Below are 143,839 nucleotides of genomic sequence, written 5' to 3'. Positions count from 1 at the left end.
TGACAAAGGGAGAGACAAATACATTCTAAGCAAGAAAAATTGCAAGAGATAGTAAAGAGTAGCGATTTAACAAATATCTTTAAAGCTTTTCCCCCCATTAAACCCAATAGAAAGAAGAAATCAAAATTTCTCAAACTAATAAAAACCTTATATCCCTTCATGCATTCATACCATACAAGAAAAAAAAATGTTTTATGTAAAAATATTGACTAAGTATGAAAAATGGTTTTTGAAATAATCATTTTCTCAAGATAATTTTTGACGGCTTTTATTCCTTATATTTCAAATAAGAAAACTTGATTTTATGGGATTTTAGTATGAAGTATATATTGACTTAATGAGCCATCATTTTTAGCCTAAATCATATTTTGCACTAAAACCGATTTTTCATATTTTGATTTGGTGGGAATTTGATTTTCTAGTATTTTTATTTGAGCAAAATGCAATTTGAAGCACCTCATTTGGTGGGAATAAATGTTGAAAATGCAAATAAGATAATATGTACATCTAGAGTGCACCACCACCACTAGTTGAGCAAAATGCAATTTGAAGCACCTCATTGTGCCGTAATGTTAATAGGTTCGCACAATAAATGTGGGTACATATCAAAAACCTAAAATATTTGAAATAATATACATATAGAAATACATAACAATATACTACTTTTAAAAAATAAAATAAAAACTTTAGTGGGAGCCCGGGACCACACTGGTCCCAATGTGGCTCCGCACAAGAAATATATATATATATATATATAAATGATGTTTGAATTGTTGGCGTTGGATTCCAACGACAACAACACCAGGAATTGACAAGTGGCAAGACATCAGCTTCCACAAAGCAAAGAAAGACATCAACATGCGGGGCTCCACTAAAATTTTTTGGGTCCAGGCAATAGCTGGACTGCTATTTGGCCCCAAGTTTGAGTTTTCCTAAATTTCGGTCCCTTTATTTTTTTGGTTTGAGAGAGGATTTGGGCTAAATTTGGGATATTTTGGGTTTGGCCTCATGGGTTGGACATGGCTTAAGGGCCAAGAACTTTCATGCTAATGAGGGGCAAATGAGTTGGACCCATATGGCCTTATCAATTAGGGGGATGCTAGCAACCTTTTTTCTAACCTTCTCTTTTGGACCTTCTTCGTTTTCCTCATGACATGTGTCACTTTTCTTATACTTAAAACAATGTCATTAATACATCATACAAGCTAGCTTTTGTTTTCTAAATTTACCCTTGTTAAATATTTTGAATTTTCCTTTTTCCTTCAATTTATTCAATTTATCTTTTTCTTTTTTTTTTTTTTTTTTTTTTTTTACAACTTCCGCTCTCTTCAAATGAACATAGCCATGTAACCCCAAATCCAAACCCTTCTTCTCATTAATTGAGAAAGCCAGACCTTGACATCCTCTTTAATGGCCAAAGCACAACCCAAATTAACATTCACTCAAACAAAATGACATCCACCACCAAGATAGCATATTCAGCAAAACTAAAATCTTGTTGAAGTTGGCCCATTATATGATGTGGAGAGGGAAGAAGGAAACAAAGGGTTGCAAGGGAGTAGCGGGAAGAGAAGAAGAATAAGTCGCAAGGAGCTGCTGCTTGTCTCCACAAATTACATAGTTTAGTAAAAGAACATAACTCTAGGCTTCTAAGGAAGGAAGAACTGAAGTAGTGTAGCTTTAGGCTTGCTTTCTCCTTTAGGAAGGGACTAAAGTGATTTAGAGATTATAGCTTTCAGTTATTAAATCCTGTAAGTTTCTATATGATTTTAGCTTTGTTCCTTCCACCAATATAAGCCTATGAACTGCCTTGGTATTAAACTCCCGCTCATATTTCTATTTGTGATATGTTTGCCTTCATTTGATTGTAAAGGAACTCATAATTGAACATTGAATAGCATATGAACTTGTGGTTAATTCAAACCATCTGAATTACATTGTTTGTGCCTTCTTTTGAAGGAGTCAGGACCTCTGGCCAGTTGGTAATAAGGCCCATGCAACTACCATAGGAGTAAGGTCTCATTGGAAACCCTAATGAGGATTTTCAAAAGCTATCTCATTGGAAACCCTAATGAGGATTTTCAAAAGCTATCTCATTGTTATTGTTTCTCTGATTTTGACTATGAATCGTATTTCAGCCCTTGAATTGTTCAGTTTCATTTTGTGTACTCTTTTCAATTTCACTTTCAAATATTGTATTGTTGTAATCCTCACACTCGTGGCCATATATAGTTGCTTACTGAGCTTTGTAGCTCATCCTTTTCCCTTCCATTTCATATTAGCTCGGAGTAGAAGTTGGTTCAATTGTGACGTGTTAGGTACTCTGTGTAAGATCTGTTTGTTATTGGAAGACTTTAGGTTTTAATGTTGTACTATTTAAAACACTATGTGGAAATGGAAATGTTTGTCTCAAGTTTGAGAGAGTTTGATTTGGTAACCTTTGCATATCTTGGTAGTTCCAATTGAGCAGTATAATGAGTTTGACTTAATTGTTCTTTTAGTGAATTTGGGGCATAACAATTTTCTTATAAATCTTTTAATTAAGTAGCATAATTAATATTAGTAAACTTTTATAAAAATATTATTTGATAACTTAAATATTGGTACTAGCTGACCCACAAAGCCGCTAGGAGATGCATATGCACCTCCCCTTGTTAGAAAATCAGTTAGATTCCTGAACTCGCCCTTATGTTGATCTTAGCAATTTATGAAGAAGATGAGCTAAGGGACGAAGGCGGCTGTGTCTCTGCCGAAGAAGATGAGCGTGTATTGTTGCCCTAACAGATGATAAATAGCTCTTGGTTTCTTTAGTGAAATGCTGACTTTCATGTCCAATATATTGGCTCCATGTTAGTGGATTCTAGGGAAAACGATAGAGACAATGGGCTAAGTTTCTTTATTAAACTATTCTAATGGGCTCAAATAAACATCAGCCTACAAATAAAAATTAATATTTATAAATATTGCCCACCTTGTGGGCTAAGTTTCTTTATTAAATATTGGGTTATCTACTATAGACGTCCCTGAACTTGGCCCTCAGTTGCAATTGGGTCTGTGATCTTTTTTTTTAAGGCAATTACATCCTTTAACTTGGCAATCAGTTGCAATTAGGTCCTACCATAACAGAATCCATCGAGTTTGACCATGTGAGTGGCACATGCTCTTGTTGTGAGGGGTATATTTGACTTTTCTTCATTTTGAACTAAACAAAATCCAATTTAACGCTGGAGAGAGGGGGAAAGCACGTGAACCGACCCTTCGAAGCAGCCATTGGAGTTGCATATCGTGAACCGACCCTTTTGAGGCAGCCATTGGAGTTCAATTTGTTGTAGGAGTACTAAGTGAGTGAGAAATTTTGTGTGTAAGCTTCGAAATTTGAGGTTCATTAGTGGTACAATTAAGGGTTACGATTTCATTTTGGGGATAGTTGGGTTTTTGGTCATTTTGGCTAGTAGTGATGGAAAAGTTTGACTTCCATTAGGGTGCTGTTGCTCCTAAATACATTAAGTGATTCTGCTTGTTTGAATACGTATTAGTTGGTTTTGTATTCATCTGTGTGGTCTATAGCTTTTTAAGATTTCTTACACACTTTGCTTTATACTGTCATTGACTGCAACATTTAGGGTTTTTTTTATCCCTTCTTGTCTTCTATGCCTCACACCAAATCGATTGAAGTTATTCCATAGCAATTAAAAAAACTCACCAAACTGTGTTCTGTATATTTTGGTTTTGGTGCACAACATTGAATTAAAACATGGTTTTGTCTAATTTTATGATTCCAAAACAGGTGTGTGTGTGTGTGTGTGTGTGTTTTAGCATTGTTTTGACCCTTGTTTACTGTGCAAGTAACCATGAAAACTGTACTTTAGAACTTCACCATGGGGGTGTGTTAGAAAGTGGGGAGTATAAAAATGAAAAGTTTGTTACATGAATAATGTTATAGATGATTTTATGTCATTGGTGGACTTAAGAAAGGTAGGGAAAGGGCTTGGTTACAATATAGACATTTCCAACCCCAAACCAAATATGTAAATATAGTATAGGAAGGGTGGAACCCATGGTATACGTGGGCTTGAACTTATCAGCTTTTATGCTAAACTGGTTGACATGTTGGCCCAAATGCCATGTAATAGGATTATTGTGTTATACTATACTGAAGTGGGCAATTATAATACAGTTTGGAGTCAAGCATCTTTTGGGTGCCAAGGTTTGGATTGTGCAGACAATTATCCAGAGGTGCAACACAATGTTCAAGTGAAAGATGGAATTGAGGTGCAAGATAATGTTGATGTGCAAGATAAAGATGAAGCTGAGGTTGTAGGTACTGAAGAAGATGATGGAGAATTTGTTGATAGTGATTACGAGTTCAATGTAGAAGAATTTGGGTTTAAGATAGTTGAAGTGCCTATTCATGAAGGGTCAGAGCCCACTATGAATGGTAACAATGAGGGGCCTACTTTTGAGGCTCCTGGAGAGGTGTCATCAGATGGTGAGCATACCTAAGATTTTGATACTCAAAGTGAAGGTGATGGGGATGATATGGAAGGGGATAATGAAGGGACAAGTCAGGTGAGAAGGAAAAAAAACTGCCTCGGTTTAAGCAATATAGGAGGAAGGTGGACTTAAAGAATCATGAGTTTTAGCTTCGGATGCAATTTGAAAACAGACAAGTTTTTAAATAGGCATTGAAGGAATATTCCATTATTCAAGGAAGGTGGGTGGCATTGAAGGAATATTCTATTATTCCAGAAAGATGGGTGTATTTCGAAAAAAAAAGACAATACGAGAGTAAAGGTAATTTGCAAATGAGGATTAAAATGTCCATTTGTGGTTTATGCTTCACAGATAAATCAGGATGTGCAAACATTTGCAATTAAGAAGTTGAGCTTAGAACATACATTTGGGAGGGTGGACAAGCTGAAGTTTGATTAAGAGAAACACATATTAGAGTCTGAAAGCATTTCAAAGAAGTTTTGGAGTCCTATCATGTGAGGGTGTCCAAAACTCAAGTGTATAGAGCAAAGAGATTGGCTAAAGCACAAATTGAAAGAAACTACATACAGCAATATGCATGATAGTGGGACTATGCAGAGCAGTTGAAGAATACCAACCAGGGTAATACAGTGAAAATTAAGTGTGATCTGGTTAGGAAAGCAATATTTCAAAGGATTTATGTGTGTCTAGCTGCTTGTAAAAAAAGGTTTTTAGAAGGGTGCAGGCATGTTATTGGGGTTGATGCTTGCCATTTGAAAAGTCCTAATCCTGGGCAAATATTGACTGCTGTTGGAGTTGATGAAAATAAGGGTCTTTTCCTAATTGCATATGTTGTGGTTGAGATTGAAAACAATGACTCGTAGATTTAGTTTCTGTCTTTGTTGATTGAAGATTTAGGTATTACAAATGGTTTATCTTGGGTTTTCATAAGTGATAAGCGAAAGGGCCCCATACCTACCATTGCACATGTACTACAAACTGCAGAGCATAGGATGTGCTTCAGACACTTGTACAATCATTTCATAGCAAAATATCTTGGTCTCACTCTTAAACACATGTTGTGGGCAGCTGCCAGAGTTACTACTATTCCTTATTGGGAAGTAGAAATGGAGAAGATGAAGGAAGAAGACTTGGAAGCTTGGAAATGGTTGGTGCAGAGACCACCCAAAAATTGGACCATATCTCACTTTCATCCAAGGTATAAGTGTGATCTTCTGTTGAACAACCTTTGTGAGAGCTTTAATGCAGCTACAATTGATGTAAGAGATAATTCCATTTTGACATGTTTGGAAAGTATTAGAATGTATGTGATGCTTAGGATGGCTACTCGAAGGGCTGCTTGTGGAAAATGGAAAAACCTTGTTGGCCCAAGGATATTCAAAATAATTGAGAAGAACAAGATGGGAGTCTCTCAATGCATTCCTAGCCTGGTTAGGGAGAAAATGTATAAAGTCAGTCATATGTATGGTAAGGAGTTTGTTGCAGATCTAAAAGCAATGTCTTGTAGTTGTAGGAGAAAGGATTTATGTGGCATACCTTATGCACATGCTATTTCAGATATATTCCACAAAGATGAAAACCCTATTCAATATGTAGATGAGTGTTATAAGCCAGAGACATACATGAGGTTATATGAACCAATAGTTCACCCCATCCCTTTTATAGAACGGTGGGTTAAGGGTGGCTTGCCTTCCGATTAGACCTCCATTTCATAGGCGACAACCAGGAAGACCCAAGAGAGTGAGGACAAAGGAGCCTGGTGAGGTTCAAGTACCAACCCCAAACCCACCAGGTTACATTGCTCCACCAACAAAACTTAGAAGACTCTTCATTAAGATTAGAAGTGGATCATGTGAAAAATAAGGCCACAATCGAAGAGGATGTGGAAGATAAGTTCTTAAATTTTTTGGGTTTTGTTATGCATTTTAATTATTTAGGGTGTGGTTTTTTATTGTTGTGGTTTTTTTATAGATGTGCTTGTATGTTGTGCAAGCTGAGGCAGCCCAAAATGGAAATGCATGCCAAAATCAAATTGAAGCAGCTGACTATGGAAATGGAGGCCAAAATGATATTGCCCCAGCCTAACTAATGTTGCCCAGCCCAAATTCAAGTTAATAAGGGTAGAGGGACAGGCAAAGGCAGAGAAAGAGGAACAGGCTTATGGAATCAAGCTGTAAGGGTGCCATCTTCACAACCAGTTAGTTGCCTATTATTCTTGCCCAACTCAAGTTTTTTATGTTTGCCTATATAGTAATATATGTTCTTTGTGTTTTAATCTTAGGTGGTTAGTGGTATCAGTCAAGGAAGAGCCAATCTGCCAATGACATACTCACAACAAGTGCCCTTGCAACCACCATCCGCTTTACTTACTCAAGAAACCACGCCCCGTAGAGGAAGATTCAAACACAATGTCAAAAGAAGAGGACAAGTATAGACTGTGAAGACCTATTTTGTGGACTTTTAAGACCTATTTTGGACTCTTAAGTACTATGTGGATGTGTATTTTGGGTGGACAACTATAGATTGTCAAGTATGCTATTTGGTAATGTTATTTTGAAGGCTCTTTTGCAATTGGATTATGTAATGTTTAGGTGTATTTTGGATTGTATTTTGGTGAATGTTAATTGATAAATGTTGGATTGTATTTTGGTGAATGTTATTTGGTAAATGTTGCACTGCCCATGTTCATTTGGTATACATGGCCAATTTAGCACAAAATCAGCTTATATAGCAAAAGGTTTTATACACTGACAATTCAGCACAAAAGGACCTTATATAGCAAAAGGTTTTATATACTGCTAAAGAGGTACAAAATAACCTTATGCCCAGGTTTCTGCCTAGACTTCTACGCTAGCAATTCCTTCCCATATCTTGCCTATACTACCAATTCCTGCCCATTTCTATACTATACCCATGCCATCAAAAGTTCTTGAAGAGTATATAAAACATTATGCCCATTTCCTGTCCATTTCTACATTACCAAATCATCCATATTGATGAACAATATCACAAATATAAAACACAACAGAACAACCCAGAACCACCTTTGTCTTTACCGATAACTCAAAATTTCCCCTTCTAGTACAACAACTTGTTTACCCATTCCCAGAATCTGTTTTTTTTTTTTTTTTTTTCAAAATCTTGATTTCTTCTTCCTCTTCTCTCAGTTTTTGCTCTAATTTATTCTTCTCTTCTTCCATCAATATGAAATTCTCCGCCATTGCTCTCAATTCGTCCTCCATTCCTCTTAGTCTTCTAAGTAACCCAAACAAGATTTCCTTTCCTCATGGGCATGTTTCAGTCTCTACCCATGCGAAAAAAATGCAACTCCCTTTTACTGTTCTGCGATTAAAATAAAACGAAACACCAATTTCAGACCCAACAACATCCTTTTTTACTTTAACTAATCTTCTACAAATACAAAAACTTACCCGATTATTGCAACATGCCTCAAATCTTCTTCCAGGATTCAGATCTATCCATGAAGTCCGGTATTTGATTTCCGACCCATACTCGCTGTAACGACTGCTGCAATTTGAATATGTCGAACTCTCCGACATTTTTCCATCCCTCGCAGCCCCCTTTCAATTCTTCAATTCTTCATTTGGGGATTCCTCATATGAATAGGGGTTCAAGTTAAGTTATGAAGCGAAGGAGAGTGTTCAGACTCGAAGGAGACTCGAAAGGACGCTTTTACCCCTCATTTTGACGGATAATTTGACAGAGTTGGACGGCAGGACCTAATTGCAACTGATTATCCAGTTAAAGGATGTAATTGCCTATAAGCTTGTTAGAGTAATTATGAATACAATATTGTTTATGAATTGACTCATTCCGGATTAAATTTTTTTTAAAAAGGAAATATATCCCATAGGAGCATATAAAAAATTTAAATACAAATCATGATAACTAACTTGACACAAATGAGGTTAATGACCCATAATTATAGTATTAAAAAATAAATAAATAAACGATGGTGTTCTTCACACTCTAGTTTTATATATTTCCACTCCTCTCCTCTTCTTACTTTCATACTTTTTTTAAATTAATGAGGGAAAATAGAATTTGAATTTAGTACATGTTCCAATGATGGAAAGAAAAAAGCATCACTAGACCGAAGTTAGCTGATTCTTTATTTTTATACTTTTATAGTTGAAACTTGAATAAATAAAAGCAAAATGAAAACATAAAAGTACTAAGGAGGGGTGCAAATGTAAGTGTAAAGAATTTGCACGGTATGAAAATTATAATATTTGGACAAGGTTTAAGTTATTCATGCGTCTTTAGCTTTCAAAGGTCACTTAGAAATTATATGTGACTAAACGACTTTACTCGGCCGCATACTAAATTTGCGTCTAACGATCAATTTAATTGTCACTCTTATATATACTCGGAAGGTTGCAAGTAGATCCACCGCACATGATTTCCAAACTTTAGATGTATCTTTAACTATATATGTTAAACATAAAATCAAGAATTAATTTTTTTGTTTCGGTTGAATTATTTGTATGTAGGGCTTTTTCATTTTTTTTAAATTTGTTTTTGTTGCTTCATGCTTCTAGAATCTCAAGACCGACACTCATAAGTGACTCTCATTCCTAACCATGGGCATTCTCTTAAAAGTCAACTTTGAATTAATTACAAGTATGATTTGTTGTGGTTAGTGTTGACCAATACATTAATATATTGATTTTTCTTGTACTATTTTACCTAACAACTAAACGTAGTAGCAGCTAGAGCTTAAGGCAACCAAAGTCCTCTCTTTTGCTTTTAGCACAACCATAACTGTTGGCTGAATTTATACAGAGATAGAATTATAGCTATTTGGTGGTTTAACGATTATTTCCTTTTCAGAAATATTTTTGCTTACCATTTTAGTCAAAGGTATATTCTTATCATCATTATATGACACGTATTTATGAGTATAACCATAGTTAACTCTTTCCTTTTTATTTGTGGAACTATAGTTATGCTTATGGACACGTAAGTATTGAGAAGGGTGATGATTATACATCTTGAGTTAAAGTGATAAGCAAAAATGCTCTCGTTCATTTAACTCACAGTACAGTCGACAATTGAAGATAAAAAATAAACCACAAAATGAGGCACACCAAGAAGTGTGCACCAATTAAAAGCACTTTTGTGTTGCATATTAATTGATGAACATGGAGATGTACAGCATGGATAGGACCATATGGACCATCTAATTAACCTGCAAGTTACTGAGATCACCCATTGAGGGAGTTTGACTTTTTTTTTCAAAAATTGATTTGCCCTACCTTTTTTTCAATATTTTTAGGTTGTTTGGTGACAAACTCAACTCAAGTGTGGTTGTTATGTAATGCCATGTTACTTTAGGAACGCAAACCCTATGTTCTTCTTGTTCTTATTTCTTTTTCAATTAAAGAAAAAGCAATTCACCAGTTAAGCTTTAAGGTGCAAACCCAACCCCAACCCCAAACCAAATAATAAAATACAAAAAATAGTATATATATACCCTAGCTTGTCAATAGCATTTAAAAAATTTCAACATTCAAGTTTTGTGGTTGAATAATAACTAAGTGATAGAGAAGAGTTGGAAGATGATAGATGGGTTTTTTTCTAACAAACTGTAATGATTTTGAGTTTATATCTAATTTTCTATAATATATATCCATTGAGGGATCTCTCAAATAAAATATTTGAGGGACACTTTTAAGATACTCTACAATTTTTTTTTTACTGTCTAATTTTTAAAGTCTTCATTCATGGATCATCTTTGCAAAAAATCAAACAAATTGAAAATAATTAAGGCATCTAATTGAAAGCAACAAAATAGACGAACATGGTGTTTCAAGAAAAGACTAAAATAACAATCATCTAATTGAGTGGTCAAATGGTTTCGGATTCAAGTGATTTTTAGCAGAGATGATCATTAAGAGAATATCTAAAAATTAGATGGTTTGGATCATTAAAAAATAAAGTGTGATGGGTCCTACAAGAGTGTTTCTCAAATAATCTTATTTGAGGAATCCTTCAATTGAAGCTCCCTATATATATAGTTTTATTTGTGAATCATGAGATTATATTACAAAGCAGGCCCAAACAAATACTTAGTATTGTATTTAACTTGCTAACTAGTTGGTGCTTGAGCAAATAGTGACATATTTATTTTAATTGGAATAGAGGAAGTTAGGCATATGGGAATATATTGAATGGTGTAGGATGAACTTTCACTCCATAGTCAATCTAATTCCTGGTTTTCTCAAGCATTGGATGACGGGTTGTAATGTGAAATCTACATACCTTAAAATTAACTGAATACACCATATGATCTAAGTATACCCTAATATTTAAATCAAAATGTAAAATTAACTTAATTACCAAAAATACCATTAGTACTCCTAATACACTCTATCACATAACACCAAACCCATTCGAAAGTTGGCTGCAGTTGTTTACGAAGTGGGGACCACACTGATAAACTCTGCAGTGTCTAGAAAGTCGAATCCCTCAGTCATTATCCAAGAATACTAGGTAGAAGGACTTACGTATCTCATTGCATTCATGTCAGTAATGTATGATTAAGAGTCTTGAGACTGAAAATCATAGTGAAGCAGTGCGATAAGATTGCGTCATCTTCCAATATTGGTAGTTGAATTCCCAGATCCCTGTTCACCCATTGTAATTCTCTCAATAATATTTGGTTAATTGAAAATCATAGCATGTATTTGGTGATCAGCAGTTTTGATCTCCAACGTTTGTATACCATAATTATATTATACAATCTATTACAAATAAATATTTAGTTGAAGCATACTTTTTCGTCGGTTTAATCGTTTTATTAGTCCTTGAACTTAGACCCAATTGGCATTTGAGTCCCTCAATTTCTAAAATTGTTCCCGTGGTCCTTTAACTTCACTTTCGTTAGGACAAATAGTCTCAATTTTGTTAACTTTTTCTATTAAATGCAGGGGCAAAATGGTATTTTTATATTAAAACAAAAAAATGAATAAAAAAAATCATATCATTAAAATAACAATAAAAGAAAATCAAACGAAAAACCAACCAAAAATAATAATAAAGTTTTGGGGGAGCAGAAATCGGGATAGAGGGGGAGAGAGAGTTTAATTTTAATTTTTATTCATATTTTAATCAATTTAATATAAAAATACCATTTTGCCACTGCATTTAACAGAAAAGTTAACAAAATTGTTGGCATGGCCATTTGTCCTAACGAAACTGAAGTTGAAGAACCACGGGAACGATTTTGGAAATTGAAGAACTTAAATGCAAATCGGTCTAAGTTCAAAGACTAATAAAATGATTAACCCTTTTTCGTTTGTCTGCTTGTTCGATCTTTATTGCTTTCATTGCTCTATATCTTTGAGACCCAAAAAATGGGGCACTGAAGTAGTTACTTGTACGTCTTAGTTATCAATTATGGACCATATTTTCCTTTTGATGCCTCCAACACCTTTTCGCATTATACTAACCATTCATTGCTATTGCTAATTTGCCATTTTCGTCTGGGTTTCACTTACGTTTTATTAGGGTTGAATATGATGAGCAGGGTGTATTTATTAAAATTACATTTTTTTCACAATATACCATTTTTGGTCATTTTATATTAGAGTAAATTAGTAATTCAATAAATAGTTTGATAGTAAAGTGTACTAAGTTAATTTGAGGGTTCATTTAACAGCACCCATGTCATTTTGTAGGTATTAGTAAATGCATAATAGATTAGAAAAAAGTACTGCTCAATTTAATTTTACTTCTAAGGTCATTAATGTTTAATGTCGTGCAACATAATTAGTTGAGAAGTTTCTTTCTGTAGTCATAATTTTTTGCAGCTACTGATTGCATATCTTAACAAGATTATCGTAGGCACTGCCAAAATAAATTCTTAGAGATAAAATAAAACAAACCAAAATAAAATCTCAGTGTAGATAAGCAAGGGCGGAGCACGGGACCAGTGTGGTTCCTGGCCCCCACTCAACTTTTTTATATTTTAAGTAATATATTCATATGTATTTGTATATATATATTATTTCAAATACTTTATGTTTTGATATGTCTACATGTATTGTGGCGGACTTATTAAGGCACAAGGAGGTAGTTCAAATTACGCTCTTGCTCAGCTAGTGGTGATGCACTCCAGGTGAACAGATTACCTTATTTCCATTTTGAACATTTAAGTAAATGTCTTTGTCCTTTGACTTTAATTTATTTTTATATTACTCCATTTACTTAAGTTTACAATGTAAATAAGGAAGTACCCCCTATTTGAATTCAAATAAAAATACTAGAAAATCAATTCTCACCAAGCCAAAATATGAAAAATCGGTTTTAGTGTAAAATACGATTTAGGCTAAAAATGATGGCTCATTAAGTCAATATATACTTCATACTAAAATCCCATAAAATCAAGTTTTCTTATTTCATGTGTAAGGAATAAAAGCCACCAAAAATTATCTTGAGAAAATGATTATTCAAAAACCATTTTTCATACTTAGTCAATATTTTTTCATGTATGATATGAATGCATAAAGGGGCCTAAGGTTGTTTTTAATTTGGGAAATTTTTTGATTTTTTTTTTCTATTGGATTTAATGAGGAAAAAGCTTTAAAGATATTTGCTAAATCGCTACTCTTTGTCTATCTCTTGCAATTTTTCTTGCTTAGAATGTATTTGTCTATCCCTTTGTCGAGAACAATTATGATTGCAACCAATAAGCGATATAATTCGTGACATATGTGATATATATACACTATACTTTTGTATGTATTATGAGTTCGAATTTTTGATTCTTTATATTTTGTAAGAGGCTCCACACACATGAAATCTCTAGACATCAGTAGATAAGTATGAATTACCAAACAGTACAAAAGTTTCGCATGGAAAATATATATAATAATTTTAAAAAAAAGTAAAAATTCAATAAATAAATAAGTGATGACGATATAGAATGATGGAGGAAAAAACAAGATAATCACCCAAACAAGAAGAGATAGAATTAAAGGGAGTTAGTTTATAATAAGTTAATCAAGGGTGATTAAGCTCATGACTCATGAACCCTCTAGTCTATATATATATATATATATATATATATATATATAATTGCTTGATTTATATAAATATTTAATAGGACAAAATGGAGAGAGTGCTATCAATTTTCACAACACCCAAAAGAACAAGTGAGGACAAGAGGTAAATGGGTAGAAGCCGCTTAGAGACGGCCACAAAAAGACTCTTCTCATCAGCCGGCTCAACACCTTCTATTTTCTCATCCCTTTAACCCTAAAAATTAATTCCAAAACCAAATCCTTTTTTTTTTTTTTTTTCTTTTTCTCTTCTTTCTTTTTTTGGGCCAAAGAAAATCGAACCCAATTTGCTCTCCCTCCATTATATTATATCATTCCTTCACAACCCTTCTCACTTATATTATACCCTAGTCACACCCATCTAACACTCTCTCTCTCTCTCTCTCTCTTCTCTCTCTTCCTTTTTTCTCTCTTACTCTCCTTGTTCTTTTGGACTCTTCGGCTGAGAGAGTTTAATGGCGAAAACCTCACAGCAAAACCAAAAGAACACTGCAAGCTCTAACAACAGCAACAGCAACAACACCAATAGTACTGCTACAACAAAAGTCAAGCGGACGCGTAAAAGCGTCCGCCGTGATTCTTCTCCGCCTCAGCGGAGCTCCATCTACCGCGGAGTCACAAGGTAATTGTATAATACATATTCATGGATATATCCATAAACTAAGTAAGTTTGTAGTTTTTGCCTTTTCTCTCTGGTTTTTTCTTGTTTTGGAGTTGGGTTCTTTCTCATTTCTCTTTTTACATATTGGAGTGATTAATGTTGAATATTTGTTTAAGGCACCGATGGACGGGCCGATATGAAGATCATTTGTGGGATAAGAATTGCTGGAATGAGTCACAAAACAAGAAAGGAAGACAAGGTTCTTAATCTCTTCTCTTGGTTTTCTTTTTGCTTCTTCCATTTTTGGTACAATTAAGCTATTGGGGTTAACATTTTTTTCTTGTGTCAATTTTCTGCTTTGTTGATGATGATGATGATGATGATGATGATGATGATGATGATGATGATGGAATTAATCCCAACAAATGCAGTTTATCTAGGTATGTCCCATTTGAAAACAACTCTTCATGGAAATGAAAAGCCATTATATATAAAAATTCTTCTTTATTTTACTGCCCTTTAATTCATTTTATCTTTTAATTAAAAATAAAAATAAAAATTGGTTGGGCAAGGAAGTGAATCATTTAATATGGGATACTGCATTTTTTAGGAGCATATGATGATGAAGAAGCTGCTGCACGTGCTTATGACTTGGCAGCATTAAAGTACTGGGGACAAGATACAATCCTCAATTTCCCAGTATAATTTTTTTCCTCTCTGAAATTGGATTTGGTGGATCTCTGATTAATTAAAACCAGTTTTACTTTAATCAATGTTATTAGCCTGAAATTAACCTTAATTTTTACTAAATTATTATTAATTAATTGCAGTTGGACACTTACCCAGAAGAGCTCAAGGAAATGGAGAGCCAGTCGAAAGAAGAATACATTGGATCATTGAGGAGGTGATAAAAAAAAAGTAGTACCTCTGCTGGTGATATAAATATTAGAGATGTTAAGTTGTTATTTACCAATATTTTTTTTAATTAATTTACAGGAAAAGTAGTGGATTTTCTCGTGGAGTTTCAAAATACAGAGGCGTAGCAAGGTAATTTTCATTAATTTCATATTCAATCATGTCAGTAGATTGTATATATTTACACCAATATTTAAATTTTATAATTAAATTGCTTTCACTCGGCTTCTTTTACATCCACTTGGGTAAAAAAGGCACACGTAAGCAAAGATGCTAAGTGGCCAAAAGATTGAGATGGCCGTCGCAATCTATGCTTGTATTGGAAATTTTGTGCCACTTACGTCATAGGTAAAGTGAATTTTCTAATGTGCAGACACCATCATAATGGAAGATGGGAGGCTCGAATTGGCAGGGTTTTCGGTAACAAATATCTCTACCTTGGAACATATGGTAATTCTCACTTTTTACCGCTTATTTATGTATTTAATTCTATATCCAAAAAAAATTTCAGTGCATGGCCTTACCTAAACCCCAGTTATTCATTTTTAAATGCCACGTGGCGAGATTTAAGGCAGCACACGTCGTGAATGTAGTCCAACAACTAACACCAAATAAATAAAGTTGCGACATAGAAAGATGTCCGCCACATAAATTCATAATGAAAAAACAACCCCATGGGCCCAAGATATAACGGGATAAAGAAAACAATGAAAACATGAAATCAAATCTATTAGTTGGGATGTAGATCACCTAACCTCAACTGCCTATGCAGCTATTCAAAATTTCATCCAACATCGGCTAGCAAATTGAATTCTTGAATTTAATATTCCTCTTTGGGATCCCACACAAATTACGTACACTTTGAATTGTAATATCGTTTTAAATTTTGTGTTTGGCAGCTACCCAAGAAGAAGCAGCAACAGCATATGACATGGCAGCAATAGAGTACCGTGGACTTAATGCTGTCACAAACTTCGACCTTAGCCGTTACATCAAGTCACTATGCCCAAATAATCAAAATGTTCCTAACAACCCTCAACCAAACCCTAATGGTGACCTCGGTCCAACGCAAAACCCTAATTCGAATTTAGGGTTAGGGTTCATTCCTAATTACCACTCGAGTTCTAGTAGTGCTAGCGAGTCAACGGTAGCTTTGCCACGGCCAGGAAATGGTGCCTCAGCATCATCGGCATTAGGGCTTCTTCTACAATCCCCTAAGTTCAAGGAAATGCTTGAGAGAACCTCAACGTCGTCGACAGACTGCTCGTCAACACTTTCAAAGCCAGACATACCACGCAGGAGTTTTCCCGATGACATTCAAACGTATTTTGATTGCCAAGACTTGAATAGCTACGCCGAAGGAGATGACATCATTTTTGGTGGCTTACACTCGTTTGCTTCACCTGTTTTTCATTGTGAACTTGATGCCTGATGATCCACAAAGTAACAAGGTTGAACACGTAACAAGCCTGTCCGTATATGATATGGAAATTAAATATTTTCATCTTCTTGTGCATATGAAGTTAAGGATATGGTGGTTGATAGAGAAGACAAAGGATGAAGATTGATGCTAAGAATGATCTTGGTAGACGCTTCTCTTCTTTAATCTAACGATATGAGGAAGAAGAGAGTTTGCTAATTGTTGTTGTTATTGGTTCATTTTCATAGTGTAGATAGAGATGAATATAGACATTCATTTATCAAAATATTTCTTTCAATAAGACAAGTTCAGACTGGCATTTAAGAGCCGCACTCCTATATATTTTACCTTCTACATATATGAAATATCTTTATTTCCATTACCCTACTGTCTTTCATCTATAGGGTCATACCAATTAGTAAAGTGAGATCTATACTTGTGCATTTAGACATGTAGGGCGTGCTCCTAAGTCCTAACATACCTGATCACATTTATGATGTAACACAATGAGAAAATCGAGAGTCAAACTCTTATTAATTATGAGTAGTTCGAAATAACAACAGAACGAGTGTTCTAATTATATATCACCCCTCAACGCGTTTAATTGACATTTTGTGAACCTTGTCAAGGAAGTACATACAGCTATACATCAGCTAGCTTTTGCAACATTAGACAGCGATTGAAGAGAATGCAAAGTTGTTCTGATTGGAAGACCAATTTCCCTCTGCGATGTTATTGTCCTCCAATAGGGCCCCATATGTACATCGTACGGGCCATGGGAACATGGTCGTTAGAGGTTGGGAGCTATAAAAGTTGACGGCAAAGCCAACCCCATGCGTATATAATTTAATTATTTGGAGGTGGGAGGGGAGGTTTTGACTTTTATGTCTTTCATATGTTGTGACAATTTATTATCATGAACAATTAGGTTATTAGGCACCGAACCTTAGTCATATACTTGCGTATGCAGATTCAAATTACTTCTTCCAATTAATTATATAATTATGGAGTTTTAAATGAACATTGATTGATTTCAACCAAAAAAAATATGATTCTGTTTACAGTTGGTTATATAGTTGAGCAGATTCGAAGTAAAGTTAATGGATTAATTGGCACGACCAGTTTTATGGTTGAGCAGCCAAGGTCCAATTCAACCGACATGTAGCTCTTGAGACTTTTGTGCACACAAGTTCGGAATTATAGTAATTAGTAGTGGAATTTCCTTCATGCTTTTTATTTTTTAATTTTATTTCAAGTTTTACGTAGGACCACTGAGAAGGAGGTGTCTGCCCCACCAATGGGGAGACAAAACACAGAAGCACAAGTTCTTTGACTCTTCGTTTGGATTAGGAAAAATAACTCAGAATTTAGCTAAAAGTAGGGAATTTAAGAGGAGAAATTGACAATTATTGTTTGGCAACTTAAGCTGAATTTACTAAATGACGCGCAGAAAAAATCATGGAAATTGAGGCATCAAATTCCCAAATTTAATTTCCACCAAAATAGGCGTCATTTCACAATTTCCATAATGCGGGAATTCATATTTTCCAGTGTGTCAAAACTTACAACAACAACAAAAAAAGCCAAACTTTTCATGAAAGAATAAAAAATAAATAAAAAAACAACGCCAAAAACCTATGAAACCCTGGACAACAGATTGCCTTGTTGCTTTATAAAAAAAAAATACAAATTTATAAATAAACTCAATCCTAGACATGTATTTATATAAAATTTAAAAAAAAAACCCAAGCACTATTTAAACATAGAAACACACCCAAAATCAACCCCAAAGTCAACTTTTTGGGTGTGTTTATAAATGAGTTTTAAGTGTGTGTAATGATGGGTTTTGGGTGTGTTTATATGTTTAAATAATGCTTGAGTTTTTTTTATAATTTCAACCCCATTTTATGTGTTTTAGTAAAACTCCCTTAAAAAAAATTGTGAGCTAGAGAAGTAAGGAGCATCATAAAAAAGTGGCGAGCCAGAGAAGTAAGGAGAAGGAGTTCTTCTTGGGTTACACGTCTCTCTGGATCAAGTTTGAATGTTAGTCTTCAAGCCTTTCTCTCCTTCAATTTATATTTTTCTATTTTAGGGTTACATGGTTTCTGAATGGCTATCAAAATTGGGTGTTTCTGACTACATTTATGAATGTGTTGAATGGGTTTTGTGATCTTTGCGGCACTATGGCTGAATTTTGGGAAGTCTTGACAAAATACTCTATGTCCATGGATATTGGTGTGTGATTTGTGTTTATGGTACAGCTCTGTAGTTGTTTGCTAGCTTTATCACTTTGTGTTACCGCCTTGCTCTGTAGTTGTTTGTTAATTTTATCGCTTTGTGTGAGCCATTAGATGTTGATTGTAAGCTGCACCAACTTGCCCATAAGTTGCAGCTTGGCCAAGGTGCTCCTTGATTCTTTGGAATTTTATGTAATTTGCAATTCCTTCATCCAAACGGAGTATGAGAGAGAATTGCATGCAAAAGAGGGAATTTGCCCAAAGTTGAAAACTGAAATCTTATATAGCATTTATTCATGTAAGCAAGGTTTAGATTCGATTTTTTTCCTCTCCTGATATTATTTGTATCACTACTACGTTTCACTATTTGCGCGACGAAATATTGCGCGACGAAGAACAACTCGTCGCGCAAACCATACTTGCGCGAAAATAAATATTCGTCGCGCAATCCACTTTTGCGCCACCAAACTTTTTAAATTAAATAAAATGTATATGACAAAACAATTTTTCGTCGCGCAAACTTTTCGAAAAAAGCGGGAATTTTTTAGCGCAAACATTTGCGACGAAATATCGTCGCTGAAGGCAATAATGCGACGAACACATTCTCGCGCAAATAGGACGATCCTCGATTTAGCGACGGAAAGACGCTTCGTCGCAAGAGAACAAGAAATATTTTATTTTTGGCGCCAAAATGACCTAGGTGGGATATTTTTTTGCGCGACGTACTTATTTTTCGTCGCAGTAAGTTCAACGTTTACGCGACGAATATCTTGTTTTGCGCAATTTTGTTTTGCGCGACGGAAAGTACCGGCCGCAAAGTTAGATGTCGGCGGTGTTTCGGCGATTTAAAATATGTTTTATAGAGGCGAATAATTTGGTTTTTATGGGGAGTTTGCGCGACGAATAAGTATGTTCGTCGTGCAAAGTCCTTCTTCTTCATATTAGAATTCATTTGCACTGGAGGATGCGTATGCAAAAACAAAGATACTGCCTGCTCTCTCTCAACTCTCTGCTTCACACACACTGGGATTTCAATACATTGATTGGGTAAGTATTTTCGTCATTAGTTTAAAGTATTAATTTAAGTTCGTACTAAGGTTTTTAATTTGTTTTCGTTAGGGATATTGAATTAGCGATTGTGCGATTGAGAAGGTATTTTATTTGTTTTATATATGTTTAAAATGTTCTTGTGAAGTTATATTTATATTATGTTGTTGCATGCGTAACGAATGAACGAGTACAATCTATTGTAGGATGTCGGTTAATTGAAATTAACCGCTCTTTATTTTTATGTTTAGTAACACTTAGTTTCCCGTTCGAGATTAGTTGGATTTCGTGCATGGATGCGTAATGCATGACTGCGGTCCAATTAATTCTTGAATTGTCCCATTATTTGGACAGTTTGGTAATGCATAGTGTTGTCACGTAATCTAATGGCAGGATTAGGTTTCGATTGTGGATATTTTCGTTGTCATCTCGTGTTCGTCTCTTCGGGTGGTACATAGGTATTTATACCTATGGCCACCTCAAGAACTGTAGCGAGATGCTGGCGAAATTCATCCACGTCAAAATCTAATCTCATGTAGTCGTAGGTTACGTGGCGGGAGCTGTATGCATTCCCGAATGGGATAGGACCCTTACCGGAGGCATAAGGTGACATTATAACTTCGTATGAAGTTGTTGTGATTGTTGTGTTGTGATTCTGGTTTCAGGAATTATGGACAGAAGGTGGATACAAAACCCGAACAGATGCGCAGACGAATACTTGGATGGAATCGAGGATTTTATTGAGTTTGCACGTAGACACAACCCGGGTGCAACTAGAATCCGTTGTCCTTGTAGGAGGTGCAACAACACGTTATGGGAGACAATTGAAAATGTTGGATTTCATTTAGTAAGGAATGGAATGATTGAGACATATAGCATTTGGAACCTTCACGGGGAACAATTAGAGCATGCTTCGTCTTCAAATGCCACAAGAGTGGACAATGTTCAACCTATTGTGGATGCTAATGATGAAGTCATGGATATTATACAGGATGTTTTTCCATTTGCATCGACCAACATGAATCAAGAAGAGCAAGATGATGTGCCTACACCAATAGACAGTGCGGAGTTTGAACAATATGAGAAATTGTTAAAAAATGCCAACCAAGAGTTATACCCGGGGTGCGAGAGCTTTTCCGTTCTCACGGCCATTGTGGAGCTAATGCACGGAAAAATAAAGTATCGTATGTCGAACCTTTGTGTTTCGATTACTTTTTGGGGGTTTTCAAGAGAATGCTTCCACGGACAATTGTTTGCCGAAAGACCATAAAGCAGGCTTGAAGGTGTTGAATGGTCTTGGATTGGGTTATGAAAAAATCCATGCTTGCAAAAACAATTGCATGTTATTCTACAAAGAGCATGAATCGTTGGATACATGTCCTATATGCAATGAGTCGAGGTTCAAGATGACATCTCAGAATAGGACGACTAAGATCCCACAAAAAGTCATGCGTTATTTGCCCCTGAAACCTAGGTTGCGTGATTGTATATGTCGACGCAGCATCTCGCCACAGAGACATGAGATGGCATCAGGAACTGGGTGAGACGTATGATGTGATCATCCTGCGCAGATGGGGAGGCATGGAAGGAGTTCGATCGAACGCCTCGAGTTTCTGCTCACGATCCCGAAATGTAGATTGGGATCGTCAACTGACGGATTCAATCCGAGGGCTCTAAACCAACACACGACTTGGCGACAGACATATAATTTGCCGCATAGAAATGCATAAGAATACATGATGATATTTGACTGTTTTGATACTGAGGATCCTGGAGGAGGTCAATCGATGTTTACTTAAGGCACGGTTGATGAGCTGAAGGATTTGGACAAACGTGTTCGCCGCGTCTGCATTTATAAATCAGCTGGGAAGATGTCTACTTTGCGGGCAGAATGTGGACTGGGTGATGATTTCCCAGCATATGCAATGGTTTCTGGGTGGAGCACAAAAGGTTATATGGCATGTCCTGTATGCAAGGAAGATGTAACTTCTGGTTGGCATGCTGGAAAAGTTTGTTACCTTGGTCATCGGAGATGGTTGCCATGGGACCATGAGTGGAGGGAAAAAGATAAAGAGTTCGACGGGAACACAGAGCGCCGCCTTAGACCCAGAGAATGGTCCGATGATGAGATATTGGACCAGCTTAACTGTTGATTTTGCTCCCTTCGGAAAACAGTTAGTCGTGTCGGACCTTCTACACATATGATGGGACGCACAAACCTATGTTTTTGAGCTCCCATATTGGTCGAAACTAAAATTGAGGCACAATCTAGATGTGATGCATGTTGAGAAAAATGTATTCGACACATTGGTGGGCACGATTCTAGATATCGAGGGGAAGACAAAGGACACGATCAAAGCTCGTCTTGATTTGGAAAGAATGGGCATACGAAGGGGTTTATGGATGAATAGGGACAATGATAAAGCTAGAAGGGATCTTGCATTCTTTTCTATGAAACCGAATGACAAGAAAGAGTTTCTAAAGTTTGTATCGTCAGTAAAGTTTCCCGATGGGTATGCTTCTAATATCGCACGTTGTGTGAATGTTGACGGGGGTAAATTTACTGGACTTAAAAGCCATGACTGCCATGTGTTTATGCAACGCCTACTTCCTGTTGGTATTCGACACCTATTGCCGGAAGATGTAGTGAAGCCAATCATTTTGTTGTCCAGATTTTTTCCCAACTGCCGGCCAGTAGAAAACTTTGCGAAAAATGGACATGTTTCGTTGCGCCATGACATTGTCCAAGTCCTATGCAAGTTTGAGATGATATTTCCTCCAGCTTTCTTCACAAGTATGATGCACGTGATGGTTCACTTGCCAGAAGAGGCATTACTTGCTGGTCCTGTCAACTATCATTGGATGTATCCAATAGAAAGGTATATAATCCTTATCATTTGTGTATGCATCATTATCACATGCTTGCTAATTTCAATCATATCGTTTTATTTTGGCAGGCTTCTCGGAGAGCTGAAAAATTAACGCATATGAGCGAAGAAGTGACCGAAGGATCAATCGTAGAGGCTTGGGTTCAATATGAGTCGCTTACTTTCTGCGGAATGTATTTAAAAGATGTGGAGACGGTTTTCAATCGTCCTCAGCGCAATCATGATGGAGGTATGAGAAATGAAAAACTTTCTTTTTTGCCCAAAGCGCACGACCCTTCGGAGATCCGGGACGCGAGAGTCGTTTTCTAGAAATGACATAGAGGTAGCGCATTGGTTCGTACTGAACAATTGTGATGAGATCATGGGATACTTATATGAGCATGAAGAGATGATGAAGCGAGAACATCCATCACATTTGGTTGCCCAGAAACACCGTGAATTGTTTCCACAATGGTTTTTGGATTCTGTAAGTTATCAGTGTTTGTTATTTGAGAAATATAAATTTTTTTAATAAATTTTGTCATACTAACATATGAATGGTTTTGTACAATATTAGGTGAATAAGTTGAAATCATCGAATTCCCCAACTTACAGTGATGAGTTATATAACTTGGCGTTTGGCCCGATTCGCGCTATGAATTGTTCTCGGGTTGTAATGTCAACGGTGTCAAATTTTGGCGAAGCCGAGATGACAAGTTGTGTCGCAACAGCATGAGTGTCCATGTCCTGTGGAGGCGAAATGCGGACATTGATTTCTATGGCAAACTCACACCGCCGTGCAATTGCTTTACAAAGATCGATACCAAGTGATCATGTTTAAGTGTCGATGGTTTGACACCAACCCAAATAGGCGAAGTGTTAAAATCGATCATGGCTTACTATCGTGAACATGAGCAGAACTTGGTATGATGGCGACCTTATATTTTGGCAAACATGGCAACACAAATTGTGTATCTAGATGACCCTAAAGCCGGGCGGTTGGACGTTGTTCAAAAGATGGATCAGGCGTGTATGCTATACTGAACTAGACCAAGCGACAACAAGCGTCAACAATGTAGGCGACCACGCGTTTAGAATCTTCAATGGAAAATGATGCGGAAACACTTGAGATACTAATGTTATACAAGAGCCATTTCAAATACAAGGAGTGTCTTCAATCGAAATACCGATTCAGTCAATTACAATTGACCTCGGTGATCTTCCGCGATATGATGTTGCAGTTGGCCCGAGCAACGCGATGATGTAGTTATAGAGAGGCGGAGGAGGAGGAGGAGGAAGAGGATTGGGAGACCGAAAATGATGATAGCAACGATAGCTTAAAGTTATTATAGTTCAGATGATGAATGATTAATTTTATTGTAATTTTATTATGTTAGTGGACATATTTTGTGTAATGCAAATGTTTTCATATATGTACTTGTTATATCCAAACATTATATATGATACCAAGTGAAACATTATTAAAATAATTGTAGTTATAAACCATTGGTAAATAAATATAGCCAACTAATTTGTATCATAAAGTTTAAATTTATTTTCACAAAAAACTTTTAAAAAATGAAAACCATATAACCGAAAAAATGAATACAAAGAACATAAGATTATCAACAATCCTTCCATTCTGAAATCGAAAGAAAATATAATAAATCATACTTTCATACAAGTAATTATATGTAATGTATAATACTTCAGATTAATAATATGTGAATGCAAATAATCTTGCGCGACGAAGGCATAATTGTCGCGCAATTTTTGCGCGACGGATAACGTTATACGTCGCGCATACTCTATCATTTCGCGACAAATAATATCGTCGGCGCAAGAATCTTTAGCGCGACGATTTAAAAAGAGACCGTCGCGCAAACATATACATATATATATTTCTGAATTATACACACGTATATAGTTGAAATTGACGATCGAAGTAGTTCACTGTATTCACATAGGGTTAAACAGTATAGCTGTAAAAAATCATCAAAATCAGAGTCAAAATAACCGTTAAATCATGACTTTTCGTTTATAACCGTCACAAACGTTTTGTCCCGTTACTTGAGCTTTGAATTTTTTTCTCATTTTAGACGTATAAGATCTCGAAGTATAAACAAACATATTTGACGGCTAGATTATCTGAAACTAGTTTCCTAGAATGCGTATTCCATAAAAACACAATATTCATAAAAACTGAATAATTTCTTTATACATTCCTTCAGATCAAACATACGATTATGTGATGTCTTGTACTGTAAATATCTGAAATTGAAGATCGAATTACATCTCTGTATTCATATAGGGTCAAGAACCGCAGACTGTAAAAAATTTTCAAGATCGGAGCTAAAATCACCGTTGAATCGGGACAATTTGTTTACAACCGTCGAAACGCGTTTTGTCCGTTACTCAATCTCTGAATGTTCATTCATTATGATTTTTGACGTATACGATCTTGAACTATGAAAAAAGAAGATTGCCGGTTGGATCATTGAAACTAGTTCAGGAGTTCGGGTTTAGGGCTTAGGAACTGCGGGTTTTAGGGTTTAGGGTACTAGTACGGTTTTGCGCGCGGCGAATAGACGCTTACGCGTCGCGCACAAACCATATGCGACAAACAAAATCCATAAATCGCAAAATCATTAATAAATTCGCTCCCTCTCAGCCACTTGGTGAAATTTTTTATCAAAAGCTGCGCTTTGCGACGAACACACGCCCCTTTGTCGCAAAATCAATAAAAACATTTCCTCCCCCTCCGCTCGACTTAGTGAATTTTTTATCAAAAGCCGTTCTATACGACGAACGACAACATCAGCGCAAAATCAATAAAAATTTCCCTCCCTTCTCTCACTCAAAGACGCTTGGTGAAATTTTTTATCAAAAGCCAATTTGCGCGTGAACACACGCCCCGTCGCGCCAAAATCAATGAAAAAATTTCCCTCCTCTCGCTCCGGCACTTGGTGAAATTTTTTATCAGCCAGTTTTGCGACGAACTCGTGCCCAATCGTTGCGTAATCTCATTGCATTGATTTTTCCGCGCAAAATCAAATCCCAAAATTTTGGACAAGTATTAGCGGCGATGACGGCATGTAGTTTTTTCGTCGCGCAAGGTATATCTATTCACAACTTTGCGCGACGAAATCAAGTTTTTAGTCGCGCAAAGGTCAAATTTTAATAATATTTGCGCGCGATTTAAAGGTTTATTTGCGTCGTCGTCGCGCAAGAGTTAATAGTTCGCGGCGGCGGATATCTTTATTCGGCAAAGTCGAATATAACCAATCGCGATCTTCCTTTTCTTCCCACCCTTCAACCTAACCCTAAAACCTCCAAATCTCTCCGCCGTGACCTCTAATCCGCCAAATCGGACGCTGCCGTGCATTCCGCAAGGCTCGCTGGCCATCCATCCTGCCGCCGTGAATTGCTCGCTTAGGCGCTAATTCTGCTGTTTCTCCTCCGCACCATCCGCAATTGAGGTATGCGGTTATTTTCGCGTTTCTAGCTGATGGTTGTGTAGGATTTGATTCATTGTGCAGGGTAGCCAATTTGAAACCCTAGGTTTCGCGGTTTTGAGTGAAATTCCGACCCTCGTCTCCAGTTCCGTTTTTCGGGGTAGGTCCGAGAACAAAAGTGCCTCCAATTGATGTTTCAACCTAGGGTAGGAACCTTGGCTCAATTTTAAGGATTTCGGTGATTGTAAACGCTTGGCATATACCCATGGCGCAGGTGGCCGTGGTGCGTACGTGCTAGGCATTTTGTCCCGGGCAATATTTCGTTATATCAGCAGTAGGTGTGCTCGGATTAAATTTGGTTATCGCTTGAATCCGAACGGTTCAAACCTATTGTGCGATTTTAGGGTTTGATATGTTCGGACCGTTGGATCGAGCTGAAACTCACGTATGTGGTACCATGTATTTATAGGATCGTTTAGGAATCGACGGATTGTGGATCGGAGTCCCGGATACTCCAAAATCGCAAACCCTAGGTCAAACTATGATTTTAATTAGTTCAATTCTTTACTGACATTGTATGTGCTACATTGGATTAATGAAATTGTGCAGATGTCAGACTTGATTAGACGTCGTAGGGCGGTGACGGCCCGAGTTCGAGCCCGGCTCGGTACGGTATCGCCTGCTCGGCAGCGATGGAGGCGAGGACCACGTGCTAGCTGGTCCTGGGGATCCCAGCGGCTACATCATCATCTTCTTCTGATGGTGGTGCAGCCTCTTAGCGCTAGGCGCGGCGACAAGCTGCTACCACCGATCCACTCCACTCGTTTCTGGTGCCTCGGAGGCACCCGATAATACCCTTCTTTCTTTCATTTTTTTACATTTTTTTAATTGGGAATTTTATGGTTCAATTTGATTGTATATGTAACAATATTGTCATATCCAGCTTTGCAGCCAAGAGGAACACACCCGAGGGCCGTGTCGGCAGCCAGCAGCGGCGCGCGAAAGTCACCGGGTGACCAACCACCGACGATGTCAGATCGGCGGATATATGCGAGCGCCATCCTGCACCCAGATTGCATAGCTCCTTGGCCCCCGACACTGGCGCGTCGTTGGACCCATTGTCATTATCAATGGAAGTCTTGGAAGGTCATACGGCGAGATCAAGATGCAAGTTCGCGGCCAGTTGCCATATTTTCCTATCTTTTAATTATTTTTCTTTCAAACTTTATATATTTCTATTACTTAATGTATGTAATCAATTTATTGCAGGACAGAACTACGACTTAGAGAGACATCACGAGGGACTTTGGCGTCGTCAGCGAACTCTTGGTGAGAGGTACAAGCGATGGAAGAGCGACTTGCACCACTATTTCAGGCGTTTGATGATCAGTCGCTCTTGGAGGTTGCCGAAGAGCTTGAGGCGGGAGGATAGTTGGGCGTGGCTGCGCTCATTTTGGGTTATGTGGTTCTTTTAAAATATTTGTTTAATGTTTATTTTATTTTTATATCTCATTATTATTTAATTTATAGTTCAATTATTATGTTTTATTTTTTGTATATAGAATAAAGCCCAAGTGAATAAGGGCAATAGGAAGAAGAAGACTCTTCTTCACCATTCAACTCAAGCCCTTCTCATATAGGATGGATACAGCGTGGGTAAGAATAATATAATTTATATTTAATTTTAATCGTCATTATTATTAATTTCTTTTTTCATACTAATATTTTTTCTCTCTTGTTCAATTAAGGGGGGGTGAAATTCCCAGAGATCGACGTCTTTGGTGACGTTTATGTTCGACCGGGATGAGTTGGCCGAGTCCCTTCATGTAAGTATTATGTATTTTTAATTCTTATATTACACTTTCAATTTATATGCATTTTTGAATTTATATTTTATGTATATGTTAAGTTGTATTTAAAGACGGACGAGCGATGGTGGAAGGCCGGTTGGTTCTTCAAGAGTCCGCCTCCCAACTTCCTCCCGAGACTCCGATCGAGTCTGTGGATCCTCCATGCATGATGCTTGGAATTTCAGATTTTGACCGAGCGTTGGATCAGACTCTCGGGAGGAGGCGGGAAGCGTATTGTAGGGGATGGGAATGCCCGTAGAGGGAACCTCGTGCGCGATCATCGTCGAGCAAAGCAAGATCATCAAGTGGTACTGTATTTTGTTTGACATCGCGGGTTGCCGAGCTTGAGGGTCAGATGTCGGTGATTCTGCAGTCCCTTGATCGTCCGGCATTCCAATCCCGAATTTTGGTGTGCGTCGACCTCCGAGCCCCGTCCACAGAACATCCCGGCACACCGGCCTCCAGACACCCATACCTCCAGGGACATGTGGCAGATGACCAAGTAGATTTTGGAACATTGTTTGATTAGTTTTTTAATTTTATAATTACTTTTACAATTTGTATACATTTATTTTATTTTATATAATAGATGTTTTCTTTATGATTAATTTTTTTTATTGTAATTTCATTTTAATTAAAAAAACCAAATTTATTTTTTTACAAAATTAAAAATCAAATAATAATAAATTTTTTTAATAATAAATATTGCTTTTGCGCGACGAAACGTAAATCGTCGTCGCAAAAATATTTAAATAACAAATCGACAAATATATTTTAATCTTAATCTTCTTGCGCGACGCATAATTTCGCTTGCTCGCAAAAATGTATCTTGTGACGAATAAGATTTTAAATCGGCGCGCAAAGGAATGTTTATGTAGGTGTCTTAGTAGCAGAGAAGGTAGCTTTCCGTTGCTGCGCGTTTGCGACCACTATTACGTCAGCGCAAATATTGTCGACGGACAATGAGTTGATCGATGTTTTTGAAACAAAGTTGTTCGAAGCAATACGACTTGACATGACTTGTTCGCGCCGTCGCGCAAACAAATCCTTTCTTCACGAACTTTGCGACGTTTTATGCTGCACCGAAAAATCATCGCATAATAATGTTCGTTATCTTTCGCGCTTTTGCTTGACGAATACCGCGCGCAAAGACTAAAATGTAGTAGTGTATGTAATGGTGGATCTATGAATTTTTCAGAAAAGGTTATTTAAAAATATTTGCAAGGGTCTCAAGCAAGGTCCTGGGTTCAAGTTTTAACATCTACGTAGTGTGTTAAAAAAAAAAAGGGCTAAAAATTCAAAAAATAATTTAAACAACCTAATGCCCTTAGAATTTAAACAATACTAATGTCATGCATAATTAAAATAAATAAAGTTTTACGTCTATAACTAATTGATTATAGTCTATTTGGAATATCAATTAATATGAACAAAATCCAGGTCAGTGACACAATTAGTTTACCAAAATTCATATAAGATATGAACAAAATCCATGTCAATTACATAATTAATCTAACAAAAGTCAATACCAATTAATCTAACCAAAAAGCACATGTCATTTGGAGGTCACGAGATAAAAGTACACGTGAATAAAAGTTCGGGGTAATTTTCAGTGAATTTTTCAGCACACATATGAGTTGTTCATGAATTTTTTAAGTTAGGTCAATTAGAAATTGACATGTGTTGGCTTGCTATTGGACCATTTAAAAAGAATCAAAATGAGAAGTGCTAGATTGACTCGGCTTCAATTCTAGAAAACCTTCGAAAATTCATAACTTTAGTTGTGGGGCTCCAATTGATGACCCTTGTTCTCTTACATGCTCGTGAGATCGAGCCCAACAATCTAAGGTAAATATTTAGGGTCTCACACAGCGGCAAACAAAACAACTTCTTTGAGGCATTTAGTGGAACAAGTGTTGGGCGCTAGCAAAGGGGCAAATCGCCAGAAACTTTGGCCATGGTCGCTAAGGTATAATCGTTCGGCAATACATTACAGTTACACATTTCTTCGAACATGGCCATTAATCAATGAGTTCCATAAATACACACTATTGGGCTCAACAGAGTGGAAGACCAGATTCGACTTGGTTGGGTTTCCACAAAGAGCATAAGCAGATATGAGGTTTGTGGCGAGAAAAGGGTTTTGTTGGAGGCCATGAGTGAGAACTTGAGCGTGAGCTTGTTGAGTGAATGAAAGCGAGTGGTGGGTAACTGAAAGCTGAAGAAAATGGTGGAGGTTCAAAGGCTGGTGGAGCACAGTGGCACAAGTGTAATAGCGTGAGGTTATGAGGGTAAATGTCTTGCGTGCAAACGAGAGGTTCATTAAGCACAAAGAGGTAGTTTGAATTTGGCGGGGAATTTGGAGTTTTGAAAGGAACTCTAGTTGAATGGCTAATTTGTTGAGGTAAAAGAGTAGGCGACTTCATTTATCTTACACATCAGCATTTATATGCTCCAAAGGAAGAGATAAATGGGTAGGCAAAACATATCTACTCTTCCCAATAAGGCAATATTTGCCTACTACAAAGTGAAGATGTATATTGGGCCCCACTTACTTTTTATAATAAAAATATCATCCTCACTCTCACACCTATTTTCTATAAAATATAATAGTAAATGTAAAAGATAAAAGTAAATAATATAATAATGATTTGTACACTTGCATTGCCTAGTACCTTGGAGTGACCAACTTTTTTCATGAGACAAATGAGTAAGCAACATGCCACCTAGGTTGTTATAGTACAATTTGGCATATTTCATTTGCATACTCCCTTGGGGATGCTCTTACTTGTCTTTTAAAATAATATTTATTATATGTTTGTTATTATTATTTATTGATGACTTCTGGGCTGTAATTTGTGTTGGTTGTTCTTTTTTATTTGTTTCTTGGGTTTATTTTTGTTTTGCTTAAGTTAGGAAAGGGGAGGGGGTTTTTCTCTCACACACTAGTGTCGTGGGATTCAAACCTAAGACCATTAATCTACAAATGAAGGCCCTTTTCCACTCTGCTACCCCATTCACAAAAAAGATTTTCTTCTTGCGTTGTCTGGAGTTATTCTATGGTGAGGGTGCCATATATGGACTATATATGTGAACCTTCATATTAGCCATATGATTCATTTGAATAGTAACTTCACGTAAGTTTAATGAAATGATCATGTGGCTAATCTGAATGTCCACATGATGGGTCCATATATGGCACCCTTACTATAGAATTTCACACATTGTCTGTTCTGGCTTTGCTCTCACATGTAGGGGCAAATCGATAGAGGCACAAGGAGGTGCAAATGCACCTCCGCCTGAAAATGCATTAGAGATGCTGGAATTTGCACCTCTGCTTGTGCCTACCAAGTGTTCAATTAAAAGCCTCAAAAAGGCTGTATTGTTGCTGCTATGTGAGACCGTGAATATTTACCTTAGATTGTTAGGCTCAATCTCAAGATCATATAGGAGAAAATGGTTCGTCAATTGAACCTCCACAACCAAAGTAATAAATTTTAAAAGATTTTGAAATTTTTTCACTTAAGGTGCAGACCAAGGTCGAAGAAGAAGACGATGCAATGCGTTTGTAGTTAGAATCCTGTGCTTCTCAATTACTTTTTAATATAGTCAACTATCAAGGCGCCATGTGTTAAATTTTAACTAGACTAACTTTGAAAATTCATTAAAAAATCATCTATGCTTTGAAAAATTCATTGAAAATTACCCAACTCGTAATCACATGTACTTTTATCTCGTGAGCTCCAAATCACATGTACATTGGATAAGATTAATTGGTATTGATTTTGGTTAGATTAATGGATTATTTCATATGAATTTTGGTACACTAGTTGTGTAATTGACATGCATTTTGTTTATATTTGATATGAATTTTGGTAGATAATTGTGTAACATGAATTTAGTGCATATTAATTAATATACAAAATAGACTATAGTCAATTAGTCTTAGAGGTAAAACTCTTATTTATTTTAATTATGAATAATATTAATATTGTTTAAATTGTACAGCTATTTGGTTCAATTTTTTTTTGGGGACCTTTTAGCCTTTTTAACATTGCCCCTTCCTTGAAAAATTCACGGATCCGCGACTGCTCACATTAATCTCACAAAATAGACAATTCAAGCTTCCCAAGTGTGCATCCCAACATTGAACAGCCATTGGCTATATTGCAGGATACAATTTCTTCATAAAGTAGATTGGAAAAATTACAAACTGTACAGTAGAATCAATACAGAGAACAAGATCATTTACAAGTTTGGTTTAATTTATTAAAAAATCAACCTATAACCTATGTACAGTAAATACAGGTCCCAAATTCAAATGGGGGAGGGTCCAACAAGTACCCTGGCTATCAATACAACAGCTATGCCATTTGATTCTATAAGAACCCACTGGAAAAGCAGAAACATCAAGCAAGCAATTTGAGAACCCTTGCCCTCTTTCATTCACTTCGAAACGCACGAACGAATTTACAAACTCACCATCATTGTTGCCCCTTGGACGCTTATTACTCTTTTTTGTACTGCACTCTGTTACATACTGCAACAGCTTTTCATTCATCTCTACCATGTCATCAGTTTCACAAGCTTAATAACTACCCTGGTTTTGCTGATTGTTTACTCCACTTTCTGTTGGTTCCTGAAAGGATACTCTACTGTAGAGCACGCAGTACAAGTTTTTCAACCGGACTGGGATATCTGATGCCACATTTCTTAATTGAAGACACAGATTTAATGACAAGCTGAAGCCTGGGGAAACATATATTCCATCTGGGTTTCTAGTTTCGTTGACAGCAAAGAGTTCTGACCCACAGCAAGGCCTGAAATTTATGTAAATCATAAACATTAGAATGATGGTGTAAATGGAAAAGAAAAAATCGTATAATCAATAATATGATGTTAATAGATAACCTAACAAAAAATTACACAGTTAAAACTGGATAAAGCATGTGATATGTATAGAGAAATTCTCTTATCAGGACGTATCCCTCTTAAACATACAAATCAAAAGGAGGGGCAGCTAAGGTTTTCTACTCTCGGTTTGTCCTCTTCCTTTTTACTTTTCATTCCATTACTCAAAATCAAGGCCAAATGATGTTGAGAAATCAACAAAAAGATTTTCTAGTTAAAATAAACAGTGTGACAGTGTACCTTAATTTAAAGAAGTACTTGGGTGCACGGAAGGGGATTTGCATCCATTTCATAAGAACGTCATACAGAAGCTTTAAGCCATCCTTGGGTAATTGGGATAGTCCTTCCTCATTATGCACTCTGTTTGCCTTACTTTTCAAGCCAACAATCCCTGAAACCGTATAATTACAAATACTAAGAATATCTCTTGCTTCAGAACCAATCTTACATGCTTGGGTTCTTGACGGCATGTGAAAACAATCCATGGGATTTCTACCCGCCTCCAATAGCAGACACAGAATTTTACTGGTTTCATGGTTAGTGTTCCCCAACCGTCCAACTAGATTTTGAACCAACATTGCGTCTAAATCTCTCTCTAGAATTCCCAGACCACTGTTAGAAATAGGTTTAATTAGGCTTGGAATGTAGAGAGCAAATCCAGTACAGAAGGCCAACAGCGAACAACTCATTGCAAGTTCCGAAATTATTTTTGAACTCTTTTTGTCCATGTCAATGAAAGATGTTGTAACTAGATCAAATTCTCGTGCTAGCCTCTTCAACTGCAGAGATATTTGAGTAATTTTCTGTAAAGATATGAGGTATCCAACCATAAGGTTCTCAACCTTTCCATTATTGGTAGTGTTGTCCTGGTCAAATGGAATGTTTCCCAAAATTTTAACTATATCCACCACAGCTCTTATTACCTTCACTCTTAGGGACAAAATCCAGTGTTGGAAATAAAAAGTGTGGCCTGTTTTGACATCATCAACTTTTAATGTTTCCAAAGAAGAACAAAGACCATTGTAAGCTGCTGCTAGATCTTTGCTGTAAATATGCTCCTTGATACTACTCGCGGCATCTTGGCAACCTAAATCATTACTGGAAGGTGTAACATGTAATTCATGAGTCTTTATCCCTTGTTTTGGTAATAGCAGCAGCTCTAGCTTCCTCTCAGAATCAGCAAATTGAACTAATGACTTCATCCAGCAGCTGCAGGAATTAGAACGAACTTTTAATACTAACTGCTTGAATATAAAAGTCGTGGTCAGCCAATCTCCTTGACACGCTGCATACACCCCAACTCTGTAAGCAAGCCAATTATTTTTTTCTGCCAGCATCCTCTTTGCACATTCAATGGTACGAAGTTCATGCTTCATTGAGTAATTATCAAGAGATATGCCCAAGTTTCTATCAGGATTGCGACTTCCCTCACTCTCATTTACCATGTTACCCCAAATTATTTGACAACGCAGCAACAGAGAGTAGAGTGTGTATGTATAACATTCAAACAAGTTGCTTTGGCATACAAGTTCGACCAGAAGCTTCACTTTGTCAAATACTTCGGTGGAGATGGCACCAGCTTCAGTGAGATTTTCGAGAAAGGCCACCAAAAATCTGTACACCTTAAATAGAAGCTTTGATCTGATAATTCTACTCTTCTCTCCTTTCAAGTCTACACTATGATGAACAAACGCATCTGTTTCTGTTGTCGCAACGAGATTGTCATCCATATATGAGAGAGACTTCACTAAAACAGATATTTGATCCAGCACTAAGACATGCAAATCCGGATATTCTCGGATTACAAGGAAAAGAAGATTGAACAGGCAGTTAACTTGTTGAAACTCAACACTGTCAGTCTGACAAAGATCCAAAACTGGCTTCACCAGTATGGTGATCCGATCTATGATAAGCAAGATCACCTGAGATGGCTGAAGAGAGGAACAACACACAAGAGATCCCAGCCCTGTACTTCCTTTTAGTCTTCTTGACATATCTACCAAAACAGAAATAGCTAACAGGCTCTCGGCCATGATAGGAGATGGGGATGCATTCTCAAGAACGCTTAAAAGCTTTGAAGATTCAAGGACATCATAGGGTAGATTGGGTGGCATACATGAAATCATCTGCGGAAATGCTGGAAGTGAGACAACATAAATTGAACAACAAATAACAAGTTCATCTGTATGAGCTCAGAAACAACCTTACGTAATGTCTGAAGAACTTCACATAGCATGGATGATGGAATTTGAGGTTCATCTAGTATGCTTAACAATGTTTCCACAACATATCCATTTACAGGAACATGACATATTCCTTGACTGAAAATAAAATGTAGGCATCTTACTGCTGCTGCTCGCAGCTGAAGAGTTTTTTCATGGCTAAGAAACAAGAGAAGCAGGTCCACCTGCATTGAGATAGCAATAAGAATTATGGGTCAAGAATTTTGAGAGAGGGTGCTACCAAAATAGTTACCTGCTGAGATATAAGAATGGTTGACCGGGAAGCAAGTTTTGAGAGGGAAACCAGCATCGCAACCTGGTAATACTCATCTGAGAACTCTAAGAGCAATTTTAGACTTGCCTGCAACAAAGCAGCGTTCAGTGAACATTATAATCTAATACATAAGTGAAAAACTAATACTCTGAATGCAACAATTACCAACATAAGTCAGGTAAAAAAATTGAATTACAATTAAACCTTGTAAGCATTATTTGCAAGAGACTGGGAGCACCCAAGTTTGGCAAATAATCGTGCTCCGGCCAACCTTATAGCAGTCAATGTTTCCGGTGAGCTCATCATCTGAAGCAGCATCTCCAAGACAACACAAGCAAAGTCGTCCGATAACTCAGCAAAACATCCTGCTGCAAATAACGCTGCTTGTACCTCCGAAACATGAGAAGAAACCAAACTAGAAAGCACCAAGTATCGTATACTCGCACTCTGTTTAGCAAAATGTGCCCAACAGCCAAACAGACCCAAAGCCAAAGCCCGATCTTCAACATCCCCACTGTCAAACACAACCTTAACTCTCCTCAGCAATTCTGCCTGCATATGAACCCGAGTTTTGCACAAAACTCCTTTGTACTCTTTCCGTTTGTTCCTCTTCCTGTACTCAAACAGAAAGGCCTTGACAATACAGACCCTTGTGTGCTTGTCTCCAAATTCGAAGGCATTGGCAAGACGAAGAATGATGGCATTGGAGAAGAGCTTGTCCTCGCCAGGAATTAGGTCGAACAAGTGGTAGACAGCTGGAGAAGGGTCTGGCTCATTACTTAACTGTTGGAGTCTTGGACTAATTTCTGAAATGGCTTCGAGTGATCGACCCGGTTTCTTGGAGCGCAGGGCCTTTTCTAGCTCTATGCTCCATTCCATCACACATGCTATTGAGTTCCTTTCCATTTCAGCTCAAACTTCAAAATAGAAAATAACTTTAGAATCAAATACATCCGCACCAAAAGAATTCAAAACAAACTCATAATCCATCAGCAAAGGTTTACAAATACTAAGACTTCTCAAATGGTGCCACAAAGTGGATGTGCCATTCTTTAGCTACTAGGTTGCCCCCTTTCCCTTGGCCCTCAAATGACAGGATTTTTGTTTTTTCTCATATCTCAATGGAGAATTCTTACATCGACTTCTCAAATGGTGCCACAAAGTGGATGTGCCATTCTTTTTGCCATCAGATGCAGTCCTTTTTACAGTACTTGCATATGCATCTAGGCTCACTCGTATCATCCTCACACTTTATCTTTGTAAAATGCTCCCAAACCCCTGAAGCATTCTTACAAGGCTTTCTTTTTCCTAAAGTACTAGGTAAAGGGGCTGATTGTACAGGGGTAGGTTGATGAACTTGAGTTGGTGGTAGTGTGTTAGTTGAAACAGGGATTTCAGATTCTCCTTCCATTATAATAAAACCCTATGAAAATACAAATATTGCATGCTTCAATAACCAAAAATGTAAGCATTAACATCAATAATTTCTGTGAACTACAAATAAAGCAGCAACCATAAACAAAACTAATAAAACAACAAAATAAACCAAAAACACAGCCACAATAATAAAGAAACACAACCAAAAAATACGGAAAATTACCATAAAGAAACACAACCAGCAAGCCAATCCTTTCCTTAGCCTTCAAAATCAATTCTGTCCAGAAAAACAAAAATTACAACAGAGTCAGACAAAAATCAATTCCGTCCAGCAATAGAAAGGAGATACTCAGTTACATGTTTCAATGATCAATCAAACTGAAGGCACTCAATATCAGTCAACAACAATAGAATCCATCAATGTCAAAACACATTTGAGCTCTTACACACACTTGTTTAATAGCATTCCTTACACACGCACACGCACACACACACTTGAATTCAGACCTTCCCATCTCTCTGCTTTCAAGCTAGCTAGTAACCTATTGAATGAGATACAAAATCCTTTAACATTTATGAAGTTCTGAATAGTAATTACTGACTCTTAACTGGCCAATATTATATAAAACCAATCCAAAAAGATATAATCACTTTCATAATTGCTGTATTGTATAAAATTTCCACAACATACACACGCAAAATAAAATTCCTTGTCCCAAGAAATAACAATGAGTTGAACATGGCATCATTAATAAGATAAGAATTAAGAACTAAAGACTGGATGTTAAAAAGCCTAAGATCAATACATTTTTCCTCCAATCGGAGTAATATAACTCTACCATAAGTGGCAACAAATAGACCCAACTCGACAAAATATACAATCATACAATCAAACAGAATGAAAAACCAATGCAATATCTTACAATAAACACCAAACTAGAAACTAATATTCTTCCTAAAAAATTTACTTTTTGGAGCCAGAGGCTGAGAATGTTTAAAAATTTAAACTATTTCCTTTATTGAACTAAAAACTCTAATTTTTTTTCCTTAATTCCACATTCAGCAGTTTTGACCAGTGAGCTTTTTAGGTAATTCAAAATTTGTCACAATAACTAGCATTTGACCCATCAAGTAATTTGTTATGCTTATGAGCTCAAAATACAGGAAATTAGGGTTTAGAGATGTTACCTCAAAGAGAGAAAAATCGAGCGAGGGAGACAGAGAGCGGGAGCGACACTGAGAGAGCGAGATCGACTGTGAAAGCGGGAGCGACTGAGAGAGCGGGGTCGACTCTGAGAGAGCGATAGAGCAACTGAGAGAGAGCGAGTGCGACTGAGAGAGAGCGATAGAGAAATCGGGAAGAAGTTGGCTGCGGATTTGGGGGGAGGAGGTTGAGAGTGAGAGAGACAGAGAGAGTGAGTAAGAGGCGGAATTTTTGAAAAAAGGGTATTCAGGTCATTAATATATCGAGGGGGGTGTAATCAATTAGAATTTTAATAGATTTTTTGAAACTTAGAAAAAGTACAGTAGTATTTAATTATGATTTTTAAGTAATCAATAAAAATTTGATGGTATTCAATTAGGATTTTAAAATCATTAACACAAGTCTGATGGTATTCAATTAGGACTTTTAAAATATTAGAAAAAGTACGGTGGTATTCAAAAACTTACCGATTTTGAGGCATTTCATTCAACGATGTATTCCGTGAGCCTTTTGAGCGAGTGATATAAATAACAAACCCCTTAAAAAATCTCACCCTATTATATCTGATTCTCACATTATTTTTCTTTTGGGAGAAGATGAATAGACACTTGAGAAGATAAACAAGGTTACTGCTTTTCATCTTTTTAATAGTTATTATCTCTTCACATGCTTGTTCTCATATATGCTATTATACCTTTTTTTCTTCTTTTTTTGTCTCTATTTGTATTATCTATGTTGCTTTGTTGTGGACACAAATCTGCATACATACGTTTTTACATCTTTCCACTCTGCCAATTTATCAATTATTAATAAAGAGTGTGGAAAAAAGAAGAAGAAACCAATAATGTAATCACAGGATTTGGTAGTTCGGGTGTTTTTGGTTTGTTACGCACTTCCTCAATCTTTAGGATTGATTTTTCTTTTTATTTAGCATTTATTTCATAAAATAATATTTACTTTTGTGAAAACTGGAGAATGATGATTCGAATAAAGAGCTTAGTTTTGTTTACTCCGGTCTTCTAGTCCCACTTGGAGAAGATTGAGAAAAGGATCGTCTATGCTACGAATTAACATTTGGGATATAGGAACTACTTATCTTTTGAATAATTTTATCTTTTTATCATTAATTTGATTGTTAATGAGATGCATGCATATTCAACAAATTCAATCGATCCTTTTCTTATGTTATTTTCTTTATATAAAACCCAAATGTGAACTCACTCGTTGAGCAATTCTAATAAAAACTCGAGGACCTCTAGAACATGAAAAATAATTAAAGGTTTGCATACCAATTAATTAATAAAAGTTTATCAAGCTATATATGCAATGGAATTTATTACATACTAATAAAAGTCTAATCTATACTTTTGTTTGCTCAGGTTGGTGTATCATTATAAGAAGATTGAAGCATACTTATTTGCTCAAGAGTATCCAAGTAACTACGCATCACTAAAATTTGGGAATTTCTTTTTTCGCAGGTATGAATTCGTCCCAATGGCCTTTTCCCATATGCTTACTTGAGGTTGAGTTTGTTTTCTGTTAGCCTACCTGATCAAGTTCATGGTTGAGGTTGGTTGTTTTCTGTTAGTGCAGGTTTGTTGCTTCTTGCCCCCTTCTTCACTAGGGACTTGTGTTCTTACATAGAATTTTATGGTGTGAGGCCTATCTCTTAACCGTTAGATTAAATTAATTAGTTTGATGCAACGGCTAAGAGATATGACCCAATCTAAGAGCTTTTGTTTTTGGGCCTGCTTTTTTTTTTTTCACCCATTGACTTTTTTTGTTTATTTTTTCTTGCTTAGACCCCTATTTTGGGCTTAGTTGGTGTGTGAGGACTATTGCAATTGTTTTTCTTTGGGAGTGTTTTAAGGGCGTTTTATAAGATTCAACTCTTGCAGTGAGTATGAAGATACAATACAAGTACCTGAAGCTCTACCTCCAATGAAAAATTCATTATGTGAATGAAAAACACAATGGTTTTAGACATTAAACAGCCAAAAAACAAAACATACATCTGATGTAGAAAATACAGGTACCAAATCTGCAAATCTTAATTTGCCTTTTGGAAGCTTTAATGAACCAAACCACTATATATTTTTCTTTTCTCAATCAAACCATTTTTTCGCATCTTTCTTTGTTTGGCCTTCACTTTTGCCCTGCATGGGCGTTTAGTGAGATGGGGTGCAAAAGCCAATAAGAAGAGAAGGTCGAAAGCTTCTGTTCAGAGGTTGAACTACAAAACGCAGCCGCGCAGAAAATTTCTCTATACTGTGCAACAAAGCTTTGAATCAATAGAAGCCAAACATATGCAAAACGCTTGGTAGCCTGTCAAAGGATATCTGCAAAAGAAGAATATGACACTCAGAAGCCTAACACATATATCTTCCCATTCTCTTCATTCGCATTAGGCAAAAGATTTCAAATATGCATACTTCAATATGGATCACCTTGTTTGCTTTTATTATTAGACATAACTACTGAGTTTCTGCTTATTTTACCTGTAATCCATCACATACTTTGATTTCCCAACCCTTCCAAGCTGCAGAATTGTCTGCTTTCCGTTCTCCTAGCAAGACATAAAAAAAGTTAGCATCCCAAACCAAACATGTTTTGAAGTTAAACACTGGTTCAGTCACCCCATTGTTGTCATAAACAAAACATTCTTCTGAGAGTCTTGATCACATTGTTTCTACAGACGGATATGCAACATAAACAGACATATTACAAACATCCTAAACCGGATTCTGTTTCCCAGTAGTTTGTTAGTAAGTAAGTTGACATTTTAGATGAATCTGATTAAAAATTTGAGTCACGATTGCTTGTTGTAGTACCTCTAGAGTCAGCTGGAAATTCTTAACTGAACTTTGGATTCTAAGCCCAGCTCTTCCCCTATCTCTGAAGTCTAACTCATATTGCTTTGAAATCTGAGTGAAAATAGAAATCAATCAATGGACAGAAACACAAAACAAAACATGACAAAATTGTATGAGCTGAGGTAATATTACATCCTTTCGTAGACCTACTTTATTGTAATTGGGAACCCTTGAGCATAGCTGATGGACTTTGTCCAGTTTCTCCTCCCATTCCTTTGGGAGTCCCTTAATGTGTTGTACCTACAAGGGAAGACCGTGAAACATTTTAGTTAAGTAGTTTACCCATTAACTGGATTTCAGTATGGAACTTAATAGTACCAGACAAGAGTCAATAGAAAAATCTGCTGTATATATGTGATCAATTCTTAATGTTGGAAACCTTAGATATCTTGGAAACTTTTGTGCTCACCTGCGTAGTATTCTTTAACTGCATGGATTGATGCTTGGCTATATATGCCCTCAAACGTCTGTAACTTCCTGTCCAGCTCGAAATTGTTGGCGTAAACCTTTAAAGATAAGTAAACATTACAAGTTGAGGGAGGAGAGTGTGAGTGTGTGTCTATGTGCGTCTGTGTGTGTGTGTGTGTGTGTGTGTGTGTGTGTGTGTGAGAGAGAGAGAGAGAGAGAGAGAGAGAGAGAGGGAGAAGAGAGGAGAGGAAAAGGCTTACGATACAACAGCAAGAAGCGACTTAGACTGTCTGCTCAAGGAATTGGGACAACTACCCTGCAATTAAAACCTTATCATCAACCAATTACTGATAAACCTATTTGTAAAATTCATGGAAAGTTATCTGATTGCCACTTTTACAGGTAATAATTCATAAGAGTTCAATTTATAACCTGATCCCATATATGGTATTTTGAACCCATGAGGTTTGCGTTTACACTCCCAATAAAACTATCATCTGAATGAGATAATATTCCCTTTACATTCTGAGCAATAGTTAATTCAGATTTCCCATTCCTCCGCTTATGGTGTGCAATAGCTAGTTTCCGGTCTTGCCTTCCCTTGCCTTCCTGTAAGTTCATGTATACCACACCAAAACAATTGACTCAGGAGTTTAACATGATTTACCTTCTTTCCAATCTTAATAGTTTAGTTTATCACAGAAAACAACTACATCCACACACAAACAGCAATAGAGAAGGGCAGGTTAGAGGAATAGGGTGTTGGAAAGTCTTATCAGAAACTCAAGAATGGATAAAGCCATGAAGTTTATTATAGAATCAAAGTAATAATGTAACATGACTACTATGTCAAAAAAGGTGAAGATAAATATTTCGAATGATAAAAAGAAACCCCTAATCCTAATCCACTGGGAAATATCTATGTATTTTCACTTCATTTATGTAAATTGGTTTCGCAACGTTGGGTTATGATTATAGTCTAATGTAGTAATGTAGCTTCTTTTTTAACAGTCTGAGAATTGACTGACAAGCCAACTACAGGACTATCAACAGCAGGAAATGTTATAGAACACACACCACTATGGTCTAGGCTAAACATCGAACATAACATAAGCAACATCCATCGATTATTACATTATCATGAGTACTCAATACAAGTATAAAACAATACCAACTTCAGAAAAGTATCTTGTCCAAAGTCCAGTGACAGAAATTAAGATTTCTAATAATTTGAGATTAAAGATATTTGGTGAAGGAAAGAAAAAAAAAATTGAAAGCAACAGTGCATTATAATAACATTATTGAACAAGCAACATTAGTGAAATTAATATGCTTATATGCTGATTCAAACTGAACCCAAAAGTTTTTCAAACTGAAGACAAAATGAGGATTGTTCCAAATGAGATATGCTTAACAAGTTCAAATTCCAGACAACTTACATTGGTATAAAGAGAATACAGAGTACCCCCATCTAATCCTTCTGGGCATGCTTCCTTCACTATAACACAAGTGCACCTTCCTACATCCATAGGCAGTGGCCTGCACAGCAAAGACCTAAATCCACACCATACCAAATTTACACACACATACAATTAGATTGTCAACAACAACAACAACAACAACAAAAGTAAAACGTTTACCACAAACAAATTAAGTAGAGAGCTCACTTATTAGGCAGAGTAGACCAAGAAGAAGCGGGGGCAGCCTCAGAATCAGAGTAGTCCCAGATCTTCAAAGAGCTCGAATTCTCAGACCCATTACTGGGTGGGTCCCAGATTGTGGACCCACCAAAGAGTACCTTCTCAGGCTCATTCATTTGCATACAAAACTGAAGGGAGGACGGCTTCAAGGCCCTGCAGCCTGTGGACAAAGACTTCAAATTCTTCTGCTTCAATGGCATCAAAAAAGAAGACCCGTTTTCTTGTGCGACCAAATTCTCTTTGTCATTGTCCAAGGCAGCTTGTTCTTGCTTGTATGGCATGGCATTCTCTTTGTTGTGGTTTAAAATTGATGGGTTTGGCCCCAAATTGTGGTTTTTGGTGTTCAAGCTGACACCTTCGCTGTAGCTGCGGTTGTGTTTCTGGTCAGTGAGAGGATTGACATAAAGGGAGTTGTACGAGGATTGCCGTGGAATTAATGTGGTTTTCTTGCATCCACTCATCATAGTTCAGAGAGAGAGTGTGTGGTAAAGTTTGGGGCTTTAATGGAATGATTGTGAATGCTGGTTCTTGGTTTTGTTTTGTGATAGATTATGAGACTGCTGGAATTTGGTTGGTTGCTTTGAAGCAAATCATCATGCAGATGGTTAACAGAGAGAGAGAGAGAGAGAAAGATTTGAATGATGTTACAGAAGGGAAGTTGAATCTTCAGAGAAGAAGAGATTTGAAAGATTTTGGGAAAACAAAAACTGGTTTTTACTGGATAGTGGTGTCTACTGTTTTATTATGTGTGTGTGTGTGTGGTTTTCAGATGTCAAATTGATACATACAAGTCAACACCAGCTTTTTCTTCTACTACATGTGCAATAGTGGTGGGCCAATATGGGGCTTTGGGACCCACTTATGCTGAGGTGGGGCTTTCTCCCTCTCTGGCTCACTGGATTGGATAGAGGTTGTGTTTTGAATTTGAATGAAGCGTTGGAAAGTGCGGAGCTTTTGTGTTTGGTTTCTAGAGGAAAGGAATTAGGATGTTTTATTTGTGTGGCGGTTGGTGGTTTAACGGTAACTATTCAAATTTTGTTGACTTTTTGTGTGGGTTGAACTGTGGATGGGAGACTCGATAAAAAAAATCTGGGAAGGAACAATGAGCGGGAAACATGTTTGAATACATTTTGTTCTACTAGGAGATTTAAAATCACGCCCAATACGCAAGTGACTTCATCATAATTCTTGATAGCATACTGCATACTTTTAGCAGCTCAATTGGGAAATATTTATATATATATTTGGGGCAGATGCATGGCACTTTATTTTTGACACAAGTTTTGACACAAGTTCTTGATCATTGGATTAACATATTATGAATTACTGAGATGGATTAACACATTATGAATTATTGAGATTAAATCTCACAACTAATTTATTATTATCATGTTAATAATACTTTTATTCAAAAATTATTATTATTTTATTAGAATAATTAAGATTGGCACAGGTCCCAAAACTTACTCTCTCTTTCTCCATGTAAATTGCCACATTTCTCTTCCTATATGCCCATCCTTGGGTATCAATCAAATGTACAACCTAAACTCTCTAGTAGATGCTATGGTATCTTGGGGGAAGAGGATGATGCACGAAGAGGTCAGGGTGGACCGACCCTCATCAATCCTAACTCATGTGGATGGGCTACCATGACCTCCAAGAAACTGAAGACGGAACAAGGGCCATAAGTTAGCTGTATATATTTTTTTTTTTGCTACTATGTTTTGGTTTATGTCTCTTGCTTTTATGGTTGTGTTTCTTAAAATGAAAGAGGTTTGTTGATGACTCGTACCATCATTGTGAGCCGAGCCCCTCAGAAGGAACCAGACGACACGAGATGCTAACACCTTCGTACAAATACCGAGCCGAGTATATGGGTGCTAGACCTATGGTCGGGTAGGAAGGGCTGACCCGACCACTATGGCACCATGACCAACTTAAAGGTGCATTTAATGAGGCCTGATAGGTCGGTTTTGACAAACATCCCATCCTTATAACAAGTGTCGCCTTGCGCTTTGGTCTCAGAATAAACAGGCTGGCGATGGAAAAGGATCATTTAATCCACCTCTTTTCCGAGTGCACCTGTCACTTCGCCACCTATTTCTTGTCAGAAAGCAGGATGATCATAAATAGAGCAATAAATGTAAAACTTGGGACAGGAAGAAAGATCTCTTCCATAAAATATCTGGGGTCCTCCTTCCCCCCCCCCCCCCTTTTTATAAATACTCATCACCTATCTCTGGACAAAGATAATAACTCTTCATATGGTAAAAACCCGACATCCATTCTCTCTCAAACAAAAGATAGTTTCTGACTTAACCATCGGAGAGGGTTAGGCTGGGATCAACATCAGTCCGCCCTAATTCTGATATCATTCAAAGTGTGCAGATCTTCCTTAGGAGGTTATTCATACTCGAAGGCCCAGCACGGGCCCAAGCTATCTATACGAGAAGGATACACGGTTAAACAAGGTTTGTTAAAATTAAAAAATTAATAAAAACTTGAATTAATAATTAAAACTCATAGGAAAATTCCTAATTCTTTAGTTAATTACAGTTTGATCATTAAGCCTTGGTAAAACTGCATAATGGGTGGTAAGATGTGAGATAATTGCTTGAGAATAATCTACAAGGGTTGGTTCAACTAATCCATTGAACATGTTGTTCAAGCTTTCACTTTGAATAACTTTGATGAACTTTGAGGCACTGAAGATATGATCTTGATGAACCTTGGAGGAATTAGGTTATGCTTGTTGGCCTGATGAAGGATGGGAATAGATTTTTTTAATATATAGATGATGGTTGTTGATTGATGTAGTCAATGGCCATGGAGAAAGATGGATAGAAATACAGCCCACGGTGCGCATGAAGAAGAGATATAGAGAGAGAATCATGGGAACTATTCATTTCATAATTAAAATAATAGTAATTTTAGGCAAAAAGTATTATTAAAAAGATTGTAATAAATAGTAGTGAGATTTAATCTTAGCAATTTGTAATGTGTTCATCTAATGGTCAAGAACTTGTGTCAAAAATAGAGTGTTACGATCCGCCCCCTATATATAGTTCTATTCTATTGAGAGATCCCTAAAAAATAGCTGATCTTTGAATAATTATCTAAAAAATAGATGGTTTGGATTAGTGAAATACGATGTGGAGTGAGCCCAACAAGGGTGTCCCTCAAATACGTTTATTTGAGGAATCCCTTAATGGAATCTATATATATATATATATATATATATATATATATATACAGTCCCTTTATTTTGAAGGATCCCTCAAATAATTTTATTTGAGGGACACCCTTTAGAGTATCCTACAAAAAAACAATTGTTTTGTAGGACACAATTGAATGTAGAAATAGTTTCCAATTTGTATAATTTTTTGCAAGGATGATCTATGAATGCAGACTTAAAAAATAGATAGTTTGGATCATTGAAAAAAAATTTGTATAGGACCCTAAAGGGTATCCCTCAAATAATTTTATTTGAGGGATCCCTCAATGAAAGGCGACTATATATATAAACTAATTGGGTGATATATTCATGAGGCAAATATGGATTATTACTATCTCCAAGGAAGATGTGAAATGCAAAATGTTAAATTTGAATTTGATGACTTATGTGGCAATTTGACACTAAGGAAAAAATTTAACTACCTGAAATGCCAAATATCATATTATTTTATATTTTTAAAAGCAAATGGGGCCTATATGATATATAAAGTTTTAAAAGAGAGTAAATGATAGTGTGGTCCATGACTCAAAAATATTAAAAGAATATTTGACATCAAACTTTTTGATACGTTATTTTTGACATCTCTCTTCAAGCCTTCAAACCCATGTGGGATTTTGACTATTCGATTGGAGCAACTTTAACCTTTAAATTTTGTCATTTCATGTCCACATGACAATTTGACATATCGGTTGGAGATGCTCCCTAAACCCTTAAGAGTCTTGTAAAACCCTTATGCAAATAAGTTTAGATGTGCAGAGAAAGGGGACGAAATGAGTTTCCATGCCATAAAACAGAAAATATAACAATAATTAAACAATCCATACTATGAAAGTCACCATTGAACCCTATCACATGTCTTTGGCATATCTAATTTTGAACGTCATTTTGATATCACCCTTACATTTGAAACCCTTGATATAATGTACATGATCAAAAGCCTTCATGACATTATCAAGAATGAGTAATGCTTCACTTACCATATTTTTATCCCACATTTTCATACCATCTTATGTGGTAGATGAAGTGGACAACTACATCAATTAAAAAGTATCAATAAATCATAAAAGAAAAGAAAATATTAATTTTAATTCATGTGTTTTCCACCTCATCTGTCACATAAGGTAATATGAGAATGTGGTATACAAATGTGGCAAGAGTAGCATTATTCTATCAATAATATAGTATCCTAGCAGTACAAGGGCACTTTGACAGTCTGAAATAACATTTGAAAGCCCCAACATCAACCATTTTGCCAAAGTTTTCGCTACCAATTTATGCAAAAGCATACAAAATCTTATTGAGTGAAGCTCATCATTTTTTAATTAGTTTAAAGATTATGAATTTTTAATTATTGTTTTGGTGCATAATACATGAGCCAAAAAAAAAAAATGGAACCCATATTTCTCACTAAGCATTGAATAGCCTTACCAAACCTGTGGGTACCGGATAGGCTTATGAGTAGATTTTACGTGAGTTTGGAGGATCTTCAGAGATCGGATACCAACTTGAAATGAACCCTATAATTTGGAGAATTTTATGTAGTGATATTTTATTTTTACTTTGGTGGGATATAGGTTTTACATCCGAATATTCGAGGACAATGGAGTGAATTTTTAAGTGTGTTGATGTAAATCATCCTTTTACAACACCATATGTAAAGCGTCTCTTAAACCATGACTTGTTTGTAGGGGTGGGCATCAATTGGGCCAATTTCCAAACGAACAATTTCAACAAATCTTTCAATTTCTTGTTTTACTATGTTCTACTCTATGTATTTTATTCCTCTATCCGTCGGTATGAGGGAAAGGCATGTATATGTGATTCTAACTAGGTATATATGAACCAAAGATATATCTAATTTGTCCTTGAGAGCTACCAAGCTGCACTATACCGTGATGAAGAGAAGAATTGAGAATTAATGGACAAAATCAATGAAACCAGTCGATCCAAACCATAATCGCCATTTTGGTTTCGTTTGACCAATAAAAAGTCCAATGGTTTAAAAATCGAACCGGACTGTCTACTTGTATATTTATTTATTTATATTTTATTTTACTTGTGTAGTACTCAATTAAATAATAACTATATATGACGTTGAATTTAAAGTTTGATGGACATTTGGAGTTACTGAGATTTGAATCGTAGCTATTGAAATTTGAAGTTTTATGATGGTTTGATATTCTAGAAAATGAAAAAGTATGTAGTAAGTTTTGATTATTATTATTATTATTATTATTATTATTATTATTATTATTATTTATTTATTTATTTATTTATTATTATTTTTTTGTAATTGGGCTAACAATGTTGAAAAAATGTAAAAGGAAAGAGAATTGGACTTAGGCCCAAACCGGTCGAACCCAATCGAGCAAAACCGATTTAAATGGTTTGATTTGGTTCAATTCAGTTTCCTCCATGATTTTTGTCAAAATAGAACCGAATCAAATATAATATTATAATTAGTTCGGGGGTGATTTTAAGGTGAAACCAATCCAATTTGAACCGTGCCCACCCTAACATTACTTGTTTGATGGCTTGCCCTAAAGTGTATTGGAATGAGTCCAAGTTAGTCTTTACGAGTCCCACCCCCTCTAGATGGGACTTAAGACATTATTTGTAGGTTGCTATCCAATTTAATAAGTTCAGTCCCAACATTCATATATTTGGTGGGTTGAATTAGATTGGACTATTTCAATTAAATTGGACAAGTGTCTTGATTGTTGTTTGGTATGTTGAGACTGGACTTATTAACGGGGTGTATCCAATTCTAACTTTTAAAGACTTTTATGGCATGTTTACTAATCCGTAATTAGATTAGGAGGAATTAAATTGAGGATGAATTGAATTGAGGAGGAGTTGGATTGAGGAGAATTAGATTCTGGATTCCTATTGCAGTTATTTACTAAATCATATGGAATTGGGGCAGGAGTGGTACTAATACTAAAATGTCCTCGTTGTTGGGTAAAAGTAGTTGGCAGATTTGAAAATTGTGTGAGGATATAATAGGTAAAAAAGATGAATTCATAATGGGTTAGTTCTGTAGGAATTAGAATATCACCTCCCACCCAAGAATTGAATTCCTTCAAAATCAAGAATTCAATTCCTAATTTTGTGTGGGCCCCCTTATTTTAAAATTCTTTGATGTGAAGTAAACGCATGAATCCTCCATAGCTGGAATTCAATTCCTGATGAGAATTCCAATTCCTAATTAGTAAACACACCATTAATGAGTTTTAAAGTCCGGATGTATTTAACTATAACTCTTAAATCATCTTTAAAAGTTTAGAGGTATTCAATTGTGACTTTTAAAAAGTATTTTAAAAAAAATTGGTATTAAAAAGGTTAATGACTTTTGAAAATTGCGTTAAATAAATGAATTTTCAATACTTCGCTAATTCATAATACCAAAAGTCTTGCTAATTTACACTATACTTTATCAATGAATTCAATGGAGTTGGATTGTGAGGAAAGCAAATGAAAGCAGCCCATCATGCTGTAGCTTTGGCCGTTGCGAGGGTGTGCCATCATGTTTGGATCTCTAGACCCACTCCCTTTTCGGTGTACTATCAAGGAACGGTCTACTTGCACCGCCAATTTGATTTTTTGGCTTACATTATATGTCATGGGAAGTTACTTTGCTTCTCGGAGGTTGCTAATGTAATGGACCCTAGTGGTTTTATTTCGTTCCGGCCCTTTGAAATATCAATATTTCTCTGTTGATGAATATTTCTTTTCTTTTCCTCATGCTTATCATTATTTCATCACAAAGCTATGCTTGCTTACAATATTTCATTTATATGTTGATTTTCTCATCTGCTATGTTTGTACTTTATATTTTTTTTATCATTTTCAAATGTTAAGGAAAAATATATCTTTGTTTTTACACATTCCAATTGTTTTTTTACAAATTTATAAATAAACCCAATACTAGACATGTATTTATAAAAAAACCCAAGCACTATTTAAACATAGAAATGCACCCAAAATCAACCCCAAAGTCAACTTTTTGGGTGTGTTTATAAATGGGTTTTGAGTGTGTGTAATGATGAGTTTTGGGTGTGTTTATATGTTAAAATAGTGCTTGGGTTTTTTTATAATTTCAACCCCCATTTTGGGTGTTTTAGTGAAACTCCCTTGTTTTTTTGCTACATTTTTTTTGCCATGTATGCCAATAAGATAATTCACCATATACAAAACATAAATATTAGAAGCAATTTCCTTTTTGGCTATACTCCTCTATGATAAATATTATAGAAAATTCAGTATAACTCCAAAATTGAAAATAGAAGTTGGATGCAATCCTTGTATTTGTTGCTGTTGATACAAGTTATTTGACTTTTGTACTGCGTATGATTACACTCATTTTTTTTTAATTTTTTGATATTTATATATAATTTTTTTTTAAAAAATTACTTTGTTATTCCCATCATGCCCCTAAAAATTAAATAAGGTAAGAAATTTATTTTTTGTCATAATAATTAGCTATTATATTTTTGAAATAATTAAATAAGGCAACAAATCACGTCTCTTATAATTTTTGAAATAGCTTTTATATTTCAGTCGTGCTCCTATATGAAACGTTGGCTTTCTTTTTGTTGTGGCTTTGTATTCTTGCACTATGGCAACCTATACACAAGGTACATAAATATTCTTTTATTCTTTGCCACACCTTTTGTTATTCAATGATTTTGTTTATTTGTTTTCTTCTTTGATAATACAATTCCTCACTAACATACTCTCATTGTTTTACGTTTGATTTTGTTTAGCTCACTTTTTTTGTTGCTGTAAAGTTCATTCCCACCTAATATCTTTAATTAAGATGCAATTAACCATTAACACATGTGGGTTTTGTGTTTTACCCCCCAACATCATTTTTGATTCATTTGTTTCTTGATAGTTAATTATTTTCCAGTTTTTCTCATGTTTTTGTTGTGGAGTTTTACGATTATTGGTTGTATCACTCAAATCCACCCATTTTATCTCAAATCTACATGTTTATCAGGTATAATAGAGTATACTACTTATGTGTTAGGTACATTATGTTACATTTACCTAGTAATTAGGTACATTATTTTATATTTACCTAGTATTTAGGTACATTATGTTATATTTACCTAGTAATTAGGTACATTATATCACATTTACGTAGTAGTCATGTAAATATTTGTTGGGAAGATATCATCAATAATTCTCCTACTGTCATTGTTTTATATGAACTTCTTTTATGTCATGGCTGCAATAGAAGGATTCCAAATTTAAAATATGAAATCTATTTAGAAGGAAAGAATCGATATATTAATTTGGATTTTCAATTACTGTTCTTTCTTTATTTATCTCAAAGGGTAAAATTGACACATGAAAAAATTAATAAAAATCAATGGGCCTAAATTTACAACAAAAAAGGTGTGGACTAAACCCAATGACGGTTAGGAATTTTGGACTTAGATTGAAGAACCCATAAACATTAAAAGGTAAATACTATTTATAAAATAAATATAAAAGAAGTAGACAAAACTATTATAAAAGTATATGAAAGTATCTACTTGGGGATGTAAAGGGGCGTGTAGCTATATATGAAAGTATGCATCCACTTAACTTGGGGATGTAAAGGGTCGCGTGAATTTTTTTAAAAAAAATATGTATTTTTTCCCTATAAATACTATAAATAACCATTTTATTTTTTCCCTACATTTTTCTACTACTTTCCATTTGTATAAAAAAAAACAAATGGCATAAAAAATTGCAAAAAAATTCAAATTTTTTTTTAAAAAATACCCTGGATGTTTTCCCTATAAATACCTAACAATTTTATTCACTTTCCACAAAATCTTCACAAAATATAAATAGTGATACGTGACAACCAATGCTTATCAAAATTAATGGTTTAAAGTATAAAAAAAATAGGAAATAAAGTAAAGGTGCATCCGTTTTTACGTCTCCATTAAGTGGGCTCTATGGCTGAAAAGGAAGAGAGAGAAGAGCTAAAGGGGAGGAGAGAGGAAATAAAAAACATAGGCAACCCAAACTCACCGGGGCCCACTAAATTGAAAGGCTAAGCTTCCGTTCCTTTTTATCATCAGTCCAATTATGAACGGCCCAAATCAATTTCAATATGCCAACAATGTATACATCCCAGAAGTCCAAAGTATACATCCCCAAATTCACATTTTACCATTGGAGAAAAAAAAAAACCCAATTTACACTTCTTGAGGATATAAACAAGATGTAAAAGTGGCTTTACATTCCTAATTTTATAACCTTGCAATGGAGATGCTCTAAAAGTCATTAAGAATCTGTCAATTCTATGAAAGTCACTCACTTACAAAAAGTCTTTAAATCTAGAATGGGTCAAACCATGTCGAGATGGGCTTTAACCCATTGGGCCTCAGGCTGCCCACTTCGGCCCGCGGCCAAATGATACTAAATAAGCTAGGTTTCTAAAATTTTCTTTCTTCACAATTTGGATAGACTGATAGGCCATTGCCGAAAATGAGTGGCTGATCTCTTTTTCCTCCTCAGTTCCACCTGTGAGAGAGAAAACCAACGAACCTATATCAAAATCCCAAAGAAACATTGTGTTCCCGCTCACTACTATCCTCTGTAACACTTTCATATTTTGATTTGTTGATAATTTGATTTTCTAGTATTTTTAATTGAATCCAAATTGGGGTGTGGTGGGGGGGGGGGTACCTTCCATATTTATATATTGTAAACTTAAGTAAATGAAGTAATATAAAAATAAATTAAACTAAAAAACAAGACATTTAAATGTTTAGAACAGAAATAAGGTAATATAAGGCAAAAAAAAAAAAAAAAAACCACAAAGCAAATGGGCGGGCCTAGTCTAGCGGGTCGTGGGTGGGCCTGAGGTTTCAAATCCTAAACCCAAGCCCTACCCAAGGGGGGTGTATCCAATTCAAACTGTTAATGACTTTTATAGAGTTTAAAAATCTAGAGGTATTCAATTTAGATTTTTAAAGAATTTATAGAAGTCTAGTGATTTTTAAGTGTGTCTTTAAAAGTTTGATGGTATCCAAAAAGTTAATGACTTTTAAAAAGTTTATTAAATGAATGACTTTTCCATACTTTTAAGGTTAATTGTTAAGAGCAAGAGTCTTGCCAATTTATTAGTAACTTTTATCACCTCTATGAAAGTCACGCACTTGAAAAAAGTCTTTATAATTATGGATTGAATACACCCTCCGACCAGGTCGGACCGAGTAAACATAACCATTAAACCGGGCCTAACTTTAGCCCATCGTATCCCAGGCTACTCATTTCGGTCCCGCGCCAGCCAAATGATACTAAATAAGCTACGTTTCTAAAATTGTCTTTCTCGACAATTTGGATAGACCGATAGGCCACTGCCGAAAACGAGTGGCTGATCTCTTTCTTCTCCCCACTCCCACCCGTGAGAGAGACAAGAAACAAACCCACTTCAAAATCCAAAGAAGCATCATGTCCCCGCTGACTACTATCCTCTCTAACACTTTCACCCATGGCCAACAACACACTCACACTCTCTAGCTCCACTCTCTTCCACCTCACTAGAAAACCCATTTCATTCACTTCAACACTCACCCTAAGAATCAAAGCGAGGGCCTCCACAGCCATTGCCATGGCTTCTACCACCAAAACCAAGGTGGTACCTGCAGTGATAGTCGGTGGTGGAAGGGTTGGCAGAGCCTTAGAGGACATGGGCAATGGTGATGACTTGCTGGTGAAAAGAGGAGACCCTGTGCCTCTTGATTTCAAAGGTCCAATCTTGGTTTGCACTAGGAATGATGATCTTGACGCTGTTCTTGAGGCCACTCCAAGGCCTAGATGGAACGGTATTGCCATCTGATTCCATTTATTTATTTTTAATCTGAGAATAAGGAATGGTAGTTAGCAAGTTTTTACGGAGTAGTTCGGATTGATTGTTGAGAGTTGTTTGAAGTGAAATTTAGGTGGTTTTGTGATTCAATTTTGTATATAGGATTTGGATAATAATTGGGCGTGTGTTCTTCTGTAATGCTAGAGAAAAGTTGATGCTTATGGTCATGTTTTCTTTTGTTGGGAATTTTCTTTGAATTTGGAAGTTGACTTTGGGAGTTTTGATTGAATGCCAATAACCTTGTTTTATTCAATGGGCTGTTAGAATAATTTGGTTAACTTTTGTCATAATGTTAACTAATGTTTATGCATACCCTTGTGAAATTATTATCCTTGTTCTTGGTGCATGAGTCCTTTTGGCTTTAAACCCTGTCTAAGGTACAGTTCTGAAGTTACCTCGATCATTAGATCAGATAACTTTTATGCTGGAAAACCTACTGCATCTGGGGTGACTTAATAGAAGCATAAAGCACGAAGCATGATGCTAACGGAATACTAAGATTTGTCTTTTCATGTGTTTAGTTTTTCCGAATGTACTTAATATTTAACCACAATACTGAGCTTAGCATCACCATCCCCTGTTACCCTAGCTTATTGCTAGTGTATAACTATCAGATAGGCAGCCTTGGCTCTGAAGCAAACTGGCTCAAGTATTTATAGACATGACATGTGGTGGCATTTCAATGTTGAATTGCACTGTTGGTTAATGGATAGGGTGCTTAAATTGTGTTTCCCTTGGAATTCTTGGTACAAACTCATATTCTGAGTGATGTATCTAGAAAATAGACCTTATAACTGTTACTTATTATATATTAAGCTGGAAATCATGTGGGTCCAAATTAGAAGACTAGATTTTGAAGGCGGCTGTTATGTCTATCATAGTTGTATAGTTTGACTTGTTATTGACAAAAACATATCAAATGTAGTGAAACTGATCATTTGTCCTGTGACTTCTTCCGTCTTTCGTGAATTGGTCCATTGTCTTTCAATGATTTGCTGCATTTACTTGCTAGTTTTCGAAGATTGTAAAATTGATAAAAGGGTTTGGAGTTTGTGACCGAATTTCCCTAGTTTTTGTTTGTAGCACTTCCGTTAACTTAGTTGTTTATAGATTGTAGGCTGATATCAGGTTGACCTACCTATAATGAAATTTTTAGCTGTTCACGTTAAGTTGTTGAAATACATGTTCAAGCCTTCATAACTTGCTCTCCTTTCCTTGTTTTCAACTTTCATTGCTTCCCAAAAAAAAAAAAAAAAGAAGTCAGAGTACACGTCTTCTGAGAATGATTTGGTCTGGATTTTTTACTTCCCTTCATTTGCAAGCCCTGTTTTGGATTCTGGCAGAGGTATGGATGTGACCCAATGGACTTGACAATCTAGCAGATTTGGTTTTTTTCCAGAACGGAATGCTGGAACCGTGGTTTGAAAGTAAAGGTCTTGGTGATGCGGATCAAGTGCTAGCATATTTTGCTGTCTCCAAGCTTGGAGAACCTCCTGTTGATGGAAAGACAGATACCAATCCTGAAGGACTGACAGCATCATATGGGAAGTGGGCATCTGTAGTAGCTGAAAGATTACAGGCTGGAGGCCTTACTTGCAAGGTAATAGAATAATATCTTCATAACATTTTACACTATTTTATTATCGATCTTTGTGTAGCATTATTCTTTAGTAAAAGGAAATATTGAAAAATTGCGTTTTTTCTTTTTCCTTCTGTGGGATTTGGAGGGGGAAGGAGTTGTTGAGCATTCTCTTGGTGGTGGGGGTTTGAAGGGTATGGGTTTGTTAAGTTTGTACCTTCAGTTTTGGGATAAACTTAAATATAAATGAATGAAAATATGAAGCAGGTTCTCAACAAGGAAGCATTTCAGAAGCAGATGTTAGAGAAGTTGATCTGGATTTCAGCATTCATGCTTGTTGGAGCTCGTCATCCGGGAACAACTGTAGGTGGTGTAGAGAAAGAATACCGCTCTGAGGTAACCTATCTTTACTTGATAACTTAAGGTGCAAGAAAAGAAAAGAAAATGTCTGCCTTTGGCATGATGATGTGAAATAAGATCTGTGTCCAAACAATTTCTATTTAATTAAATTGCGGATTGGGAGATGCCATGAATAAAAGGATGTTTCCTCTTATTCATGCCTTCTTATTTCCTAAACTTACTTTTAAATAGTAGTTATTACCTTTTTGGCTATTGTAATTCTACTATGTAAGGCATTAGCTAACAAAATGGAACTACATGACTGGATTATGAAGAGAGAGATGAAATTATATTGCACGACTGGAATCTGATGAGATAATATAGTGCAATCGATTAATTTTCAGAGTCATTAAATAATTAATAATTTGTTGTGTTTTATTTCACTATTAACTGGTTTCATATAGTTGACGTGCTACAATACCAATTTTAAGGTTGCTTTCTTTTGTGTACATTTCCTTCATCATCACGCATGGCTTCCTAGTTAACATAACATAGAGGTTTTGTTGCTTTGTCAAGTGATTTTCAACAATAATCTCATTTGCATGTATGTTCTCATTGGTCTTGTGACTCTTTTAACATGCCTCAAGGGGTTTTTCATTTTCCATTAACATGTGTTTGTTACAGAATGCTGATAGTTACTAGTTATGGGCCAGGCCTAGTAGCATTATTGGGAAATTATGTTGGGTTGGTGTCATTATTCCATTTCTTTTTAAGGAGATGAACCAGCCTGGGTGGGCTGGGGTTGGGTGAAAAGTAAATTTTGTCAGGGTTTGTGGTGCTATCAGGTTTTTCTTTGATTTTCATCCAGCTAAACCACTCCATATAATTTCAGTTGGCTGTGAAAACTCTATTCTCAATGATAACAGCAGACATCTTTTATTTCAATGACAAAGAAATGTTTGACATATAAAATATGGTGACATGAAACGACTTTTAGGTTAGTACAGAATGAAATCCAGCCAAAGTTCTTGTTGTTATGCAGGAAACTTTGAGCTCATATTGTTTATGTGTTGAGAAAGGGAACTGATAAAAACTTGATCAATATTCTTTTAGGTGTCTAGCCTCATCGCAGAGCTTGCTTCTGCAGCAGCAGCAGAGAAAGGGTTGGTATTTGAAGAAGCCATGGAGGATCGATTATGTGCATACTCACGTGCTGTTGCTCACTTTCCAACTGCAGTTAAAGAGGTTAGAGATGCATGGAATTATAAATTTTAAGTTTACTAAGCAAATATGTATATGACTCATTGAGTTTAATTTGTTTCTCACTTTGGAGATTGCCTTGTGCTTGCAGTTTAAATGGAGAAATGGTTGGTTTTACTCTCTATCTGAGAAGGCAATTGCAGCGGGAAAGCCTGATCCCTGCCCCCTACATACAGCATGGCTCAAAGAGTTAAAAGTTGTCTAGAAAAACAGACTTCAGCTTATCAATCGTTTGGATCTCCAACGTATATCAACAATTAGCTAATGCAACTAGGGAAGGTATCTTGTTTCTGTACCATTGTTGAGCTACTCGCAGAACTACAAATTGAATTGTTTTAAGATCTGTCTTGTGCTTTCTTAAAAGTGGTTGCCTCTTACTTCACAAAGAAACATTGCTTGCCTTTTGAAAAACCACAGATGAGCCACCTTATGTTCGATTATAAGGAGAAGTGTTGTGAATATTGTTAATCGTATGGCTCGTCCATTAAAATAGTTGTGGATGCAGATATTTAGAAGAGATTTTCCTGATAAATAAAAATTGTGTATGTCATTGATAACATCAAATTTGACCGAGCTACAAGTTTCCAAGCTATAAGTTTCTCCTTTTTCGCTTGGCTAGACCTGTTGACTAAAGAGAAGTTAGATATTGTAATATCCTAAATGCTTTTTATCTCAAAATGTCCTTGATGTTCACGAAATTATCAAGTTGTGTCCTTTATGTTTCTGTGCTTACAAGTAGTCTTTGCTGTGAGCTTCCGTCAATAATTTTGTTAATTTGCTGATTTGGTGTGTATGTTGAGCCCGTATATTCAATATAACATTGCCACATGGATTAAAAATAGTTTAAATCGAAAATTCATTAAATAGAAATGATATTTTTTAAGAGTTTTAAATAAATTTTTTTAAAAACATATATCCATAGCTATAGCTTGAATTTTTCAGTGTGATAGTCACATCAACAAGTGGTGTTATCAACACGTATATTTATTTGTTAATGCTATTATTTAGGTCCATAACATATGAACCATGTCATTCGCCTATATTAACTTGTGAATTAATATCACCACATTGCAGTGTGACCGTAACACTAAATATCTCCTTTTAAGTAATGTCAAAACCGTGACACCTTATAATTGTTCATTTAGTACCATGACTCCCAAAAAATCTACACAAATGCTAACCATATGAAAATCTGTAGTTTTTCGTAAAAGAATGTCGAAAAATAGAATTGGATCATAGCGCCAATCCAGTCATACAGCCGCATACAATGTCAATAAACTCAAAAGTAGCCATCAATATTTTTCTTCTTTATTTGGACAAAAAATATTTTAAAATTTTGAATTAATATTCTTTTTCCTTCATTGATACTAAAACCAGCTTCATGAAAATAATTTACTCCCGGACACATGTAACTTGTGAGGCTGGATGTAGTGCTTCGACAACTTGCATTCCCGAAAAAACAAGGAAACACGCTTTTCTCCCCCCATTTCGTTACCTTTTTGTACATATGATATGAGCTTGCTGTTCCTAGTTGCGCTAGGAAACGAAATAATAAACCTAAAAATAATTCAGACCGACAACAAAAGAAAAGTGAAAAAGAGAGAATAACAATACAGATAAGTGATGTATCCACCACGGCGGTTTTGAATCCGTTTTCTTCCGGGATTTGGTTTCCTCACAACATGCTGAAAGCCAGAAACTTCTCCCATTTTCTTTTGTGTTTTCATTTGTTTCACTGAAGTAGCACCGACCCACTCTCTATATAAATGATGTCCTCGGTGAAGACTAACATTCAACAAAAAATATTCAAGAAGAACGCAGACCATTAGAGAAACAATAGATAAAATTTTGAAGAAGGCCAAACCCAGAATTAGTTTATAATGATGAATAAGAGAGTCGGGATTCGAAGCGTTTGGCAGCACAATTTAGAATCTGAGTTTGTTCTAGTTAAGGATGCATTAGCTGACTACCCTTTTGTCTCCCTTGAAACTAAATTCTCATTCACTCTTTTTGAAGTCGATTCTCTGGAAGACCAATACCAAATCATGAAGGACAGTGTGAACGTCAGGAACATCATCCAACTGCGTCTAACACTCTCAGACGGTGACGGAAACTTGCCCGATTTATGCACCGATTGCTGCTACATCTGGGAATTCAACTTCAGGGACTTCGACATCTACCGGGACTTTCACAGCGCGGATGCAAACGCAATTGAGTTGCTTAAGGGGCAAGGAGTTGATTTCTTGCGGAACAAGGAAAAGGGTATTTTGTCTTCCGACTTTGTGACGATGATGCTGAAATCTAGGATGGCGCAGGACAGAAGGTCCCGTTTAACATGGGTGACTTGCCCTGGTTTTTATGATTTAGGGTACCTGATCAAGATTCTACATTGGGAGGAGTTGCCAAACGACGTTGATAGTTTCATGAAGTTAGTGGATAGGTACCTGGGGAAAAGAGTGTACGAGTTTAAATCGTCACCAGAACGTCTAAGTTTAGATTGGTTTCGAGGTAGAAAGACGATCCTTGCTACTGTTAAGGAATGGGTTCATGCCCATTCTAAAGATACTCAAAAGTCGCTGAAACTTCTAGCATGGGAGCCTCCACGAGATGGCTATTTTAAGCTTAATGTTGACGGTTGTCACAGGAGGGGTTTGATTGGAGCTGGTGGTGTGATAAGAGATTCCGAAGGAAAATGGTTTGCTGGCTTTGCTGTGAATCTTGGGAAGGGTGGGGTTTTGGAAGCTGAGCTTCAGGGTCTTTACCATGGCTTGAAGTTGGTTGTTCAAAAAGGAATCTCCCATGTGTTGGTGGAGTCCGATTCTGAAATTGCTGTCAAGTTCTTGCAGAATCCTCATAGGTTGGCTTCATGTCCTTATAGGGATTTAATGTCGGATTGCTTGGAACTGATGCAGGAGATTGGATGTGTGCCGACCCACGTTTATCGGGAAAAAAACTCTGTGGCGGATTACCTTGCAAATTTGAGTTACGATTTGGATGCAGGTTCTTGTAAGACTTTTGAATTTGCTCCCCATTGTGTTGACACTGAGCTTCTCTTTGATTGGATTGGGGCTGCTCAGCCTCGGTTGGTTAATGTTTATTAGTGTCCCTTTGTTTTGGGGTTTTTGCATAGAGCCTTTTATTTTCACGATTCTTTAATATCTTTGATAGATAGGTAATGTAAATTATTCCCCATTTTGTACTTTTTACTAATTTTAGATCATTAATGCAATCTGGTTTTTATAGCCAAAGAAGGCAAACATACATTGGGTTTGGAATCATAAGGAATGAAAAGGACTCTTGGGTTTGAACGCACATTCTTCAGTTTAACTCCAAATTCATGCTCTAAATTAAGGCATCTGGACATCTTTCTGTAGTAATGTTTCTCAACCCCAAACTAGAGAAAATAGGAATGGAAAAATTTGTCGAGGTTTTCTTCTCCCATAAAATTTATGAAAAGTCACACTTGGATAAAAATTAGTGAAGTTACATGTATGAAGTAAACATATTTAGCTACAGCTTTGTGGAGTCTAAACAATTTCAGAAGTCCTACCATAAGAATAAATTTGAACATGTTTGTGGACAAGTAATATTTTTTATACAAGCCATATTGGAGGAGGGAGGAATCGAGCCTAGGATATCGGGTGCAATGATAAATACTCATAACCACTTGAGCTATAAGCCCCTTGCATATGCTCAATTATGCTTTAATAGTGTTAATTTACTTACCCAAAGGTACACTGACATAGCTACATCACATGTGCTAAACATATTAAAGCAATATCAACTTGCCTACCAGAGTGCAACATACATGTATAAATTTTAGCGATTGATAGGTTCAATAAATTTCGATTTATTAATATGTGCCATGGCTTGTAACTCAAGTGGTCAAAACAGTTACCCTGCACTCAGAGGTTTCCATGTTCAATTTATGAAAGTGAAATTTTATTTTATAACTAATCCATAAATGGTAGGTTTACTTTTGGGAGCTGCCATTGGCATTCAAGAGAATACGGCACAATTATATATAAGCATGATTATGCACATTTTTCTTTGTTACGAAACAAGTGAGTACATAGTATTCAGCATGATCATGCCCATTTTTGTTATTATGCCTTTTATTTTTTTAAACAGCAAAAACAAAAGCAAAAACTTCTTTAAGAAAAGAAAAATTCACAGAAACACCAAATGAGCCCTAAACATGATGAAACAACCCTCTCGTTTTCTTGTAGGTCACGTCATATATCTTGTCCCTAGAGTGAGGAGCTCATAAATAGAACCACCTTTAATTGTTGCACCACTCAACCTGATTAATGTGTGAAGAATAAAAAGCCATCGAAGCTTGTCTGTCTCGTATCTGCATAAGTTTTTTGTTCGAGAATTAGGAGATTAGTTGCTTCACATGATACAGGTTGAAAATTACAGGAAAAAGCTCACTAATAGCACCACTGTAGCAATGTGCTCTAATAACACTATTACTGTAGTAAATCGATAACATCGACACAATATTAATATTTTATTTGTGTCATATCAAGCCTATCTTGGACTATTTGCTATCGTTATGGGACAATATGTAGCAATCTTGACAACATGTTGAAATGATATCGAGATAATGAGACTATTTGCTACAATATTAATGGTGTTTGAGAGCATTTCCCATTTATAAGATGGAATCAAGATATCAACCATTCTATTTTCCCATTAATCCAGCAATTATTTTGTCATTTACTAGCATCCTTCAAAGAAGGTAGAAAATAAGGATGAGACTCACCAATTTAGCGTCTTTGCTCCAATATTTTATCAACCACCGAGAACGTGGGAACTATATCCACAGGTACCTTCACAAAATTAGAAGATACTAGTAACTATGTGATAAAAATTGTTGTGATAAATAGTTCAGAAATTAAAAGGCAGTTTACAGTCCAAAGAATTCTGGCTCATAGAACTGAGTTTGGAAGTTCAAATTACATTGGGTTTCCATAACATAAAAGAAGAAAAGGGAGATTGTAAACTTTAGATGCACTGACTGAGCCTTCATTAGGGTTCGGGACTTGAGGAAATGTCAGAAGGACGGACGAGGACAAATAATGTCCATGTAAATTAATATGAAATGTCCCTTGGTTTATTAAGAGATTTATATAACTAGAAGCAACACAAAAAATATTTTCCACCAATTATTCGCTCCTATTAAACAAATGCTTATCATATATTCATGTCAATCTGATAAACTAAAAAGACATTAGGCATGAAGTGTGGCATTTCATTTCACGAGTCTGAAAAAAGTGAGAAAGACTGCTGCTAAAATATACTAAAGACAATGCTCAATATCCAAAGCCTCGAAAGTATATTGAAACATCGCCCATAAGGGCACAGTAGAAACAACCCAAAACCAAAACCTTGGCTACTAGTGGAGACCCCCAACATCTTAAAACCAATAGTCATGATTTATTCATTCATGCATGGAGTCATCTTTTTTCCTCAATTGAGTGATGACATAATCAACTGAAATCAGCCATCTTTTGGCAAATCTTATTTGTAGTGCAAGATGTCATCATCTATTAGATACTTAATATGACTGCATCCTTAATGCTTGTTATGAAAATTGCATACTAGTGCATTAATTATTTATGTTTAGAGCTTAATTATTGAAATATTTGTTATACCTGAATTTTCTCCAATCTTTGCAAAGCAACTTTTAATGGATCCGTCAGTTTGCAGTGTTTCTGAAGCAGCAAATTTGCAGCCTCTTTGTCACCTTTTGCTTGTATGGTGAGTATCTCCCTACTCAGGCTCTCAACTGCACCTTCAACCTTTTACAAAAATGAAGGAATACTTATACATAGCCTTGATGTGTCATCTCACGAGGCAAAACAAGAAAATTGAGGCAATAATACCTTGGTAAAGTCAACAGAAAATGTTTCCTCAGGGTTCAAGATAAAGGCTCCTTTCTCATACAACCAGTTAAACTGCAATGCTTGTCCTTTTCTGAAAACATATAGTAAGTATAAGATACTTGGTGGCCAAACATGCTAGTACAGTATAATGAATTGCTAGCTTACCCGTGAGCTTCCTCAAGACCAAACCGCACTGAGCGGAAGCATCCAGCAAGAAATGAAACATACATGGACTTCAATAAACTCTTTGGGAGCAAATCCTGGACTCCCTCAGAAAAATAAAACCAGTTAACAAGCATAAGCAGAAGAACAATGCCACTAGTGTATGAGTTCTATTGGTAATAACATAACTGCTTAGGATATTTATTAATAAAAATGAAAATACAAGGTATTCAAAGACTCGGGGAACAAGAGGTCCACTGTCATCTCTTGATAATAACATAATTGACCAAAGAAAGAAAGATGCAAATGCGTTGGAAAAGGTGTAAAACAAACCATCCCACTAAAGTGATAAAGTGATGTAAAGCACTGTCAAGAAAATAAATGGCCACTCACCTTGTGGATTAGGAATTTCAACGCCCAAAGGCCAACTATATCAGCTTTTGCTTCTTCCAGAGCAGAGTGGAGTTCTTGCAGTTCCTTTATCGGGAGATGAAAGAGACACAAGGCAAACCAGAGTTGGCATTAAGAAAATAGTGCGCACTTGAGGTAGTTAATCTTCAAAAAATGACTTCTATAATTGCTTTTTCTTAACATGTTGTAAATGACATTAGAAGCATACTAAGAAAAAGAATTTGACTATAATCGTCAATAAATTGGACAGAAATTGTTGGACTACCTTTTCTTAATAAAATACAGATCATCTAAAAAATGCTTCACAGCTAACAAACCCTCCATCAGTTGGAGAAATTTATAGACATCTAAAACTGCAAATAACAGAACATGCAACTAAGGTTCCTGGGGACATATCAACTACCTCGAGTATCACATGTAATCACCGGGAGTCTTCCTAAAAAGAATACTACATGATTCTGATGCGGATTCATTTTTCGCAAAATTTGAGCTAAAACTTCTAAATTTTCTTACAATAGATGCTCCATTTGAAGAATCACTAGAAATATCATTGCCCACATTAACAACCTAGGCATCACGTGCCTACATACAGGATGACATGATGTGCCTCAACACTTCAACAATGCAGTCATCAGAGCTAGATACTATGATATGCCTCCACAATACAAAGACACCACGTGTCTTCTTAAAAACTATGGTGGGCATCACCTGCCCTACTGCAACGACCAACTGTAACACTTTACAGCTTAAAAGGGGACGTATAGGTTTAAACAAACTGCATTTCAACACCAAACTGAAGAACAAAACTAAACTTCAATAACTATCTAGTAAGGAGCACCCTAAACATCCTTAAGCAACCATATGAAGGACACACGGATGGTTACTACTAAACGTCAACAACAATATGTTTTGATCATATGGGCAAACGAGATTTTCCAGGACCAAGACCGGAAACACAATAGAATTTATAGACACCAATACCCGGTGACAGATGTCAAAGATGAAAGAATAACAACCAGATGTCTTATGGTTTCTAAAAGTGATGAGAGATAACTCTGGACAGTAATGTGGAAACATATCATATAAATTATATATGTAACATAGCGAAGTCAACCAAATGACTTGACGGCAAGCCATCTGGTTGGAGGAATGATTTTTGTTAGGATTTTGGCTTGTCAAATATGTCCTAGTTGGTTTAGGATTGTTTTAGGAAAATTAGAGGTATACCAATTCTTGTCCTAGAGTGATTAGGAAAGAATTTCAGTTTTCCTTATTCAATTTAGGTTTGGATTTCTAGAAGTCTATTAGGATTTGGATAAGTGTAATTTCCTAATCCACTTAGGAATAGGAATCCAATCAGCCTTGGGACATGTAAGCCAACTCTATATCTATAAATAGGGTGCGGCAGGGCTTATTTTACAGCAAGAAAAACAGCCAGAGACAGCCAAGAGTTATGAGATTAGTTCTAGGGTTGCCAAAGTTCTGTAATCTCTATTATTAATCAAAGGAGCGGTGATTTCTCTACCTAGAGAAATCACAATTGGATGTAGGCAAAAGTTCTGCCGAACCAGTATAATTCTTGTGTGTTTCTAAGTTTTCTAATATTTGCTAGTTTAGTCTATTGCCGTTGGTTACATTAAAGAACAAGATCTAGAAGGCGGGTTATTTAACAATTGGTATCAAGAGCTTAGGTTTGGGGGTTCTACGATGTCTAAAGGGAAGATGAATGCGGATCTAGGACCTGCGTTAAAGCCCTCTGACGGCAAGGATGACTTCACGGACTGGCAAAGGATGATGAAGAACGTACTGATACAACAAGATTTGGATGATGCACTCAGGGGTGAGAAGCCAGCAAGCATGACAGACACAACGTGGACTAAGGTTCTCAAGAAAGCCAAGAGTTCCATCGAGATCCATCTCACAAGATTAGTTCGGTCACACATCACCGAAAAGATGACTGCCCAAGAAGCATGGGAAAAGTTGGAGAATGTTTATATGGGCAAAACCGTGTCCAATAAACTTTTTCTAAAGGATGAACTATTTGGACTTCGACTGGAAGAAGGTGATATTGAAGATCACGTATGCAGGTTCCAAAATTGCATAACTAATCTTCAAAAGGTCGAAGAAACTTACAAAGATGATGATATGGCTATCATCTTGCTGAGGTCTCTACCTTCGTCTTTCAAGCACTTTCGAACAACTCTAATGTTTGGAAAAGAGTCCCTGAACGCTTGAAGACGTTATTCAAACTCTTCAGTCATATGCTAAACTAGATGATATAACTGAAAGCTCTCAAGGCCTTTATGCCAAAGGCAAGGAGAGGGGGCGGGAAAAGACAAAGGAAGAAAACAAGCAACAGAGGTAGGTCAAAATCCAAGAAGAAAAAGGAAAAAAGGAAGGTTGCTTGAATGCAGTTCGGCCGATCATTGGAAGAGGAACTGCAAGATTTGAAAAGAGAAGAAAGCCAAGAGGAAAGGAAGCTCGAGTTCAGCTAGTGCAGATCACCAAGCATGAGAGTGACGGGAGCTTCTTTTAGTAACATCAGCTCCAAGGCTTTCACAAATTGGATTTTGGATACGGATGCACTTTTCATATGTGTGCAAGAGAATGGTTCGATACTTATAAAGAAGTCAAGCAGCCGGGAAGTTTTAATGGGGGACGATTCTTCGTGTCCTGTAAAAGGAATCGGCACCTGTTCGAATCAGAATGTTTGATGAGATGACATGAGTTTTGGGGAACGTTAGATATGTCCCTAGACTAAGAAATAATTTGATTTCCTTGGGTACTTTAGATGAGGCCAATTATGGGTACAAGTCTAAAAAGGGAAGACTTAGGGTAGCCAAAGGATCACTGGTGGTAATGCGAGGTGACCTACAACCCAATAAGTTGTATAAGTTAATTGGGACCACCATAGTCGGGGGAGCAGCTGTTTCTATAAATCAAGGTAGAAAAAACTGAACTCTGGCATCATAGGCTCGGGCACATAAGCCAGAAAGAGTTGCAAGAATTACACAAGCAAGGCCTGTTGGAAGGCGTGCCATCTTGCAAACTGGACTTTTGTGAATATTGTGTTCTTGAAAGCAAAGGAAGGTATCATTCACGAGTAGCAGTGCAGATAAGAAGCAAGGAGCAACTCAGCTATATTCACTCAGACGTTTGGGGCCCTGCACCAACCAAATCAAATGGTGGAGCCATGTATTTTGTTACTTTCATGGATGATTTTTCTAGGAAGGTTTGGGTTTATTTCATGAAGCAGAAATTCGAGGTTTTTGCAAAGTTCAAGGAATGAAAAATAGAAACCGAGAATCAAACTGGAAGAAAGATCAAGTACCTGAGAAGTGACAATGGAGGTGAATATACAAGTAATGAGTTTACCGATTACTGCAAGCAAGAAGGCATCATAAGGCACTTCACAGTAAAGAAGAATCCCCAACAAAATGGAGCTGCTGAGAGGATGAACCGAACTCTCATGGAGAGAGAGAGGAGCATGCGATTTCATGCAGGATTGCCTGATAGTTTTTGGGCAGAGGCTGTTAATCATGCAAATTATTTGATTAACAGATCACCATCTACATCTCGTTTGTAAGAGCAGAAGAGGTATGGTATGAGAAGCCGGTGGACTATTCCAAGCTCAGGGTATTCAGTTGTAGTGCTTACGCACATATTCCAAGTGATGAAAGGTCCAAGCTCAAACCAAAGCCTACACATTGCATATTCTTAGGTTTTGAGAAAGGTGAAGGGTTTCAAGCTTTGGGATATCAACAGGAAAAAGGTCGTCAGCCGAGATGTTGTCTTTGATGAGACAACCATGTCTCTGAATAAAGTCCGAGAGCAGTAGGGAGAAGAAAGACGATGCTGAAATTGAAGCAACAAAGATTCCGTTAATCAGTTGAGACAAGAAGAAGCTCAGGTGGAGCAAATTGAGCAAGATGTCGAATCTGATGGTTTTGAGGAATAAGAAGAGCATCAGCATCGTTCACCAGTTAAGAATCAGGTGGAGCAAGAAATAGGCAGATTGAAGGCACTTTAATCCGCCAGACATCCCAAGGGGTTCGAACTCCAACCAACAATCCACCTACATTCCGGAGATGCATAGCACTGGACAAACCTAATCGGAACAAGAAGAAACCTGATAGGTTTGGATTTAACCAAGACGAAGTTAATTATGCTCTCAACATTAGTCAAGGAGATCCAACTACTTATCGAGAAGCAATAGCAAGTGATGAGCGAGATAGTTAGATAAGTGCTATGACAGAAGAAATGGAGTCTCTTTACAAGAACTCTGTTTGGGAGTTGGTTCCTAAGCCCAAAGACAGAAAGCTAGTTGGATGCAAGTGGGTATTTAGGAAAAAGGAAGGAATACATGAACAAGATCCTGTGAGATTCAAAGCAAGGCTCGTGGCTAAAGGGTACTCACAAAAGGAAGGGGTGGATTATGATGAGATCTTTTCACCCGTAGTCAAGCATACTTCCATTAGATTGCTTTTAGCAATGGCAACTCAGCATGACATGGAGATTGAGCAGATGGATGCGAAGACAGTGTTTCTTCATGGAGATCTAGAGGAGACAATTTTCATGGCTCAACCAGAAGGGTTTGTTGAATATGGGAAAGAGAACCTAGTATGTTAGCTAAGGTATGGCCTGAAACAGTCTCCAAGACAGTGGTACAAGAGGTTCGATTACTTCATGCTAAAAATCAATTTTAGAAGATGTTTATATGACTGTTGCGTGTACTATCATGTATTCCAAGATGGGTTGATGATATTGCTATTGCTATATGTGGATGACATGCTAATCGCTTGTCAAGACAAGTCTAGAATTCAAGACTTGAAGATGTTGAGCGAGGAGTTCGACATGAAGGATCTAGGTGCAGCCAGAAGATCCTTGGCATGGAAATTCAGAGAGATAGGACCGCTGGAAGGATCTGGATGTCACAAGCCAAGTATATTAAGAAGGTTCTTGAGAAGTTCAACATGTAAGAAGCAAAAGTAGTTTCGACTCCTTTGGCAGCTCACTTCAAGTTAAGTGCACAACAGTGTCCTAAGTCCGAGGAATAGCAGCAAGTAATGGAGAAAGTGCCTTATGCTAATGTCGTGGGCTGCCTTATGTATGGAATGGTATGCGCACGTCCCGACATAGCTCAAGCAATCAGTGTCTTTTCCAGATACATGGCAAATCCAGGAAAGCAACATTGGGATGCAGTCAAGTGGATTTTGAGTTATTTGAAGGGTTCTTGGTGACAAAGGATTATGTTTGAGAAGCAAAAAGAAAATGCAAGGGTGTTGGGATATGTGGATGCTGATTATGCAGGGGACTTGGACAAGAGAAGGTCAACTTCTGGTTATGTGTTTACATGTGCAGGAGGACCGATCAGTTGGAGGGCACTACTGCAACCAATGACAGCTTTGTCGACCACAGAGTCAGAGTATATTGCATTGGCCGAAGCTAGAAAGGAAGCAATTTGGCTTAATGGCTTGGTAAGTCAAATGGGAATCACCCAAGATTGTGTGAAGCTGAAGTGTGATAGTCAAAGTGCCATTCACTTGGCAAAGAATCAAGTTTTTTCTGGAAGATCAAAGCACATTGAAGCAAGATATCATAGAATCAGAAATTGGGTGGAGTCTAAGGAGATTTGGATTGAAAAGATTCATACGGATGACAATGCCCAGATTTCCTTACAAAGATAGTGCCGGCCAAGAAGTTCAAGCATTGCTTGAACTTAATCAATCTCGTTGATTGATTAAAGTGGAGCACCTCCTCACTTGAGGTGCAATGAGGCAAGAAGAAGATTGCCAAGGTGAAGACTCTTGAAGTTTTCTAGAGCTGCTTCAAGGGGGTTCAAAGATACTCTGGGGTGCAACGATCAAGACTTAATTTGACTCACCAAGGTGAAGATTGTAAGGATTTTGGCTCTTCAATTATGTCTTAGTTGGTTTAGGATTGTTTTAGGAAAGTTAGAGGTATACCAATTCTTGTCCTAGAGGGATTAGGAAAGAATTTCAGTTTTTCTTATTCAATTTAGGTTTGGATTTCTAGAAGTCTATTAGGATTTGGATAAGTGTAATTTCCTAATCCACTTAGGAATAGGGATCCAATCAGCCTTGGGACATGTAAGCCAACTCTATATCTATTAATAGGGTGCGGTAGGGCTTATTTTACAGCAAGAAAAACAGCCAAAGACAGCCAAGAGTTATGAGATTAGTTCTAGGGTTGCAAAAGTTCTGTAATCTCTATTATTAATCAAAGGAGCTGTGATTTCTCTACCTAGAGAAATCACAACTGGAAGTAGGCAAAAGTTCTACTGAACCAGTATAATTCTTGTGTGTTTCTAAGTTTTCTAATATTTGCTAGTTTGGTCTATTGCTGTTGGTTACATTAAAGAACAAGATCTAGAAGGCGGGTTATTTAACAATTTTTATCTAATACACTAGGTCTCAGAACCAATGCTTTGATATCTATGTTGAGAAAAATAGGGAGAAAATAACAAATATATTCATCATAAGTGCACAACCCTATCACAATAGGAAACAAAATTTTACCTCAACATACAAGTAGGAAACCAACTATCCAAAGAATCTTCATTATGACATATATAATATATATTTCACTTTAACAGACACTTGCACAGTGTTTTGGTAAATAGGCTGACACTTAGTTTGGCACCCAAGTTTTCCTGACAATTCCTTTCGGCCAGTCAAGCTACTAACTGGGACTTTAACAATGTGTTGCTTCCTGTAACACTTTAATTTTTAAATATGTTCATGTTGTCTGCCTGCAATAAGGATAGGTAGGTAGAGCATTCAACCTCAAATTTTGATATGTGCATTCACCGGAAACTCTTTCTTTTTTTTTGGAAACATGTTTATGTTGTCTGCTGTAATCATGTAACATAGAAGGGATAATTCTGTTGTTCATGTGGCTGTCTTGAAAATATGTTTATGTTGTCTGCTGTAATCATGTAACATAGAAGGGATAATTCTGTTGTTCATATGGCTATCTTAGACATGCCTGCTGTTTGATTTTGTTCGTTCTGCTGGTCATTCACCAGAAACAATTACTATAACATTAAGGGAAATTTTAAGGGAGTTTCACTAAAACACCCAAAATGGGGGCTGAAATTATAAAAAAACCCAACACCCAAAACACTTTATAAACACACCCAAAACCCATCATTACACACACTCAAAACCCATTTATAAACACACCCAAAAAATATACAATTGTTGATTTTGGGGTTGATTTTGGGTGTGTTTCTATGTTTAAATAGTGTTTGGGTTTTTTTATAAATACATGCCTAGGATTGGGTTTATTTATAAATTTGTAAAATTTTAATGGGACCCAACAATTTTCTTTTGAGACCCGACTCTTATTTGAAATGTGAATTGTCCATTTACCCCAATATGAAATTACCATTAAGGACACAAAGCATTTAAAAGGAAAACAGATGTTCTCACTAGAACCAACAGCAGCAACACATATGCCTAGAAACCTCATCACCTTCCACAAACCCTCACTTATTCACACTTTTCTACTCTCACAATATTGAACATGTAAGTAAACCTAACAAAACTTCACAATGATGGAAAGAAACTATTATTGATGGATGGAGTGTTAAATCTTTGTTTGGAAGCCTCAAAATGAGCTATCAACCGACACTGTTTGATTTACCTAAAAGAGAATTTCTCTAACAATAAAATTTTATTAACTCTCCTGTTCTGTTAGATATGTTGAACCTTAGTTTGGAACAAAAGTTTAGATTACTATAAGCAGCAATGCAATCCAACAAAGGTCCTCAAAACAAATTATAGTGAACAAGTAAACAACAAACTTAGAGAGTTATGTCACTGACCAATCTCACTGTAGACTTTCTACCATTTGGAAGTGTTATGCTATGAGGTCCAATCCCATGGCAGCACTCATGGCAAATTGTGTGAGTAAAGAAAGATTCAAAATCTACAAGTTCTTGTTGTTCCTTTGTAATACAAACATCGGCTATAGGCTGAAGAATGTGCTTGAACCTGGTTTAGCATAGGCAGTTCTGACATTACCTTCCGAACACAACAGATGAATATTTCGAAAAGCAATAATTGATATTTATACATGACAAACATAAAAATGAAGGAAATTTTTACTTAGCCTCTGAGATATTCTTCAGCATGACCATTGATGTTCCTCGATCTTTTACTATACGCTCGTCATTTGGTAGATTAAAAGCAACAGTTTGAGGACCCTTTACATCCTGAGGTAAAACTTGAAGTTGTCAACGACACTTCACCAACCAGTTAAAGTTGCAGATACAATAAACACAGAAGTAGAGGACTCTGACCTCGATGGACCCTATGCAATTAAGGACAAAAATTACCAAACCCATGGCACTTAATAGATTTATTTGTGATAGGTAAATTTATGTCAAACTCAAACCTAAACCTGAAGATGCATTTATTTTACATTTCTCCATTCTAATATTTTTCATTGACTATTATCTCGCCGAGTATACTGCTCGTCGCTCAATGTCACAGAGAGAGAGAGAGAGAGAGAGAGAGAGAGAGAGAGAGAGAGAGAACTACAGCAAAAGGATTTTTTATTTTTGTTTTTTATGTTAGCACTAGAAGCAGGGCAAACCATAATGCTTCTAATCAATAAGTTGCAAGTGGCCATAAAATAGAATCATCTTGAAAGATTTTCCAGAGTCTAAACTTACTCCTGCATTATAAAGAAGATCGATGACTCGAATAGGAGCAGAAATCACATCTTTGGACTTGTACACATTGTCCAGTGGGAGATTTTGCTCCAGAACCTTATAAACAAACAATAATAGTAACTGATAGTTAGAAGGGATAACAAAGTTTGTCAGGATAATTCTTTTTTGGTAAGCTATTAAATCTCTAGTAGAAAATGATTGTACAATAGTACCTGCAAATTATCACCAAAAAGTTTTAATTGAGCTGTTGCTTTGTCATCCCGAACTCCAATAAATGCTTCAAATGTAGCCTAAGATGAAACGCAGTTCAATTACATCTAAAGGCAGAAAACTTACTACCATGCTATCACATGAATTCTCAAGTAGGTCCTTTTAGACAATAAACACCAAAATGCAAGAAATATAAAAATTATTTACTTTTAAAAAGGAAGAAATTTGAGATCAATATCATTGTAAATGTATGTTACACCTAAGTTCACAATTTTAAACTACAAGGTCATGAATGCAGAAGCTCAAAACACAAGGGTGCTTCATATAAAATACCTTATATCCAAAAAGAGCATCTTCATATGTTTCATATGGACCAATAGTAACATCCAGCTTTGAGTCCTATAGCAGAACAGTAGACAAAAATAAAGGCTAGATCAACAGTTTAATGCTCTTAAGACTTTACAGAAAATAATAAAATTTCAAGAGGAAAAAATTCACGTTATACAAATGAACTTCATGCCATTTTAGAGAATTGAAGTTCACGAACAAAAGTTTCTGTAATTAAGTGCATTTTTTTATAAGGTCATTTCCTTTTAAGATAAATGTATATAACTATTCATTTTTTATAGTAAACATACTGCTAAAATTAACAGGTAAAAGAGAGCCATGACTAGGCTCCTTTTTCCGTTTGTAACTTTTTATGAGAAACTATGTGCACAGAGTACAGACATAGTGAATGATGTCCACTGAATATACAAAAAAAATTATATTACATCATAGGCTTTTGTTGTCACATAACATGTCCATTAGCATCTAGTTTAGGTCTCCTCTCCAATTTCAATGTGTTGGAATTTCAATTTTGTAAAAATTGAATGATCTTGAAGTTGGTGAGTGTTCTACCCTACTTTCTTTGAGTACAAATGTCATATGATAGAGATTATATAGAAGGTGGATAATGGAATCAGCTTGCAACTTTTTTGTTTTTTTGTTTTTGCGTGTGTAATCCTATTTCAGCAAGCTGGTTGGGGAATCATCTCTTCATATTTTTAACCCCATCTCGATGATTCGGAGGTCTAAGTCAACTTATGATCTTATTGGTGTAACATGTGCAAAGAGGCTACTATAAGTATTCATTTCACCATCTCATTTGCTTGACACTGTAGTACAGGTAGTTCTGAAAAATGAGGTTGAGTTGGGTGATTTCACATTCACTAGTGGAGAAACATTGTGCTTTTGGTGATGGGAAACAAGCTTGTGAAATTGTAGTCTGTTGACAATTTTGTAGGCCATTTTGGTGGAAAAGAATGGTAGAATATGTGAAACCAAGTGTGAGGAAGAAATGTATCTATAGTGGGGCAGAGTCAAAATTTGGGCATCACTGTGGTTTTGATGTCCATAAATTAAAGATATAGTGCAGAAATTTTGCTGTCAGTTTGATTCTATCTTCAGTGGACTGCTGGTTCACAGTTGCATTGCTGTTTAGTTTAGTTAACAAAAATTACTGTGGTCATTATTTAAAAAATCAAAAATCAAAAAGAAGAGAGAGAGAGAGAGAGAGTGGGCTGTCAATGGGTAATACAATAGGGGATTCCATATTCATATATAATATAACCCCATTGTACAGCAGAGGGATGGACATCGGTTGGATCAGGCCATGCAACTTTAGAAAACAAGATATTCTAGATTGTAAATTACATAAAAATCAATTAAAGGATCAAGCCGTTTGATTAATAGCAACTTCAACATATTATAAACCAGCTCATGGTAAAATTCTCTCTAGAAACGAATAGTAACTATAGTTATAACTGCGTATCAACACCATTTAATTTATGATTGTAAACGGTATATTTAAATACTGTACTAACCAACTCCATCCAGGCTATATCTGAGTCATAGTAGTCATTTGAAAGAAAAGCATCGGCCTTGCTGTGAAGAAACCTCTTCAAACTTCATAGAGAACACAAGATTAATTTAACAGTTGTACGAAGATGATATTTAGCATGACCACTGTCAAGTTTTGTAGGTTTACTATTTTTCCTAAAAGCTTAAGCTGGAATGTGGACCAATAATTATCATACTCTAACATGCAGAAATCACTATAGATTGGGAAACTTCAATTGCAGAGAATCAAACTACTATCTCCAGCTCTAATAGCTTATTAAGCTTAAAAAATTGTTCAATGCATTTTTATTGATGCAGTAATGAGTTTAAATACAGAGGTTTCACTGATAAAAGAAAAAAAGTAATTTCAGGCTTTATGAGATATGACGTAAGACGGGATGTAGGCAAATGTTTTTTATGTCCCTTGATATTTCGTTGTGATATACTGCTGGATATCAGTCATAAATCAGCCATACTTACAGCCAAATATTAAGGGATGGCTCAACGCACATAAAATCAACCATATATCACAGCAAAATACGAAGGGAATTTTCTTGGACTCTTGCCTTGTAAAGCATGAAATCTCTGTATTTAAACCCATGCTGCACCATGAAATGCATATAAAATTCTTAACTTAGAATCAGCAATGAAACAACTTAGAAGAAAGGAAATTCGTCAAACTCATACCTAGGAGAACTGGCCAAGTCACCAGCTTTATGCAAGATCTCAGCAGCTCGTGTGAGGGAAGAATTATACTCTTGGGAGAAAGGAACACTATATAGATCATGAGTGGAACCCACTGAATGATTTGTGCTGCTAACTGTACTACTATACAAGGAAGAATCCAGACTGAATTCACTGTGTCTTTTAATAACAGTGAAAAAGCCAGTTGCAGCTTGTTGTTGGTCCTCTGTTAGACTGGTCTTCCACAATTCAAATTCCTACACAAAAAGAAATTTACTGGTGTTCATATATCTATAAGATCTTTTTTTCTATAATACAATCAGCTCAATCATATACCACTTTGTCCATGTCTGGCGGGTAGAAGTTTGCACCAGGTGGTTTCAGCACAGGAAAGGCAGCTTTGTATTCAAGTCCCTTCCACCCAGTAACAGGTCTAGTCGCTTCAGGAAGCAACTTTATAGCCGAATCCGCAGTTGTCAAAAATGCCTCATTTTCATCAAGGGATGACCTGTTGATAGAAAATATTGCAGACATTTATTCTAGTATCATCCAAAATTACATGAGCACACCCATCCACCCACACACACACGCGCGCGCACACATGGCTCACGGTACATTTGTAGGTAAAAATCGCATGTGCATAGTATACACCTGAAAGAAAACTAAGTTGAAGAAGACATACCATGGACTCTTATTAATGACGTAATATTGCAGATATTTATTCAAGTAGTATCATCCAAAATTACATGAGCACACCCATCCATCCACCCACCCACACACACACACACACACACACACACACACACACACGCACATACACAGCACACAGTACATTTGTAGGTAAAAATAGCATGTGCACAGTATACACCTGAAAGAAAACTAAGTTGAAGAAGACATACCATGGACTCTTATTAATTACGTAATACATCCATTTCAATTTGTCTAACTGTGATGCATCCGCATGCTCCTTTAACCAATCTCGTAGAACTGGATTATTGTACCAAACCTAAATGTAAAATCAGAAACAAAGAATGGAAAAAAAAAAAAATTAGAAATGGACACTACAACATAGATTAAGAATAATAATAATAATAATATATGTGTCTGACAAACTAGGTGCAACACAAGGAAAATTACAAGATATTTGCATAGCTCCCCCTTGGCTCAGTTAGTGCATTTTTACTTGCATACAAAGAAAGAAATTATAGTGCAAAATACATTCCACAATATGTGTATGCCGATGCACACTATTGGTGATAGTCGAATCTACCATGCAGCAGCACATATCATTATTTTCATCCATACTAACAGTCTTTATGCATCAGAATAACATAACAGCACAAATACACAGGTTGTTTAATTATCTAACAATGCACGTGTTTCATTACAAATCTATTCAACCTGCAGGTAAAAGATTTCGTCCATAATTGCTGCAGCCTTAATTAGTAACACCAGAGCCTCCCTGTCTGCATCTGTAAGCCCTGTTAACTGCATCAAGGAAACAAAATATGCTCAACTTCACTTGGAGGACCCAACCAACTACATTTTGGGGAAAAGAAAAAGGAAGGACACAACCAACTACAAGACAAAGAAAAAGAAGAAGAAGATTGCTGATGCACAAGAGATGGGAGAGGGGAGGAGGAATTTCAACATCAAAGTATTTAATAAGCTATATTCCAGATACGAATTTAAAATTTAAATAAGGCAACAAAAGTTACACCATCTTCTTGAAAATCTGTAACATTATGGTTCACCTTTTAGGTAAGAAAGCTGCTTGTACTTTCAACCAACTTTTAAATCGTTTCAACGGTTTCATGTAATATGATTACAAGTTACAGAACTGGTGGAAAGAGTAGTACTCAGGCTATGAAATACAAGCCAAAAAGGCACTAACTAAATTGTATTCCCGGAATGTTGGATGAATAAACACAACAACCACAAGGCTTGCAAAGAGCACAATGCCTTTGAAAGCCCTTGCATTCCTCTTCTTCCAGATGCATACCAAATAATACCTACAGAATTCACATTCCTTATCACTGAATCATGGTGCCAACCAAAACATCTCAATGCAGATTTTGGCATAAACAAATTGATCCCACTTTGTCGAAACAAAAGATAAAGCTTCTTAGCAACTCAGGGTGCAGCAAAAACTTATAACCATTCTACCTTTCCAACTTCCAACTAAAACTTTTAATCATTGCACCATGACTGAATATTGTCTACATCCAATAAAAATTAAAGAAAAAAGAATAAACTAATTACATAATTTACTAAAGGAATAATAGATCTAAGAAATGACCAAGGACAATAACCTCAGCACTGAGGGAAACAGGGGCATAACGTTGGAGTTGCTTTTGTAGAGATAAACTTCGAGTTATAGTGTTCTCCTTGTACCTTTAGGAAATTAAGATGAAATAGCTGACATAAGAAAGTAGTGAATATCGGGGAAATTTGAAACAGATAGTGATATAGTATTGTATGTCTTTCAGTCTTCTTGATACGGAATTAATGTTTTTCAGGCCGAGTAAATCAAAGAATAAAATTTTATTGCCATGGAGGCACAAGAACATTCATTATTTCCATGACGCTAGCGATGAACAATAAAAAGAAAGAAATTTAAATTTAAATTTCAAAATCTTTTTGTCTACCAAAAAAAAAAAAAAAAACAGATATTGTTTCTTTTAAAAAAAAATGAATAAGTTTAAAAATAAAAACAAAAATTTCTTGGAGATGCAACTAAATCCAGCCTTACATGGGTATTAGGACTCAGGAGTAAATTTTTTCTTGACCAGCTTAAGTCTTACAAGAAAGAATCTTCATCTAGGCTAGTCATGGGATGGATCATTCCATCTCACTGATAAAATAAAATAAAAAATAAAAAACTTAAAATGCTTTTCAATAGCATACCTCCTTTCAATTATGTCAAAAAGCTGACCGTATTCCCCATTTACATCATAGGGGACATACTCAAGATCTTCTTTAGCAAGTAAGCTTCTATACTCCTCGTAAGAAATATATTTAACAGCAGAGACTTCTGTTTCCTGCCATTAGAGAGATGTTCAGATACTCATGAAAATTGATATGGCAACATAGGCTGCATAGCAAACATTATCTAAATGAGTATAATTCAGCCATATGGTTGCATGTGCAATATCGCAGTTGCATTTTTTATATAAGCCAGCACATCTTCCTATTCTATTAGTTTTCACCCCTAGTCTTTGAACTGTTTCTATGAGTGATTAATAATTCTGATGGCCATATTTCCTGACTTAAAGATAATGTAATTAATAGATCTTCCCAGAGAAGTCAAAGTATCATAAAGTAGCAAAAAGATAAAACATGAATCATTGGAACTTCTATTTGACATACATCACCCTCCTCACCTGAAGAGTAAATGCCTCAAGAGGGATTGGATCTACAGTTGTAACAAAATATACATCATTGAATTCATTATTGATGAATTTTCCATCATTTGTTACACTGCATTTAAAATGTAACCCAACATCAGTTAATACACAGCAGATCTTAAATATAAACAAAATACAAACATCATCACCATCATCATTGTCATCCTTGCCCTTTGTCGTAATTGTATTTTATTTTTATTTTTTTGAATAGAAACAATTGTATTAAAACAGGAACAAAATACAAAAGTGGATAAGGAATCCACAGCAGATAGAGAACAAGACTAAAGAATAAAAACAACCCAGCTCTCACAAACCAAAGAGAAAACCCAGAACAACCCTAAGCTTTAAACCCAGACAAGCCCTGCTCCCTAGACAACCACAACTAAGCCCTCAACGAATTGGTCGTTTTGGAACACCGACACCCACTTTTCTATGAAAAAAAAAATTTATATAGAGAAACATTACAATACAAAACTTAGTGAACCAGGAGTTCACCATCAAAATGATACAACCCTAACAATCAAATCCAAAATACACCTTCTACATTGTATTTCAACTCTAAAAGACTATCCAGCAGCAGCTCCCCAATCTAATAAAATTACACAAAATGAGTTATCCCTAAAAGCTGGAGAAAGAGAAGCCCATAAAGATGCCCAAAACCTGATTCTTTCCCAAGCATTCTCTTCTACATCCCCACTATAGTTCAACAAGATTCTTCTATTTCTCTCTAACCAAATTACCCAAAAGTCAGCAAGCACAGCGTAATTCCACAAAACTCTTGCCTTCCTTCCACCACCAAAAGACATCTATTTGTCACAAAGAATGTTTGAAGGTGACTGAAGAATAACCCGCCTTTGTCCTAATTGTATGGAATAGAACAATAAATTCTCATCTTTCATTCTTTCATATTAATATACAATGTCTTCTACTAAATCTGAAATCTTATATCCTTTTGTCTCACTTCTTCCCTTGTTAATTTTGGTTGGCTTCTTTAATCTTTTATCTTGTACTTTAGCATGTCTTTCTTTAGTTATAGATGCATCTAGTGGTCTACATTGATTATGCCTACCTAAGCCTAATTTCACATATCTTATCACTTTCACTCCTAATTTTGTTGTAAATAGATTGGTTTCAATTCTGCCTTTTCTAGTCACACCCGTCTTCCATCTTCAAATTCTCATTTTTCTACATGGATGCATTGCACTTGCTTTTGCTTTACCATTCAACATTATGCCCGTACAAAACAGTTGGCCTCTGGACAGTTCTGTAAAACTTCCTTTTTAATCTATTTGGTATTCTTTAATCACATAACAGACCACTAGTTTGCCTCCACGTTGTCCGCCCTTTTCTAACTCTATGAATCATCATCCATTTTCCTATGATTTCGCATTATTGATCCCAAATATCAGAAATAATTTGTAGCCCTCTGCACCTGTACTAAAGCTAATGTAAGTCTTTCAATTCACTCCAAAAAACTTCCGCCAACTGATTGTCTCAATAATTAGATGGCGTCCATAATGGATCTACTTGGTATCTATTCTTTCTCTCCTTAATCTTGCTCAACCTTTTCTCCTAAGCACAGGCAGAATATTGTAGAGCTGGCACAATTATGTTCTTTCCTAGTTGATACAAATTTGGATGGTAAATACCTATTCAAGCTTGTTTGATCAGACTTTCAATGCCAGCCATGATGTCCTGATGGGCAAGGCCACCCCTGTATCAACCTCATGCTAGATAGTGTTAAATCTACCTTACTGTTCATGCATTTTGTAGCAGTTAAACATCAAAGAAAAAACCAGGATTGTTCTCTTAAGATTGAGTGTCAAGCGAAGAGCCTACTGGGCAAGCATAATTAGGGTGCTGTACAGGTCCAAACTAAGCATAATTGTGGTTGAAGCTATGAAGCTTCTTTGGAAACTTTGAGTACATGAAAATCTCTTGTGCTTGTCTTCTCCTCCTTGCTCTTCTACTCTTCCTAAGGATGTCTCAGCAATTGTTTACTGCTTGCATGTTTATGCAGTAACCACATACAATACAACACCCTTTTAACCTTGATATACAAGGACCTTAAAACTCATCCTGCCTGGACCCCTTATTAGTAGTACTCCCAATCCTAACCCCTCTACTACTATACACCCGTCCTCATGAACTTCAAGCCGTTAACTGATGCTGTCTGGAACAATACGGGAATCCTTTTTCAGATACCTTTAACCACTTAACACCTCCACAACTTCACAAAGCCTCACAAGTATAATAACATCTCACCTATATCTCAAAGAGCTATGAAATTCTGAACTAGTGCTTAACAATAACAATGTAGACTAGCGAAGCATATCTCACTCCAAACTAACATAAAAAGGGAAAATCAAATTCCAGATGTAGTAACAACTAATAACAATTTATTCACAAAACAACAGACCATAATAAAAGCTGCTAGACAAAGAAATATATATCCAACAATAGAACAAAGGAATTGGCCTACTAACCACTCTTGAAGAAAAACGAATATCATTTCAAATGCGTCCTTTGGAAGTGTTACACCTAGCTCTTCTTGAAGCTCCCTCCTGATATATAAATTACTATGTTTCAGTAACAAGCACACTTCAGGCAGCTCTAAATTTTAACAACAAAATACGCAGGATAATTGGCATGACTGTCTCACGCACAAAAGGGGAGGTGGAGCAGTAACTTGAGGAAATAAGGAGATAAATACTTCAATTCAGAAATAGGTAAATTCTGTAATAGGCACTTCTGTATAAATTCATTACCAAGCTTCTAAAACAATATCTACTATTGAAAAATGGAAATTCAATTAGCATCACCTTGTACAAGGCATGTAAAAGGGATACATTTATAAAAACTAATTCCAAAGTAATTTTATTCTATACAAAGCAATAGTGACCAATGTCAGCTTCCTCGTAGCAGTTAATAGAGGAAACAAGAAAATATATAATATGAAATGGACCTGATCAAAGAACTAAAACTGTAAAGCTTGGCGAGAAAAGGGGAAATAAAGATAGTAAGCAAATTGGCTGCCGTCAATATTAATCCCACCACACTAAAATGATCAAAGAGAAAGAAAAAAAAAAGAATTTATTATGCTAAAAGGTCCATCTCCATATAGGCCTAACTCTTGGAATTTGGCATGCAATCCCTAACATGAGAATTAGGGACTAGTATTCTCCTAAAGGAAGACAAAAGTGCCCATCTGCTAAGGCCTTCAACTTCTTAGGTTCATATGAGCTTTGAACTTTGTTATCATTTTATCAATCAAATTTTAGAAAGCCTAGAATGTTTAAAAAACTCTATGAACTTGAAATCCCACAATATCACTGTATCAAGAAGAAAGTAAAAAAAAGTCACACAAATAGCAACTAAAAAGTACAATACAATCAGCCACACTTAGCACAAAACAGTAGACTATCCAGATGAACGCTAACTGGAGCTTGATTAAACAAGTAAAAACCAGGGTGGCTGCTCAAATGACTTTATAAGTAAACTGGTTATGATTTGTACACGTATTGTAAAAGGACAATATAGTACAAGCGGTAAGTGTCTGTTACAAGAAAGGGCAATGAAGCTAGCTACCGAGCTGTTATGAGTGACGAATCACCAGCGGATATGTGTCCAGCACTTGAGATATCCCACAGCCCCGCAAATGAATCCTTGCAGTCAGCTCGTCGTTGGATAAGAAGTTCCTGTGTACTCTCAGCAAAAATCCACACATGTACAGCTCGATGGTAATCTCCGTCTCGATGAACATCTCCCCTACATGGGCATCAATAGTATTCATAGATAAGAATATATGTCACAACATAGAGGGTGATAAAAACCATGAAACTTTCAATCAGAGTTACTGGTCATCAGCACAAAATTCTTCAAAAAGCAGAAACATAGCATATTGCCATCAGTAAAATCAGCTACCATGAGAACATCAAGCATGTCTACTTCTGCATACATTTAAACTGAAGATTTAAAGAAGGGCAAACAATTGGTTGGATTATTTTCAATTCATCAACTCAATTGACTCAAAAAAAAAAAAAAAAGTAACTGATTGAAGGGCTTTCCTCGATCAATATCTTTTCCACAACGTGTTCTGTTTGTTTCTCGAGACATTACAAGAAAAGAGTGAACGCAATCAAACAAATTTCCTCGCTTTCTTGATTCTTCGATATAATGTGGTGTTCGTAAAATCTGGGTAATCAAAAGGAAAAGAGAAAGAGGAGGTTTGGGTTTTAGCTTGCCTGGGCTTGGAAATGCCAGTCTTCTGTCCTGTTTTGGTGAGGACGTCAAAGAACTCTTCTTGTGTATGAGCATCAACCTCCGCCATTGGTCGCTACTGTCAGTCGGTCCGATTGCAGAGAGAGATTATACTTCGATTTTAATTTATCAGTTAACGCGATGGCGTCTACTCTGTTTGCTTTGTTCTCATTTTCCAACTGAGCATCTGATGCGATACTTTTTTTTTTTTTGGTTACAAGCATCTGATGCGATACTTGCTTTTGCTTAGTTTACGCAATGGCATTGACTTGAGTCACCTTGGGTGAAAGTCAATATTTTGCCTAATTTTACCATCTAATTAAACTCATCTAACGGTAATTAATGAAGTGGCGTGGTGGTAATGCTCTTTTCTTTCACTTCACCCCTGATAAAAACTTACAACAGGTGACTTGCCCATGGAGCTTACATCCTCTGATCCTCTCCAGTGCAATTCAAAACTCTATTTTCCCTCTATCTATTAGGTTGATGTAAAGTGTCTCTTAAAGCCTGCAATTTGTGCATAGGGGCCTTTGCTTAGAATATAAGAGCAACTCCACCCATTTGTCTCTATATAAAGGTGAGGCATTACTATTCACGTGAATAGTGCTGCCTGCAAAATCCAAATTTTGTGTTTTTTTTGCTAAGCATTATTCATTTTTTGTTTTATTCACAATTTTTTACCTCAATAATTAATTTGGATAATATTTTCGGATAAGATTTACGGGTTCCTACATGTCAAGACTATTCATAATCGGATAAAATTTGACAAGATTTTTGGTTCAAATTTCGGATGAATTTCAAAATTCAAATTTCAGATAAATTTTGGGTTCAAATTTCGAATGAATTTCAAAATTCAAATTTCGGATGAATTTCAAAAATCAAAATTCAGATAAATTTGGGTTCAAATTTCGGATGAATTTCAAAATTCAAAATTCAAATAAATTTGGGTTCAAATTTGGATGAATTTCAAATTTCAGATATGATTTTCATCCAATCAAATCAAGCCACGTGGCATCTTTATCTTGCCAAATTTTTCTATAAAACAGAGGCTCACCTCATACTCTCACACCACATCTTTCAATATTTTCATTTCTTAGAGTTTAGAATTCATACTTCATTCATTCTCAATGGAAGAATATAGGAGATGCTTGGAGAGGCATGAGAGAGAAAGAAAGAGAGAAAGTAGAGCCGATGAAATCAATGAGTTGCAGAGGCAAGTTGATGAACAAGTTCTCATAGCAGTGGCAATGGAAGAGGAAGAGAACCAAGGTCGCCGCCGTGGTTCACAAGTCGGCCGTCGGAATAATGATATAGGCATTCTGGTAAGAATCTTTAGAAGATTATTTTATCCCAACCGCTTTGTACTCGATGTTGATTTTCGAAGGCGATTTAGAATGCAACCCCATTTGTTCAATAAAGTCATGCATGATATTTGCAATTATGATGCATACTTTGTTCAAAAGTGTGATGCTCGGGTTTTGGGCCTTCTTAAGCAAAGCTTATGTTATACGCATGTTGGCGTATGGAGCATCTCGATCAGTGGATGAGGTTGCCCGAATGGGGAAGTCCACTACGTTGGAGGCTTTGGTAAGATTTTGTGATGCGTTGAAAATCAGACACTAGGGACTACCTGCGTAGACCTACTCCCGGGACCTCTAATGGCTTCTACAAAAGTCAAGCTCGAGGATTTCGGGAATGATTGGTAACATCGATCGCATGCATTGGTAATGGAAGAATTGCCCAAGCTGGCAAGGTGATTACGAAATAGAAAAGGCACAAAAGTATCATCCGAAGCCGTTCTTGGCGACACATGGGTTTGGCATGCTTTCTTGAGTTGCCGGAGCCCAAAATGACCTCAACGTCCTGGGTCAATCTCCGGTCTTCAATGATGTTTTGACCGGCCAAGGCCCCAATATTACCTATCAAGTCAACAATACAGTCTACCAGACGGGGTATTATCTAGCTAACGGTATCTACCCAAGGTGGACCACATTTGTCAAATCCATTCCGAATCGCCGATCTCATAAGCAAAAATTATTTGTTACTTATCAAGAAGGATACATGAAAGATGTCGAAAGGTGTTTTGGCATCCTTCAAGCTCGATGGTTGATTGTTCGAGGTGCGGCCCGTATGTTTGATGAGGAGATCCTCCGAAGCATTATGATGACTTGCATCATTCTCCATAATATGATTGTGGAGGATGAATACGATTATGATGCTGGAGAGGTCTATGAACCAGATCCAATAAACACGGTCTTGACCCGGATTTATGAAAGGCCCATGGGGCCAAATGAAGAACCGTTTGAGCCGGAACCGTTGGTGAGGGACGATCGTATGATGACCCGGATGATAGATCGATATACAGAGATGCAATCTTCGTATATTCATGAAAGCCGTCAACTTGACTTGATAGAGCATATATGGACGGTGAAAGGGAATGAAGATGAATGATGGAGCATAGATGCTTTGGTTATGTTTTAGGCCTTATGTTTTGGTTGTGTTGTTTAGTATTGCTTATGGTTTGGTTGTGTTGTTTTTTTATTTATTATTGTGCCTTGTTTGTAGTTTTTGTTTTAATTTTAATTATGTTTTGTTTGATGTATGGAATATGTTGAATGAAATTGTCTTTTATTGAAGGCTTTGTTTATTAAATAAAGAAATCCAATACAAGTCATCAAGAATTACTACTACTAAAATAAAAAACATGAAGTACACCAACTTTAATAGAAAACAAGAAAAATAAAAATACATAAAAGGTATGCCAACTAATTTAATGGTTTTGATCATTTAACCAATCCGTGTTGCTAGGTCCATCATCCTGGAAAAGTCTTCTTCTCATAACATCCCTTCGTTCTAGCTTCCAATATTGTTTTGTATCAGAGACATATGGCTTGTATCCATCGCCATAGTTTCCCGATCCGTCTTCTCCATATCTTTTTTGTGCAAATACTCCTTTTCTCGTGCACACTCGGCTTGAATTACCACCTCCATATCTTGGCGTTTTTGCTCCATTTCAATTCTTATGCCGTTTTGCCTTGCAATTTCCTCCAAAAACTTTGAATTATGATTGCTTGAATTACCCGTTTTCTTTGCCTTCATAGCCTTTCGGCCAATGGGCCTCGGTTCCTTTTGGATGGGTGAGTCTTCACTCATAGGGGAATCGAGAGGTGAATCCGATGTCGTTGCATCACGGAGAGGCGTCTCGTTTAACACAACGTCGGGACCCGTGGGAATAATATTGAAGCGTTTACAATATTTCATCACCTCCCAACATTCATGATGGGTGAATTTTTTTTTGCCATCCCGGTTGCACCGAACCACATCTGTGCTTGAATGAGCTATTTAACAAAAAAATGGAAATGCAATAACTATTTAAAATATATTGGATATGCAAGTAACAAAATAAAAATAATGGAAATGCAATTAACCTTACAAAAAAATTGGAAGTGCAAGAAATATGAAGAAACAATTGGAAATGTAAGAAATATTAACAACATATTGAAAATGCAAGAAATATTAACAAAATATTTGAAATGTAAGAAATATTAACAAAATATTTGAAATGTAAGAAATATTAACAAAATATTTGAAATGCAAGAAATATTAACAAAATATTGAAAATGCAATAAATATTAACAACATATATATATTAGGACATTAAACTTAATATAACGAAAATTACAAAATACTTACCTCGTTAGTACGATTTTCCCCACTTCTATACAAGTTCATCGCTTTTGCCAAGACATCTCTCCATTTTGCCATCTCTTTGTTGAGAAGTTTCCACCTACTCGATAATGTCATTTCCGTGCGAGTCCGAATTTTTTCGCAAAATTCGGCATGAATTTTTTTCCACATATGGAAAAATTTCATCTCATTGCCTGTCAAGGGACAATGACAAACTCGGAGCCAAGCCTCACACAAAAAACATCTTCCATGGTGCTCCACGCCCTCCGGTTTCAATAGAAGAAGCCATAAAAATAAGAAATAAAATTACAATGTGAAAGAGATGAAAATGTTGAGTGAAGAGTGAAGAAAATGTTGAGTGAAGAGTGAAAAAAATGTTGAGTAATTGTAGAAGTAGAATAAAATGTATGAGAATTGGTGTTGAAAGTGAAGGGTATTTATAGGTATTTATAGGAAAAAAATCAGAATTTTTAAGTATTTTTTAGTATTTTTTAAAAAATTTCGATTTTTTCATAATTTTATTGCTGAAAAATCGACACCGTTGGATGAAGCTTTGGAATCAAATCGGAGCGAGGCGTGCGTGTCTTCCAACCGTTAAGGCGTGACGAATGCACGCCGCAACGTAAAAAAATTTGAAATGCGCGTGACGACGCACCGACGTCGGACGTCACCCCGCGTTTGGACATGGGGCGAAGTTGCCTTGGGCCACCGGGTTGGTGGGTCCCACACCCCGGCCCGAGCCGTCTGAACGCAATTTTTTTCCCCCTGGGTGCACCGGTGGACTTGCTCTAAGAGGACATACCAGTAAGAGCTAATTCCAGGATGTTTATGGGGTCTCTATTAAAGGTGAATGCTTACTCTTCTCTAAATACTCGATCTTCAAAGTGTTACTTCCTATCTTTGTTTTCATTTTCATTTATTTTTATTGAACGATTTATTCTCTGCAAGTTTCAATGTTTGTTTGCGTTTTTGGTTAGATGATTTACCCAACACAACCTATTATATGTTGTTTTTAGATCTTAAATATAGGGTGATGTTGAACGAACCTAAAATTTTTCAGTTAACACCACCCTAAGAGCATCCACAGTGGGAGAGTATATTTTCGGGGGTATAAAACTACTTTTGCTTTTTACACCTCCAGGGGGTTGTAAATATGATTTTTGCTCTAGTGGGGAATATGTAAATCTAAATATGTATAATTGATTTTTTTCACGTTTTTTGCTGTATGTCCCACTTTTGTCATTTTTTTCTCATGTAAGCCCCACCTGCAAGATATGTAAAAAACGATGTATATGTGCATCTAAATTTGCATCTCATGGTGGTGATGCAAATTTATACTCATTTATACCTCTCCATTGTGAGTAATTCCAATAACAAAAGATGCATATTTAACATATACCTCATTATAAACCCTCCCACTATGAATGCTCTAAATATAAGATAAGAAAGGGGCTCTGATTGCTTTCACGGCTACATGGGTGACATAGAATTTTAAAGAACGCAAGCCCAAGATCTGGACCTAAAATTTCAGACCAAAAAAAAAAAAAAAAAAGATCTGGACCTAAAACTTACAAGATGTAATGAAGGCCCAACACAACTCCACACCAAAAGGCATACTGAGTTGGATCTGCAACAATGAAACCAAAGAAAAGGGAGAGAGAGACCTTAAGCTGCTACTGATCAGAAGACAGAGGAATACATGTAACAACAGCAGCAAAAGCAATGGCGTCGTCGTCAGCTCTTCGAGAGCTTCAGCGCGAATTGGAGGCCAAAGCTAACGATCTCAGCAAAATCCAGAAAGGCAAGTCGTAGCTGTATGCATATACATTTATACTTAATATGTAAAACCCTAACATGGTATTCGCTCTTTCAGATATTTCAAAGAATCACCAAGTGAGAAAGAAGTACACTATTCAGCTGGGCGAGAACGAGCTTGTTCTCAAGGTCACCTTCTGTCTTGATTGTGCTTTCTTTATTCTCTGTTTGGTTACCGGGAAAACGAAGTCAGCTCTTGTTATGATTTTTATATAAGCTGAGACGCTAAATTTCATTTAAATAGCTTTTTCTTTCTTCAGAATGCTTGAAGTGACTTTCTGCTAAATTGATTACCTGATATCTGATGTATATGCAAAATTTTCATTTCGTTGGAAGCTAGTGTGCTTTGTTGTAGTGTTTATAATCTCATGGTTATTGGTTAGTGATTTACTATTGGATTGAATACTAATATGATTGCTTGTGTTTGTAGGAATTGGATCTCCTGAGCGAAGACGCGAATGTTTTCAAATTGATCGGTCCGGTTCTTGTGAAGCAGGATTTGGCAGAGGCTAGGGCTAATGTGCGCAAGAGAATCGAATACATCTCTGCTGAACTGTATGTTTCTGTTTCATTTGTTTATTATATATGTATATACATAATATTATGGTTTGTACTCTGCACTTGCAATATTTGCACTAGTTTAGTTTTTCATTTCAAATTTTAACTTTATGGATTATTGTCGTTATTTTAGCATCTATTTGATGAAAACAACCCGAATGGAGAATAAACCCTGCTGCATTTCTCAACACTGACTTTATCAATAAGTAACTCTTGTATTTTTTATTTTATTTTTGTGAACAATTTTAGAATTTCAGAATTTTGTGAGAAAAGTGAGAGTTTAGATCGAATGTTGAAATTGGTCAAACTAATTTAATAATTTTTTGGTAAATTTAAAATTATAACTAATCTATGTTAAATGATAGGCCTTGATCATTGATCTTAATGCTGGAAAGTGAAATTTTTAAATGGAACGTAACGAATCTAACTAAAGCCTTTTCTTTTCTGAAACTGCATATGGTTTACAGTTTCCATATCAAATATACGATTTATGATATGTTGTATAAAGGCCGAACCATCAACAAGCTTCTTTGAGAGTAAATTTCTCCCCACCAGATGGGGAAGGACCAAGGGTGCAATAGCGTAACAAAAAATGCAGCTCTGCATTCTCAAGAACCAAATCTTTAGAACAAAGTTTTTGTAATTGTAGCTAATAGCTATCAATTTCATGGATGTTGAATTGCTTACTATAAAGCAAGACGTACTAGTACTGAGTTTTCACAAAATGATGTGTAGGGGTCTCTGTTCATTGGAATGAGTTATGTTCACAGTCGTGGTGAAGGATGTCCATTATTTCATAAGAGGATGTTCAATGTATTCGTATGCCTATTACCTTCATATATGTGATTGTGGGCCTAAGAAATAAATATCTAAAGAAATGGGACTGTTTGGTTAAATCCCAAAAAAGTGGAGAGGAATGAATAAATTGGGTATTGATGTCAATTATAACCAGGTTTTGGTGTGTCTTTCTCTGAAGCTGTGTTTTCTGTGCATAAGCTTATCTTGAGAAAAATTTTCTCAAGAATTGTTAGATGGATCTCATACTAGTTATATGCTTTTCTAGACCATAAATTTCTCAAAAAAAATTTCCTATCTTTTTCTTGATCATCATAATCATATTTCATGCGAAACTTGTCTCACATATGTTTGACACTGAAACTGGTATTTATTCTGTGCAACAGGAAGCGGCTTGATGCTACTCTTCAAGATTTGGAAGAGAAGCAAAATAGCAAGAAAGAAACGGTTTGTATTCTTCCTTGTTTCTGTGTAACTTAAATGCTCTCATATAATGTCATAGCCATTCATACGACCTCTTGACTTTGATTGGGTTGTGGTAATATATCTATGGTGTTTGAAGAATTAATTTCAGATAGTGTACAATTAAATTGTTGCATTGGTTTTGTGTCTCTCCTTTCCACCTCCTCGTTTTGAAGTTGACTAGGGTGTACTCTGCAAAGGGTCTTAGCTACAAGTTAACACCATTCTTAACCAATGTAGACATATATTTCAATATTAATTGCTTCCATTGGATATGTTGTCTTGCAGATGTTAAAATTACAACAGAGGGCTCAATCTCTCCAGGCTGGAAAAGCAAAGGCATAATCTGTTTTCGTAGTTGTGCTCTCTTTGTCAGAAGTAATGTATTCTATGAGTTTCTGTTGATGCTTGGATGTAGTTTCAGTTTTTTTTTTTCTTGTTTGTTCAATATGTTTTGTAAACCTACGAAAGAGGTCGTGCCGACACGAAAGAATACAAGAGTTACTTATTGATAAAGTCAGTGCTGAGAAATGCAGCCGGGTTTATTCTCCATTCGGGTCGTTTTCAACAAATTGATGCTGAATGTATTTTGTATTGTGAAACAACATAGTGGTTGCCCAAACCTCATCCCTGGTATTTCATTGGAAATAGTCTTTCAACACAGCACTAGCAGAGCAGCTCATAACTTTGATGCATTTTATCCCACACAACTTTTAAATGAGAATACCAGGGTGAGTCATTTCTGTCTCCATAAATCATTCAATAAGTCAAGGCTAGCCACGCTATATGGCACTCAAATTAATGTGTTAATTGCCTCACCCTGGATGTTTTAGCTTTCTAACTTCTTCAAAAAGCATGCTGAGAAGGAAAGCACCCAAATTTTTTTTAGAACAATTCTCGCAGACTTTGCCTCCAAGGGGATGAAACTATCTACTTCGAACTTAAGCAGGATGCCATGAGAGCATCAAAAATTGGATCAAAAGAAGGAAAATGAGTTTGAATATAAATCAAAAGTTCAATCCCTTTTATTAGGGTAACCCCAAAGTACACAGATGTAATATATATATATATATATATATATATATATATATTCTTTTTCATAGTGCCAATAAGTTAACATCACCCAAACAGAAAAGCAGACTAGAAGGGAAGGGAGGCAATCTTTCCAGTTTCCATGGCTTTAAAGATCAAATTCAAGATAACCAAACTTCATGTTCATGTTTAATATCAATCTACAGGGTTTAGCCCCCTCCCACATGTTCATCATGCACATAGTCCCGAGTCCAAACCGACTATAAGAAACCAAAAGATATGATTTCAAATATTGGTTCCGCCACCACTTACCCACATGACTATTATGTCAATATCTATGGTTTTATAGTACAAATTGTTATCTCTCTCTCTCAATTTTCTTTTTCATATCTTTAACGCCATAATCCCGTAAATTCACTTTGAATGTTCTGCATATTGATGTATGCCGAAACAGTTTAAGCTTTTGAAGCCAATGATATGTCCTGCATATTGATGTATGCCTAACATGCTATGAGAGCATTTTTTTACAAGAGTCATGAAAGTTCGAACATCCCCATTCCCACTTCGTTTGTTGGATTGCTGGGTACGGGGTGGGTAAAAGATGGATGCAGAGTTAACATGCATTTGCATTATAGTCATGAGTAGTGTCGAAGAATATGCAGGGAATATGAGATATTTGGCAACAATATTCACGTGATTCTATTTTCAGCCCATCATTTGTACTGTCATCCTGAAGAATCCTTCTAAAAACTTTGGCTATTGTTTTTTTATATTTTATTTTAGTACAAGCGATAGTTTAAATTATAGGGGTTCGAATATGAGACCTCTTATTTGCAATTCAAGGCCATTTCCCATTGACTTAAAGATCTACGTGTTTGATGTTATTTTAGTCCACCTCCAAATAGATAAAAACATAATTAAATATTTTAATAATTAAAAATAAAAATAAAAACATAAAAAACTACATATAAACAAAATAAAATTTAAAAAGTAACAAAAAATATATTTAAAAAAAGTGAGATTCACTATTATATCCAATATAAGAGCCCAAATTATAATATATAAAAACCCTATATGAAATAGACTTTAGAAACACACCCAAAGCTCATTTACAACATGACAAAAAGGTTTTTAACTTCTTTTCAATTACAAAGCTGTCATTGATTTCTTAAAACAAACCAACCCCAAAACCTCATTTAAAAAAAAACCTAAAACACTCAATAGGGTATCAAAGTAATTTAATAATCAAAATTAAATTCAATATGGTCAACTGTCATTTTTTGGGTTTGTTTATAGAAATTAAATGATGTAGAGTTTATCTATATTATTAGTGCTAAGAATGGGTATATGACTAAATATCTCTTAAAAAAATCAAACAAACTCATCTCCCGCTCCTCCCAGCCCTCACAGCAGAACCCAGAACCTTGCCAAATCCACCCCAACAATCCCCACCCCTTTGCGAACCTCTATCTCTCCCTGTCTTTTCTTCTATTTCCGTGTCTTTTTCTCTCTCCCCATCTATATACACACAACCCAGATATGAATCTAGGGCTGTTTTGTTGGGTACGGGTAATATTTGGATCGGGTTGGCTTGATTGTCTTGAAACTGCTAAGGAGGAATTCCCTGAACTAGCTTAAGAGAGAGAAAGGGGGTTGGGGAAGGGAGGATTGGTTTCAAATTTGGAGTGCGATGGAAGCAATTGTCGGCGTTGCAAGTGTGGTATAAAGACTTGTATAGAGAAGGGTGGTGTAACGACCTGATTCGAAAATAAGGAATATTCCCGAATCAGGGTGTGAGTCATACCATAGTTATAAGAATAAAACCCTACAACCATGATATGATGGAAAAAAGAACCACAAATAAATACAAATTTACTTAACAACACAGAATCAGAGTCGTAGTAACTCGTAGTTAATTACACACTAAGATCTTTATTAAACCGTAGACTACTTACAAATGTTAATTACACAAATCAACAACAAAAGCCTAGTAGCTTGGTTGAAACCCGCTTCCTCAAAGTTCGCCTTGAATCCTGCACAATCTATTAGGGTATGAGTATTCTAATGCTCAATAGAGTACCATCAAACCCCTCAAGGTCAACTATCACAGTTAATCAAAGTGTCCTGCATCAAACAACACAAGATACATAAATTCTGCAACCATACCAGATAAATAAACTTGTATATGCAGTGATGTCATGAACTCACTTCCTTCTAATCCCACTAATTCATACCTTATGGCAATAAGCCTGCATGTCCCATATCATGCGTTTTACCACTGTGGCTCCGAATATTCTAAAATATGAACTAAAGCCCATCCGTCCCTTAATCCATTTTTCTTTTGTTTACGAATTTCTCAACTTTCACTTTTCATTAGAGGCCCTACTCCCATCACCTCATTATATTCAAGTCATGCTCCCGTCACTTGAATATATTTTACTTTTTTCTTACTCAGATATATCTAAAGCATTCTCCAACCCCTTAGATATACCTTAAACTACACACAGACCCAACACAACTGTATTTATGATGCATATATAATGCATCGCAAACATAATTTATCTTTGCTAAATAATACTACAGATAATAACAATAATATTTCAAGCTTCCTCTGTTTTCCAGATTAAACCCTAGATTTTGTGAGACATTTTGACCAACCAAACGTTAACGAAAATGGGCAAACTTGTAATGGTTTTAAAGCTTGATATCTCTAGTTTCTAACCCAACAAATCACACTGAAAATGGAGCTAAAACGAAGGAGAAAACTAGCTCCAAAGTTGGACTCGTTGCTGGTTTTTCTGCGGAAAATAGATTTTTTTAAACTTTGCACATGTGTTTGATGTATCAAAACTCAACCAAATTCAACGAAACCAATTGTGTTTTGTTCCTTGCCAAGTCTAGTTTAAAACCCAATAAATGGCTTCCTCAAACACTCAAAGGATTGGGAGAAAAAGAGAGCCAAAGTGAGGCTCACGAACTACAAATTTTCAGAAAATGCAAATTTCCAGATTTGGTTCAAAGTTGTTTTCAACCATTCTAACACTTCCAAGTTGTTCCTAAGGCTTCTAAAACTCTTCTAAAGTTCATACCTATCATTAGAACTCATCAAAAACTCAAAATGGAACCAAAATCAACAACACTCACACTTGAAAAATTGCTCTATGCACCCAATCCGAAAATAAAGGTTCAAACTCTTCCAACTCAGTTTCCCCAACACTCAAATGACTCAAAATACCCTTTAAGGGACTAGAAACACGCAAACACAAAGTTATTAATCAAAATTCGAAATTGACTCACCTTAGAGATTTTTCTTCTCTTCTCTTCTTTTTCTCATTCTTCTTAGTTTTCTTCTTCTTTCTCTCTCTCTCTCTCTCTCTCTCTCTCTCTCTCTCTCTCTCTCTCTCTCCTGCCAACAACTCACCTCCCCTAGTTCTTAAAAAGATTTCAGCTTCATTAAGAAAAATCTCTTAGGCTAGGTGACTCACTACTTTAGACTAGGTGATTCATCATTTCATAATGGAGGTTTTGAAAGCTTGAGGCAATGGGGGAGGAATGGGAGGACGATGGTTTGATTCCCTCGACGTTTCAGAATTTTTTTTTTTTTGGGCCTACAAGGATATTTTGGTAATTATCCACACATAGGGGTATTTTTGTCATGTTTGTCCAACTTCAAATTAAACACATTTAATTTAACAATCTCCATCCAAAATCACTTGATAAAATACCTATAATCATTCTCCACCATAATATTATTTTTCACTAAAATATGAAAATCCACCTTGAATTTTTCGGGGTATTAGGATAATCCACCTTAAAGAAGTTAAGTTCATGAGACCTTTTTGTACCATATCCACATCCTAAATAGTTCATGGTAATAGGATAATCAACTGGGCATCGATAATCCACAAGGCTATCATGCATTGTATCTGCTCAATCAAGAGGATAACCGGTATCGAATCATTCATGTGGAGACACTAAGATAAATGTATGGGTGTTTAATAGAGAATGAACTCACTAAACGTGATCAACAGAGAGAACTTGAATGGAAGTTTTACTTACATGTCAATCTGGATCTCTCAAGTTGGAATAGTGCAAATTAGTCATTGACTTGAGGCACCACAAGTTGTATTATGGAAGCGTCATGGGCCCTTAGCCATGTTGAAGTGTTGTGTTCCTCTGGACATAACCCAAAGTTATTACTAGGGTTCATGATCAATTCATGGAGACATGTGAATGTATAACAAAGGATCTCTACCTTCAGTAAATGAGGATGCTCAAAAGATGTGACTCAAAAGTCTTTGGCCAAAGGAATGAGCTAGATCAATAAAATATATTGTGATCATGCTCCAATGAATGGGCTTGACATGAATTCCATGCCCAAATTAGCATGATCAAGATCATTGATTAAAAGAAGAATGGTATTGCACGGTAATCTCAACTGAATAGGTTCACAACCCCATTTCTATATTGGCTTAGGCAACCGTGACATGTTGCTAGATGTCACGTACGGTTTGTGGAAGCCCTGAGAATAAAACATAATGTAGTTCTCATAAAGGAAGAATTAAAAGGGAGTTTTAATTCACAATCAATCAATAAAGAGTTTTGGATCGCCCACTATTTTGACGATTAGAATCTATTGGATCGCACGCTAATAAGGTTAGATGAAAGGAAATAAATATAATGTGCATAGACTTATTAATTTAATGGAGATTGAATTAATTAAGATAATGCGGTAAAAATGTAGTTTGGGCCAAAATTATAAATTGGGTTCAAGGCCCATTGGGTTAGTTAAGACATGTGGGCATAGTGGGATGACCACATAAGCCCAAGAGGCCCAATAGAGGCCCATTGCTAGTTTTACCTAGAGGGAGATTTAGGTTTCCTTCTTATCAGTCTATTTAAATGAACTTTGTCGCTTGAGAGAAGTTAGGGTTTTTGAGCTAATTTCAAGAGAGGAGTTAGAACACCATCAAGCTCCTTCCACCTAGAAAAAATCGCCACCCTAGAAAGTGAACACTAGCATCCTTCCTTCCTAGGTTGCATCATATCCTCCATCTTCCTTAGTGTGGAAAATTTAGAGGTCGCTTCCATTGGTGATTTCGTGAATCTACAAAGCCTTCCATAAAGTGATCAACTCAAAGGATGTCAACCTTGAGTACTGTTTCAAAGGTAAAGTTTCTACTCTATCTTTCTCGTAGTCTAGAATGTCTAGGAGTGGATCAATCTAAACCAAACCTCAAGATACTTGGCATTAGTTATGTTATAGCTTAAAGATTAAATTTTAAAGCTTATGTTGCCTCAATGTAATTGTAACCTTATTTTTGTGGCTAAATATAACTAGGATTTAATGTTTCTTTCAGGGTCATAAACACGTTGTGCTGTTGGTGGGTGTTGGGAGGCTGGGTTCTGGGTTAGGGTGGGGTAGTATGAGATAGGGTGGTGTGGAATGTGTTATCAATTTATTAAATTATTTATTTTATTTTATTGTTTTATTTTTATTTGAAATTAATTTTTATTATTATAGGACTTAATTATGTTTTTATCTATGTGAAGGTGGGTTCCACTTGCCACATCATCAAAGTAACAGACTTTTGGATGGAGTTGAAGGCATGGGATAAAGTGGGTCACCAAATCTCGGTTAAGGGATGAAAGTGGGTCATTTTGAATTTTGGGGGGGTGAGGGGGAAAGGGGGGAAAGCGGGATTTGACTGAAGTTTCAGGGGGCATTGGTGTAATTAAGCCTATAAATTATGTTTAAAACCTTGTTTTTGTCTAGTCACACTTTTCTGTTTTGCCCCCCCAGGCCGTATCCACGTTGAGTCTTCCTTCTAGCGCACTCCGCTTCCTCTTCTGTAGGACTTCTTGTTGATAGTGTGTGGAACTACCTTTTGTTGTAATTAGATATAACTACTTAGTATTCTCTGGTATTTCCTATGTTAGGGTTGCATTATTGGCCTGAGGCCTGTTGACTTGTGTTTCAGCTTGTGTGCCTTATCTTGTGCTTGTTAGAAGTTGAGATTTTGTTATTACTTGTCTTACAGATGAATATCTTTTTAGGAATTGACCCTTTTATAGGAGAAGCTCTATTGAATTTTTAGTAGGAATCTTTGCATTTATTGCTTTTAACTTGGGAAAGAAAGGCATTCTAGTGAAGTGGGCTCGACATCGACTAGGTGTCGGACAGGAAACATGGTCAGTAAGTGACAGCTCATGTACTACATGGAATGATACTATTATTCTAAAATAGATACTAATTTTATGAGGTTCCTTAGCTATCTCCAACAGCAAGAAGATGTCTTGGGTTGGGCTAATATCTTGGTAGTAATTGGGCTTCATCACAAGGAAATCAATATTGGAGGGTCGGCTGGCGATGAGATTGTGCATCAGGGAAGGGGGTGTGTGAGGATGTGGGTTGAAGAGGGCGATGACTTTTTGGTTGAGGGAAGAGGGTGGGGTTTTGGGTTTGGGATCGAAGAGAGAAGTTGAAAGAAAGTGTTATGCTTCCTTCTCCAATCCCATGAAGATCAAGATTATTAGGAAGGATGGATATCAAGGGAGAAGTTGTTAACAATCCTTCAATGGTGGAATCTGAGATTAACCGCCAAAAGTCTTGGGGTTTGAGGTTCCAAGGTTCTCTTTCTTCAAGATCGAATTACATGTCTTCATCAATAAGGCCAAGCAAAAATGAGGTTTTGTATGAGAAGGATTTGAGGAGAAGCTTTATCAATGAAGCATAGGACTTGAATAGGAGCAAATTCATTGTTTTCATATATTTTTGTTTTTGTTTTTTTGGGTTGGGATTTTTAGCTTTCAAATTCAAGGATTTTAATTTTAATTTATGCTTTTTTTAAATGTTTTAATTAATTTTTTAAAATTAAGAATGTTTTATTGATGTTTTTGTCCAGCTAGGATGGAATTACTAATATACCCTTACTACATCATCAGTTTTAAAAGAGTTTGAGATGGAGTTGACATAAGGGGGAAAGTGACACACCAAATTTTGGTTAAGGGGGCAAAGTGGGTCACTTTAACTTTGAGGGGGCAATGTGGGATTTGATAAATGTTTTAGGGGGCACTGTAGCAATTAAGCCATTTATTGATATGTCCATGTTCTTTTCTTAGTCTCACTTTACTCCCTGAACTTTCAACTAACTAAATATCCCCCATATGCTTGCATTCCATGTCTCATGTTATCCAATTCCATAATTTCTTCAGTAAAACTTTAAAGTTGCTAACGTAGTATGGGCATTTTAGTAATTTCAGCTAGGGGTGGGAGCGGTCCGATTCGGTTTCCACCTCACACTGGAATCGAAACCGATATTATTCAATTGGTGCGGTTCGGTTCATTTTTGGTAAAAAAAAATTATGAAACCGATCGATCCGTTTTAAACCGATTTCCGTGCGGTTTCTGATTTTTCCCACTTTGGACAAGATTTTTTATTATATCATTTTCAAATTTTTTATTTACAAATTCCAACTAAAATTTTATTTTTTAGACTTAAAATTCACAAATGACCTAATTTCATGCAAAGAGAGATGATTGAGCATAAAAAAGAGAGGTGCTTTAAAATTGGGATTGGGGAAATATTAGTTATAGGATCATAAATGTAGCATTATACTTAAAGAATTAAAATAAAATAAAACTATACACAACTAATTCGGTCCTGTCCAAATCGGTGCCGATTTGTTGACTTTTTAGTCAACACGGGTTTTTCCGTCCAGTGCGGCTAGGTGTTCCGATTTTCGGTCTCGATGCCTACCCTTAATTTCAGCTAATAAAAAATTTAAAATCCAAATTAAATATAAAAAGCATTTTAAATTGTTTAAACATTAATGTGATTTTAATTTTAACAATTAGATTTTTCAAAATTTTGCCAATTTTTTTTTTATTAGAGGACATATACGTGGATTAAATCAAATAATAACGAGTAAAAGCATCTACAGTTTTGGGGGGGAGGGGGGAGTTGTATTTTCAGGGGTATAAAGCCACTTTTACATCCCTTTTACACATTTGAGGGTTGTAAGTATAGTTTTTGCTCAAAATGGAAAGATGTAAATATAAAGATATATAATTGATTTTTTTTGTCTTAATTCGTTTTTGTGTTAACTTCACAAAAATTGTATTAGGCTAATTTTATTTTTTTAAACAAATAGACCTAAAAATATTTAAATTCGGAGAAGATATGATTTCATTAAAAAAAAATTAAAGCTAGCTGTTTTTGAAAATTAAAGCTATTGGTCCAGCAATGTAGCCATTGGGGGAGAGAGATGAAAACCAAAAATTGGGCCCACATATGAATTTTGGTGCAGCAACTTTTTTGCTGACTTTTCTCCACTATATCTCACCTTTTTTAGCTGGGTCCCACCTATAATATATGTAAAAAATGATGTACATGTACATATAAATTTGCATATCATGGTGGGGATGCAAACTTACACTTGTTTACACCTCCTATTTCAGATGATTCCTATCGCAAAAGGTGTATATTTAACATACACCCCATTATACACCCTCCCAATACTCTAATGAATATAAAAAGCTCCACCGTCGTAACGAACCAAAACGCGCCGTTTCAGGTGCTGAAACTAACGCCTAACGCCCAACGCCCAACGCCCTCTGGGATATTTAACGGCCCTTGAGCCGTGGAAAAGACACAAAACGAGTGACACCTGTGCACGCAATTAGCGAATCTATACTCTTTGTTTATTCATTCTATTTGTGGTCAAAACACCGTGGACCGGACGGCCATTTCCTCCTCATCTCTTCTCCTAACTTCAAATCGAAACATCATCATATAAAGTAGAAGGAGAAGAAGAAGACACAGACCCCAAAAGAAAAGAAAAGAAAAGAAGATAAAGACCAAACGTAGATTAATCATCAAGCTCCTTTTGCTTCAATAGCATTTTGCCTCATCTGTAAGTTTCCCCCATCTTTTCCTTTTCATTTCCCTATAGATCTGAGCAACTGCTTTTATATGGGTTGTGTTTTGTTTTTCCTTTTTCCCTTTTTATTTCTTTGTATTTGTTGTTTTTATGGATATGTGTTTTACGAGAATGACATGATTTGGATTGTTTTGGGTCGTAAATGTGAAATGGGGTTTTTCATGTGAGATATTAGAATTGCATCATGAGGAAAAGCTTAGGTAGAAAGTCAATTCTCGATTTGGATTGAACCCATTTGAGAAGGATAGCTGAATTATTGATAATCTACTGAAAAATAAAAAGAAATAATAAATGGCCCATGGTTTTCAAAAATTCTTTTTCTAACACCTTCAGAGCACTGATAATGCTGCACCTTCTATGTTTTGTGGTATGATCTGCTGGGGTCTCACAGAACACAGTAAATTGGCTAATTTTATCTCAATTGATGTCAAGAAATGTGTGATGTGTGTAGTTTGATGGCGACAATGAGCTTTAGTGCATGGTGCTGCTATGAATATATTTTGTTTCTTTTTTGCTTTGTATCTAGGCATTGTGTATTTTTCTCAGATTTGAGTTCGAAGTTGGCAGCAAGTGATTATAAACTTTAACGTATGTATACTGGGATGCTTTTTCTCCTTCTATTGTTTTCCTTATAATGTATATATAGTATATGTCAAATGTGGGGTAAAGACATTACTTGCAATTGGTAAGATTAGAAATCACTGTGATATAGTTATAACATTAATCATGATGGAACTAGTAAACTAAGAATGATAAGCGGGTTTGTGGATTTGATTTTCGTATGAATTCCTTCAAAATATATACATGTATATATTATATATATATATATATATATATATATATTCTGTATATATATTATATATATATATATATCAAAAAATATATAATTGTGTGTCCTGGTTTGAGTTGACAATGCATGTTCATTTGTGTGTAGTAATTGTTGTTTCTCAAATATATTCTTAGTGGGTCTACTTGGGGATTTGAAGTGGAGCTGCTTGGTTTTTTGGTGAGTTTACTTATCAACATTGGATTGGTATTATAATAATAATAATAATAATTTTCTGATTTGAAACATAATTTCTTTAATTAAAAGAACTACAGTACAGCCACTGTACAACAAAGAGACATTTAACATTAGGTAATCACTTTTATATTCTTGCTTGAAAGCAGGCTTTCTTGGTAGTTGGGTTAGTATTCACTTAGAAGGTGACAAATAGGCTTGATTTTGTGGTAATTAAATAGACCGAGTAGCTGCTTTGACAATTATAATGATTTGAACTCACTTGTATGTTGTAAACAAGCCTTAAGAAATTTCAACCATAGTTGGAGAAATTTTCAACGACAGATATTTAATTCTCGTGGTAAGACTATTGTGCCTTTAAAATTCTCTTCAATTTTGGTTAAGCAATGGGGTGGGTGGACTGTTGTTGTCTGATTTTTCTTCATACAGTGTTGCATTTTCATTTTTTCAGAAGTTTATTACAATTAAGGTGCCTTTGAACAGTATAATCTTGTTCTCATGTAACTACCATTATTTCAATTTCTTATTCTTCCAATCCAGAAATTGTGATTACAGAACTTGGTTCTTCTTTTTTGGTAGGATTTAGTTTGGGGGTTAGTTCTTATTTCTGCTCATGGAAATATTAAGATGCCAAGCTTCCAATCCATTCGTAAGGTTCTAGATTTTATTCCTCCTTCTATATTGAGCTCCCATGTGGTCTGGGGCTGGAAACCCCCAAAGGTACCTACCTAGCTATTTGCAAGTGTTTCCTGCCTCCCAAAGATTGTAGGGTTTGTGGGGAGCCCCAGTTTTAAAGCTGTGTCCACTTTGCGGATTGGTGGATTTCTGGGTATAAAAATAATAATTTTATTGTGCCGCTAAATCAGTGTTGGTATCTTCTTGCTTGTGAGGTCTTAATTTCTTCACATTTCAGGTGTACATAATTTATATGGTATTTCACTTCCTGATCTCTTGCATTATGATGTACATGCTCTTGCATATTTCTTTGATGACAGTGCTCTTGCATTATTCTTAGTCAAGAAGAACATATTAGAAGCTATTTTGAATGTGTTCCGTTTGGAGGATTTCAGTAAAGTTCGAAAAAGCAAGTTTCACTGTACAATATACGTCCTTTGCTACTTATATGTTTTGAATGTTCCCCTTTTAACGCGCGTGCCTGTCAGTATGCTTTTGCAAGAATTTTGTTGCCTTATGCATTGCAAGATGTTGACTAGCATGAGAAGCGTAGCTTGCTTTCTGGTACATTTCCACAAGTATGGTTCTCATATTGCAGTTGAAATTTTTCAAGGAAAATCTTTTTTTGTTATGGTATAAAATCGCTATTGTGTTGAACCCATAGGATTGTTGATTGTGTTTCAATTTGCTACTAGCCAATACGCTCTTTTATGGAAAATTTTCCAAGAACAAACTCTCACAAATTTTATTGGGAAGTATTTGTTAATGCTACAGGTCTTTCATTATATTATTGTCTTCAAAAAATTGTAGCATATTATAAACTTGATTCAAGGTTGCATAATTTACATTTCAGTTTTAAATTGAAGTCAGATTTTGTTCTTCGTGAGTATGTCTGGGAACTTAAAGCATTCTTTGTATTGCAAGTCCTTTTGTGCACTGCCTTTGGGCAGTAGAAGATCATGTGTTAACTGTTGGAGGTGCATGTTTTAGTTCAGCTAGTATTGTTGATGCTTAAATATGACAGTCTCTTAGTGTGGGTATCATCAAGGCTGATGTTGGGCTGTTGCGGTCAGGGGAGTGCGCCTTTGTGTTATTTGGGTCTACCTCTTGATGGGTTTAAGGGTTTAGGTGGAATCCATGGGTTTAGGGTTTGTTGTGGTCCTTCACTCTTTGGGGGAGGGGGAGGTGTATATACTAATTTAGTTTCTGAAGGTCGTCATTTCTGTATAAAATGCTACCTTATATTTCTTTTTTCTCCCTCGATATTCTATTGGATTTTATACAATCTAAAGCTTTATTTTTATTTTATTTTATGGTATGCAGGAGCTAAAAGACATAATCTTTGAATTTCCTGGGGACATCTTCATGATCTTCCATGTTCAGAAATGCTTTAAAAGTGTCCGCTTCCGAAGCAATACTTCATACTCTTGCTCCTTTTCCCATACCTCTTCTGAAAATTGCTCACCTGCTCTTTCTTCAATTTTGTCTTCTCAGCAGGGGTCATCACAATTTGAAGACCCAACAAGACTATCGGACCTTGACATTATCATTGCTAAAGTATCTGTTGGCAGGACTGATGATGAGATTCTACAGTCTCTTGCACATGATCCGGCATACAATAGCATTCAGCTCACAGATAACCTTGTTGGTCAATTGTTCCATCGGTTTAAGAATGATTGGAAGTCTGCATTGGGTGTGTTTAGATGGGCAGAGTCACGCTCTGAATATACACTCACCCCAGATGCATATGATATGATAGTTGACATTTTGGGTAAAATGAGGCAAATGGATAAGATTATGGGTTTGTTAGAAAAGATGCGTGAGGATCATCTGGTCACTCTTAACACTGTTGGTAAGGTTATGAGAAGGTTTGCTGGTGCAGGGAAATGGGAGGATGCTGTGAGGATGTTTGATCAGTTAGGAAGTTTTGGATTGGAGAAGAACACGGAATCAATGAACTTGTTGCTTGACACACTTTGCAAAGAGAACAAAGTTGAGCAGGCTCGTGAGATCTTTTTAGAGCTAAAATCACACATCTCGCCAAATGCTCATACATTTAACATTTTCATTCATGGTTGGTGCAAGATCAAACGGGTTGATGAGGCACACTGGACAATCCAAGAAATGAAGGGACATGGCTGTCGACCTTGCGTCATCAGCTACTCGACCATCATCCTATTTTATTGCCACCAATACAACTTTGTTAAGGTCTATGAATTGTTTGATGAAATGGAAGCTCAGGGGTGCCCGCCAAATGTTATCACCTTCACCTCTGTCATGTGTTATCTAGCTAAGTCTGAGGAGTTTGAGGAAGCTTTGCAATTATATGAGAGAATGAAATCTGCTGGATGTGATCCGGATACACTTTTTTACAACTCACTGATCCACACACTAGGAAGAGCTGGCCGGGTACGAGACGCTATTCATGTATTTGAGGTTGAAATGTCTAAGAAGGGGGTTCCTCCTAATACATCAACTTACAATACAATGATTGCCATGTTTTGCCATCATGCTGAAGAACAAAAGGCCTTAGATGTCCTCTTGCAGATGGAAAATGCAAGGTTATGTAAGCCTGATGTTCAGACATACTATCCATTGCTTAAAATGTGCTTTAAAACTGGCAAAACAGACAATTTTTTGAGCAAGCTATTAGATGACATGGTTAATAGACATCATCTCAGTCTCGATCTCTCAACCTATACGCTTCTAATTCATGGACTATGCAGATCAAATAAGTGTGAGTGGGCGTATCTTCTCTTCGAGGAGATGATTGGTCAAGAGATAAAGCCTAGGTATAAAACATGCCGTTTGCTTTGGGATGAAGTCAAACGGAAGAATATGTTTGGCCCTGCTGATACCATTGAAGACTTCATGAAGAAACTATAATTTCGTGAGAAGAACAATGGCAGGGTAGTTAAGGTCATTTGAGGTGACACTTGAAGAAATGCGTCTTGGACCATTGCCACTGCTATAAAAAGTTTGATCATAGCTCCAAATGTCCAACAGATGGAACAAACTTCATGCTGGAGATTGTATACTACTACTACCTAGAAGTCCTTGATTGTATACTACTACTACCTAGAAGTCCTTGTGTGGCACAAGGTTGGTACGATCCAAAACGAGAGTATGGCTTTTGAGGACCTTTCCTTTTGAGATGAGCGATAGGATACTAAACTTCACACACACTTCACGGATGCTAGGACTGAACCCAAGACCTTTCCTGAGAGGAGCAATTACTCCAAATTACTACACTAATGGGTTCTTTGCCAATAGAGAGAGAGTATGACTTCGAGTATTAAAGCATGGGAAAAAGGTATTTCAGGCATTAATGTTGAATTCAGGCTCTGAAAAGAACCATTTATGGGGGAGGATGCAAGGAGAAAATCTGCCGTTTCATTGGTTGCATACAACGGGTTACACTTAAAAGTTTCTTGGTGGATGCGCATTTAGGTTTCAGCAGTGTCTGGCAGCAACTAGGCTTTATAATCAACTAAACAAGGACCCTTAAAGCGTTTTTTTGTTTCTTTGACATTTAAAATTATGCTACAAATAATTCAGCTAGTGATTAACGTTGTTGATATACACTACACTTAAGTCAACTCATAGCTTTGAAAGATTATGATGATCCACATTCCTTATCACTGAATCATGGTGCCAACCAAAACTTATAACCATTCTACCTTTCCAACTTCCGACTAGAACTTTTAATCATTGCACCACGACTGAATATTGTCTACATCAAATAAAATTTAAAGAAAAAAGAATAGAATAAATACATAATTTACTAAAGGAATAATAGAAAAAAGAATAATGACTTAAATTTTTATTTTTATTTTTATTTTAAAAAGGGACAGTGGCGGCATGCGTTTTTAGTTTTTATCTCTTTTGTTTGGGAATTTGGTTTCCTCAGAACACTCGGAATCAAGGGAGAAGAAAAACAGAAACATCTCCTATTTCGTTTCTTTTATTTTGCTTATGGGCTTGGGTTTCCTACTTGCACTTGGAAAAGTAGCACTCTCTATATAATGGATGACTTTGGTCAAAGATAACATTCGACACAAATTCATGAACAACGCGGAGCACAGGAGAGCAAAATTCAAGAAGCCTAACCCAGAATTAAAGATGAATAAAAGAGTGGAGATTCGAAGCGTTTGGCAACAAAATTTAGAATACGAGTTTGCTCGTGTTGAGGCCGCAATTGCTGACTACCCTTTTGTCTCCTTCGACACTGAATTCCCAGGCACCATACTTGAATGCAAGGCTCGGGATCCCCCCGCATACCAATACCAAATCATGAAGGGCAATGTGGACGCCATGAACATCATTCAGCTGGGCCTAACACTCTCAGACCACTACGGGAACTTGCCCAATTTGGGCACAGATTGCTGCTACATATGGGAATTCAACTTCAGGGACTTCGACATTGAGCGTGGCGACCTTCACACCGCAGACGCAATCGAGTTTCTTAAGCGGCATGGGATAGATTTCTTGCAGAACAAGGAAAAGGGTATTTGCTCTTCCAACTTCGCGGGGCTGATGGAAAGGTTGGTGCTCTGCAATAAGTCCCGTTTAACATGGGTGACTTTCCATGGTTCGTATGATTTCGGGTACCTGATGAAGATTCTAACTCGGAAGGACTTGCCGATGGACATTGGTGGTTTCATGGAAGAGGTGGAGAAAAAGTTTGGGAAAAGAGTTTACGACATCAAGCACTTGATCAAGAGTTTTCAAGGGCTTCATGGAGGTTTAGAGAAAGTGGCTCATTCGCTTCAGGTTGGTCGTGTGGCTGGGAAGAGTCACCAGGCTGGTTCTGATAGTCTATTGACTTTGCAGACGTTTATGAGGCTCAAGGATGTGCATTTCGGAAGTTTTTTAAAGAATAAAGACTACTGTAGCCTAAGTTTAAATCATTTTCAAGGAGTTTTGCATGGTTTAGAACTTGAGGCTCATTGACCATCATTGAGCCTTTTCCTTTTCATGATTCTTTAATACCTTTGATAGATAAATAGGTAATGGGAATTCTGTAGCCCCATTTTGAACTTTTTACAGGATTATAAATACAATATGGTCCAAACAATTTATTTTATTCTTCTAGGGCTCGTTTGTTACACATGACTGTCTTGACATGGACTATGCTTAGGGATTTTCTTGGCTTCGATTGTCGGTCTATGTTTGGTGTATGCTTGGACTAGGACTAGATTTTTATTTTTCAAAAGTATCTTTATATATGTATATATGTATAAATACATATATTATGTACATGTATATATGTATTTTATAATATATAATATATATGTATATATACATATATTATATATATACATAATATATATGTATATAATAATATATACATGGGTATAATACAAATACAAATACATATATATGTATATTTGTTCACCTCGTTTTGTGATTTCTCCTGAGATGGAAGGGCAAAGTTCCCCACTACCTTGAAAACCATTGACTAGTTAGCAAGTCAGCTTTCTTTGGTGTATGGCGTGCACTGCTAGCAATGAAAATCTAGCAGACTTATTCTAAAGTAGATAACTTGCGCCTCAAGTCACTGATTTCTATAAACAAATGATTGTGAATTTGGGTGAGGAATATCTTCCAAGTAAGTTCTTTTCTTGCCTCAGACTGGTGAGGACTTTAACAATTCATCCCAGTAAAAAGAGGTTTTCGCCGAATGGTTGATGGAATTTAAATTTGTCTTAGGTGAAGCTGCCTTTACAAAACTATAAAAATAAATACCCACGCTAGGAAGATAAAAAGACAATTTGGAACTCCATTTTTGTCGGATGGGAGGCTCTGATCCGGCCGGACTGGAAATATCTGGCCGGATATTAACAACTTCAATTGCTAGGCTTCAGTAAATCGATACCAAAGGTCAATTTTGTGAGCTTTAATATACTTCAAACTTTTGTGCGGCTTTTGAGTGGGCGACTGCGCTTCTTCATCGGAGAGGCGTAGTGGTCATTCTTGAGGACTTCAGATGGGCTAGAGACTTGTTTGTGAAATTTGTTGAGGTTTTCATGTTTGGGAAAAGCTCAAGCTCTACCTGTCTTGGTTTTTTGTTGAACCAAATTTGTAACGAGAGAAATCTCGTTTTAAATGACTTATTTTCTAAGTCTGAACCTTAGGAATTCTGATCTAAAGCTGGTTTCACTTGGAATTCAAGTGAGCTTCTGGTTGATTTTGAGTTGTTTGTTTGGTTGATGAATTGATCTTTTTTTTGTTTTTGTCCATTTGAACCTGTTCACCCTCTCTTCTATTTATAGAAAAATGTTTTCTGGAGCAGGGTAATTTTTTAATAATGGGCGGCAATTTCTTAAGAAAAATCTTTTTAATTTTAAAACACAAGAAAAAGGAATTTTATCTAATTTTTTGGCAATCGAGCTCTCAATAGTCACTTCTCTGTCTTTGAAAGAGAACCTAACTCATTTCTAATCCAACTGCCCTTGTGAGATCTCAAACCGTGATGGTTAGCTTGATTTCCTGTTTGAACAACTCTCTGCCCTTTTGCTTATCTTCTTCTTTAAATAACAAGGCCTGCTTATCTCTTGGGATAATCACCCTATTTGAAATAGAGAAACTATCTCTGAATATATAAATACATTTAAAAGAGGATTTTGATCTTCCAGTGGCAGAAATTCAGAGAAGTCCTTTTGCCACTGACCTGCTTTAATTAATTCTCAATCAACTCAGTTGAGTTTGTTGACTTTTCCATTTTGGTAGTCATGTGGGTTCTGAAAACGGGTCTCTTCCTTTTTTCTTTTAATCATCTGGGCCCATTCTGATTTGTCTGGAGCCCAAAGATAACTGCTTTTCTTTTTGGGGCCCAAGTTTGCTTGCCACATTTTGATGAGTCTTGGGTGGGCCTCTCTGGACTTTGGGTTTTGCCTTCCGTTTTGCAAAAGCCCAAACTGCTGAGTCCTGTAGCTTTTATTCAGGCTTTCTCCGTGTTGGGCTGGTAGCGTTTAATTTAGGCCCAAACAATGCCCCCTAAGTCTGAATTGTTTTTGGAACGGTTTCAGACTTAAATGATTTGGCCATTAAATTGGCGTGTGCGTTTCTTCCGTTATCCCACCTCGCCACGTCTTCCCATTGAGCTAGAGTTCGTGGGAAATCTGCTTAATTACTAGCTCTTTACTAGCTAGTCATTTATCGATGACGCATACTGTCTTTTCCACGCCCTCGTCTTCTCTTTCCCACGCTGAGCTTCCTTAAAAGAAATTCGAAACCCACTATTCCTGTTCATCCGAAAACCTAGTATTTCGGACCTTGCTCCTCTGAGCTTCTCTTCGAAACTCCATCCCTTCCTTGCTAGAACCCGCCTTTCTTGTCAACTTCTTTTGTTTCTTAACAAAAACAGGTTTGAGAAATGTCTTCCCCAAAATTCCGTGCTCAGTCTTCCTCTGTTTCAGTTCCTCCCGATTACATTACTGGGACTGGGATTGACAAACATGCTATAGAGGTTAGGAGCAAGCTCCATCCTTTTGCCTAGAAAAACCTAGATGAGAATGTCCTTCATCTGTTCGAGAATACCTTGGTGCTTTGGGGCCTCACTGGTTTGGTCATGTTCCTCTCGAGATGGCAGATCTGATCAAGAGGGATGCCTTGAGGCTCCCTTATGTTTTGAGAGCACTTCTGCTTCTAGCTTCTCATTCACAGGTTAGCAAGAATGGCCGGTCCTTCCGTCAGTGAGAAAGCTTGATTCAATGAAATGGGTAGACTGGATTGTGAGCTTCTTCCAAGATATAGACCTCATTGGGCGAGCTCAGTATCTACGATGCCATACTTTGTCCAAGCATGCATCACATGAGATGAAAACCGCTTTGCTGCCTTGTGTTTACGGAATTCGCAGTAATATTTTTGACTTCGCATAGGCCCCATGGCTCCAACTCTGCTGGACATGGCTCAGATTTTTGGGTTTAGGCCCCATGGAAGACCTGTTGATCTTTGTTGGTGATTATCACAGGAGGAAAAATCAGCGAAACTAGCCAAGCCATTCACCATCTCTCTAGCCCTCATCAACCAGGAATCTGCTCATTCTCCAATTACTTGAGGAAATTCAAGTCTGAGAAGGACAAGGACCAATAGCATATGTTGTTCTTTTTGTATTGGCTAAACAGTTAATTCTGCCCAACCGCTCTTTAGCAGCTTCTACTTGAGTATAGACATCGCGAAGCCTTGCACAACCATAATGATGTTGGACTTGGGCCTCTGATTCTAGCTTATCTATTCAAGAACCGCATCGCCACTCGAGAATCCTGAATCTGTTCGCTCTGGTGCATTTTGGATAATCTAGATCGTTGCAGGTCTATTTCCCAGTAATCGAGGTTCCTAGATATAGTTTCGCTCGAGGATTAAGTTTTGGCTCACCATTGATGTCGGCGAAGTGCCCGGGCATTCTATTGAAGAGTACTGATGTTCTTCGCACTACGAAAAGATCGCAGCCTCGGTGGCAAGTGGTGATCAGAGAACCATCCTTGGTTCCACTGATATCGCTTGTTTGAGAAAGAGCCGTAAGAAGAAGCAGCCGAATTGATTTGGGAAGAAGTTCACGAGTGTGACCCTCCCAAGAGACTACCCCATGGAGGTGGGAAGCCTCCTAATTATCATTTAAAGCAGTGTATCACCCCAACTTTTGTGCAAGGCAGCTTGGCTGCCCACCACTTATTCCACTCACATCCTATAGGAGCTGCAATCGGGCTTCTTCTTGGAGGGACCTGGATGACACTGGAGGTGCATAAGGATGCCAGTGTGCAATGAACAAGATAAACAACAAGTGTAGAAGCTCTATATCCGTCTTGGGAACCCAACCCTCGTAGTTTGCGATTTTGGCGCCTGGTGGAAGGCTCGATTGAGTCGCCTACTTCAAGATTACACTTGCGGGCTTTTGATGGTGGGATGGCTGGGTCGTTCGATAGAGAGGAGACTCACAAGTTTATGGTGCAGACCATAAAGGACATTAATGCCCAAGTTACGAAGGTAGTGTCTCAATTCATGTCATTATGTTCGTTTTTCTTTCCATAATGGTGATATCTAACACTTTGTTACTATGCCTGCAATAGATCCTTCTTTGACACAAAATGTTGGTGGTCAGTCTGCCCAGGCCTGGAGAAGTGTTTGGTAAATTTTCTATCCTTATATTCCTTCTACATTTTCCTGGATTGATTTAAAATTGTCATTTCTTGTGCAGTTACTTCGCTCATAGCTGCTTTGGGGACACAGGAGGCTTCTTCCGAGAGGAAGAAGAAGAAGAAGATTAAGCGTAGCAGACTCCGTTGAGGCCACTCATACATCGGAAGGAAAGAAAGGAAACTGCTCAACAAAGAACTTGTGAATTTTGACAATTTTCTTAGTTCATTCATTCGCTTATGTTCTAATGGCCTATTTTCTTCTTATTTCGGCTTTCTCCTCCTCCTTCTAAGTCAAAAAGGCTTAGAAAGAGGACAGTGGTGGAATATGTGGCCACAGAAGGAATCTGCAGAACTCCCAATGCCACTTCAGACACGGATGAAGAGCTGAGAGAGGCTTTTGAGGCTGTGGAGCAAGAGAATGAGCTGGAAGAGTTGGAAGAAGTAGGAGAGGGGCCTTAGGAGAAGGCCAAGACAATGGAAGAAAAAGTGAGTCTTGTTTTTCTGGTTGTATCAGTTTCTGCTATCTTTTATTCCTTTTGTCCTCGACTTCTGTCCATATGTAGGAGGAAATTCTTGTTGAGGTGATAGCAGAGAGTATTGGGCTGGCTCAAAAACAACAAGAAGATACAAGGGCATGATTGACTAGCTCGAGCTGGCCCTGCTTGAGGATCCAGAGGCAGAACACTCTATTGCCTTGCTCCAGTGAAATAGGCGGTGACAATCAGACGAACCTATGGACCAGTGCTATGGTGGTTCCAGGTCGGAAGCGAAGTGGATGCCTCTGCTCCCGGTTATGGTAATTTTCTTCCAATTTTGCTCACATCTTCTGCAATTCTATTACATTTTCGCTTCTTTAATCGCTATAGTCTTTCCGGTAGAAGTGCCCAGATTTGTTGGTGCCCGGTGGTGACTAGCCCCTTGAAGCCCCCAATTGTTGCTGTAAGTGTTCATTATATTTTTGGGTTTTTCTTTTTCTGTTTCTGCCTGGTTTTGACTTATGTTTCCTTTTGTAGATGCCTATTCATTCCCTTCCAGGTTCATCTACCATGGCCTCCTTTGCTGATCCAAAACTGGTAGAGTTTGAAGCCATGGACTTAGATGCCCAACTAGACAGATTGGAGATTCTTAGCTCTCTTGTAGGTAAGGAAAATCCAAGGCAGTGAAGGAGGCTATGGAGAGGTTGAAGATCTGGCAGTCTAATGAACTGGAGTTGGATGAGGATAGGAAGCCATTGACCAGCTGATGAAGGATCTGGACCGCTGCACAGACAGAATGTGGCCCCCAAACCCATACTTTAGATGAGTCTTGGCCTGGCAAGAGATGTGCTCAACCTCCATGATCGTTATGAGGATCTCAAGCCCTCTTTCAAAACTTCTGAATTCTGCAAGGCTACTCACGAAGCCAACTTGGCTGATTTTGCAAAGCAGAAGGTAGAAGCTGGACTAGATGGTGACGGGATACAAGGAGGCTAAGTCCACTACATGATAAGGCTGGAAAGCAGTTGAGGAGCTGCGAAGCAATTGGCGAGAATGCGGGAGGTGCGCAGGCTCGGGTGGACTAAGCTCCAAGATCAAGGCTACTTTCCTTATGCAGAGCATGGTTGCAGCTTCCAGGCCAGCCCTAGAGATTGCAGAGGCTTCAATTCATCGAGGGGGTGCTTGCTTCAAAAGGAACTCTCCATTAAGAAGACCAACTTGCAAGAAATTAGGGTTCTGATTCTGTTATTTATTTACCCTTTTAGTTTTTTCTTCATGATGAACAAAATGCCATGGGGAAGGCCTCATGGCTATTTATTTTAAATAAAGTTTATTTTCCTTGTTGCAATTTTCGGGTGTTTAATTTCTTTTGATGAAATAAATAGAAGTACAAAAGGAACAAACTTTAAACAATTTAGAACAAAGATGACTCTAAACATAAATAAAAGCTTTTTAGTGTTGTCCATTCTCTATCCCAGGATCTATTTGTACAGCTTGTGAATCCCACATGGTTGGATAAAACTTCTTTAACCATTTGCCGTTGATTGGGGATGCATGAATTTCTCCATCTCTATCCTGCAACCTGTATGCCCCTATTCCAAGGATCTGGTTGATTATGAAAGGGCCTTCCCATGTAGGTGACCACTTTCCATAACCAGCCACATGTGTTCCAAGGGGCAGAACTTGCTTTCCAGACTATCTCTCCTTCCTCAAAACTCTTGTTCTTTACTTTTTGTTGTAGGCCCTTGACACAGCTTGCTTTCCTGCCAGTAGTTTATTGAGGGTGTCAATTATGCTTGCATCCAATCCTTCTAGTTCTAGTAGCATGGTTTGAGAGTAATTTTCTCCAACCAGATCATGTTGGTGAGCGATTCTAAGGGACTGAACAGCTATCTTCATAGGCGGAATTGCATCATGGCCATAAGTTAGAGCATAGGGGGTCATGCCAGTTGCTTCTCTCCTTGAAGTTCTATATGCCCACAGAGTTTCTGATAGCTTCTCATGCCATTGCTTCGGATTTTTCTCAAGCATTTTTTCCTGATAATGTTGATAATTACTTTGTTGCTTGATTTTGCCTGTCTATTAGCTTGAGCATAGTAGGGAGTGGATTGAAGCAGTCTGAATTTGAATGCCTCTGCCATATCCTGCATCTCTCCAGATATGAAAGAAGATCCCCTATCAGTTGTGATTGATTTTGGAATGCCAAACCTCTGTATAATTTGTTCTTTTATGAAGGTGATGATCTCTTGAGATGTAGTGGATTTAACAGGTTTGGCTTCCACCCACTTGGTAAAATAGTCTGAGCAACAATAATAAACACAGGTTGCCTACTGGCTGGATAGATCTTGCCAATGAGATCCATCGCCCATCTTCTAAAGGGCCATGGCTTTACCACTGGATTCATAGGAGTGAAGGAGCCTGCTGGATTTGGCCATGCCTTTGACAAGACTCACATCCCTTGGAATAGTCAATGCAATCTTTCATCATGGTTGGCCAGAAGTAGCCATACCTTCTGATCAACCAGCACATTTTCCTTCCACCTTGATGAGCTCCACAGATTCCTTCATGAGTTTCCCCAATGACTTTCATGTATTCTTTCTTTCCAAGGCACCTTAAAAGTACCTCATCCTTACTCTTTCGGACCAAATCTTCATTCCACATAAGGTAGTTTAAAGCCATGATTCTGACTCTCTTTTCAGAGGGCAGGGTTGGATATCGTAAGTAAGTCATGATAATATTTCTTCAATCATCTTTAGTGATTACGGCAGAATTGACATCTATTTCCATCCCTCTGGTCAGAACAGATGTTAGACTTTTCTTCCCTATCTTGATGATTCTTTGTACACAATCTTCAGGCATTTGTATGCTTGTTGCTACCTGGGCCAGTTCATTGGCTGCAAAGTTTTCTTCCCTTGGGATATGCTCCCAAGTAGCTTCTCTGAATTCTGTCAGAAGATTCCTAGTTGCCACGAGATACACAGCTATAGAATGACTAAGGCACTTGTGTTCCTCAGTAATCTGTTTTAATACAAGCATCGAATCTCCTAAGATTTCCACAGATTGGATTCCTAGTTCCACCAGCATTTCTAATCCTATGATTAGAGCTTCATATTCTTCCCTGTTGTTGGTGCACTGGAAATCTAATTGGAAAGAATAACAGTGTCTGATTCCAAGTGGTTCTTCCAAAACAATCCCTGCCCCAAAAGCTATATCAGTTTTTGATCCATCAAAATACAACTTCAAGGTGTGAGATGAGCTGAATAGATAGGATTGTTAAGGCAAGTGTGAGCTCTAGTTAACAGATCTGCATTTGCTATGTCCAAAGAGTCCATGTTCTCAATCTCCTCCCAGGATGATCTGCTAAGAAATCTGTCACATCTTGTCCTTGTGACAGCCTTCTGAGGAACATATCTGAAGGCAAATTCAGTTAAGGCCAAGATCTATTTTCCAATTCTGCCTCTCAACATTGGCCAAGTTAGCATGTATTTAATTAGATCTGTCTTGGCAATGATGTAGATGGTATATGGCAACATGTAGTGTCTGAGCTTTACAGCAGTGAAGTACAAGGCTAGGCAAAGTCTTTCTATTGCAAAATATTTTCTTTCTACTTACATGGAGTTCGCTCGGATAGTAGTTGCTGCCTGTTCCTTTCCTTCTTTGTTATCTTGAACTAACAGACTTCCAATGGACACTTCTGATGCAGACACATAGAGCTTGAGTGGTCTGCCTCTCTTTGGTGGGGATAGAATTGGTGGATTTGAGAGGTAATGCTTGATTTGCTCACAAGCTAGCTTGGTGTGTTCTTCCCACTTGAAGGTCTGTTCCTGCTTTAATCTTAACAAAGAGGAGAAAGGCTGTACCTTTCCTGTAGAATTAGATATGAATCTCCTTAGAAAATTAATCTTTCTTAGGAGACTTTGTAGTTCTTTCTTGTTCCGAGGTGGCAGTGCTTCTATGATGGATTTTTCTTTGTTCTTGTCAATCTCTATGCCTCTTTGGTGGACCAAGAATCCTAGGAAATTTCATGCTTGAACTCCAAAAACGCATTTCTTGGGGTTCATTTTTAGTTTATGTTGCCTCATTCTTAGGAATGCCTTTATCAGATTTGATATATGGTTTGCCTCCTCTGGGGATTTAATCACTACATCATCAATATATACTTCCAAAGAATGCCCTATCATATCATGGAAAACAGAATTCATTGCTCTTTGATAAGTGGCTCCCGCATTCCTTAAACCAAAAGGCATTACAATGTACTCAAAAGCACCTATATGTCCTGGGCACATGAAAGCTGTTTTGTGGATATCTTGTTCTACCACTATGATCTGATTGTAACCTGCATTGCCATTCATAAAAGATAGCATCTGGTTGTGAGCAGCTCCATCTACTAGCATGTCTGCCATTGGCATAGGGTACTCATCCTTAGGAGAAGCTTCATTCAGATTTGTAATCCACAGTTGGCGAGCTTGTGCTCCACCAATTTCCTGTCTAATCCTGGCATTTCATGATAATGCCAAGCAAAACAATCTCTGAACTCCTGCAAAAGGGCAATGAGCTCACTCTTAAGTGGTTCTTTCAATAGTGTACTAATAAAAGTAGGCCTTGGATCCTCTTCATCCCTAAGTTTATTTCTGTAAAGGATCCTCCACTTACGGCGGGAGAGAGTCATCGATCTTGCTAGCGCAAAAATTTAATACTTCCTCCTGTAACTCTTCTTCCTCCACAGTCTTCCGTGCTTTCATGAGTGAATTACGCCATATTGATGGCTGCAATTGCATGAAAAGCTTCCTTCCTCGATATATCAACAATCTTTTTATAATGGATCGGATTGTTGCAGCTCGATCCTTCTCACTGTTGATTAGGGCTAAACATCGAGTTTGGAAGTTTAGAACAAAGGTCTATTCGGTCCTCTAAGGCTGGTTAGACCATATTCAATGAGCCTGCGGGTGTGACACCGGTGGCGGCGTTCTGGTTGACTCCAAGGAAGGTGAAAGGACCGAGGTCATCATGATAGTACCTTGCCTCAAAACACATGGCAGAAGGCAGAAATAGCCGTGGATCGGCCTCTACTATCTCCATGTAACCCTCTTCATTCCACAGAGCTAATTCTGGTGAAGAGCGGAGGAAACACACGGACTCAGGTGAATCAGTCCGCCTTAGCAGTGCATTATAGGTGGTGGAAGTGGTGTCTACCACAAAGAATGCAATCTTCAACTCTTTGCTTCCAACTATGACATCCACATCTAGGATCCCATGAGTTTTGGTGACGCCCCCTGCAAAGTTGGTGATGGTTAAGTGTGTTGGGATCAAGTCCTTCTCTGTTCTCCCATTTTACTCAGATTCAGAAGGCAGAAGATTAATGGCTGCACCTCCATCTACCATGACTTTGAGAATAGGAACACCTCCAAAATTTGCTATTATAAACAAAGGTCTAAGATGATTGGCCATCTCCTTAGTTGGTTTGGAGAAACAAAGTTGTTCTGCAGTTAGTTTGTTGGAAGTTTCACCTTTGTCTTGGGACTGCTGCTCGTTGTTACAGTACTTCCTCCTGTCGCTAACTTTGCATTCAAAACTTTCCTAGGAGAAAACATCTCCTCAGTTGCTTTCTTGTCCTTCTGCATGCCTCGAACTTTTCTGGCAGAATAAACACCATGTTGATGCCCAAATCACCTTGCAACAGGTTTTCCATTCTCGCACCAAAGCTTGGTTTTGCATCTAATTCCCCATCATATTCCATCTGTTCCTCCCGAATCCTACATCGAGTCTTCCTATTCTCTGTTTGAGAAGTGCATTACGGTCATCCGCAGATGGCTCATAATCTAAAGCACGCTCTTCATTTTCCTCACCCAGTCTTCTTGCCCTTCTCGAATTGGTTCGAGATACTCCTTGTATACATGAAGGTTGAAAGCCCTGATTGTCTAAGGATGAAGCAAGATGGATAGAAAGCTTACGAGATCCATCTTTCAACATTTTCGTGGCGGATTACTTGTTACTCGCTGGGAAGGTATTTGCGGATCTTTCCTTTTACATCAAAAGTGGTCTCGGAGGTACAGTGCATCACTTTTGTTCTTGAGGAATATCAGATGTGCCTTTGAACCCTCATCTTTGGGTTCTGGTTAATTTCATAGTTGGTGCCACTTTCGACAAAGATACCACCTTCCTTCTATGATAGCAGCCAGAGGTTTCTCATTCCCGGGCATCTTGATTGATATTTCCTTCTTGGGCTGCTCACATCCTCCTGCTGTGCTGGGCTGGTCTAGGACCACTTCTAGCTCAGCTTCACATTTGCACTTGCTTTAGAGCACTACTCTAGCCGAGATAGTTGCTTTTGGCCTTTCAATAGTTTCCTTGAAACCATTACGCCTCTCTGGGGAACTCGCTTCATGCGTTGGCCTGCTTTCTTATGTTCTGGCTAATTTAAGTTGACCATGTTGACTTGTGGTTGGGGAAAAGGATCTGTTGTGATCAAGGAGATTTTCTACCAGTTTCAACCTTCCTGCTGTTATTCCTTCCTGTATAACATCTCTGAAAACTACACAACTATTGGTAGAATGGTTCCAAGAGTTGTGCTACCGCACATACTGCCGCCTTGAGCTCTTCTGGCTTGGGCATCCTGTGGGGTGTCTCTATTGCCTTTTGCAGCAACATTTCATCAAATAAAGCATCCACCTTGGTTAGATCAAAGGAATAAACCTTGTTTTGTGTTGGTTTGCTCGGAACAAACCCTCATGTGAAAGGTGGCGGCTTCTGATCCTTTGGTGGCTTAGTAAAGGCCTTGCAGCTAATGGGATGTTTCAATTTTGCCATTTCGCTATTGCAACTTCTCCCTCTTCCTGAGCATTCTTCTTTCTCTTCCGATTCTACCAACCAGATGTATTGAAGAGGAAGGTGACTTGCAATATGTGCCTTTGGATGAGTTCCTCTTCTGCTTCTTCCCTAAGCAGTTCCTCATACTTGATGCTTTATCTGTCATTCGCTAGGTCTCCAAACAGCATCCCATCGAATCTTTTTCTCAGAGAGATCTTGAGGGCAGCTTGAGTTATCTAGATGAAGTGTCTTTCTTCCATAGGGATTCGACACTTCATTTTGAGCTTTTTGAACCTGGTTATGAAGTCTTGAGCAGGTTCATCTTCACTGCTGTTTGAGGGCAACAAGGTCACTGATGGTGACCTCTGGCCAATCCTATAATAATAGTCGAAAACACTTTCCATCCGCTCCCTGTGTTTGAAATGTAATTAGGCAGGTTGGTGTACCAAGTAAAAGCTTGTCCAGAGAGAATTTCGAAAAGCCTCAACTTCAAAAGAGGATTGTTCTCTATGGTTATGCTGACAGAGAACTCGCTTATGTGCTCAACAGATGAAGCATAGAGATCCTCTACGCTGAATAAGATGAAGTTTGGCACCTTAAAACCTGTATAGAGGTATTTGATCGATATAAGCCGGATATGGCTTCCTATAGGTGGGCCTCTCTCCTCTTCGCTTCAGCTCCATCATCTCTCCGATCATCCTTTGTAATGCCCCCACGTCATTGAGCATTGTTAGGGTGGTGATTTCACTTTGCTATTCTGCCGTGGCGTGATCAGTCTGGCTCTGCTCAGTATGGCATGGGCAGAACTTCCTCCTGTGTTCTTCCTATTCTTTCAGTTTGGATTATTCCTCCGTTTGCTGACTTGTTTTTTTGTCACTTTGTTGACAAAAGGTTATTACCCTTCCGCCTCTACGCCTCTTGCGGTGGAGGGAATGGATTGGGATCCATCCTTCTCGGGTCTATAAGGCAACATCAACTTGCTAGTGGCTCGAGCAAAAGTGCCAAAGGTTGATCCTGTGTTATAGGATGAGGTTTTGGCTGGTTCTATTGCATCTGAATCGTGCGAGGCCTTCGACGAGCCTGGGCCTCACGTTCTTGGCGGGAAGGGCTCCTCCCTACATCTGCTGAATCTCTCCATGCCACAGTATTCTAGCAATATGTGCAATGAGAGGTTTTCTGGTATGGCCATGCTAATCCCGGAGGCTATAGGAAGGTCTAGTTGTTGGACAACAACATTCAATTTGGGATCCACAGCCATGGCGACCTCTCGGTCCTTCGAATTGCATTAACCGCCATTGCATCATGGATGTCATGTTGTTCGAGTATCTTGGCTTCTCGTGTTGTAACCTCTGTCGAGTCTGATTCCTATTTTTGATTCATCCTTCTTGAGCGGTCCTAGAACGCTCGCTTCTGATTGCCGTGGGACCGTTGATCACCTGCACCACTTTCTTCCGACTCGGACCTTCCGAGAGCTACGGTTTATCTCTCTCAGAAGCGTGGTGCGGGTTCGTTAGAACTTCCAATATTCATAAACTTGAAAAGAATTTTGTCGGAGTATGTATACTGAGAAGTCCCACTGGGCGTGCAAATTGTTAATGCCGTTTGTGATTTCTCCTGAGATGGAAGGGCAAAGTTCCCCCGCTTGAAAACCATTGGACTGGTCAATAAGTCAGCTTTCTTTGGTGTATGAGCATGCCACTGCTAGCAATGAAAATCCTAGCAGACTTATTCTAGAGTAGATAACTTGCGCCTCAAGTCACTAATTTCTATAAACAAACGATTGTGAATTTGGGTGAGGAATATCTCCCAAGTAAGTTCTTTTCTTGCCTCAGACTGGTGAGGACTTTAACAATTTATCCCAGTAAAAAGAGGTTGTTCTGGTTAGAATGGTTGATGGAATTCAAGTTGTCTTAGGTAGAACTGCCTTTTACAAAACTATAAAAATAAATACCCACGCTAGAAAGATAAAAAGACAGCTGGAACTCCATTTCTATCTGGATGGGGGCTCTGATCCGGGCTGAACTAAACTGTTAATAACTTCAATTGCTAGGCTTCAGCTGTAAATCGATACCAAAGGTCAATTTTGGCAGAGCTTTAATATACTTCAAGCTTTTGTGAGGCTTTTGAGTGGGCAGAATCATGCTTCTTGACCGAGAGGGCGTATGGTGTTCTTGAGGACTTCAGTGGGCTAGAGACGCTGTGAAATTTGTTGAGGTTTTCATGTTTGGGAAAAGCTCAAGCTCCACCTGTCTTGGTTTTTTGTTGAACCAAATTTGTAACGAGAGAAATCTCGTTTTAAATGACTTATTTTCTAAGTCTGAACCTTGGGAATTCTGATATAAAGCTGGTTTCACTTGGAATTGAAGTGAGCTTCTGGTTGATTTTGAGTTGTTTGTTTGGTTGATGAATTGATCGTTTTTTTTGTTTTTGTCCCTTTGAACCTGTTCACCCTCTCTTCTATTTATAGAAAAATGTTTTCTGGAGCAAGGTAATTTTTTAATATTGGGCGGCAATTTCTTAAGAAAGATCTTTTTAATTTTAAAATACAAGAAAAAGGAAATTTATCTAATTTTTTGGCAATCGAGCTCTCAATAGTCACTTCTCTGTCTTTGAAAGAGAACCTAACTCATTTCTAATCCAACTACCCTTGTGAGATCTCAAACCGTGATGGTTAGCTTGATTTCCTGTTTGAACAACTCTCGCCCTTCTGCTTATCTTCTTCTTTAATTAACTAGGCCTGCTTATCTCTTGGGACAATCACCCTATTTGAAATAGAGAAAATATCTCTGAATGTATATATACATGTAAGAGAGGATTTTGATCTTCTGGTGGCAGAAATTCAGAGAAGTCCTTTTGCCACTGACCTGCTTTAATTAATTCTCAATCAACTCAGTTGAGTTTGTTGACTTTTCCATTTTGGTAGTCACGTGGGTTCTGAAAACGGGTCTTTTCCTTTTTTCTTTTAATCATGATGGGCCCGTTCTGATTTTCCTGGAGCCCAAAGGTAACTGCTTTTCTTTTGAGGGCCCAAGTTTGCTTGCCACATTTTGATGAGTCTTGGGCTAGGCCTCTCTGGACTTTCGGGTAGGATTTCAGAGATTTCAAGCATAAATCGTTCGATTTTTAAGTTAGGTTTCAGCAGACTTTCGAGTCACTATTCCGGCCACTTCCTGTCAGTTTTTGAGGTAGGTCCAATAACAAAAGTGGTTCCAAATAGGTTGTTTTACCTAGGATAGGAGTCTTGAGCCGAGATGTTGAGATTTTCCGGCGAAGCGTTATCGCCGGGCAACCTGTGTACGCCTGCACAGCATGTGTGGCGGCACGTGAGCACTGTAGCAGTGAGGCATTGTGTCCCAATGTGATCCTCTTGTTGTCACGAGCTCGTAGGAATTTGCGGATATCAATTCGGATAATGTTTGAACCCCGAACGGATATTGCCTAATAGGTGATTCTCGGGTTCAGCAGGTTTGAACCGTTGGATCGTAATCATGTTCCAGATGTTGATCTAGGTAATTTCAGGATCGTATAGCATTTGATGGATCGTAAAACGGAGTCTCGGATACTCCAGAAATGTCAGCCTTAGTGTGAGGTTTACTGAAAAACAAACCGATTCTGTTAGGAAGCAGAGGAAAGAATTAAGTGTAGCTTGATCCCTTAGTAAGGGTACATAGCAGACTCGCTATCAGCGCACCACGAGTTAGGGCTGGGTTTATGTTATCTTGTTTTGGTGGCATTTTGGTCATTTACGATCCACACCACAGTGTCGCTTTAATAAAGTTTCACCCGGATTCCAAAGTGGAAATTGGGTCATGTCGTTTCTATATATGTCTATGTATAATATATATTATATATGTATATATATACACATTTATACATATTATATATATGTGTATATACGAGTATATATGTACATTATAGTATATGTGTATATAAGTATAAGATAATATAATATATAAATATGGGTATATAATAATAATAATAATAATAATAATAATATATGCTATTATTATTACAGTATAATATATGCATCTTATATATTGGTGAGCATGAGACTAGTTAACTCTTTCCACATGAGTTTAGTAGTCCTTTCCTAGGGAGGTGTTTTTGGTGGGCCCGGTATTAGCAATCTCATCTAAGATTTTAAGATTAGATGAAACAAACATGATACAAAATTTAGTCCAATCCTGTGTAACAAATGGCCCCCTAATGTGCTCATTGCCAAATATTTCATCTCAAATTTTTAGGTTACTATTTTTACAAAGAGAGTGATGCAAAAGCTTAATGAGTTGAGAGAGAGAGAGAGAGAGAGAGAGAGATCTAATCATATCCCCACAACAACAAACAATACAGAAAGGGGTTTGTGCTACTACAATAACCCTTTCTGACAACTTTTATTCTATAATAGCCCCTGGCCCATACAGTGCTTCTTTAATACAAATGGGGCTATTTTAGAATAGAAGTTGTGAAAAAAATGCTATTTTTGCGAATTTCACATACTGTGAAAATGGTCAAATTGATTAGTATTGAAAATTCTTAATCCTGATCCCACCTTACTGAAGAGATTTACAGAGCCAATCAAATGTACAACATCTTTTGCAAATTACAAGCAGAAGGAACAAAATGCTTTGATAGAAACTGAACTAGTAACAAGCCATTTAGCAAACGTAAAATGCCACCAGTGTTCAGATAAGTTGGAGCCACACTTAGCGAAAACAGCGCAATGATCTACTACACTAATCCTACTAACATTTGCCACCTTCGAAACTTGAGCTTCTTTGACACAGCTGTTCATCTCCAACAGTATTTCTGACGTTCATGTCATCTGTGCTGCATTATTCTCATGGTTCTCCCCTTCAGTTCAGTGTGATTTAGCCAAGCCGTAGCCTCCAATGCTGATCAAAACAGATAACCCCAAGTGAACAGACGCATCGAAGATCAAATATAACATGTCAATGAAGGTTGTGCAGAAATGAAGCATGAAAGCATTTAAAGAGAATGAGACAGTGGACTTAAAGCTAAAAATTTCCGTTTGAACTGTTCAAACAACAAAACTGACATAAGAAGCTCACAGAGCAAGCAAGAATTCTGATCAAGAAACAAAAAATCATACATGCAAATATGAAAACACAGGAGGAGATCTAACTAGAGAATAAAAACATAGAAATTGAGGACAAGAAACAAAACCACCGAGAACCCATTTCAGAAAAATGAAAGTTGGTTCGCCATTAAGCAAGAAAATGTATGAAATAATATAAATAAATAAACCAAGCCACCAAAACCAAAATAAACCCCAAACAGAGAAATTGAGTAACCAAGGTTGCCATTACAAAAAGACATTAAGCCAAGAAAGAAACCACCGAAAACCTATTTAAGAAACTTGGAATTTGGTCGGTCATTAGTCAAGAAAATCCTAAGAAAGAAACAAAGCCATCAGAACCAAGCAGAAAAAACAGATTTCACAGAATCGAAAACCTTTTTTGGCCCCTTTTTCCTTTCTCGCCGGCAGGACAATCCATTTCTTCTACAATCGACCCCTCCATCCGTAAGCGAAAAAAGGCCAATGTAACCAAGATAGAGAAACAGACACATACAAAGATAAACAGGAGAAATCTACAGAAGAAACAGCGTTGCTATAAGAGAGTGGGGTTTTGAATGTCGTTTTGTTCACCATGGGACCAAGAGTTGAATGTCACGGAAGCTGACCTCCTCGAAATGTTTGGTTTCGTCGGTCTGATTGCCTTCGTTGGACTCTGCCATCAATCTCCCCTCGGCCAGTTGAGACGGAGGCAATGGGACCAATGAAACCAAACGTTTTGAGGATGGTTTGAAGACCCAACAAGACTATCGGACCTTGACATTATCATTGCTAAAGCATCTGTTGGTGGCAGTGATGATGAGATTCTACAGTCTCTTCTTGCACATGATCCAGCATGCAATAGCATTCGGCTCACAGATAACCTTGTTGGTCAATTGTTCCATCGGTTTAAGAATGATTGGAAGTCTGCATTGGGTGTGTTTAGATTGGAAAAAGGTATTTCAGGCATTAATGTTGAAGTCAGGCTCTGAAAAGAACCATTTATGGGGGAGGTTGCAGGGAGAAAATCTGTAGTTTCATAGGTTGCATACGATCGGTTACACCTAAAAGTTTCTTGGTCGATGTGCATTTAGGTTTCAGGAGTGTCCGGCAGCAACTAGTTTAAGGTGTGGAAGCAGGTTGTTCCAAGAATTAAATCATCATATGCTTGGGGAATGGGGATGGAAACGTAGGCTTTATAATCATCATGCTTGTTCCAAGAATTAAATCACTCAAATCTTTGGCAAGAGTATATCATACTTGTGCAAGTTCTCTCTTTTTTGTCATAGAAGCTTCTGATAACTTGCCTTGCAAGTTGCAGCTATGATTTGTAATGCAAGCTCCATGGTATGTTAACAATTCATCATCATCACTATCAATGTCATTAGTTCATTTATTCAACAATGTATTAAAGCAAATGATGTTTTCCTTAACAATATGTATTATGAAAAACATTATTAATTCCAGCTTAAAAGTACAACAATTACACTCGTCTTGATGTAGATTCTGAGTGTTTTTTATTTATTTACATTTGGACTTATTGTTTCTGAGTGTAAATGAGTTTTATTTTTATATATTTTTTATTTTTATATTTCAGTTAATGCTAACCAAGGCCGAGCAAGCAAATGCAGTATAGGCCGGTTGATCAAGACAGTGTGTCTGCTATCTTGCACTTGAGTTCAAACTCCCGGTTTAGAATATCGCCCCCCAAAAATAATAGAGAAGGCTGAGAAAAGCCAATTTATTTGATTAGAGCTGAATGTAGAGTGCAGATTTCGTTATGTTCATCCAACATATTGAGATATGTTTGAATTTTTTTTTTTTTCCTAATAAAGGAAGAACTCGAACTTGGCCCTATTCCAACGTTGAGATATGTTCAATTTTTGGTTCTAAAGAGAGAATTTGTTTTTGGAAACGTTTCTTAGTAATTTGGCTATCATCCACGGAGCATGTCATTTTTTCAGGAAAATAACAACCACACAAGCCCTCGGTTTAACCAAAGCAGTACTGGAGGCCGAGAAAATGAGTTAGGATCAGGATCGGTCAAAGATTTGATCCCCTCTAATGAAGCCACACACCAAAAAAAAAAAACAAAACAAAACAAAAAAAAAAGACAACTAAGCATCTTCAAGAAGTATGATTGCCAACAACTGAACCTTCTCCATATGTGTTGGCCATATTCAACTAAACGACCTCAAAGCTTTTCTTTGACATTGCTACAAATATTTCAGCAAGTGATTAACGTCCTTGATATACACTACACTTGGGTTAACTCATAGCTTAGAAAGATTACGATGACCCACGTTGACTTGATGCTGCAGTGCCACCAAAGTAGACAGTTACACCCTTTAAATTGCTCCTCACATAATTTTCTTCAATCTGCAAAATTAATGTCCATCGCATATTGTTCAAGGTCGACACTAAAATTAGACTAGATATCAAACAAGGTGTTCAAACTGCAAATTTCAAAATACACACACAAGAAAGAAAGAAAAAACATGATACTATAGATAGTTTCCATGCATAACCAAAAAATAATAATAATAATTTGTATGGACAGGACCTTACCTCAACTTGTAGAGGAGGAGAAGACAACCAACAGAGTTCTTCCACTTGGAGCAAGTCTACATTCCGAGGTAAGAACATAATGATGTTGGGCGTTATCGCTTGAGCAGCTTGAAATATTGCATACCTGTGCATTAAGAGTTGAATAATTATATTGAAAACAAAATAGATAATGTAGAAAACATAATTACCACTCAATGTATAAAATAGAGGGAAAATTAACCACAAAATAGATCAAAAAGCTCCCAAAAGCCTAATCTATTTCTGGTTGAAAGTGCTTGTTTAGTTTTAATTCAATAACCAAGCCCGACACAACCATAATGCCTATGTGAAGTTAGGATTTGAGTTCATACAAATGAACTTAGCAGAACTCGGTTTGTAACATTGGTAATGAAAGTTAAATAGTTATCACATGACACCAAAGACAGTTGGATTACTATTAGCGTTTACGCAAAAATTCAGGCCCAATCGATTGGAGGTGGAGACTAAGCTCAATGTCTGAAGAATGAGAGGAATATATCTATACTCATATTTTTGTTTGATAGACTGTTAGATGTGCACTGTCTTCATGATGTCACTACTTATATTTCTGAACTAAGAGATACTTGTAGAAATGCAATTTGGACTAGAGGTCGTCATAGTGATTGCTATTAAATTTATGGTAGTTCACACTGTCCCACAGAAGACTCAAAATTGATATATATAATGCTACCCAGTAGTTTGTGTGGTGGGTACAAATTACAATCCAACACAAGAGTATGGATTTGAGTATTAAGGGATGAGGGGGAAACAAATCAGGCATTACAATTGAAACCAGGCACAGAAAAAACCAATTTACAGGTGAGGTTGCAGGACACTAAGAAATTTCACTTCAGGGTTCAGGAATTTCTGCAGCAACTAAACTAAGGACTTAACGGTGTAAGAGGTTAGGGATTGATGGCCAGGAACAAGTTGGGGATAAAAGGTAGAATGTATACTCATCATGGTTGTTACAAGAGTTATATCACAAATTTGATACAGCAGCATCATCTGCAAGTATCACTAAATTTTTATTTCATTTAGACTAAAGGAGCAACAATAAAACAAAGGCTTCCACCACACTCCATCCGACAAGGACATGGCCCTCAACTCAGAATGTAAACGACCAAAAATTAAACACAGTAGGCCCCGAACATCAAAAGAATAATTGTAAGACACTAGGTGAGAACTACAGCCATATCCAGCAAATCTAGAAATTTGAATAATATATGCCTATCATTTAAAAAACATGATCATTAAAAAAAAAAAAAAAAGGTACTTATATAATTGAAATTTCTTAGAGAGGATTTCAATCAGATCCAAGTTGAATTTTGACTATTTTGACAGTTTTTTTTTTTTTTTTTTTTTTTGGGTAGAAGCTTCCGTGAAGCTTATGTTAGAGCTTAAATATTCCAGCTATGACTATAATTTTAATTTTAAGTTCGGCAGCCTGCCTCACAACTTTAATGTAAGCTCCACGATATGTTAAAATTTATCATCACTATCATAGTTCATTTTTTCAGTAAACTAAAGCAGTGAACGTTAACTCTAATCACACAACATAAAATGAAGGTATAGTTACATACCCATCTTTTGGCTTGAGTAAGTCGAGTGTAAATTTCTTCATCCATTTGTATGATGGGCCTCCCCAAGGTGGTGAAAGAAACACTAGGTCCCCCTAACAAAATTAAGACGCAAAATGTACATCATTAATTCCATCTCAAGCTATTACAGAAGAATTAATTCAAAAGTTTTTCATATTAAAACAAAAGTGCCCAAATTTTGCACATATTTACGTATTCATTCATTTGTTAGCTCCAGATACTAATGAAATTTATCAAATATCATACCGCATCAGGTCACATAATAAAACCATTATAAAAAGATCCCAACAAAATCTATGAAAGTTCATCACAAAGTACAGTTAACAAACTCATGGAACCAGACAAAGCCTTTCTACTTACCATAAAGAAAAAAGGTTTAAATACACTAAAACATATTTAAGAGTATTCATACATTAAAACTCTTCTTATCTTGTCATATAATAAACACAAAATCTGAAAGCTTGCACATATTCTGACAACATCAACTCAGTTTGTTTAACTTCATTTTTTATTGAAAGTAGTAACAACAGATAAATCAACAAACTAAGAAATTTTCTTCCAGATTATTTATATGATAACAATTGAACACAGAAGTCAATCAGTTCACCTAAAACCATCAACACATGTGAAAAACAATCGATAAAAGTCCTCAGCATATATTGAAACACTGAAAATGAGAAAAAAGGTTATCTGAATGACTGAACTTGCAAACTCAAACTGACAAACTAATCAACATGGAATTGCCTTCAAATGAATCTCAATGCTTGCACATCAGGGAGTTACATTCTCAAATGAAGAATTATCTGAAAGGTTCTCAGCAATTAGTACAGATAGGAAAGCAGTACCTTCAATGATGGTGCAAGTTGGAAAAAGTCTCCAACAATGAAATCAATGTAATCTTCCACTCCATATATTTTAGCATTGTTAATGGCCATATCAACTTTAAGGGGATCAATTTCAATAGCAACAACATGATAACACCTAAGAGACCAAAGATAAATTCATTAAGCTCGTACACTTCAAAAGCCTCTCCAAAATGCATAAAAAAGGCCCTTGGATATAACAAAGGTCCACCTCCTTGTGACCATAAAAGTCCATCTAGGAGAGTTCAAGACTCAAAAACCGGAGATAAATTTATAATTGGTCAACTAAAAAAGTTTCCTATAAACTGATGCAAATAGCATACAATATGATAAGGAATAGGACATTAGGTCCCCCATCACCACCTCCGATATACTAGTACCCTGCTGTATTTTTCAATATGACCATAGCATTTACTACTATTTAACAGGTCAAGAAGTAAACTTCTCCCTCAGGTGTCCATATAAGACACCAAACATCAAATGGCTGGCAGCTTAAATGCATATTTTATTAGATTCCATTCAACCAGAGGTGCAATTAGGTATAAGTTTTACTAACACGTATATCCACCTTGAATATCCAAGCCAAGCCATAAAGCTAAGAACTTGTTAAAATTGGTTGCCAAAGTAACTAATAATTTGCATGGATCAGCACCTCATTTCAACAATTCCATAAACAAGAGCTTTTCAGAAGAAAGTTTTGGGACTTTGGCAATAAACATCCAAAAAATTCCTAATTGGAAGAACAAAACATCAAGAATACACAAAGTTATTGCATCAAAATCAACAACCAAACTTGGGGAGCTTACATTGAAGCAAACTGAATGGCATTGCCGCCAACTCCTGCAAAGCAATCGATGACGGTTGCATTTTCACACCTCTTGGCGTGGGTGATTGCAATCTCTTCAGGTGTGACAGAGTACCACCCCTGTTCATCCATTTTGATCCCCTCATCGTATCTCGAAAACAGATCATATCTCTGAAACCAATACTTCTCAACAAGGGGAGTCAACCCTTCTTCAAGAAATTTCCTTCTCTTATTAATTTGACCTGAGAAAACAAGGAACCATAAAAGGGATTATTTCAGCTGGGTTTGGGTGCCAAGAAACTTTTAGTAAGAGAGTAAAAGAAAAGGGAACCTACAAATTTCTGTTTCATATGAACTTCAGATTCAGATGAGAAACAAGATAAAGAAATTGCAAATTTAGCTGCTTTTGGTTGTCAAGAAAATTAAATGAAGTAAAGAAAAAATTAAAAAAGAAAAATTATTTTATATTGTGGAAGAAAATTGTCCAACGAAAGAGTTCAAAGTTTGCTTCAGAAAAAAGGACTTTGCTTACAAAATCTTTTAGTATTGTAGTTACAAGTAGCTGGAAGTTTCGAACCCCAAATGATTAATTTATATAACGCAAAACACCAAAAGAATTATAATTTAATTTTCTCGAGTTTTCCTTCATTTTCTGGGACACCAAACAGAAAAGACAATGATTACGTGGCAGGTGTACGAGCTTGCGTTTATTAGGACGACAAGTAGTGCTTCGCCGCCTTGAAGCCTTCTTCTGCATCCTCGAAGCTGGAATGAGAGCGGGAACGGAAGAAATGCTTCTCAACTTCTGACACTGCCAAAAACCCAGCAAGTTGAGTGAGTTTTGTTTTGTTGTTTTGGTAAAAAGTTATTTTGGTTATGTAGTTTGTCACTTTTACTTCTTGTTTCAATTTGGTCAAGTTTGTCCTTAGACTATCTTCAATTCAACCATGTTGGAGTTAGTCCCAAATTTTCACCCTTAAAAATACAACTATTCATGTATTTTCATGACTCAAAATTTTCCGCAACTTTATTAAATTGTTTAAGAATGATTAACTCATATTTTTTTTTCTTGTTAATTTTTCTTGACATTATTTTTGTTTCAATACTCGTGATTTAATTTTCTAAATATTTTTACCTAAAAAAAATTAAAATTCCAAAACATAATAGAATTTCACTTAAAAATAAAAACAAGTACAACACCATACGTATGTTTGGAATAATTCAAACCCTTCATTGAAGTCATTGCCATAATTTTCTTCCATTATTACTTTTACTTTTACTTCATTGGATTCATTTATCCTCATTCAATAATGTTCTGAACTTTAGCCCACCTCCACTTGTATTCTTCAATTATTTTCTGAACTCTTTCTCATCCTCTATTGTCTTGTTTCAATCATGTTCTGAACCATTACTCAACTTTGTCCATCTCACTTTATTGGATTCCCTTATCTTTCCCTATCTTTTCCTATCTTCATTCAATTATTTTCTGAACAATTTCCCATCTTGTCTTGTTTCAATCACGTTCTGAACCATTGCTCATCTTCGTTCATCTCACTTTATTGGATTCCCTTATCTTTCCCTATCTTTTCCTATCTTCCTTTAATTATTTTCAAACATGTAGGTCATCTCATTCTCTTGTCTATTTAAGAAGTGTTATTCTACTAAATTGACCACATAATCTCATTCAATTCTCCTTCTTACAATGAATTCATGTGGGAAGGCTATACAAAATTTCTTCAATGATGATTCTGATGATGATGACATTCATCAACAGAGAGTTGCAATGGTTGTTCAACACCATACGTTTTTGTTTGGAGCAATATGCTTAACAATCCAAACATGGTGGTTCTGTTGCAGGCCGTGAATACAAGAATCGGAAGAGAGAAAAACATCATAAGAGTCTCATGGAGGACTACTTCTGTGAAAGACCACTTTATCCCCCAGTGGACTTTTGCAGGCTATTTCCGCATGAGAAGAGAGCTTTTATATCGGATCTTGAATGATGTTGTTGCACATGAGCCATACTTTACCCAGAAGATAGACGCTTGTGGTACTGTAGATTGGGTGAATCTACAACCCTTGAATGTTTGCGAAAGTTTTGTTCTGTTATTGAAGCCATGTATGGTCAGTGGTACCTCCGTTCCAAGTTCGGCCGACCTTACAGCTCTGCACAAGGCTAGTTACAGAGAATTCCAGCATGTTAGGCGCCTTGATGCATGCATTGAAATGGAAGAACCGCCCATTGCTTGGGCAGGCCAATTTACTGGCTACAAGTATAAGTCAACTGTCGTTCTAGAAGCAGTGGCCTCGTATGACACTTGGATATGACATGCCTTTTTTGGAGTTGCCGGATAGAATAACGATATCAATGTTCTAGTTCTTTCCCTGTTGTTCAATGATGTAGTGAATGAAGTGTCTCCCCATATCTAATATGTTATTAATGGAAATGAATATAATCAGGGTTATTACTTGGCTGATGGTATCTACTCTCGTTGGGCTACATTGGTTAAGACGATTTCCCAACCGGATACTCCAAAAAAAAAGACTATTTGCCCAAAAACAAGAGGCTTATAGGAAGGATGTCGAAAGAGCCTTCGGAATACTTCAGCCTCAATAGGCAATTGTTAGGGGACCTGCACATATGTGGTGCAAAGAACAACTTCATTCAATCATGATGACGTGCATAATATTGCACAACATGATTGTTGAGGATGAGTATGAGAATCTAGATGCAAAATCTGATGATGAAGACAATTGTCCACGAACATTTATAAGAGCAAGAGCAAGAGCAAGACTTGCTTATGAGCTTGAGCCAACTATCACATACGATATAAACCGAGACAGACAAACTATCTCAGACTACATGGTCTGTCATAATAGAGTTCATGCTTCACAAGTGCATCACAATCTAAGAAATGATTTGATCAACCACATTTGGAGATGCGAAAGAGAGGGGCAATGAGCTATGTTGTGTGTTTAAATTATGTTGTGTGTTTAAATTATGTTGTGTGTTTAAATTATGTAAGTGTGTTTAAATTATGTAAGTGTGTTTAAATTATCTAAGCGTGTTTAAATTATGTTGTGTGTTTAAATTATGAAAGTGTGTTTAAATTTTAAAAGTGGTCGTGTGATTTTAATGAATTATATGGTTTATCATTGAATTTAAAAAAAAAAACTAATCATAGAAAAATAAACGACAATCATAAAAAAGAGATAAAAGATAAATATAAATAAAGATAAATAACAATTACAAATAAAGATAAACGATAATTAAAAGTAAAGCTAAACAACAATTAGAAATAAAGATAAACAACAATTATAAATAAAGATAAACAACAATTACAAATAAGCGTAAATTAATAACCACTATGTGGAGGGCTTGGATAATAGTCTCTAGAGTTGTCTTCTAGATTGTAGGGGGAACTTGTATTCATCTGGGCCTCAATAATTTCGTCTTGCTTATTCCCCCAATACTTCTTGGAGTAAATTTGGATAGGTCCATGGACATTATCCTCTGTTCATTAGCCTCCTTATCTTGTTGGATTTGATATGCATGTTGCTCTTGTAGGAGCTCTAACTTTCGCCTCCTATCCTCTTTTGCCTCCTTTCCTTGTTAAACCAATTCAGACAAGAACTTACCACTTTAGTTGAGATAACTTTCAACACCTTTTCTTTCTTTTTTTCATCCTTTTGTTTATCTCTTCCCAACGGCCTTGGAGTGGGCATGACCACATCATCTTCATCTCTTCCTCCAAATTGACTGTATTGCCACTATGAGAAGAATCTTTGAATGTTTGTGTGGGAGATTCACATAGGTCGTTCCATTTTGGGCAATCTTTTAAGATTTTGCCAAGCATGATACAACTTGAAAGGCATATTCAGAGGTTTATTATCATTCAAGAAAAGTGTTTTTGCATTCATATCCTACCCATGAAATAAAATGAAAATCAAGTTAATAATTGAAAACAATTAAAATTATAAATTTAAGCATTGAAAAAAATGGGTACTCACCACATCTTCAAGATTGGAGCCACTGACATGCCTTGCATTGGCCTTTGTTATACATGTCTTCCAAAGAGAACATTGTTGGTTGATGATCTTGAACCGAGAAGTAATAGCTTGCGGTGATCGTACCTCAGCTCCGTCCACACCCGGATCATTTTCCAAAAACTTTTAGTACACATGCAACCAAAATGAATCGTTTGATTGATTCGTGCCAATAGCCCCATCTTCAGAGACAAAAACCCACCCTCTACACAACGCCTCATCTTCTTGTGATTTCCAGTTCATACCTCTTTGGGGTTTTGGGCCATTCTCAACAAGAATGAATGTAGAATGAAAAATTATAACAAAGGGAGAGAGGAAAAAAAAATGATTTTTGGTGGATGATTTACCAAATGAATGGCTATTTATAGAGTTTGGAATAAGTTTCGGGGTTAGATTAATTATAAATATTAATTTGGATGTTGGATTTAAATTTGAGCTGTTGGATGTGAAATTTTACCGTTGAGATTGCCTAAAATGAATCAGAATCATTGATTTTATAGCTGTTGGAATATAAAATGAAAAAAAAAATAGCATAACATTTGATTTGAAAAAGTAGTCATTGGTGCTCAATAAAGGAATGGGAATCCTCTTTCCCACTTGTCACAGCGGGCCATCATCAATAGCTCATCACATGGGCTTCTAGCTTTCAATAAAAAAATATAAATTAAAGCAGATTTGGGCCTCACAAATTTATCAGTCCAGGCATAATGCAAACTGGAATTCCAGTCCAGTTTTGAGATTTCTAAAAATTTCACCTCTCAAAATACATGGGTTGAATAAGATTTTTGGAGGCTAAACTCAAAATTTGAGTTTCCACCCCTTGGGTTGGAGATGGTCTTATGGTTTCAATTTGAAGCAATTTAAGGACAATTCTTAATTTATGTCTCTTTTTTTAACTTCCCACTACCTTGTCCATCAAACCCAAAGCATCCTCACCAGCCAATACATCAAAGCAAAACCTTGCCAGATTTGGCGGACCACCCCCAACCTTACCATAGGTTGTCGTGCCTTGTTGTTTGTTTGAATTTCTTACCAGTTAGGTAAGTGGAGCCTAGATCCAGAAAGCACTTACCAACTCTTCGAGGTGCATTTTCCAGGCTCGACAGTTAACCATTTCATGTCCATGTGTTCCATGAAAAGCACAGTATTTATTGGTATTCCTCTTGTCAAGTTCCTTTTCAAGGGCGAAGGCCTCTTTAGCCATGGTTTATCTTTTACCTAGGTCAGGATTTGATGTATCGAGATGGTGAACTTTGTATAGCTCTCATATGTCAAAGTGCCTCCTTGTGGTTGCGCTTTGCACTTGCTATTGGTCTTGTTGTTGAACTTGTCATTTCTCTGACATGTCTGCTTGAAGGTTGATCGACTTGCTTCGCAGTCTTTTTCGCCACGATTTGATCGTCATCCCAGAGTGCATAACGTTTAGCGATCTCAAAGACCTCTGCTAGTGTTTGGCTAGGAGCGATAGTCAACTCGTTGTACATGTCGTGCTTTGTTAGTGAACCTTTTTTGAAAGCTGAGGATGCGATTCGGTCATCGCATCTTACGATGTTAGCTTTCGCTGCTTTGAAACTCTTGATGTAGTCTAAGAGGGACTCATTGGGCTTTTTGTGCAGATTGAATAGGTGGTCAACTTGTTTTTTGACCGTCTGGTAGAAGGTATATTCCTTAGTGAAGACCAAGTAAGCTCCTTGAAGCTGCTGATCGACCTAGACAATACGATATGGAACCAATCTTGAGCTGCTCTCTTCATATAGCATCCTCATTGCAAACACCTTATACATCAGCTCATTTTCAGACTTGTAAAGAATCATGACACTTCTATAATGCTTCAGATGGCTCTTGAGATCAGAATCCCCTTTGAATGACGTGAAAGATGGCGCTGTGAATCGTCTTAGCAGGGCCGCCTGTTGGAACTCATTGGTTAATGGAGAGGAGTTTACTTGGTCTACCTCCTTGAGCATGACATCCTCTAAGTCTCCTCCGAATGAAGAGAGAATGAAGAAAGGATTGGGAAAAAGAGAACTGAGGAGGGAGAGATAGAGAGAGACCATAAAGTGTTTGAAATCATTTTTGAAAATTACTATTTTGTCTCTCTCACTTTTAGACCTCTCTCTCTCTCTCTCTCTCTCTCTCTCTCGTTTTGAGTCGGATTTGAGCTCACTATGTATCTACGAACTCGTATCAACAAGCTTCACGCAATGGTGTGACTCAATTCCCCAAAAACATTCCTGAATGAAAATGACCAAAATACCCCTACCTTTGAGGATTAAGATGTAATTTCACAAATAAAAATAAATAAATAGCTATTTTGAGAAGGGGTGTTACAATTTGGATTATCCCACATCCTCCAAATGCTCATCCAATGGTCCATAATATTGAGTGCATACATGCATTGGGTCTACCATAGAATTTTCGAAAGAACCCATCCAATTAGTCAAGTTCAATGCCTATGAACTAACATCAAATTGAGCAATGCCAGCATTTCAATAACTAAAGTTTCTTTGTTTAATTTTTTTATTATAAAAACTAGAAGTTCTATTTGAAACTACTTCATACTTATGGTGTCTTAATCAAATGATTATGGTCGATTATATTCTTAAGTAAAAGTTTATGGAGTAAAGACACATGCAAAATTTGAGGGTGTTTTTGTGTATAATTTACTCAATTGTAATTTTTCTTTTATACTAATAATCTTTCTAAAAATTACAGTAAAGCACGATACAACTTATCCTGACTAGATCTCCTTATATCAAAGATCAAGTGTTGGTCCTTCCATTCAACATTCAACTGTGTTGGTCCCTCAAATTTGGGGTTCAAGGGGTTTGTTCAAATAATGCGACACAACTATAGGATTTCTCGTAGTGTGCACTCCATTTTCCTCGAGCCAAACAAGTGAACCAAATGAAACTTCACATTTCTCATTTCTTTTATGTTCGCTTGTAAAACCCAAGGGGAGGCATCGTATAGCAATGTAGCTAAGAAGTCCGAGTGTTGTATCCACAGAGAGTGGTGTAAAGAAAATAACATAGACGAAACAGAACAATTAAGATAGAGAAGTAGATTTAAGCAATATTTGGTTTAAAGAAAATTTAATTGATTAAAACACTAAGGCACTGGGTTCTACTTTTAACATAAGCATGCAACTCTTATTAATTTGATCCACAAAATATTTTCCATTGTAGTTGTTCAAAATAATTAAAAATCTTTTTAATTTCCTTTAGAAGTATTCTAAGCATAATTTGTACCATTGGCAACAAACTATCAAAAAATAATTTTCATCGAAATTCTATTAATCTTAGTAATTCTCTCCTCTTTTAAAAGCATGAAAGTTTTTACTACACAATGGGAAAAACATGATTGAACTCATGAAATAGATTATCAAACATTCATCAATTATTTAAAAAGAAAACTACAAATTTCATTTGAACAAAAACTACAAATTCACCTTAAAACTTAAGTTTGGATCAAACTAATAAAATAAAGCTAAAACAGAAATTTAAAACCACAAGGATGGAGGAAGGAGAGAAAGCTCAAGAAGTTGTGGAGCTTGGTGTGATTTTCCATCTGCAGCAACGCTCTATTTATAGGAATGGGAGTTGCTCTTTATTGCATCAATTGTATTTTGCCATGAATAAACAATTTCTCACCACTTGCCACCAACCCACAATCAGATAGCCATACATTTATTTATTATCTTCCAGTTCCCTTTATCTATACAACAGTGCTGCAATCAGATAGCCATTTTCATTATTCATTTGTTCAATCCATTAGCTTGCTTAAAAGCTTGGTGCGGCACTCCAAGCTTTATTCTCAATATTTGCTAGTTATTGCTTCTTCTTTTCTAGGTTAGGCAACACCTCAAGCATGAGTTTGCTTTTTCTCTGGTGATGGCTGCACTTATGAAAGATGTACCTAAAAACCAAAAACTGAATAAAAATAATAAAATAAATTTAAATAAGTCACTAACAATATAAATTTAAGGATAACATATGTAATAATTATGTGTTTATCACTTTATGAGTAATATTAATAATGTAACATTGCTACTCATTTTTCTTTGTAAACACTAGCGTATTTTGGGACACTATAACTTCATAATTGTTTGGTCCTGTCACAATAACCTTATAAGTTGTATTGTCATTTCCTACATTGGTTACAACCTTTTCAAATATTTTTATATTTATTGTTTTACAATCCTTATATAAAACAATAAAGGATGGGTAGTTCATATCAGAAGATGACTTTAGGCATTGATATTTAGATTTAATAATCTTTTTCATGTAGCCCTTGTTATAATATAATGAGCATAGTAGATTGATATTTATCGTGTTGCATCATAAATCAAACCATGGTCAATTGCTCGGTTTGGATCAATACGACCTGCTCCCTTTGCTAGAGGTGAAGCGAGTTGAAGATCACTATCTAAAATCAAGCTAAAATTATTATCTAAATGATTTGCAGTGGTTATAATGGCTGACCTAATAGTAGCAAAACTCCATTTTGGATGTGCTCTTGGCGAAGTGCAGCCACCTCTTGTTTCCTTTTTTCGGCCAGGTAGGCCGATTGAAGGAACTTTTGGTCCTTTTAGATTGCGTAGGCGTGCCACCACCAGGCCACCTGATTGGCTGAATAGAAAAAGTTAGATTGTTGTATTCGCGCTTCGACTTCTAACCAGCCAATTGATCGGCTGGGTAAGAAACTTCTTCTTGGCCTAGGTTCTTTCACTTCCTTGGGTTCGAGGATGGTTAGGTTTCGTTTGGGTGTTTTAGTATTTTTTTTATATTTTTAATGATAATGATACAAATTAAATTAAAAGATGCGATTAAACTTAAAGACGAGAATTAAAGTGCGACAAAGTAAACCAAAGTGATAGATAAACTTAAATTAAACGAAGAACGAAATAAGAACGATATAAATGATAAAGGCAATAAAAAAAAAGCAATTTGAAATTAAATTAGGCTCAAAGAAAATTCGTTAACAATTAAAAATAAAGTGATAAAATTAAATCTTAAAACAACGTAATGGAAAATACAAGAAATTAAACTTACACTAACGAAAGTGAAGAACTGATCTAGTCTACTTGCTTGGAAAATAAAAACCTAGTCTAGGGATAGAAAATTGAAAGACAAAAAGTAAGTTTTTGTGTCTGATGTTGGGGTCCTTTGCTCTTTGTCTAATGTACTTTATATAGGGGCATTCATCAGCCCATGGGCTAGCCATTAAATGGCCGAAGGTCAACTTCGTTCAAAATCTTTTCTTGTGTGGCTTCCTAAATTCATGGAATTGATTCGAATGAGATCATTTTGATTGCACATATGATCAATTGATTCTCTCCTCCTTAGGAACGTTCCAGATTGACATCACTCTCTTTGATTGTTTTCCTTGGATGGATCTCATCACGTGCATGAAAACATCAGGAGGTTTTGGGCCTACTTTTGAGGGTAGGGCTTGGACCTCCAAGGACTTGGGCTTAACATCTGGTGAGACGTTGTGGGTTCCGGAGCCTCTAATTTTGATTGAACATAATCCACCGATGTTGGGTGACTTGGAATTCCAATGAGTCCATCCAAGAAACTTGACCAAGGTCTACATGACTTCTTAGTTTTCAATATTAATACGTATATATATACATATGAAAAAATAATTATACGTTAAGATGCCAATATTGCCATATATAAATATATTTAGATAGAGAAAGGGAGTTCGTAGGCCACTTACTTGGCCTTTCATTTTTGTCCCCAACCTCCCAGGCCATAGGCCTTTAATTTATTGTATTATCACCATAGTCTGAAATATCGATAATATCGACGAAATATCGAGGATATTTCAGTTTTTTCGAATCACGGATATTTTGGAACATATCCATGTACATATCGTATAAATATCGACAATATCGACGATAATATCGGAAAATATCGATGTCGATAATTTTGCTCACTCTTCAGCAATATTTTGTCAAAATATCGGTGTAATATCGCCAAAATATCAAAAATATCGATGTATTGGGAAAAAAAGGAAAAAGAAGAAGAAAAAAAACACAAAGGGGATTTGAACCCCTCCATTTTACTCCTCGAACACTTTAACCACCATATATCACTTATATTTTAGTGATAATATGCTAAAATATTTATATTTATATGGGTCGCATGTTGACAATTACATGCAAAACTATTTTGGAGATTTATCATTTGATGAATACTCTTCACAATACACTTACTCTACACATAGAGATGATGAAGATAGTGAAAAATTTGAACCTCATAGGAACTCTATGTGGTACTAACTCACTCATGTGTCTTACCATGCAATGTATAAAATGTAAAATATTGTAGTAAATCATTTATAACAGTGTTTGCCAGCGGCTGTATAATCGACTTAAATCAGTTAAATCCATCATGTAATGCATTTCCTTCTAATTTTTTTTTTGATAAACTAATAGATAATTGACTAAATAAACATTCTCTAAAGTTTCAAAAAAAAAATTCCAAGTTTTTCTTACAATTTCCGTGGTTTTTATTCAATTTTTATTGATATCGATAATATCCCGATATTTCCATCGAAATTTCCATGTTTTTGGACTACCGATATTTTCAATATTATTGATATTTTAGACAATGCACTTCAGCAATATTTTGTCAAAATATCGGTGTAATATCTACACATAGAGATGATGAAGATAGTGAAAAATTTGAACCTCATAGGAACTCTATGTGGTACTAACTCACTCATGTGTCTTACCATGCAATGTATAAATGTAAAATATTGTAGTAAATCATTTATAATGTTGTTTGCAGATAATCGACTTAAATCAGCTTAAATCCATCATGTAATGCATTTCCTTCTAATTTTTTTTTTGATAAACTAATAGATAATTGACTAAATAAACATTCTCTAAAGTTTCAAAAAAAAAATTCCAAGTTTTTCTTACAATTTCCGTGGTTTTTATTCAATTTTTATTGATATCGATAATATCCCGATATTTCCATCGAAATTTCCATGTTTTTGGACTACCGATATTTTCAATATTATTGATATTTTAGACAATGCACTTCAGCAATATTTTGTCAAAATATCGGTGTAATATCGCCAAAATATCGAAAATATCGATGTAAAAGGGAAAAAAAAGGGAGAAAAAAAAACACAAAAGGGATTTGAACCCCTCCATTTTACTCCTCGAACACCTTAACCTTCGTATATTACTTATGTTTTAGTGATAATATACTAAAATATTTATATTTATATGGGTGACATGTTAACAATTACATGCAAAACTATTTTCGGGATTTATCATTTGATGAATACTCTTCATAATACACTTACTCTACACATAAAGATGATGAAGATAGTGAAAAATTTGAACCTCATAGTAACTCTATGTGGTACTAACTCACTCATGTGTCTTACCATGCAATGTATAAAATGTAAAATATTGTAGTAAATCATTATATATAAATTATTATGGTGTGTTTAATCTGTTTTTCATTAATTACTACATATTTTCTACACTCACAGTGTTTGCCAGCTCGGTGTATAATCAACTTAAATCAGTTAAATCCATCATGTAATGCATTTCCTTCTTCTTCTTTTTTGATAAACTAATAGATAATTGACTAAATAAACATTCTCCAAAGTTTCAATAAAAATTTCCAAGTTTTTGTTACAATTTCCGTGGTTTTTATTCAATTTTTATCGATATCGATAATATCCTGATATTTCCATCGAAATTTCCATGTTTTTGGACTACCAATATTTTCAATATCATTGATATTTTAGACCATGCTGGTGCCCTCATTTTAAAACTCTTTGAACTTAAAAAATCAACAACTCATCTTCTCCCGTTGGATCTCATATAAAGTCTTCCACGTCTCCATTGACTCCAATCCAACGGTGATCGATGTTGGTTTTGACTTTTGACTTTTACGAGCAGGAAAAATGTGTGATGGTCACATTAACACGTTGTTATTAATTCACGGGTAATGCCTGTGACAATAAATTTAAGTTTCGAATGAGATGGTATATGCTACATCATAAATATTTAAATAACTAATTCCAAATTAGAATATAATTTAGTTGGTTTACTCTAAAATGAAAATTAAAAAAAGTAAAACTCTGCAACCCTAAACAATTTAGTCTGTCATTGTACCATTATTGGCTCTAATCGTCCACATCTTGGAAACAATGATCAAAATTTGAGACTTTTATCAACTTCATCATCTTCATTTTGGAAACAATATCTAAATTTGAGACTTTAACATGATAATTCGGTTCCATTGTGACTCCATGAAGATGATTTTGGATATTGGAAATTAATGATGGGAAGAGAATGTTGATGAGTTAAACCATATAAACCGATTGAATGGAAGAGAAGACTTGTGCGCATATATACATAAGCTAATTCTATATAGGATATGAATTTCTCTATATATTGATGTTGAATTAGCCTATGTATGTATCATAGTCTGAAATATCGATAATATCGACGAAATATAGAGAATATTTTGGTTTTTTCAAATCACGGATATTTTGGAACATATCCATGTACATATCGTATAAATATCGACAATATCGACGATAATATCAAAAATTATTGATGTCAATAATTTCGCTCACACTTCAACAATATTTTGTCAAAATATCGGTGTAATATCGCTAAAATATCGATGTAAAGGAAAAAAAAAGGGTAAAAATGGAGGAAAAAAAATCACAAAGGGGATTTGAACCCCTCCCATTTTACTCCTCGAACACCTTAATCACCATATATCACTTATGTTTTAGTGATAATATGCTAAAATATTTATATTTATATAGGTGGCATGTTAGCAGTGACATGCAAAACTATTTTGGGGATTTATCATTTGATGAATACTCTTCACAATACACTTACTCTACACGTAGAGATGATGAAGATAATGAAAAATTTGAACCTCATAAGAACTCTATGTGGTACTAAATCACTCATGTGTCTTACCATACAATGTATAAAGTGTAAAATATTGTAGTCTTTTAACACCCATGCCAATTTGAACAAAGTTTGAGAATACCAAGGTAAACCCACGTGGGTTCTCTCATGTCCAAACCATCTCTTTAGCCAAGACTTCCATTCTCCAGCCAACTTACTGACATGGGATGCCAAGACCTTGACTTGGTTCTAGCCAACTATTTGGCCATCCTCACAGCCAACATTTGAAAAAACCATTCCTTTAGCCAGGTTCAAAACCTCATTTTTGGTTTATACTAATATATATATATATATACATATATATGAATTGACCAATGGTTATAAACCAAAACTGATCTGCATAAAAGTTGGCTTAAATATCCAATTTTTCAACTCAAAAAACAAGGACCAACGTGTGGGCCAACCTTGGCCTCCTTAATATTACACAAGGTCATAATATCCTTCTACCAAAATATCTTTTGTGGTATTTCGTATTGTTTACAATTCCTAAGTATGGCCACAACTCTAGCTATCCAAAACTTCAGCTAATTGGTCACTTATGGAAACTCAACAACTATTCTGGTAAAAGCTCAGCTCAGGTAACCCATTTTCCTTTCATCATTCCAGCTGTCATTGTTATTGAAGGAAACCCTTTAACCGTTGCATCTGCTGCCTCAAAATTCTTTTGGAATCAAACCTTAAACCCCTTGGTTGACCCAAAGCCAAGCTTGTGGGTTTTGCCATTCAATTTATTTATTATTTGGCTATTGTTATTATAAATAACAATATTTTTACTTTGGGTAGGCTTTTGAGTCTCCACTTGACTTGGTTTGAAATTGAGACCACTTGACTTGGCTTGGATTTGGAGACCACATCCAAACACCCCTGCAACATGAGGGTGTTAACTCGCAATTGTATGTGCCAATTAGCAGTATAACAAGACAAGTATGAGATCGTACCCACGATTATTGAGAAGTTAAACTTAGTTACGTACTTAGATTACCCAATTCAAGAAAAACAGGAAGTTGAATCTAAAACAGAATTTCAAGTGAGAGTGATTGTGATTGTGAAAACAAATTAAGCAAAACGAAATTGCAAACAAAATCAAAGTAAACAATTGTAACAAAAAGTGGTCTTAAGGGTTGGAAAACATATTTGGAGACTAGGGCATTTGATTCACCATAACAATTCAATTTTAGGTTATAAGGATTCAAGTGACAAGTCTAATTCAGATTCAAAGATTGATTCTAGCTAAAGTATGATTAAGTCATGGTGTTTGGTCCTAACCCTGTATTCCTAATTCTCTAATTAAGTCTTTGTTGTCAAACCTAAATCAAGCATTATAAATTCATTAAACATAGAAGAATATTTTAAACAATCAAGCATGTATCTAATCCTTATTGTCTAATGTCTATACATACTCTTCTTATTCATAGTTCAATTGGAATTATGGTATATGATGTCTACTCTTAATTCCAACCAAGATAACTAACATACAAGTTTTAATGGTGATCAATCATTCAAACAAGCATATTAACTTGTTGTTGTGCACATCGGAAGCGGATTGCATTGGGTGGACAATATGGAACCGTTGAAACAACCAGACAAATAGCAAAATAGCAAAATCCAAGAGACACAAGGATTTATACTGGTTCAGCCTGTGTGTAGCCGACA

The 143,839-nt window shown here is 36.6% G+C and overlaps 10 protein-coding genes and 1 pseudogene across 14 annotated transcripts; 6 read left to right on the top strand and 5 right to left on the bottom strand.

Annotated features, from left to right (window-relative positions):
- The first annotated feature begins 13,941 nt into the window (after positions 1-13,941).
- LOC103328232 (AP2-like ethylene-responsive transcription factor At1g16060) lies at positions 13,942-16,898 on the top strand. The gene is made up of 8 exons (XM_008230628.2): positions 13,942-14,202; positions 14,358-14,440; positions 14,613-14,621; positions 14,792-14,880; positions 15,012-15,085; positions 15,178-15,228; positions 15,470-15,546; positions 15,996-16,898. The coding sequence occupies exons 1-8, from the start codon at positions 14,036-14,038 to the stop codon at positions 16,526-16,528; spliced, it is 1,083 nt and encodes a 360-aa protein (XP_008228850.2). The 5' UTR covers positions 13,942-14,035; the 3' UTR covers positions 16,529-16,898.
- Positions 16,899-32,097: 15,199 nt separating this feature from the next.
- Positions 32,098-38,182, bottom strand: EMB1895 (ARM repeat superfamily protein). Its single transcript, XM_008230670.3, has 7 exons — positions 37,945-38,182; positions 36,980-37,033; positions 35,584-36,296; positions 35,359-35,466; positions 35,087-35,290; positions 33,124-35,009; positions 32,098-32,792 (listed from the first exon to the last, which is right to left on the bottom strand). Exons 3-7 carry the CDS (start codon positions 36,283-36,285, stop codon positions 32,561-32,563), a joined length of 3,132 nt encoding a protein of 1,043 aa, XP_008228892.2. The 5' UTR covers positions 36,286-36,296; positions 36,980-37,033; positions 37,945-38,182; the 3' UTR covers positions 32,098-32,560.
- Positions 38,183-39,893: 1,711 nt separating this feature from the next.
- Positions 39,894-43,674, bottom strand: TLP8 (tubby like protein 8). The gene is made up of 9 exons (XM_008230629.2): positions 42,909-43,674; positions 42,681-42,795; positions 41,674-41,850; positions 41,502-41,557; positions 41,243-41,339; positions 40,984-41,073; positions 40,792-40,884; positions 40,459-40,526; positions 39,894-40,299 (listed from the first exon to the last, which is right to left on the bottom strand). The coding sequence occupies exons 1-9, from the start codon at positions 43,403-43,405 to the stop codon at positions 40,224-40,226; spliced, it is 1,269 nt and encodes a 422-aa protein (XP_008228851.1). The 5' UTR covers positions 43,406-43,674; the 3' UTR covers positions 39,894-40,223.
- Positions 43,675-53,511: 9,837 nt separating this feature from the next.
- On the top strand, positions 53,512-57,803 carry LOC103328234 (nuclear protein). 2 transcript variants are annotated; one of them, XM_008230630.2, is made up of 5 exons: positions 53,512-54,008; positions 55,435-55,652; positions 55,899-56,027; positions 57,084-57,215; positions 57,322-57,803. In XM_008230630.2, the coding sequence occupies exons 1-5, from the start codon at positions 53,675-53,677 to the stop codon at positions 57,433-57,435; spliced, it is 927 nt and encodes a 308-aa protein (XP_008228852.1). In that variant the 5' UTR covers positions 53,512-53,674; the 3' UTR covers positions 57,436-57,803. The 2 variants fall into 2 exon arrangements, with proteins under 2 accessions (XP_008228852.1, XP_008228853.1); XM_008230631.3 differs by having other exon boundaries at positions 53,822-54,008; positions 55,452-55,652.
- A 1,417-nt stretch (positions 57,804-59,220) lies between these two features.
- LOC148917834 (putative CCR4-associated factor 1 homolog 9) lies at positions 59,221-60,464 on the top strand. The gene has a single exon (XM_089051064.1). It carries the CDS (start codon positions 59,276-59,278, stop codon positions 60,329-60,331), a length of 1,056 nt encoding a protein of 351 aa, XP_088907190.1. The 5' UTR covers positions 59,221-59,275; the 3' UTR covers positions 60,332-60,464.
- Positions 60,465-61,248: 784 nt separating this feature from the next.
- Positions 61,249-83,310, bottom strand: NUDT3 (nudix hydrolase homolog 3). Of its 2 annotated transcripts, XM_089049675.1 has the most exons (23): positions 82,822-83,310; positions 82,166-82,345; positions 81,064-81,141; positions 78,554-78,650; positions 78,078-78,211; positions 77,483-77,564; positions 76,572-76,658; positions 76,070-76,176; positions 75,507-75,678; positions 75,174-75,427; positions 75,053-75,088; positions 74,471-74,552; positions 72,939-73,004; positions 72,608-72,685; positions 72,396-72,491; positions 71,827-71,933; positions 71,544-71,712; positions 63,677-63,760; positions 63,287-63,381; positions 63,122-63,212; positions 62,891-63,037; positions 61,999-62,065; positions 61,249-61,584 (listed from the first exon to the last, which is right to left on the bottom strand). In XM_089049675.1, the coding sequence occupies exons 1-22, from the start codon at positions 82,905-82,907 to the stop codon at positions 62,003-62,005; spliced, it is 2,391 nt and encodes a 796-aa protein (XP_088905801.1). In that variant the 5' UTR covers positions 82,908-83,310; the 3' UTR covers positions 61,249-61,584; positions 61,999-62,002. The 2 variants fall into 2 exon arrangements, with proteins under 2 accessions (XP_088905801.1, XP_008228854.2); XM_008230632.2 differs by lacking the exon at positions 75,053-75,088.
- A 4,849-nt stretch (positions 83,311-88,159) lies between these two features.
- On the top strand, positions 88,160-90,706 carry LOC103328236 (prefoldin subunit 6). Its single transcript, XM_008230633.2, has 5 exons — positions 88,160-88,325; positions 88,398-88,468; positions 88,770-88,894; positions 90,079-90,139; positions 90,443-90,706. Exons 1-5 carry the CDS (start codon positions 88,247-88,249, stop codon positions 90,497-90,499), a joined length of 393 nt encoding a protein of 130 aa, XP_008228855.1. The 5' UTR covers positions 88,160-88,246; the 3' UTR covers positions 90,500-90,706.
- A 9,066-nt stretch (positions 90,707-99,772) lies between these two features.
- LOC103328238 (Tetratricopeptide repeat (TPR)-like superfamily protein) lies at positions 99,773-105,468 on the top strand. Of its 3 annotated transcripts, none has more exons than XM_008230634.3 (2): positions 99,773-100,102; positions 103,149-105,468. In XM_008230634.3, the coding sequence occupies exon 2, from the start codon at positions 103,191-103,193 to the stop codon at positions 104,709-104,711; it is 1,521 nt and encodes a 506-aa protein (XP_008228856.2). In that variant the 5' UTR covers positions 99,773-100,102; positions 103,149-103,190; the 3' UTR covers positions 104,712-105,468. The 3 variants fall into 3 exon arrangements, with proteins under 3 accessions (XP_008228856.2, XP_088907112.1, XP_088907111.1); XM_089050986.1 differs by lacking the exon at positions 99,773-100,102 and adding an exon at positions 101,118-101,135; XM_089050985.1 differs by lacking the exon at positions 99,773-100,102 and adding an exon at positions 101,216-101,979.
- A 141-nt stretch (positions 105,469-105,609) lies between these two features.
- On the top strand, positions 105,610-106,864 carry LOC103328280 (putative CCR4-associated factor 1 homolog 11 pseudogene; annotated as a pseudogene).
- Positions 106,865-125,239: 18,375 nt separating this feature from the next.
- On the bottom strand, positions 125,240-130,020 carry LOC103328239 (uncharacterized). The gene is made up of 6 exons (XM_008230635.3): positions 129,862-130,020; positions 129,179-129,419; positions 128,355-128,490; positions 127,492-127,583; positions 125,891-126,014; positions 125,240-125,701 (listed from the first exon to the last, which is right to left on the bottom strand). The coding sequence occupies exons 1-6, from the start codon at positions 129,932-129,934 to the stop codon at positions 125,612-125,614; spliced, it is 756 nt and encodes a 251-aa protein (XP_008228857.2). The 5' UTR covers positions 129,935-130,020; the 3' UTR covers positions 125,240-125,611.
- A 4,475-nt stretch (positions 130,021-134,495) lies between these two features.
- On the bottom strand, positions 134,496-135,188 carry LOC148917833 (uncharacterized). Its single transcript, XM_089050415.1, has 2 exons — positions 135,000-135,188; positions 134,496-134,933 (listed from the first exon to the last, which is right to left on the bottom strand). The coding sequence occupies exons 1-2, from the start codon at positions 135,186-135,188 to the stop codon at positions 134,496-134,498; spliced, it is 627 nt and encodes a 208-aa protein (XP_088906541.1).
- Between the last annotated feature and the right edge of the window lie 8,651 nt (positions 135,189-143,839).

Source organism: Prunus mume, linkage group LG4 (genome assembly GCF_029339155.1).
Source record: "Prunus mume cultivar Tortuosa linkage group LG4, ASM2933915v1, whole genome shotgun sequence".
NCBI lineage: Eukaryota > Viridiplantae > Streptophyta > Magnoliopsida > Rosales > Rosaceae > Prunus > Prunus mume.
This window is presented reverse-complemented; position numbering and strand designations above follow the sequence as displayed.

Bases quoted from the DNA above. Each gene is read 5' to 3' on its own strand.
- NUDT3 (XM_089049675.1), bottom strand. From the start codon at position 82,907: ATGGCGGAGGTTGATGCTCATACACAAGAAGAGTTCTTTGACGTCCTC. The intron at 82,346-82,821 runs GCAAGCTAAAAC...ATGCCCATGTAG, and splicing joins ACTGGCATTTCCAAGCCCAG to GGGAGATGTTCATCGAGACG. The intron at 71,934-72,395 runs GTAAGTTTAGAC...GTTTTACCTCAG, and splicing joins ATCTTCTTTATAATGCAGGA to GATGTAAAGGGTCCTCAAAC.
- LOC103328234 (XM_008230630.2), top strand. From the start codon at position 53,675: ATGGCCAACAACACACTCACACTCTCTAGCTCCACTCTCTTCCACCTC. The intron at 54,009-55,434 runs GTATTGCCATCT...ACAATCTAGCAG, and splicing joins TCCAAGGCCTAGATGGAACG to ATTTGGTTTTTTTCCAGAAC. The intron at 57,216-57,321 runs GTTAGAGATGCA...TTGTGCTTGCAG, and splicing joins TTCCAACTGCAGTTAAAGAG to TTTAAATGGAGAAATGGTTG.
- TLP8 (XM_008230629.2), bottom strand. From the start codon at position 43,405: ATGATGAGTGGATGCAAGAAAACCACATTAATTCCACGGCAATCCTCG. The intron at 42,796-42,908 runs GTGAGCTCTCTA...GTGTGGATTTAG, and splicing joins TGGTCTACTCTGCCTAATAA to GTCTTTGCTGTGCAGGCCAC. The intron at 40,527-40,791 runs GTACTACAACAA...ATGTCTTGCTAG, and splicing joins ATTTCCAGCTGACTCTAGAG to GAGAACGGAAAGCAGACAAT.
- LOC103328238 (XM_008230634.3), top strand. From the start codon at position 103,191: ATGATCTTCCATGTTCAGAAATGCTTTAAAAGTGTCCGCTTCCGAAGC.
- LOC148917834 (XM_089051064.1), top strand. From the start codon at position 59,276: ATGAAGGACAGTGTGAACGTCAGGAACATCATCCAACTGCGTCTAACA.
- EMB1895 (XM_008230670.3), bottom strand. From the start codon at position 36,285: ATGGAAAGGAACTCAATAGCATGTGTGATGGAATGGAGCATAGAGCTA. The intron at 35,467-35,583 runs GTTTAATTGTAA...GCTTTGTTGCAG, and splicing joins TTGCAAATAATGCTTACAAG to GCAAGTCTAAAATTGCTCTT. The intron at 35,291-35,358 runs GTAACTATTTTG...ATCTCAATGCAG, and splicing joins CCATTCTTATATCTCAGCAG to GTGGACCTGCTTCTCTTGTT.
- LOC103328236 (XM_008230633.2), top strand. From the start codon at position 88,247: ATGGCGTCGTCGTCAGCTCTTCGAGAGCTTCAGCGCGAATTGGAGGCC. The intron at 88,469-88,769 runs GTCACCTTCTGT...TTGTGTTTGTAG, and splicing joins AGAACGAGCTTGTTCTCAAG to GAATTGGATCTCCTGAGCGA. The intron at 88,895-90,078 runs GTATGTTTCTGT...TCTGTGCAACAG, and splicing joins GAATACATCTCTGCTGAACT to GAAGCGGCTTGATGCTACTC.
- LOC103328232 (XM_008230628.2), top strand. From the start codon at position 14,036: ATGGCGAAAACCTCACAGCAAAACCAAAAGAACACTGCAAGCTCTAAC. The intron at 14,203-14,357 runs GTAATTGTATAA...TATTTGTTTAAG, and splicing joins ATCTACCGCGGAGTCACAAG to GCACCGATGGACGGGCCGAT. The intron at 14,881-15,011 runs GTATAATTTTTT...AATTAATTGCAG, and splicing joins ATACAATCCTCAATTTCCCA to TTGGACACTTACCCAGAAGA.
- LOC148917833 (XM_089050415.1), bottom strand. From the start codon at position 135,188: ATGCTCAAGGAGGTAGACCAAGTAAACTCCTCTCCATTAACCAATGAG. The intron at 134,934-134,999 runs GTGTTTGCAATG...CGTATTGTCTAG, and splicing joins AAAATGAGCTGATGTATAAG to GTCGATCAGCAGCTTCAAGG.
- LOC103328239 (XM_008230635.3), bottom strand. From the start codon at position 129,934: ATGCAGAAGAAGGCTTCAAGGCGGCGAAGCACTACTTGTCGTCCTAAT. The intron at 129,420-129,861 runs GTAATCATTGTC...TTGTTTTCTCAG, and splicing joins CAAGCTCGTACACCTGCCAC to GTCAAATTAATAAGAGAAGG. The intron at 126,015-127,491 runs GTATGTAACTAT...CTTAATGCACAG, and splicing joins TTACTCAAGCCAAAAGATGG to GTATGCAATATTTCAAGCTG.